Source organism: Lucilia sericata, unplaced genomic scaffold, assembly GCF_015586225.1.
Source record: "Lucilia sericata isolate MDLA Ls3-8-SP2 unplaced genomic scaffold, ASM1558622v1 Contig000120F_arrow, whole genome shotgun sequence".
Lineage (NCBI taxonomy): Eukaryota > Metazoa > Arthropoda > Insecta > Diptera > Calliphoridae > Lucilia > Lucilia sericata.
This window is the reverse complement of record NW_023994152.1, coordinates 1-115739: the sequence shown is the minus strand read 5'-3', so window position 1 is coordinate 115739 and position 115739 is coordinate 1. Positions and strand designations below refer to the sequence as shown.

At 29.8% G+C, this 115739-nt stretch overlaps 9 protein-coding genes across 38 annotated transcripts; 5 read left to right on the top strand and 4 right to left on the bottom strand.

Moving 5' to 3' along the window:
* Positions 1–370: 370 nt before the first annotated feature.
* LOC119600750 lies at positions 371–9975 on the bottom strand. Of its 2 annotated transcripts, none has more exons than XM_037951236.1 (4): positions 9678–9975; positions 5239–5481; positions 4776–4918; positions 371–1456 (listed from the first exon to the last, which is right to left on the bottom strand). In XM_037951236.1, the coding sequence occupies exons 2-4, from the start codon at positions 5472–5474 to the stop codon at positions 1110–1112; spliced, it is 726 nt and encodes a 241-aa protein (XP_037807164.1). In that variant the 5' UTR covers positions 5475–5481; positions 9678–9975; the 3' UTR covers positions 371–1109. The 2 variants fall into 2 exon arrangements, with proteins under 2 accessions (XP_037807164.1, XP_037807165.1); XM_037951237.1 differs by having other exon boundaries at positions 9711–9975.
* On the top strand, positions 6553–41134 carry LOC119600748 (glutamate decarboxylase). Of its 6 annotated transcripts, none has more exons than XM_037951231.1 (9): positions 13699–13964; positions 14157–14207; positions 14727–14795; positions 20703–20939; positions 29286–29854; positions 30020–30087; positions 34747–34825; positions 38019–38363; positions 38445–41134. In XM_037951231.1, the coding sequence occupies exons 3-9, from the start codon at positions 14735–14737 to the stop codon at positions 38616–38618; spliced, it is 1533 nt and encodes a 510-aa protein (XP_037807159.1). In that variant the 5' UTR covers positions 13699–13964; positions 14157–14207; positions 14727–14734; the 3' UTR covers positions 38619–41134. The 6 variants fall into 6 exon arrangements, with proteins under 6 accessions (XP_037807160.1, XP_037807158.1, XP_037807157.1 ...); XM_037951233.1 differs by having other exon boundaries at positions 13714–13820; XM_037951232.1 differs by lacking the exons at positions 13699–13964; positions 14157–14207 and adding an exon at positions 6553–6809.
* A 3318-nt stretch (positions 41135–44452) lies between these two features.
* Positions 44453–63520, bottom strand: LOC119600782 (putative uncharacterized protein DDB_G0291608). 23 transcript variants are annotated; one of them, XM_037951307.1, is made up of 11 exons: positions 63268–63520; positions 62184–62314; positions 54603–54668; positions 49621–49794; positions 49163–49496; positions 48163–48255; positions 47613–47687; positions 46612–46698; positions 46137–46387; positions 45970–46063; positions 44453–44683 (listed from the first exon to the last, which is right to left on the bottom strand). In XM_037951307.1, the coding sequence occupies exons 3-11, from the start codon at positions 54629–54631 to the stop codon at positions 44570–44572; spliced, it is 1251 nt and encodes a 416-aa protein (XP_037807235.1). In that variant the 5' UTR covers positions 54632–54668; positions 62184–62314; positions 63268–63520; the 3' UTR covers positions 44453–44569. The 23 variants fall into 23 exon arrangements, with proteins under 23 accessions (XP_037807235.1, XP_037807227.1, XP_037807221.1 ...); XM_037951299.1 differs by lacking the exons at positions 62184–62314; positions 63268–63520 and adding exons at positions 58693–58939; positions 61313–61542; XM_037951293.1 differs by lacking the exons at positions 62184–62314; positions 63268–63520 and adding exons at positions 58693–58939; positions 61039–61540.
* On the top strand, positions 63486–65702 carry LOC119600780 (lebercilin-like protein). Of its 2 annotated transcripts, XM_037951291.1 has the most exons (7): positions 63506–63544; positions 63662–63733; positions 63802–64027; positions 64083–64339; positions 64400–64625; positions 64692–65333; positions 65386–65702. In XM_037951291.1, exons 2-7 carry the CDS (start codon positions 63666–63668, stop codon positions 65635–65637), a joined length of 1671 nt encoding a protein of 556 aa, XP_037807219.1. In that variant the 5' UTR covers positions 63506–63544; positions 63662–63665; the 3' UTR covers positions 65638–65702. The 2 variants fall into 2 exon arrangements, with proteins under 2 accessions (XP_037807218.1, XP_037807219.1); XM_037951290.1 differs by having other exon boundaries at positions 63486–63733; positions 65386–65701.
* LOC119600779 (ribosome biogenesis protein BMS1 homolog) lies at positions 65640–69615 on the bottom strand. The gene is made up of 3 exons (XM_037951289.1): positions 68225–69615; positions 67595–68165; positions 65640–67450 (listed from the first exon to the last, which is right to left on the bottom strand). The coding sequence occupies exons 1-3, from the start codon at positions 69506–69508 to the stop codon at positions 65772–65774; spliced, it is 3534 nt and encodes a 1177-aa protein (XP_037807217.1). The 5' UTR covers positions 69509–69615; the 3' UTR covers positions 65640–65771.
* An 852-nt stretch (positions 69616–70467) lies between these two features.
* LOC119600773 (60S ribosomal protein L14) lies at positions 70468–72068 on the top strand. The gene is made up of 4 exons (XM_037951280.1): positions 70468–70553; positions 70976–71077; positions 71334–71528; positions 71755–72068. The coding sequence occupies exons 1-4, from the start codon at positions 70551–70553 to the stop codon at positions 71953–71955; spliced, it is 501 nt and encodes a 166-aa protein (XP_037807208.1). The 5' UTR covers positions 70468–70550; the 3' UTR covers positions 71956–72068.
* Positions 72069–74263: 2195 nt separating this feature from the next.
* LOC119600768 (LETM1 domain-containing protein 1) lies at positions 74264–76452 on the bottom strand. The gene is made up of 4 exons (XM_037951274.1): positions 76105–76452; positions 75288–75836; positions 74938–75226; positions 74264–74868 (listed from the first exon to the last, which is right to left on the bottom strand). The coding sequence occupies exons 1-4, from the start codon at positions 76212–76214 to the stop codon at positions 74503–74505; spliced, it is 1314 nt and encodes a 437-aa protein (XP_037807202.1). The 5' UTR covers positions 76215–76452; the 3' UTR covers positions 74264–74502.
* A 698-nt stretch (positions 76453–77150) lies between these two features.
* Positions 77151–106398, top strand: LOC119600765. The gene is made up of 8 exons (XM_037951266.1): positions 77151–77421; positions 89258–90247; positions 100653–100814; positions 101798–102005; positions 102116–102311; positions 102829–103670; positions 106045–106286; positions 106346–106398. Exons 2-6 carry the CDS (start codon positions 90056–90058, stop codon positions 103019–103021), a joined length of 951 nt encoding a protein of 316 aa, XP_037807194.1. The 5' UTR covers positions 77151–77421; positions 89258–90055; the 3' UTR covers positions 103022–103670; positions 106045–106286; positions 106346–106398.
* Positions 106399–113834: 7436 nt separating this feature from the next.
* Positions 113835–115733, top strand: LOC119600777 (cytosol aminopeptidase-like; the record flags this gene model as incomplete). The annotated part of the gene is made up of 3 exons (XM_037951287.1): positions 113835–115037; positions 115162–115626; positions 115685–115733. Coding segments are annotated over exons 1-3 (1552 nt in total), but the record flags the coding sequence as incomplete, so codon positions are not given.
* Between the last annotated feature and the right edge of the window lie 6 nt (positions 115734–115739).

The window sequence follows — 115739 nt, the reverse complement described above, 5'->3', positions numbered from 1 at the left end:
AGAATTAAATGTGAATTGTTGTTATTATTTATATATTCATAATATATTTAAGAAATATAAATATTTTTTTTTGTTTATTAATTTGTATAAATGTTTAATTGATTTTGTTTGGATGTTATTCTTTTTTTTTAATTTATGTTTTAATATAATTGTTTTTGTTGTTTGTTAATTGATATGCTGATTCCAATTAAACAATTAAAACAAAAAAACCAATACAAATTATTAACAACAAAATTAATACGAAAAAAAATTATTGTAAAATTAAAAAATCAAAAACTTTTTCTTAAGGAAGACATCGATATGTTGTGTATATGATATTTTTAATGGTTGTTTTTTTATTAAATTTACTAAAGTGTAGTGTCCTAGTTGGTAGCCATTCTATCAACTCTCTAAAACCCTTTTTGGGGGCTTACGGAGCTATAGAATCTATTCAAACTATTTCACCTGGAAGCCCTTTAGTGATTTTGCTGTAGTTTTTCTTTTTTTTAAGAAAAAAAGAAAACAAAAACTTAAATAATTATTTAACTGAAAATGTAATTGTTTAGTTATTGACTCAATTCTAACCTCAAATCCTTAATAAAAATAAGGATTTTGTTTTATTTTCCTTACAGATGTTTTTTTGTCTAATAATTTATAATGTTAGTTTGTATGTCTATAATTTATCTATAGTTTGTTTGTTAGTGTAATTGTGTTTTGTATTTTGTTAGTTAGTTTTTTTTTAATTTTGTTTTGTTAATGCGTTTCATTAAGTTTAACATTTTGTTTATTAGTTTTGATTTTTTTTTGTATTTCAAATTAATTACAAATTAATTGATGCGCATAGGGATTAGTTTTTTTTATTTGTAACTTCTTTCTTTCGTAGTTTTCTCTTTTTTTGTTTTAATTGAACATTAAACAGCTTTTAGTTTTGAAAACAAATGATAAAAATTACAACAAATAAAATTAATAATAAAAATATATAATAAAAGAAAACATAAAAGTTTAAAGTCCATTTCTAGGAAAAAAGACTTGTTTTAATTTTTTTCAAAGAAAAAATTCAAATTTATCGCCTTTAAAAAACGTCAACAAAAAAAAAAAACAAGTTATTGAAAACATTGTTTCTCAAACGTTTATATATAAAATGGCGATAAATCACAATTGCACAATGACCCGCCATCTCCAGTTTTACACAATGAAGCGCAAAGTTGATTCCAATCGGGTGTCGTTGGAGTTGTGGTGTCCATTGCTCCAAATGGTACAACTTGTTGTCGTCGTTGTTGTTTTTGGTTCAAATTATTAACATTTTCCAAAATCATGTATTCGTTATTCTTATCCCTGTTACATGGTGTACAACCGGTCAGTGTGACACTATTATAATCACAGATTATGGCGCAAACATTAGTTTGTTCTTCGGCTTTCATGTAGGCGTCGAAATCACCGTAAGTGTTATAATTTTTACAGGTACAAACATCATCACCTGTAAGAAAACGTTAAAATAGTAATATGGAGCAAAAGTTAGTAATTGTAATTGTGATTCGCTTCATAAATAAAGGTATTTTCACTCTGACATAATGCATATTTTAATGTACTTTTTAATATGAACCCACTATATCGGTGCCAGATATCGCTAAATCGACTACGACTTCTATGCCGATGTTGAGTAAAATTACGATATCTGTTTTGATAGACAGTTATCTTTAAATCTACTACGACTGAGTACATTATAGGGTTACACATTAAAATTATAACAACTAACAGTGTTATATTCGGATATGCCAAATCTTATATACCCACCATCGAACCGTTTGCCGCAAAAAGAATGCTTACCCAAAATCAGGGTGATATTTCGAATAGGGCCTAGGGTAAGGGTCAATTATTAACCAATGGTAATAACGTTCTGTAGACCGACTTTGGTTCATATATTAAATATCATCGCTGTCAGTGATTATCGTTAAAGAAATTTTCTGAAGAGGACCTTATATGGGGGGTATTGTCATTCATAAAATCTGATAGAGATCTGATCTCATTGGTGGCGCTTTTCATCGCTATACTCGTACTTTTAATCCAGTAATAAGAGTTAAAGACATATTAAAATTTATATAATCTTTAATTTTGAAATAACTAAAAAATAACCTTATTTCCACTCCAATCTTTTGGAATATATTATTCTCGTAAATATGCTATTGTTCGCGAATATTCAAGATCAGACCATAAACAATTCTGTAAAGTTTAACTATTGTAGTAAAACATTCATGGTTATTCACACATTTTTATAAATAAATTTTTAAGAATTATTGAACGTTACAATGTATGAACTTTTTTCGCGAATATTCGGGAACAGATCGCGAATATTCGGGAACAGATCGCGAATGTTTCTTCAGAGTTGGAGTTAAATATTGGTGGTTATTACGCAAATGATTTCTCAATAAATTTGTAAATATTTGTCTAATAAAAATTATTAAAAATTGGCGAACATTAGCATAAATGAATTTTATTTCAAATATTCCAGAACAGCCCTCAAAAATTCCCATAGGTTTCAATTGTCGCTTTTAAACATTTGTAAATGATTTCTTAATAATTTTTTGCAAACATTTTTCGAACATTGAATAATTCTTTACAAAATTATTATGAATTGCTGAACGTTGCTATGGTCAAAACTTTTCGCTAATGTTTATTTAGCAAATGTCGTAACATTTCAGAACTTTTTCGTGAATATTTGAGAATTACAAAAGTTTATTGTCGAACTATTCGCGATAAAAGTCATTTTGTAAAGGTGACCTAATAGGTGGAAGGGTTATTTATCGGCCTCGATCCTCATAAAATTTTGTAGTGAGATTTTGGCTTGAATAAAACTTATTTGTGTCAAATTCCATCGCTTTATTGATGAAGTGGACCTTATATGGGGGGTATAGTCAATTATGAACCGATCCTCATAAAATTTGGTCGAGAGATTTTGGCTCATAAGAAACTTACTTGTGTCGAATTTCATCTCTTTACTTGTATTTTTAAAACAGCTATGACTTTTTTTCGGGGGGCCACTTTTATGGGGGCTAGGCGAAATCATGGACTGATATAGCTTATTTTCAATACCAAACAAACCTTATCTACAGAGAATACTTATGTAAAATTTCAACTGTCTATCTACCCCCATCTTTTTTGGATTGTGGATATAAAAAGGTAAATCAAGTTTATATTTCCTAATAACTTTCAATCTGTTGCAACTTTAAGACTATATGAAAATATACTTAAAATATGATTAAATTTATAAAACTTTGCAGCATTTTTACAAATTATCTAGATGTTTATAGAAACCTCTTGGTATTTCAATATTTTCGTTGAAAATCTAAAAAGTATAACTAGGTCTCAGGGTTTCAACTTTTTTTAAATATTAGCTCGTTTATATTTAGAAAACTTTTTGACTTTATTCACAAACAACATTTTTATTTTATAAAAGGTTTATAAAACAAAATTTCCATACAAATTCAAATTTATAAACTGTTTATAAAATAAAAATTTTGTTTGTAAATAAGGGGGATTAATATCTTTCGAAGAAGTTTAAATATTTTATTATTTTCTGTTAGAAGATATACGAATTCGAATCTTCAGAGCGACATTTTAAAATTTTCAATATTCCTGGAATTCAATGTTCAATTCCATAAATGAATATACTATATTATATCCCCCTTATTCACAAACAAAATTTTTATTTTATAAACGGTTTATAAATTAGATTTTGTATGGAAATTTTTTTTATAAACCTTTTATAAAATAAAAATTTTGTTTGTGAATAAGGGGATATATGTATATTCATATTATTATTATTTTTTTTATTTCTCTCTAAAAAGAAATTTGCTTCGGAACTAGTATGGTCTTCATTGTACAAATGTATAACTAATGTCAAAGAACTTGTTTTTAGAAAAGTCTTTAGTAGTACATACTTTGAAGCCATGACCCCACGGGCTACTGAATTAATGGCGTCATTACTGGTTTCAAGATTTCTGTTAAAGAATCTAAAGTAGTTGTGTTTGCACCCGTTCTGTAACTCCCTGCAAAAATTATTGGAGTACATGATCTATTTAAGTAAACCAAAAACTACTCCTCTGTATATATTATTGGAGTACATGATCCGTTTAGTAGTCCTATGTAATGCAAACAAGGATCATGTTTTTGAAAACAACATGGTCCTTAGCCATGTTGCGGATCATATAATCCCATAATTTAAGCAAGGGAGTAGTTTTGGGATTACTCCGATGTAATGCATGGTTGAATTACGTGGTCTTCTCCTAGGACATCACAATGTTAAATGGAGTATGTTTTTTCAATATATTTGGATTAGTTTTGGACCAGTCCTAGTCCTTTGAGGAGTACTCTTTATACGCGTGAGCGGAGTAGTCCAAATTTTTGAAGGCCAATTAAATTTTGAAAAGTTTTTCTAGAAAGAAATTTATAGCAAAAGGTTTTTAATCGGGTGGGGTAAGACCTAATGTATCTATTAGTAGTGCGTTGAAAATTATAACCCGTCGGTTAAAAAATATGAGGACAAAAAGTCTCATATTTTTGGTCCAGCATTTCGTCTACTCCACATAGTAATGTATTCCCGGAATTCCGTTTAAACACGAGTTAGTTTATTAAACAATATTTTATTTTAAGTAAATTCTTCATTCCATAAAAATTTATCGTGGAATATTTTGTGTAATTTCACTTAACTTGTTATATAACCATATTTTAAAAATGCAGAGAATGTGCCTGAGATCCTTTTTTTATAACCTATTTTATTATATATAATATAAACTTACCTAATTGTAGACCACATAATTCGGGGCATATTAAATCTTTTTTCGTATCCATGATTTCTTCGGCATTTTCAAGTTGCACTTTAAAGGGTAAAAATGGCAAATTTTTACAGTAGGGAGCGCATACGGCGCCACCTAAAGCAGCTCTAAAATAAATTACAAAAGAAAACATTTTTTTAAAAATAGCACTTAATTTTAAATTGAATTTTTACACAAAAACACTTAAGCACAATATGTGGCGCAGACATTAGCCCACACATATAAAAAACACTCGCAGACAATATTACAACCGATAGAAAGATAACTTTTTATGGTATTTGCAATGTATACTTTTTTTAATCATTAAATTTTACATAATTATTTACAGACACTTTAAAAAATTTTCTTTTTTCAGATATTTTTCTAACTTTTATTTTTTTTTTATAATTTGGCACTTTTGTTATTGTTGTGTTGCTCAGCAACTTACCCGCAGAGCTGTTGACACACCAAACTCCAATCTTGAACTGCACTTGATGGCGTTTGAATTGTTACAATATTATCAAAGTTCAAATTATTTTTGCCTATCTGACGACGTACGGCGGCAGCATCCCCTTTTGCCAGCAATGACGTCACAAAATCCTTATTTAATGGTAATCTATTGGCATGCGCACTCAACGACCGTGTAACCACCAATAGTATTAACATTAGCCAATGTTGTTGCATTTTATAGCTATAAAAAAACAGAAGAAAAGGAGATAGATACAGAAAGAAAATGAAACAAAAAATTTATGACGTCAAAAGGATTTTAAAATGTAGGCGTTTTTTATGTTGGATACTTTTTTAACTTAAACATTGAAAAACAAAGAAATAACTGCTGTATTAATTGGTATGTATCCATATTTTAATAAATGGCTGACAAAACAAAAGCAAGGATATTTATTTATAGTGTAAGTGTTACTTTAACACACATATGAAATACACAAACCTACTACAAGCAACTGTTATGTATGTGAAGATATGCAACACTTTTTCAACAATATTGTTGGTTGGATGCAACCAACGTAATGCACACAATTGTATGCCTAATTGTAGTTAAAATCAAATTACTATGCAGCAATGGCTACCGATAATGGTCATATCCTTAAGCCTACAATACTAGGGATTGTTTTCATTTTTTTGATTTTTTTTATTGCTGGATTAATCATTGATATAGAAAAATCACCAGCAGCCGCAGCAGAATGCTACAATTGTTTGTTATAAAATTGTAAAGAAAAATTGATTGTGTATTTTTTCTAGTTCACTTAACAAGAAAAATGCATAAAAAAGTTTATATTACAAAACAAGCAAATTCTTTTTTTAAACAATTTCAATATTAAACAAACAATTGCATTTTTTTACAACAACCTTAACATATTTAAAATGTTTTTTACTGTTACTTGTATAAGAATTATATAATATGTATTTAAAAAAAACATATTTGACCCATTTTTCAACACCCACAACATCCACAAAACCAACAGTGACATTTACATACTAATATTTAGGATACATACATTATTTTTTTACAAACTTAACACTAATATACTTTCGTGTATGTATGTATGTAGTATATGGAAAAAATCCTTGTCAACTAATTTCTGAATTAACATGGCCATTTTCAGCTTTCCTCTTCGCTCTTAGGAAATTGACTTAAGAAATTGTTGTTTTTTCGCCTACTTTTGCAGTTGCCATGAAAATTTCGTATTCACTCACTCACTCCCGAAAATGAAAATGAATTTTGGTCGGTGCCTTAGTTGGCAGCATTTAAATGTTTATATAAGTAGTAGTGTAGAGGAAACGGAAGACAGCATTTTAGTTTTAACGCGTGATCCTTTTACACCTTAAAAGTAGTGTTATTAACAAATATAAAATAAAGTATTATTTCCACAAAAAAAAAAAAAAACTACTGTGTATATATTTTATACAACTTTATTTATTATTAATTATAATAAATAGAAAATATTTTTGCGTATCTGGGATATAGAGCTTATAATCATTATACGTCAAAACAACAAGGAGGTAATTATTCAATTTGAAAAGAAAAAAATGAAAATATAAAAAAATATTGCTTAAGTGTACTTTTAAAAAAGAGAAGCAATCTCAATCATTTTAAGATTAACAATAAGTTAGAGTCAAAATAACTTCCACAAGGAGTGCGGTTATAGATACATTTTCCAAACTAACTTCCTCAGTTTTAAAAGGGATTTAAAGATTTATAAAGGCAAAATGTATTTTTTTAACATTTGTAAAAAAATGCTAACATTGCTACAGAAGAGCAGTGTATTTATACTCCAGCCAAGATGTTATTTTTGAAAAGGGAGCCTGATCCCTTTCCACTGAAACGATATACATTTTGTTTTATAGTTATTAAAGACTTCAACTAGTAGATTTCGTATATAGTATAATCTTATAAACACAAAATTAGAATCAGTTTAAATAAAATTTTTTTATTGCTAAGGTGTTGAACTAAGTTATCAGACATCTGAAAAGTCCATGAAACCCAAATTGCAAACTTAAACTCAGAGATACATAATCACTCGTCGTGAGTAGTTTTATTAAAAACAGACTGAACATTACAAAATTAAAGAATTATTATTGACCGATATATGAATACTTTTTTTCAATCACATCTATACCGATTTTTGTTCAGATACCAACACTTTTAAGTTATTTATGAACGCAGAAGTCTTAGGTGGTTATTTTCTAAATTCCCTTCCCTAACTTCACTTCATTTATCATAAAAATTCTACACGATTTACCTAAATCGCTTGTATGGGGGCTAGAAATTATAGACTGATCTTGCTTCGTTTCTTGGGCACAACATAAATTTCTACCAAATTATATAAAATTATCTTCTTAATTTGGAACATACCACTGTTAAAGGTTACAAGAAAAAGGAATTACTTAACTGAATACTCTTCCAGCTACTCGGGAGTAGTTGGCAACTTAAGAGTGATTGTTATTGCTTTAAAGGAATGGAAGCTCGAGGAAGTAAACCTGAAGCACGAAAACCATTCGTTCCAACGAGGGTTGGATTAAAAATATGGACGAGAGAAACACAAAAGGCCCCTTGAAGTAATAAAACGATGGTTAGAATCACAAAGATCCCATTGGATGACCCTACACAGAGGGAAAAAAACCGGTGAGAAATACCAACATTGATACAATCCATTGTCAAAAGTGAACATTTAGACAAAAGATGTGTATAAAATTTAAGTAACATCCAGTAATCATTTTGATAACAACCTTTGTAATTTTGACAACGCAACGTTGTCATTGCAACAACGCATTGTTGTCATTTCGATTACGCTTTGTGTCTTTTTGGCAATGCATCGTTGTCATTTCGTTAACGCAAGGTTCTGTTTGACAATTTAGCGCTGTATTATTTTTAGATGATTTGATAACGTCGTGTATCTTTTATATTTTTGCTATTGAGTTTTATTGAGTTGAGAACTATCCGTATATACTTTGACAACGGATGTTATTGAAAAGTTAAAAACATTTTGGTATCAATTTGTGTATCAAGCGTGAATAAAACGTCTCTCTCTGTGTAACGAGAGCAGAATGTGAAGCCTTATCAAAATACGCATGTCTGTGGTTAGTATGATAGGACAAAATTTCAAATATATATTCCAGGGATCGTGAGAAGTGTTCCTGTAAAGTTTTATTAAATTTTCCAACAGATAGCGCCAAAGTTTTAATTTTTGTCAATTACACCTTAACAGCTATACCGATTATTTTATAATTTGATAGATTGTCCACATGGCTAATCATGGGCCCGCAACGTGGTCCGGTCCCCACTAGTCCAAATGTAATGGTAGTGATATTATTCGGATATAACACTCTTCACGAACACTGATTGGAAAATTCTTAGGAATAACGTCCGGGAAACTTAGTTTCTCAACGTCGTATGATAATACCTTCATTGATCACTAATATTGTTTCTTTATTGTTTACCAATAAACATTTTACATGCAAAGGAACGTACAATAGGCCCAATAGTGATCTAGGTGTATTTCTTCGGATATGATGTATGTAGTATACATCCTCCCATTGATCTAACCTAACCTATGAATTTATGTCGAATTGTATTGTTTTATTTTAAACCAATTTAAAATTCTCCTATTTTGGCTATATTCAGTACATAAAATTAACTTGTTCAAAGTTTAATACAATTTGATGCTTAATATGACAGTTTAAAGTATTCCGTAAGGATATAATCGTTAAAATTTACTCTGTTTTGCTTCTTAAAATAGCAGAGACTTCTGTGACAGGCCTGATAATTTCACTCATCGTTTTCCTACCTGTCCTGAATATTAAAAGTTGATCTTAAGATCATCGAAAAGTCAACATCAGTTAATTTATCAGATATCAAATGATCATGCAAAAGAATCTCAGATGTTTTAAATTTCGGTCAAGAATTATTTTTATATTTCGGAAGTGGCATATATGTAATTCGCTAAAAAGTCATTAAATTTTTAAATAGGTCTTTACTTTATAATGATATTTCTAACAGATGATAACTACTTAACATTAATTTGTATACAACTAGTCACGTGATTCTAGTTCAAGTCGATACCCCAGCGACAATCTGTTAGTTACAGATCGTTAAACTAATTTAAGTGACCGTGATCCGTTCTGAATAATAATAGTCGGCAATAAAATGTTTAGTTTAAATTTTAATTTGGCAATCAATATAATATTTATAATTCTTTAAATTAAGTAAAATTTTCGAGATATTTCGATTTAAATTTGAGTGAAAATTTTCTTATTCATTTCTAAATTTTACTTATAAACTTTGATTGTTATCACTCAATTAATTGACGCGCGTTTTCCCAATATTAGTAATTAGTTTAATTGAGAAATTTGATATTTATTTTTACTAACCATATATACTTCGAATAAACCGTTATAACTCACACGAAATTTGAATTCAAACTGAATATGAATTAATAGGCGTATTAAGGTTTTATTAATATTTTGTCTCTATATGTATGCGTTATTATTTCGGTTAATTAAGCACCGTAATCATAAAGAGTTATTGTAACGTTTTGCACACTTAATTATCAAATTAAACAAAAAGTTATTTTGAACGTTTTCGTTTCGTTTTATTATTGGCGCAATTAATTTCACTGAATTTTCGCGAAAAATCCTAAAATGTTTTATGTTATTCCAATAGTGTGTTGGTTTGATTAATGTTTGTTATAAACTAAAATTTATTATTTATTGATTTAATTTAGTTGTTCATATTTCAACATTTAACGAAAAAATAATAATAAAAAACATCTCAATATTAATTGGAACTGATAAATACAGGTGAATTCCACAATTAAGTGTTTGGATGGTGCTATGAGTGAAAAACGAGAGATAACTGCGTTTCATTTAGTTGTGTATTTGTGTGTCATTTTCATAAAGCGGAGACATGTCAAAATCGGGTGGACAGCTCAATTGTGATAAAATTTTCAACGAACTTTTTCCCCCCTTTAGTTGTTGGTTTTCTAATATTTTTTTTTTTTTTTTTTTGAATTGGAGCAGAACTTTGAAAGAAATGTAACTTTTTAAAAGTAAAGTTTTAAAAATGTTGTAATTTTAACACAAAAATTTTCGATATATTAATCTAAAACTTTAAATACCCATTAAAGTATTTTAGATTCTGCAATAAGCGGAATATTTGTAATAGTTAACGGTAAAAGGTTTAACTCGATAATTGACAGGAATGGATTTTATAACAAATCATTATAAATAATGCTAGAGAAAGTACTAGATCTCCTTTTATTGAATTCACTCCTTTAAGTCCCTTTTATTTTTGTACCCAGTTTATATTTTTTAGCATATGTTTTTTTGTTTTTTTTTTTCTATTTGTTATTTGATATTAATGTCATTTAGTTTATTTGCCATCAATCTGATTATAAATATTATTAGCTACTCTGGTTTCCCAAAACCCGATAAGGCGACTAATTATTATTGGTTTTGGTGTAGGAGCGTTAAGTGCCATTAAAATATCAAAATAGAAATAAATTCGATTTATAGAGATTCGAACAACACTTGTTTATTAAGTCCACTACTCGTATAAGTACATACACGCCAGTTAACGAGAGCGATAAAAAATGCCGCCATATTGATTAAACATTCAGAACGAAACAAAAAAAATAATAGCAATTGATAAATATGTATTTTATATACATATTTATCATTTTAACTTAATAAAGGAAATTATACGAATTACAATATTTATTATTAAAATGTATTTTAATCAATATTTTTCTATATCGTTTACTGACCACATTTTTACGGTTGTTAGTATTTTTGACAGAGAGAGAGCGGAAGTTTAGTTTTAGAATTGTTTTTTTTTAATTATATGTTGGATTTGACCTTTTATCAGTTTGTTTAAATAACAACTGGAAAACTCAGAAACTTTTGCAATAGTTTTTATAATCGTTGCACTTATTTATCTGATGACAGTTCGTAATTGATCACCTTGAAAGTTAAATCACTTGCACAATATTAATTTAGATTACACAGGCCAACAAAATGTCGGAACCCAGAGAGCAATGAATACATTTCTAAAAGAGTAAGCTCAGGTTTTAGAGATTTCGAGTTATGTTTGAAAACTCCGTTTTTGGCCATATTGGAGACTTTGTTAACACCTTTGTTTGCAAAATCAAACAGGTCTGGTAAACTTGTTAAACATTTGTTGGCCTGTGTTATTATATAAAAAGATTGTAATTTCTGGGACATAATTTGTTTACAGATTTTCATGTATACTATTAAAAGTTTAATGACCTCCGGTAGGGTTCGATTCCCACCTGATACACTGGTAAAAGGACGCACAACAAGATCGATCTATACATCTTCCTTGTAGACAGACTAACTAACTAACTAACTAACTAACTAACTAACTAACTAACTAACTAACTAACTAACTAACTAACTAACTAACTAACTAACTAACTAACTAACTAACTAACTAACTAACTAACTAACTAACTAACTAACTAACTAACTAACTAACTAACTAACTAACTAACTAACTAACTAACTAACTAACTAACTAACTAACTAACTAACTAACTAACTAACTAACTAACTAACTAACTAACTAACTAACTAACTAACTAACTAACTAACTAACTAACTAACTAACTAACTAACTAACTAACTAACTAACTAACTAACTAACTAACTAACTAACTAACTAACTAACTAACTAACTAACTAACTAACTAACTAACTAACTAACTAACTAACTAACTAACTAACTAACTAACTAACTAACTAACTAACTAACTAACTAACTAACTAACTAACTAACTAACTAACTAACTAACTAACTAACTAACTAACTAACTAACTAACTAACTAACTAACTAACTAACTAACTAACTAACTAACTAACTAACTAACTAACTAACTAACTAACTAACTAACTAACTAACTAACTAACTAACTAACTACTAACTAACTAACTAACTAACTAACTAACTAACTAACTAACTAACTAACTAACTAACTAACTAACTAACTAACTAACTAACTAACTAACTAACTAACTAACTAACTAACTAACTAACTAACTATCTAACTAACTAACTACCTAACTAACTAACCAACTAACTAACTAAGTTTTTATGAAAACATGTCCATTTTTGATGCCAACTCATTAAAGGATTTATGTCCATATAGAAGTTAGTTAGGTAATTAACAACGTTCATGATAGTTCACCAATATCAACAACAATCAGTAGGGTATATGTATGTATAACAAATTTCATAGATTTCATTATCTTCAATGTCTAACTTAACTTAAAAAAGTGATTCTGATCTTATTAGAACTAAAATTTTTCACGGGAATTCCCGAGTAACCAAATAAATATGAAACTGTGTTGTATTATGTCTACAATATTAACAATTTAATTTGGAAGAGAAAATGAAATACACCATAGTATAAATGGCTACAAACAATGCCAAATACATAAGTATGTGCTTATATAGACTTTAAATGTTCATTTTAAGACCAAGAATAATTTAAGATACATACATATGTATGTATTTAAAATGACCCAGTTTTTCTTTTCTTAGTATATAACAAGGATAAAACCTTCATTAAAATATCAAATCTTACTTATCTCAGTTAAACATTATCATTTAACAACAAAATACCCTTCACCATCAAGGTAGTAAACATTATAAAGAAAACAAACGATAAAATATTATCACGCATCTTAGCCTTGATAATAAAAAAACACTTTTTGATGATGATGAATAATGGCCGTAAGAAAAAAATCTATTAAAAACCAAATTTAAAGTACTAAAAGATAAAAATATTTCCCAAAAAAAAAATAAAAAATCTAATGATTAAGTTTTAGTCAAGATAAACACACAAAAGAAAGCATTGAATAAAACTTAACAAAGTAAGGTGTGTCCTTCAAAGAAACAAACCCAAAACCCCCAACACTCCTCCTCTCTCTATAATTACATCTAAAGACAAAATGTATACGCAAACTCCGCCTCCTGTTGAAATATGTAAATGACTATCATGTGGATACAATATGGCTGTTGTTTCAACTAACCATGACGTCATAGTTTGTGGAGCCAATTTTTTGGCAGGTGGATAAATGGGGAGTCAGTCCCTACAGACATTTAATGTTATATACTCTGGTGTGGGGTGAACAGAGGTGGGGGGGGTGGTGGCTGTCATAGTAAATATAATATTCTTCATGTATGTGTATAGTAATTTCAGTGCGCAGAATATATATTGGGAATTTGTTATTGTTTATTTTGTTATTCTTTTAAGGATTCCACTCGTAATACATAATATACATATCATTTTCTTTATATACCTACACACGAAGCCATTTTGAATTTGGCTTCGTAGGAGACTGTAAAATGAAATCAGTTACAAAGCTCCTCAGATCGTCGAACAGTAAAGCTGCTTTTTCATTTGTGTCCGTCCCGACTTTGTGTACGGCTGGAGTTTGAAAATAAATAAAAAATCCTTAAATAAAATTCAACATAAATCAGTGTGCTTTAAGTAAATCTTGAATTAAATTCAATTTGTTTGTTAATTTAGATTTAGTAGAAATTAAAGTGTGAAAAACTAACAAATAATTTTATTAAAATTTAGTTGAAAAAAGAAAAACAAACGCTTAAGTAGTATTTATCATAACCCAAAGTAGTGAGTCTCTTAAGTAAAAGCAAAAAGAAAAGTAACAAAAAAAGCTCATTGATTGTAAAATATATTGTTTAACTAAATCACCTTAAGGCATTTTTAAATTCGTTCATAAATTTTACTTTAATTACTTGTAATTCTAACCCAAAATTCAACTCATATTAATTTTCCTCTGAACACGCTAAATTTATAAATCAGTCAAAGTGATTTTCCTAAGGCAATACATCGAAGATCTCCGCAAGATCATTGGTAAGATACAAATACATTCCTTAAACAAGCGTCCACTGTACACCACAAGGAATTGATTTAATAAATTCTAAAATTCTAAATAAATTGTCTCCTTTTTTGAAATTTAAAATTTATGAAAAGATTATGTAACGTATCCAGACAAATAGATTTTAAATACATTTTTCATTTTATTACCACATTTATTGCGCATATGCATTCAAGCATTTGTGTTCTTCCTCCCATTTATCACCTATAACCTTCATGAGTCCTTGTCTACTAACGACCTTCTTTTATTATCATATTTTTTAGTTTTTTTTCGAAACAGTCTTTTTTGCATACATTCAAAATATACAAACAAAAAATATCCTTCAACAATTTTGTTATACAATCATAATTGGTTACGTAACGTTACACGTTTAGTTTTTTTGCATGTCTACGAAAAATACAATTTGTTGTTGCATTTTTAGATTTAATTGTTATATTTATTGTTTTTTGAATTTTTAATAAAATTTTCTTTTTTGTTTGTGGTTTTCATTTCAGAGGAGAAAATGTCGCTCAATCCAAACGGGTATAAACTTTCCGAAAAAACGGGAAAATTAACAGCGTATGGTAAGTTATATAATTGTTTACAAATACATATATTAAAAAACAACAACAATACCCTTACTGTAAATTGCATATCTATACAATTCAGAAATTTATCATCAATTCAATAAATTTTTAATAATTTTTCTATCGGAGTCGATTTAGTACGATATACGACTGTGTTGAAGTCTACAATAACTTTTCGAAGGTCTTAAACTAGTTTGCTATATGTTGCTGTTTAAAACAACTAAGATTACCTCCAGTTTAATAATATGTAATAAATATATTTGTATATCAATTGAAAGGAATATAGTAGTATACTGCACCATCATAAGAACCATCGAAATGTTGCGATCCGCAAAACTATTTATTTGATTCTTATCCTAAGACGATCCAGCCATGCGCGCCAGTTTGTCTGTTGAAAGACCAAATAGAAGAGCTAGAAGTTTCATAAATATTCTCTATTGTCAAGATTTGTTTAAATATAGACTGTATCGGTCCACGGTTTCATCTAGGCCCCATACAAATGTCCCCCCGGAATATGGTTTTAACAATCATGAATATATTGTTTACACAGGCCAACGAAATGAAGGTTTATAAAAAAAAAAACTTTTAAAACCAATTCGTCGGATTTTTATGTATTTTTATCTGCGGAAACCGAATCTGATTTCTAAAACTTAAAATTGTAATCTGTGGGAGATATCGATCTAATATCTTTACTGTTTTATTCCCTTCTTTATTGTCCATATGTCACATGGAGATTTTCTCAAAATTATAAAATTTGCTTAACAAAACTGGAGTTTTGAAAGCGCCGTCTGTAGGGGTTTCCATTTATGACTATACTCCAAATACGGTTTACATTATCTAATGAAGATAACAACTCACATTTAAGTTAATACGAATATATTTAACGTAATGACATAGATTTATTAGAATATATGCAAAAATATGTTAAATCGGCCCTATGTTAACGTGGCCCTATCGCCCTAACTTTTTCCAGAATTCCTTTCTATAACTTAAGGTATAAGTCTAGAGGCATAGACAGCCATTATTCGTAACTTCTGTAAAATTAATAATTCAATATTTGAGTCATGGGGATTTAAATATCAAAATGTGGAAAATTGGTAAGTGATACAACTTTTTAAAATTAATATTTTGAACTCAAGTTTATATCAAACTGGAATAATAATCAAAAACTCGCTTTAGCCCAAGATACAGTTAACACTTTTTGAATATAGGACGTCGGTATAGTATGTAATAAATAAGTTAATCATGATAACAATTTCCGAAAGGATCGACCCATACTTGTTTCTTTTAGAATCTTCTTTAATTCATCATATCTAAAAGCTAAATGGTGGATAATTTTTAAAAATTGTGTTTTGTGTAACGATTACATCGTTTAAGACAGTTTTTACAAAAAGGCCAAAAACATTAAACATCATTACTCAAATAAAAACAAAATTGTTGCCAAAAAAACTAATATTTGTACAAATATTTTCACACATCTCTTACACAAATAAACAAACATATTTGTACATTTCTTTGCCACATCCTTTAGATGTCACAAACACAAACTAAACATCCATAAAATGTGAAATGTACAAAAGTAAAAGTACAACTAGAAAACAGAAAAACTAAACTGAATAAAAATGTAACAAAATAGAAAGAAAAAAGCATAAGTTTTGAAGAAAACAAAATTGTTACATTTTTACTACTACTTACTTACACTCGTCCTTTTAACAATAAATTCAAGTAGCTTTATGTCCAACACACTCGTTCACTTTGTGATAAATCGCTTTACGAGAACTCAAACACATACACATCCTTACATAAAAAAAACAGATTTTTCATTGTTTCCAGTCTTCTACACACGCCAAACTTACACCAAAAAGTCAAACGACAGGAACCAACCAAAGCACCCAACCACCACCAATAAGCATACAAGCATCCTTATTTCATGCACCAAGTGTGTGTGCAAGTTTGGGTGCTTGTATGTGTGTGTGTATGTCGTAAATTGAAATAAAACAAATATAAACCGTTTAGTCACAGGATATTACCTACACTTACATACATTCGCATTTCATTTATTTTTATCTATATGTTATGTATCAAGGGGGGGCAAACATAATGGGGCCTTTTAAATAGTTCTGTTTAAGAATCATAATCGGTTTCTCATAGCGGTCGGAAAATTTGTACGAAAACTTTAAAATTGTTATATCAGATCATGTTACTGAAACAGATCTTTTAACTTCTAGCTTAAAAAAGTACTGATCAGCTGTATAAAACCGCTGAATTTTAAAAATTTCTTGTTATAAAACAAACAAGCAACTAAAATTATTTTCTGCCATCTGAGGCCCTTTAAAAGGCCTGTTAAAACTTTCTCTTAACCGTTGGTTATGTGTTTATTTATGCGTGGTACAATCTGCTTGTTTCCCTTTCATTTTCCACTGGGTACATCAAAACGAGGGATGCTCTTCTGAACAGTGTTTACCGAAGAAATGCAAACGTAATCATGCCTTTAATGCAGAACATTTCTTCCTTTTTTCATGGAATTTAAGGAATTTTTCTATTAGACAACAATTTGTAACGCATTATAAAAGGTTCAGTTATTTTAAGGAATCTGTGATGGATTTTGAATGATTGTTTTTAATTAAATTCAAATGAATTGTGTTTTTTTTACAGTTATTTGCTTGGAAATGTTAAATAATGTTTTGTTACACACGATTTTTAAGGAAATCTATTTTTTTAAATTTCTCGGCATGTTTGAAATTGAAAAAAAACAAGTGTAGTTTTGAAAGATAAGTTTGTAAGTAGATTAGATCTACATTATTATGACTACAAACTTGAGCAATTTCTATCAAAGTTTTAGATCTTGTTATATAAATATATGTATATGTATATATGCCATATAAAGTCTGCTTTCATAGATTTTCATTCAGCATGAGCGTTGCGTGTTTAATCCTAAGTATGAAGAGCGAAAAAGTACCAAAAAACAAACTCTTATAGATTTTCATTCCATCAGGATATATACAATGTCTAATTATATGTTTCTAGGTTCAATATTGCATTAAAACCAAAAAGTACCAGTTAAAGAACGAAAAAGTACCAAACATCGTCTCCTACAGATTTTTATTATCTTAGGACTGTGAATGTTTAATTTTATGTTTCTATGTTCAGTATTATAGAAATTTCAAAAAGTACCATTTGTAGAACGAAAAAGTGCCATAAAGTCCCATTTTATAAATTATCATTTATTTCGGGCTCTATATGTTTCTAGATTCAATATTATAGAAAACTTAAAAAGTATCTTTTGAAGAATAATAAGGCACATAAAAGTCCACTGTTATACGTTCTCACTTACTCTGGGTTTTACATGTTTAATATAATGTTTCTTGGTTCAATGTTATAGAAAACTCGAAAAGTACATTTTGAAGAACGAAAAAGTACCAAAAAGTTCTCTTTAATTTCATGTTTCTACTTCCAATTTCATAGAAAACTCAAAGAGTTATTTTTGAAGAACGAAAAATTACCAAAATGTTCACTTTTATAGGTTTTTACGTACTCCGGGCTCTACATGTTTAATGTCATGTTGTTAGATTCAATGTTATAGAAAACTCAAAAAGTACGAAAAACTACCAAAATATTTCCTTTTATAGGTTCTCATTTACTTCATGCTTTCTAGACAATAACAAGATACCGCTTCATTCGGATCTATTTTTCTCGAAAGCATGAATTATTGAAGATTCGGATGTCGAAAATATCTGTGGCCTTCTAAAAACAGATTTCAACATAAACACAGACAGAAGGACATGGCTGCGCTATTTCAGCTTTAAAGGGTCAGAAAAATATATTGTAGAAATTACAAACGGAATGACAAACTTTTATATACCCTTCTGACAAAGTTGAACCATTCTCAAATAGTGATCAAATCTCTCTTTTTATTTCACATATGTAGGTTCCGTCCACATTATATGAAATAAATACAATTTAGAATGTTCTTCTTCAAAATATGCATCAATTATTCCAAAATTGAATTGAACAATATATATGCGTGGATGTTATGTGTTTTAATTGATATTTGTACACCCCTAAACTATGAATTCAATTTAATATACATGTATAGGACTCAGTCTATCTGTTTGTGCTGATGTTTGTAACGCACAATAATATTGGTCTTATACCCACCTTAAAGTATACCAATCGGCTTAGATTCATTTTCTGAGTTGATTTAGCTATGTCCGTCTGTCCGTCCGTCCATGAAACCTTGTAATCCAACTACAGGTCGCAATTTTGAAGATAATTCAATAATTGGTACAATATATTCTATAGTCCCAGGGATGAAGCCTATTGAAAATGGTTAAGATCGGTCCATTATTTCACCTAGCCCCCATACAACTGAACCCCTGAATAGGGCTTGTAAACCTTGTAAACAAACTACAGGTCGCAATTTTGATGATAATTCAACGAAATTTGGCACATGATCTTCTATGGTACCGGAGACGAAGCCTATTGATACAACTCAACCCGACGAATAGGGCTTTTAAGATCATAATTATGTTTAATATACTCGTATCTCGACAAAAAACTACAAAGCCAAGTTCTATACTACCTTGATGACTCTCATTAATTTTATAATTATAGGGTCTCATTTGACCATTGCCCCTATACAAAGCCCCTTCAAAATTTTACTTAAATGTCCACAATTTTATTCAACAATAAATGGTTTAAGTATATCTGAGGCAAGGTACAATTCAACTTAAATGCTTTATTATGAAAACTAAATCAAATTTTATTTTTGTAACAGGTGTAGGGTATTATATGGTCGGCCTCGCCCGACTATAATTTCTTACTTGTTTTAAAATTGCAATTAAATGTAAAGCTTAATATGCATTTTATTTAATCAAAGTTCTTATAAAATGAAAACTTGTATTGGATCCATAATTTAGACTGAATGTTTCACATTATATACAAATTAATGATAAGAAATAGAAGTATAAATATAATCTAAACTAAAAAGTATTATTTTCAAATTGTTCAAAAATAATGAAACCATCATTAGTTTCTCTAACAAATTTCCTACATTTAGTCTTCACTTAAAAACCCCATTATTGTGACAATTTAATCCTGGAAATAAATAAGTGGCAGTAAGTAGAATGTTTTTTTTTTGCTCAAAAAACCAACTTCAATTAGTAATTATTTAAGTCTTTACAATAAAATCTCTAGCAAATAATGAAACAACATAAGGAAGAGCTATAGCAAAAATGAATAGGGGAGGAATTCGTCCTTCATGTGGAAATATTTACAACAACCACAATAAGTGTCTCAAATTTGACACAAAGTTCTGGCGTAGTCGTTTATTTTGAAAGACTAAAGAATTTAAGCAATAAATAGACAGACATTCCTACAGCAAAGCATCTGCTGCCATAAACTTTTTTTATATAGAGGAGGATAATAAAATAACATAAAATAAGAGGAGAGGGGGTTTGCTATTGTATTCAAATATTTAAGAGCTCTAAAGAATGTTGGTCCAAATGAAACATATTTTTTGTTGCTTTTTTATTAAAAACCATTTTATGACCAAACAAAATTGAATTAAATAAATCTGTGTGTTCGAAAAAGGTAACTAAGATTTTGAATAATGGTTATTTTCTTTGCAAATAATGTGAAAATAAGAAAACCAATATTATGTATAAAAATAATAATCATATTTCATGTTTAAAGATAAAAAATACCATTATTTCCTGATGGCGGAAGTCAAATTCTTTTTTAACATTAAATATCTAATATCCTTAGCATGGTTAAGATAACAAAAATGTTATCTTTGTGTATGTATGTTTATGTGTGTTTGGTTGTTGTTTTTTATGTTATTGCTATAAATTCTTAGTATTATTAAGATTATTTTCCATTTATTTTTTTTTATTTGCTTTGCAGACCTTTTGCCTACCACAACTACGGCTGTTCCCGAGACACGAGAATTCTTGTTAAAAGTCATTGATGTTTTGTTGGACTTTGTTAAAGCCACAAATGATCGCAATGAAAAGGTTTTGGAATTTCATCATCCCGAAGATATGAAACGTCTTTTGGACTTGGATGTACCCGAGCGGGCTGTGAATCTGCAGCAGTTGATTGAAGACTGTGCCACCACTTTGAAATATCAAGTTAAGACGGGTAAGTCAACTATTTTCCAAACCATTCCACTCAGTTGAATGATTGCTTTAATGAAATTTTAAAATTAAATTGAATTCATTAAAAACAATTATCTTGAAAATCAGTATTTCCTTTAAACATCAAACCAACCACCCAAACGCCTTCACTGCTGTTTCCTTTACAAACCTTGTATTTCCGTTTCATGATATCTATTTTTTTGGGTTTTCTTCTGTTGGGGTTTTCATTTTTGATGGCACACTTCTTGTATAAACATGCTTATTATCGACACTCCAAAAAAACAATTGCGGTCACGTGCTTGATACGATTAGAGTTGACAATGGAAGACGAGTGATGGGGCGGAGTGCAGGCGTGTTTTAGCTTGATTTTGTATAGAAGTAAAATCTGGTTTCAAAACTGCCAAATGACTTTTGCAAGGAATATACACATGAGATCATAAAAAACAATATTTACAATATAAAATCATGATTATGGTTGAAGATTATGATAAATGTATTGTTAGTTTTTTTACTTGTGATATCTGGTATTCAGTTTTTTGTGAGAGTTTTCTTTCATAAAGGTGTTTCGGAAAAGAGATGTGTTTCAAATCGAACTAGATAAATACATACTTCAATACTTATCCAAATTTCTAAATATCTTTGCTATTAAGGGTTACGGGCGAATACTTCTTTCGCTAGTTACTATTCTCACTAGAAGTGTAGTAACTAGTGGCTAGTTGTGAGATTTTCACTCAATTCTTCTGATAAATGAAAGTAATTTTACTATTCGGTTACAAATTTTAAGAAATATTAGATGTAATCTTTCCCTGAACATCATCTTTTGTTAACATCCTCTGTTTAAACACCCTGTTTTTGTGTGTAAACAGAAATGTTTGTTTATTTTTTTGTATTAAAATCAAATCTACCCTTTTCTCAACCCATTTGAAATGAATTACGTCTGTGGTTGATAGGTGTAAATAATCTTTTACTTTATATCAATATTCAATGGACCATAAAATGGTTTTACTACTGGGATGTACAACAACTACTTTTGGAGTCGTTGCAATACGTTGCCAAGCAAACAAACACTTTCTATTCACTCACACTGTAAACGAACGGTTAAGGTCAAGGGTCGTACTGTAGGAATGAAAATTATTTCTCGTATTTTAAAGATTTTCGTTTTTCTTGAAAATTTTAGGAATTCGGTCAGACTGTGGCAGTCAAAGAAAAAGAAGTTCGGCGATTTGGTTGTTCTTAACTATTTTCTATTATTCCATAATATTTAATAGATTAGATTAGTGTTGCTAAGTATTTTTTATTCGAACTTTTAGAAGTAATGCTTCGAAATCATATTTCTCTTGCAACTTTCCTATTTTTGATCTATTGAGTTCCATTCTTCGTTAGTTTTTATGTTAAATTTTAACAAATATGGAATCTGGGTGTTAAAATCATTGACTTTAAGTTTTACTTTCGTTTAGCCGATTCGATTTAGATTTTTTAAAAATATTTTTTTAATTCTTAAATCATTACCACCCTAACCCCTTAAATAAATGGTTTATCATTCTTTACTGCTGTTGACAACCCTAATTCGTAAATACTAGCATCGAACACGTCTTTGTCATCAAATGATGTGCATATGTTTTCTGTACCGAAATCATCTTCTTTATCTGCAACAAATGCCATTATGCAAAACCGACCGCTATAATCATATTCAAATTTATGCTAAAATTTTGTTGTTCAACAAACAAATCTCTACAGCAGCAGTCATTCAAAGGCAAAGTAGTAACTGCTTGCTGCTGCCAGTGCCCCACTGAATGTGGTGACAAATTTTTACGAAAATTGTTTATTTTTTAATGCCTGTTTAAACACTGATAACACTTGATTTCAAATTTGATTTTTTTTGTTTATCTTATACAGCAACTGTGGGAAATTTAATTTACATACAATTTTTTCTAAATAAAAAAAGTACATAATCCGTTTATTGAGGTCAAAGAAAAATATCGCTATTACTTACCTTTAAAATATCAATAACTAACGTCACTGACACTGTTTTAGAAAATTGACGTAGTTGTAATACAACAAGTTTAATACAAGATACATTCACATATCGAAAATTCACATACTCAGAAAAAAATAATTGATATCTGGAATGAATTTGGTAATAAATTTTATGAATCGAACATGACTTTTTTTCCCAAACCATTTTCATTCAGAATATTAAAAGTTCATAAAATGTATGAATTTGAACATGACGGAAATTTTTTGAATTTTTCCTTTTTTCTACGATATTCATGAAAAAATGCAAAAAGACCCTTATCTACTAAACTGTTTCCATATTCAGTAGATATTAAGACTTTATTAGCGAATTGTGTATAATTAAAAGCCAGAAATTGAAATGTTGAAAACCCAAATCTAAAACAAGAAAACATCAGCAAACATTGTTAAACACCTATTCTTGATAAAATCCCGCCAATACGCGAACATTTCATCGGTTTTAATCTTAAAATCATAAAGAAATACAAAATTTTCCTAAGAAAATTTCAAACATTTGTTAACAAATAGAAAAATAAAAATAAATTTGAAATATTAGCTTTGTTCCAGAACTTTTCTGGCTAAAGAGAATTAATGAATTTTCTCTTCGTACTTATAAAAAGTACGGGAACAGAAAAAACAAAATTTCTCTTTCAATAAATTTGTATTGAAGTTTATTCATATAAATTTCTATTGAAATTAAAATAAAATTGAAAAACTACAATCACACATACTTATTTATGAAAATAAATAAAAAATATCAAACATTTTTTGTTTTCAATGTATTTTTTTAAACAAATAATTTATTTGACAATTTTTTTTCTATTTGCCAGGAAAAAATGTTCTGGCTAAAACCTGCAAGTTCTGGCAAAGAGAAAATAATTTTAATTGCTCAAATTTGTTCTCTTTTACAATTTCTGGTAAAAACCTGCAAACTTAACAAGTAAAGGAACAAAGCTATTTTAAGTCAAGGCTTCTAGATTATGTTCGAAAAGTTAGAAATTAAAAAATTCATATAATTTAGGAACTTATTCATAAATAACTTAACTTTTAACAATGAAAGCAGTTCATAATATTTATGCTAAAACTTTTTTCTGTGTATGTATGAAGCAAGTGATTTTCGGTTGATGTTATAGCATCAGGAAATAAAAACCCATATCTATAAAAATTTTGACTGGCGATATCACAGTATTTTTATTTGACAATTTAAAAAAAAAATATCGATTATGCCGAATCTTAAATACCCTTCACATACATTTAAGTTTTCTTTATAAAAAAAACTTATAAAGAAATGTATAACTTTAGTTTCCTTAACGACAGTTAAATAGAAGTGAATTCTGTGCATTGGAGTGATTTTATGGTCCGATTGGGAAAAAAATTTCGAAGAATAATTCGTATTTGAACAAAATATATTTCTGTTAAATTATTAATATTAATATTTTCATGTGTTGTTTTCGAAATTTGCTGATTTCATATATAAAATTTCTCGAATAGAATTATTGAAGATTTCGGTCCCGATGAAACTGGAATGGATCTTCAGAAAATTGATTTCAACAAGCATACAGACGGACAAGATGCCGAAGTGCTTTACGTGAACACCTTATTCAAGGTGGTCTTTTCACCCACAGGGTGAGCTTTTGTGACGACTTACCAATGCCTCTTTGTGGCAATTTTTGTACATGGTTCTGCCGCTCCATTTACAAGATCAGTGATTATATAGCTCAAGTACTCGAGATATATAATCACTGACCATTGCTGCCCCGTTGCTTAACTTCAGAGATGCAAAGACATCACTTACGATAACAACCACGCAGATGGGATGACCTCTGTTGAGCCGGCAACAGCACCTAGAGATGTATTCGGTAGATCGAGACACTTTGTATCAGTCTTTTAATCGATATTCTCTTCCCGCGATTAGGGTTATAACCAGATCCACCACGTGCACCCCGAAGGAACCTGTACAATAACCAGGACAGTATAAAGTCTGCCATGCGGACTACCGGTTCCCGTGGTACCAGGTTATGTGCTTCCCTGGTTCGACCCCATGTCAAATCATTCCAAGAAAAGTCCGAGGATACATTTGATCATCACCAGTTTATAGTCCCGGCAGACTACAGGTACTGGTAGCACCTCTTTACCCCGGGATTGCAATACACCAAGATGGCATCTATCATCAAGAAAACATGGCCCGGGGGATACAGACAGACGGACATTTGAAAACAAACTTAACTAAAAAAGGGTGTTTGCGTATTTGATCAGGCAGACATCGCTAAACCGACTTCGATACCTATTAGGAGTTATAAATCGCATATGTACCTTTTAAGGTCCCAATATTTTATTTTTGATGTAATAAACTCAAAGACAAACTTATATATACCCTTCTCACGAAAGTGAATGGTATAACAAGGTAAAATAGAGGGTAAACTCAATCAATCAATGAGTCGCTCACGTGGGTCCACCTAGTTGCAGTCCCGTTGTGTTACCCTAGTGGTCAGGAGTGCATTTAATTATTACTCTCTTCTTCCAGATTTAAACCAGCCGGTTTGATTCGCAAAGTTTAAGATATTCTTTAGGCATATATATCCCAGATAGCACATCCAGGCAAGATAAAGCAGCAAGGCCGAAACAATGTTCTCTGCTTTCATTGAATGATGGGCAATAGCAGAGAAGGCGAGGTATTGTTTCCTCTTCCTTTTCATTATTACAATTCCTACAGTAGTCATTATATTCGAGACCCATTCTTCTGGTGTGATTACTAATAATACAGTGTCCCGTTATGACTGATACCAGCATTCCTGGCAAGTTCGTCAGCTATACAGTTTCCCTGACAATTACTATATCCAGGGACCCATATTAGCGTTATCCTAGAATGTCTCGCTATCTCATTCAGAGATACCCGGCATTCTTCGGTTAACCTAGATGTCGTAAAGACACCCGCTAGTTTTGTGATCGCTGCTTATATACATACGTATATATACATATATCATCCGATATTTAAAAATACCTCAGCCAGTTGGCGACTCACTTAATAGCAGATATCTCTGCCTGTAGAATACTACAATAATTAGGTAGCCTGAAAGAGGATTTGATTCCAAATCTTTCATGTAAAAGCCACTTTAAGAACACATCGATATCTATTTATAAATTTTGCATAACTTTTGGTTCCCTCAAATATTTCTTCTACTGTCCCAGATATTCTTATATTCAAAATTATAACAGTAGGTATTAGTTATTCTTTAAAAGGTTTGTTTTTAAGATGAGCGATTATTTGCGCTTGTCTATCACAAATGCGATATTAAATGTTCAAAATAACAGTGAGAAGTAGAAGCAACAAAAAATGAAATTAAACGGAAGGAAGTATTCAGGAAAAACAAAATGCTAGACAAAAACGACAAGTGTCTTTTATCATGTGAATGTCTAATATTAAGCTGACAACAGATGTGCCTGGCAGTCGTATAACCGGCCTAAACATTGGAAGAGGGTTAATGGAACTCTGAATAGGATGCAAGAAAGCTTAAATAATTCGTTGCATTGAAACAATCAAGTTCAGACAGGCGAACAGGAGGAATGTTGTTATTGTTTTTAGGTTTATTGTTTTATTATTATTTTTTTTTTTTAATAATTGAATGTGGAGCAAAATAAAAATTAAAGAATTTCACCAAAAAAACAAGGCCATACTGAGAACAAAAAATACAAAAGCAGACAATAAATCATACACATGTTATATCCGCTATAAATAAATGTTTAAGGAATCAATATTGGATTTTTCTAGTTAAAGGTCACTATTATTCTCTTTTATTTAATGTTGACCTTTGTTTTGCTAAACTTTTGTTACCTTTAAACAACATTCTTGAGTTGTCGTGCAACAATTGCTCAATTAGTTTGTTTTTGGGGTTGGTGGGGGCTAATTGGAAATTACTTTGCACAAATCACATGACTATTAAATAAATACGTTTATAAACAAGCCAAACAGTTTCTGCACTCCAGGGAGTACTTTTCAACACCACATGTAATGAAAAGTGTATGAATCTAAACACTCAACCCCTTTCTTTACAAAAGAGACAAAAAGAGAAATCCTTGCTGTCAGTTTATATTTGAAGTGCCATAAGTTGTGTTATTATAAAACCCAAATGCTTTAAGCCATAAGCGACCGACGGAATGACTGCTCTTCATAATAAAAAATAATTTTCATCTTGCTATTATTTCCTTTTATCAACTAGCAATACTTGTGCTTTTATGTGAGAAATATGAAAATTAGTGTTGTTATACATTGGCAGTGAGTAATCGGTTACATAGTGCAGATTATATAATGAACGAATATAGTTTGTGTCTTAGTTATAAAAAGAGTGGACTAACCATATTAAAAGTTCGATGACTCTACCATTACTTGAGCAATAGCAAAACTAAACAATCAACAGCAAGACGGATTTTACTGATTTTAAATGTGAAACTTCTCGACAGCATGTCTGACAAAATTATAGAACATTTGGATCCCGAAGATATCTGGGGTGTTCAGAAAATTGATTTCAATAGGCAGTCAGACGGACGGACATGTCTTAATCGACTCCGCTATCTATAAGGATCCAGAATATATACACTCGGAAAATTGTATTGTGGAAATTACAAACGGAATGACAAACTTATATGACAAACTTATACTTATACCCTTCTCACAAAGGTGAAGGGTATAACAATAGAGTAAGGCCTAAGATGAACTATATCGTAAAAAAGTTAAGGAATGTAAAAGCCCTTTGTATACACTTTGTGTTTATCGAGCCTGATGTCACAAATGATCGGCTTCTTTTGCTGCAACTGCAAATGGCTTGACCTACAAGAAACTTCTAGGGGGGTGAAACTTCCTCGTCAAATAAGCTACATAAAAATCTTAACCCGGAAGTTACCCAATAAATAAATTTTATCATCCATCACTTAACGAGTGTATTTTTTATAAAACTTTAGTCAATTTTTTTCGCTCCTTTTTTTGGCCGAACTTTCTGACTTTACACGGCTTCAATCCAGCATTAGCTTTGTCACAACTTTACGAAGTGTTCGGTTCTCCTCGAAAGAGTTGTTCGACTTCTTTTACCTGAAGAATATGTGTAAGCACTTTTTTCTTCCCGATCCAATGTCCCTATACAGCTTTTGAAAGATTTAGCTTTCCATTTTGACCGCATTTACAGTAGATGATTTTTGAAAGATAATGCCTGACATATTTTTAATAACCAAAAAACAACAATTTGTTCGGCTAAGTTTGGCTAGACTAATGTATATAAGTTTTTTCTGAAGCAATCTTAACTTAAATCGCAAGTAACATGAAATACTTCCCCGGAAGTTTATTCCATATACGGACAGTAAGGAATATACTCCCGGCAAAAGAACGGTAATATCGATATATATTAAAACACACCCTATATCTTGACGTTACTCTAACGAATCAATAGAGTTGGATATCTGTCGCCGATGAGTTCCTTTGCCCGCACCTGTACACGAACGAACTGATTTTTTAGTTAAAAATAATATTTAGAAATATGATAAAAAATAATATAAAGTTTGAACCAATTATTCGATTATTATAATTATTATTCGGTTAACTTAATAATTTTTATTACAAGCGAATGTACAAGAACAACAATTATTTAAGGTAGAAAGAATTTATTTTCATTTGTCTCCTTATAAATACACATAAAGGATTTTACATTGACTTACGACACAAACATTTCAATTTGCACACGAGGCAGACGAACAGACCGACTTTTGGCAGCAGCTTTTTCTTCTTCCTGACACAGATGGGCAAAAGTAAAATTGTTCTCCCTTCGCAGAAGGTACAAAATGTATAAGAGACCTTTTTGTTGAACACATTGTTTTGCTGCCATTCATTCGCATCAAAGGATCAGTGAGCAACGATACAGAAAATAACAACGGATTTTGATTAAAACTCCCCCCTTAAAGTTTGTTCTTACCCATTTATTTTCATCTTTTGTTGGCTATATAGAGTCATCAACATTATATGACTGAATGAATGTCAATGTTTGGTATCATTAAAGTACTACTGCAAACTGAAGAGTTTGGTAAGATGTGGGTGAGGGTAGTTTGGTTTGGCAGAGGAATTTGAGATGGCAGATTATGTTGCCAATTTTTTCTCTCTATATACATATTGTAGGATTATAGAGGATTAAGGATCATAAATGTTGTTTTTATATACCCAAAGATAAAGTAACTGATTTTAATGGATTTTAAATGTTCGAAATATTACAAGAAGTTTTTGTTTCTTATTTGCTTTTAATCTTTGATTTAAAGTTGGTTTATTATATGAAAAATTAATTATTTTTAATTTTTACAGGTCATCCCCATTTCTTTAATCAATTATCATGTGGTTTGGACATTATCTCCATGGCGGGTGAATGGTTAACTGCCACTGCCAATACCAACATGTTCACCTATGAAATTGCACCAGTTTTCATTTTAATGGAAAATGTTGTTTTATCGAAAATGCGTGAAATTATTGGCTGGCATGGCGGTGATTCCATATTGGCTCCCGGCGGTTCTATATCCAATCTATACGCTTTCTTAGCTGCTCGCCACAAAATGTTCCCCAATTATAAGGAACATGGTGCTGCCGGTTTACCCGGCCAATTGGTCATGTTTACTTCAGATCAATGTCATTATTCGATTAAATCGTGTGCTGCTGTTTGTGGTTTGGGCACAGATAATTGTGTGTCAGTGCCTTCAGATGAACATGGTCGTATGATTACATCCGAATTGGAACGTCTTATAATGCAACGAAAATCAAAGGGTCATGTGCCATTCTTCGTGAATGCCACTGCTGGTACTACAGTATTGGGAGCTTTTGATAATTTAAATGAAATTGCTGATATTTGCCAGAAATACAATTGTTGGATGCATGTTGATGTAAGTAGATCTTAATAATATTATCCTATAATTTGATATACTTAGTAAAAGTGTTTTATTCGCAAAGATTTTCCTTAATCTTGCAAAAATGTCTAATCTTTTTTAATTTATATAAAAGTTTTAAGATCAATTTTGATGAAAAATTTTATAATTTTGTCTTTGTAGGCTGCTTGGGGCGGCGGTTTATTATTATCACGAAAATATCGTCATCCTAGATTTACTGGAGTTGAGCGGTAAGTCTTTATTATATTTTTTAACAATTTATCATAATATAAAATGTGAATTACATATTAGTATATAACCACCAACCTTCACATGCTTGAAAGTCAACCATATGTCAGGCATGTCCTTAACAATTTACAGTTTCATAAATCATGCCGACTATGCCTGCAAGTAATTGCCTTTCAAAGCCGCATTTATGTTGTAATAGAAATAAAACAATAGATTTTTTTATTGCTAACAATAAACAAACTTTTGGTAAATTAAAATAAAAAATATGTACATTCTTTGTGAATTCTTAGATTAATTTAAAAACGAAACAAATTAAAAGAAATTCCACAAATCACTTAAATTAAAAGCACACTTTAAACTAAATTATAATAAATTTGTCATTAATCAAATATTCTTAAGCAGACATGCTTTCATTTTTCTAAAAGAGGCACTTGTCAGTCTCTCAATAATTGATTAATTTTCTTAAGCTGATTTCAATGTGTGAAAATTTCACAAGAAGGAGAAAAAACATCGATACAGCCACTTTATTTTAGTGTAACCGCATGAATAATTATCGGAACTTTAAAAGAATTCATTCTTGAAACGTTTGACAAAAATCAGTTAAATGAAAGCGAGAGGGACAATTCGATATGATTTGTTCCCGCTATAATTGAAATGAACTATCAGCCACAGTTTAACCCCGTAATATATATCTTCTTTTGCACTATCGTTTCCTAAAAAGTATATTGTTTTGGTGAAATCTCCATCCTGGTGTTATTGTAATGTCCCGTGGAAAAGAGGTGCTACCAATACCTCTAGTCTACAGGGACTTTAAACTGGTGATGATCAAATGTATCCTCGGCCTTTCCTTGGAAGGATTTGACATGGGATCGAACAAGAGCACCATATAATCTGGCACTACGGGTGGCCAGTTGCCCGCAGGTCAGTTGAGATTCCTTCGGGATCCAATTAATGGCTGTGGTTAAAACCCAAATTCGCGGGGAGAGAATGTTGGTTTAAAGACTTATATATATCCTATGCTATATATGTCTGGATTCTCTCTCCGGTGCTGTTGCCATCTCAACAGGATGCATATTGTTTCATGCTACGCGACTTATGGTTGAGGCCCTCCACTCAACTCTTCGGGGCAATTATTGCGTTCGAATTGACTTTGGAAATTCCTACATCCTTTGTCACATCATCTGACATAGATATGGATCCTGATTTATTAGCTGGGTATTTCGGACTCAACAGAGCCATCTTAGTAGTGTGGTTGCATGGACTTTAGAAGGTTAAGGAATACATTGAAATGGGTCATTAGTTGATGGGGATAGCATTTTAAATAATGTAATCTTTCATGACATCTAAAGAGTGGTCAACTTCTGGCGTAAGATACTGGATGTTTGATTTCACCGGATGTTGGTGTTGTCTCCCCTTCTATTGACTTTAGCCCAGTGATTGCATTTTCCTTGTCTCTTGGTTTGCATTGGGTTTGATCTCATTCTGCCAGTCATTCCGCAACGGTGCTACTATGGCAAGAGATTAGATAGCTCGAGTACTTCAGAGTACTTCAGATATAGATCGTTCTGAAGTCTACTCAGTGGGTGAAATAAGGCCGTCAAGGCAGGTGTTCACGTGAAGCACTTGTACATTCTTGTTTTCTCTTACATTAACGGATTTTAAGAGAACTTAAAGAAACTAGAAAATCCATGACAATTCTTACCAAAGCCAAAAGAACTTATTCAGAGATAATTATGAATTATTACTCCGACCAATTATAGCATTTTGTCCAGATTTACGAAATCAAGAATCGATCTACCTATACATTTATTACATATTACTACCCAACAATGAATAAATTCTTTTTCAACACTGACTCTTACTAATACACGCCTAATACTTTTCACTCTACATAACATTAACTGAAGAATTTAAATGTTGCTTCCACTCTATACAAAATTCCATCAAGGATTAGTGGTTACTTTCAATAGTCCCCAATAGAAAAGCAAAAAACAAAAAAAAGAAACAATGTTTAACATTATAGAGACTGAAAGCTTTTTTTGTTTCCTTCCTTTAATCTCTCACCATTCACAGATGATGGATGTGTTAATCAAATCAATTCAAATTTTATATAGCTCTTGTGTAAACCATTTAAGGATTAAAATTGAAACTTTCGGCCACAATATGTCAACACAATAGAGGCAAAACTAAAAGAGCAGCTAAAGACCACCACTAGGAGTGAGAATTTTAAGTGCAATTTCTATTTTAAAATTCAAACATTTGTTGTTATTGCATTTTAATCCTGTCGACGAATTTCTAAGGAGAATATTTAAATTATTTCATGTGCATTTAATTCTTAAAGTAAATTTTTTAAATTAAAAGTCTGTTAAGGGAAAAAGGTACACACACAATGTTTTGCCACCCAGAACACCCTTATTTAACTACTTCTAGTACTTTTTATATCAATTGTGCGGGTCTTCATGCCTGCCTGTATATGTTTAATTTTCTCTTGCTCCGTTTAGTTTGTTTTTTTTTTGTTTTGAAAATCCATTTTCTTTATTTATTTGTCTTTTAACATTTTTTAAATGCACTTTGTTTGTTACAACAACATAACTTTGCAAACAACTGCTTAATCCTTGTAATCCTGCCAGCAGCTTTTCAAACACCTGATGAACTCTCTAAACATGAATGTCGTTTAAGTTCTCCTCCCGCTGTGTGTGTATGTTTGTCATTTAACAAAATGACAAATTGCAAAAATTCCCAGGATTGTAATTTTTATAGACATACGAACATAATCATTTTATGGAACGAGTATATACTTATGTATATAGTATAAACTTGTCAGTTTAAAAAGAAGGCAAATATGTTGAATGTAGTTTATGTCAAAAAGCATATTTAAGGGTGAGAGAATACAAACTCTTGGATCTTAAAAGATATCTAGAGAAAGTTAAGGAGAAAGACTATGTCATTAGAAAGGAACGGGTCACGAATCTTTTTCGGGCTATATCACGTTATATTCCGACTGAAAGTAATACATTGTTCTAAAAATTAGAACAAAAGAATCGTTGTATATATACTCCCAGCAGTTCGGTCGGACAGTCCCGAACTACCTATTTAACGTGTCCTACGAGGGAGTTAATCGTCACCCCATAGATTACGAAGAAATAGACAAAAGCTTAAGTTTGTTTTTTAAGCGATAGGGTGGACGCTTACAAAGGGGACACTTAGGTGACGATTATCTTCACCCTCGTTTACAAAGAGAAAATTCGTGACGAAAGACGAAATAGAGCCAACCAGGTGGTTACACGTTGATGGAAATCACTGTCTTTTGCGGATGCGTTGACTCTTTGTCCTGCTGGGCTGATACTAAATTCTTCATCGCTGAGTATTCCACTGGTCTATTGACTACGATGAACTACTATTTATTAAAAAATTTATAATTCAGAGAAACAAGTGCCGAAAATGTCGTGGGTTTACCGCGGTATTTTACGACATCAAATAGTACTGAAAAAAGTACGCTTTGCATTAATTAATGGCAAGAAAATCGATCAAAACTTTCTTTGAAATTCCAGGTTTGAATTTGTAACGGTCTAGACCGGGCATGGAATATTTAGTACTTTAGTACTTTTTCAGTACTATTTGACATTTTCGCTAATTTTTCTAAATTATACATTTTTGATAAATAGTAGTTCATCGTAGTAAATAAACCAGTCTATATTCCAGTATATAGTCTAGGGGAAAATTAATTTAGTACTTTAAAACCTAAAAAGTACTATTTTCATTATAGGTTGGTATTATTTTAAAATTTAAATTTTCCATGTCTGTCATAGACGCTCATATAATTCAAAGGGTTGTTATTTATCTATATATTTTTGCAAGATTTTTCTTTTAATTTAAATTGAAGCAAAACAATTCCCGAAAATTTCCTCATAATTTCCCGAGATTTCAGGATTATAATTGCCAGGCAGTTTACGTCCCAGGAAATATAATTACATTGTGGTAAGATGTTGTGAAAAGCGATCAGGAAACTAACTATGTCCAGCTTTTCAAATTTAGGAAATAACTACTGGTTCTCCTGCGGATACGCTATGTACATATATCATATTCTTAAAACTGATTACATTTCAAAAATTGTATCACTAAAGCTATTTGAAATGAGATTTCGAACTAAAATTTACTATTAATAGATATTTTACAAACTTACGATATACTCAGTAGAGGTAATAAAAAAATCACAGTTACTTTATCTATTAATCCCCCAATGCCTTTTTGCTGGTGTAATATTTCACCTTTTCAAAAATAAACCATAAGTAGCTCCCACAGGGATGTTTAGCACTTGCACAAGGACAACGACAACCCTCTTGATTGTCAATTGTCTTGAACAACCGCACATAGAAAACCAACTCTGCTCTCTGTTTAAATTCAATTAGGACGTGTAGAACATAAAGTACGAATGTAGGAATGGGGTGGTTGTCGGAGATGAGAGTGTGTGTGCCTGGATTAGTGTTAATTGTTTGTAATTTGTATTTGAACAACATTTAATATAAATGACATCTACACACAGTTACCAATACAAATACAATTTGTGTTTATATTGTTTGCATTAATTTTTACGTTTATTCATATTATTGTTTGTAATTAAATTTGTTAATAATTTGTGGTTTATTCTTGTATAATTTTAGAGCTGATTCGGTTACCTGGAATCCACACAAATTGATGGGAGCTTTATTGCAATGTTCAACTATACATTTCAAAGAGGATGTAAGTAAACAATAAAATTAATTTACAAAAGTTTGTAAAATTTTGCAAATTTTGTTAAGCAAAACATGTTTTGTTTGTTCAATAGATTCCAATGATTGAATATTGATTACGGGTTTGATATTCAAAGTTTAATTTTATTTACAAATAATACAAACTTTTCCCCCCAGTTTAATTTTTCACTTAGAAAAAAATTCAAAATATGCAGCTCTTGGCAAACTCATCTTTTACATCCCATCATTCCAACTAAAACTTGTATAATATAAAAAAAAGGGCAGCTGTCATACAGCAGCTTCTGCTGCCATGCAAATGTTCGAGTCACCCTTGCCAAGGGGAGGAGGAGGTGGAGGGTTGATTTTAGTAGAAAAAGGCAATAACTTTTTAAACATTGTTACAGAAATTCATTCGTACAATATGTTTCCGTCATTGGTCACAGTTGCGACTGATGGTATTTTGTGTAACAAAATTACTTTTTTTAAAGGTTTTGTTTTCGTAGGAATTTTTTAATTAAAATTTCTTACTTGACTTATTGCCCATTTAAAACAGGAAGGCAAAATCAAATCTGCACCCCTGAAATGTACCAATATATAAGTATTTGATATTCTCTTAAATATGGTAAAAATGTTTATTGTATTATGGAAGAGTTGGAGTGATGGCGCTTTAAATATTATTTCAATTTCGGTTAAACTATTTTCATTTAATCTGTAATTGTAATTTTAAGAAAATTGACTACAATATTTTTAACTTAAAATCTAGCTATTGAGTCGAAATAGTTATATCTTATCCGAATATAGACTAGACTATAGGGTAGACTATAGACTAGACTACAGACTAGACTACAGACTAGACTACAGACTAGACTACAGACTAGGCTATAGACTAGACTACAGACTAGACTATAGACTAGACTATAGACTAGACTATAGACTAGACTATAGACTAGACTATAGACTAGACTATAGACTAGACTATAGACTAGACTATAGACTAGACTACAGACTAGACTATAGACTAGACTATAGACTAGACTATAGACTAGACTATAGACTAGACTATAGACTAGACTATAGACTAGACTATAGACTAGACTATAGACTAGACTATAGACTAGACTATAGACTAGACTATAGACTAGACTATAGACTAGACTATAGACTAGACTATAGACTAGACTATAGACTAGACTATAGACTAGACTATAGACTAGACTATAGACTAGACTAGACTATAGACTAGACTATAGACTAGACTATAGACTAGACTATAGACTAGACTATAGACTAGACTATAGACTAGACTATAGACTAGACTATAGACTAGACTATAGACTAGACTATAGACTAGACTATAGACTAGACTATAGACTAGACTATAGACTAGACTATAGACTAGACTAGACTATACTAGACTATAGACTAGACTAGACTATAGACTATAGACTAGACTAGACTAGACTAGACTATAGACTAGACTAGACTAGACTATAGACTAGACTAGACTAGACTAGACTAGACTAGACTAGACTATAGACTATAGACTAGACTAGACTAGACTAGACTAGACTAGACTAGACTAGACTAGACTATAGACTAGACTAGACTATAGACTAGACTAGACTAGACTATAGACTAGACTAGACTATAGACTAGACTAGACTAGACTAGACTAGACTAGACTAGACTATAGACTATAGACTATAGACTAGACTAGAACTAGACTAGATACTAGACTTAGACTAGACTATGAACTAGACTATAGACTAGACTAATAGACTAGACTAGACTAGACGATAGACTAGACTAGATAGACATAGACTAGACTAGACTAGACATAGACTAGACTATAGACTAGACTACTAGACTAGACTATAGACTAGACTAATAGACTAGACTATAGACTAGACTATAGACTAGAACTAGGACTAGACTAGACTATAGGACTAGACTATAGACTAGACTAGGGAATAGACTAGACTAGACTATAGACTAGTAAGACTAGGACTATAGACTAGACATAGACTAGACTATAGACTAGACTATAGACTAGACTATAGACTAGACTATAGACTAGACATAACTAGACTAGACTAGACTATAGACTAGACTATAGAGCTAGACTATAGACTAGACTATAGACTAGACTATAGACTAGACTATAGACTAGACTATAGACTAGACTATAGACTAGACTATAGACTAGACTATAGACTAGACTATAGACTAGACTATAGACTAGACTATAGACTAGACTATAGACTAGACTATAGACTAGACTATAGACTAGACTATAGACTAGACTATAGACTAGACTATAGACTAGACTATAGACTAGACTATAGACTATAGACTAGACTATAGACTAGACTATAGACTAGACTATAAGACTAGACTATAGACTAGACTATAGACTAGACCTATAGACTAGACTATAGACTAGACTATAGACTAGACTATAGACTAGACTATAGACTAGACTATAGACTAGACTATAGGACTAGACTATAGACTAGACTATAGACTAGACTATAGACTAGACTATAGACCTAGACTATAGACTAGACTATAGACTAGACTATAGACTAGACTATAGACTAGACTATAGACTAGACTATAGACTAGACTATAGACTAGACTATAGACTAGACTATAGACTAGACTATAGACTAGACTATAGACTAGACTATAGACTAGACTATAGACTAGACTATAGACTAGACTATAGACTAGACTATAGACTAGACTAGACTAGACTATAGACTAGACTATAGACTAGACTATAGACTAGACTATAGACTAGACTATAGACTAGACTATAGACTAGACTATAGACTAGACTATAGACTAGACTATAGACTAGACTATAGACTAGACTATAGACTAGACTATAGACTAGACTATAGACTACACATTGATAAGATACCAATAGGGGTTTCTCATTAATAAGCTTAGGCGAAGTCTGGTTGATCATTCGTTCTTTTATTTTATATATCAGTTCAGATAATTGCGATAACCATCACCTAATGTGGAAACAATAAATTCTTAATATTTTTATTTTAATGAAGTTTACGCTGTTGAACTTCGAATACGTTATAGTCTCACCTTCTTTTAATTTAAGAAGATAATTGGCTACAGATCAACATTTTGGCTGAATATTATTCAATTTTATTTAAACTCCCTTCAATTTATTTTACTTTTAGGGTCTTTTAATCAGCTGTAATCAAATGTCTGCTGAATATCTCTTTATGACTGATAAACAATACGATATTAGCTACGATACTGGCGACAAAGTCATACAGTGTGGACGACACAATGATATTTTCAAATTGTGGTTACAGTGGCGTTCAAAGGGTACCGAAGGTTTTGAACGACAACAAGATCGTTTAATGGAATTGACCGAATATCAAGTGAAACGTATACGAGCACAATCAGATCGTTTCCATTTAATACTTGAACCTGAGTGTGTAAATGTTTCATTTTGGTATGTGCCCAAGAGATTGCGTGGTGTGCCACATGATGCCAAAAAAGAACAGGAATTGGGCAAGGTAAGAGAGGAATTTATTTACTTAAACTTAGTCATAAAATTAATGAAATACTTTAACCTATTGTTTTATTATTTTGTCCAGATTTGTCCCATTATCAAGGGACGCATGATGCAAAAGGGCAGCCTTATGGTAGGCTATCAACCCGACGATCGACGACCCAATTTCTTCCGTTCAATTATTTCTTCAGCTGCTGTAACAGAAGCTGATGTTGATTTTATGTTAGATGAAATACATCGATTGGGTGATGATTTGTAAATTGTCAACAGCAACAACTTAAATCATGGTAATTAATATATTTAATTGAATTGAAAATGTAACAATTATTAGAATTCATTAAGTGCAGATGATAATAAATATTTTAATTTTAAGCCGAAAAAATAAGTTTCAATCAAAACCAAAGAAAAAAATATAAAAAACCCAATTAAAAAAATGTTAAGTTGAATAATAAAACATTACAAATTTAGAAATTACTATACTACAACAACAAAACAACCAAGATATATCTTTAAGGTAAAAGCATATCACTTCATAATCATGCAAAACACACAACAAAATTGCTAGTCAATGTTTATATAAGTATAATTCCTATAAAAATGTTATTAATGTTTAAAGTTTATTTAAGAAAACTTCTTGTTAATTGTTTATTTAAGACTAATTTTAAAGTTTCATGTTAGGTTTTTACTTATGTATTTTGTTAAGTTTTATTTTGGAGAAATTCGACTAGAGGGTCAATTACTTTTTGTGAGGAAATTGTAGATCATACAACTATTATTAAACAAACCAACATTATTATATACATATATACAAAACATATCTTGTTGTTTACAACTGTAATGAAATAATTAAAGAAAAATTTTGTTAAATATTGAAAAATCCCATAAGGCTTGCCAGAAAAACACGGTGCTACTGTAGAACACTTGCTAAGTGATTTGGTAGTTAATTAAAATTGAAAGCTACATTAGTAAGTTTTTAAATTTTCATTATTTCTCTCAAATTTTAGAATGTTAATCCAAAAATAGTGCAAATTTCTACATTCTAGATCAAATGATTCTTTTTTTATCAAAAAGAAAAGCAATCAATTTTACTTAATCATTAGGTTCTAAGCTTTTAACTGGTTTTAGTTATCTTGCTGAGTCATAACTTATTTAGTGGCACCGTGTATTAGTTTAAAGAAGATTCAACTTGCAAAAAAATTTATAACTTTTATCCTTTTTTTTTCTTTGTCTCTAAAAATGTTGTATTAGTTTTAGTTCTATAATTTTTATTTAAAAAAAAGTTCTAAATTTTGTAATATTTGCTATTCCACTCCCACTAATTATATATAATTTCATTAATGAACTTGCTAAACCGCCGATCGTTACTATATTTATATAATTTCTAAGTATTTTTTATAAAATCATATTTTATAAAATATTTTTAAGTTATTTGAGTTTGAGTGTATATAGAAATCATTTAAAGTTCTATTGCCGATTTTCAAAACGATTATGTACCTTTGCAAAGAGACCTGTGCTTGTTGATCAGCTAATATTCCTATAAGTTTAAAATATTATTTTTAAAAAAATTTATTTATTTTTGTTGCTTTAATTTACAAAAGAAAATAATCTGCCAAGATACCCGATATCAAGAAAACAGTGACACAAACGAATTTTTAAGAAAGAATTTCTAAACTTAGAAAAAGCTAGAAAAACTTTATAATTTGAAAACCTTTTTCTTTCATAAAAATTCTTTGAACATAAAATTTTTCGGCTTCGGGAAAATGGCAGTATAAATATATGAATTAAAATGTACTCTTTATACATTTTCAAAAATTGCTATATAAAAAAGAAGCAAATGAATAAACACTTACAAGTGTCAATTATCAGAATAGAATAACAGATTATAATAACAAATTATAAAACTTACTACATACATATATAAATTACATATAACGCTGCCAATTAAGAATTCTCTATTTCATTGTTTAAGCTGAAACTAAAAGTGGCATTAAAAAGCGTTTTAATTATGTTGAGTTTATTTAAAAAAAAGAGAACAAACAAATAACTATTGTTGGCTATATAAATTAAGTTCAAATTTAAATTTTAAGTGTTAAGCTATAAAAAATATATTTAAACAAATATAAATAAATAAATAATAATCATCGAATTATTAAAATAGACAAATTATGCAAGAGAGTAAAGAAATAAGAATGTTAATTATTTAAACAGTTAATATGACTGATGATGGCAGTCTATACCTTAAGAAATCTCAATTAAAATAACAATAAACAAAGGCAGTATTAGAAAAACATAACAAAAAGTTTTGGTTATTTTTTCAAAATTTCTTGCAAATAAAACATAATATTTTAATTTGAAATAATAGTGAAATTTATAAAATATTTTATTATTTTCTTAACAATTATTTATTTTATGGCTTATTTTTCTTAATAAGCTTTTTAATTCTTTATTTTCCATCTACTGCACACATTATACATTATCATTAAAAAAAAAACAAATCATATAATACTATCGTTAAATATATGTTGTTATTTGAAAATTAAATGAATTATTCTTTATTAATCTGTATGTACAAGTGTTTTACTGTAAAATGAAAAAGACAAAAAAAAAAAAAAAAACAAAACAAAAAAAAATCGATTTATTGCATTTGAAAATTCTTAAGTTCTTAAATTAAAAAAAAAATACATAAAAAAAAAAGAAATTATAATTATAATCTGTATGTATTTAAGCATATTATCTATAAAAACTGAAATTGTAATCTATATATAACAATAATAAAGGCAAATGATATAAATAAAAAGTATTTAACAAAATTATTAATAACTTTTACTAACAAATAGTGTAAACATTTGCAAACTTTTGTTTAAATTGTGGTTTCTACTAAAATAAAGTAGTTTTAGTAATGTTCATTTTCAACATAAAACTATCACAATTCTTAAAAACTTTCACCGTTTTAAAAAAACTAATTTTTTGCTAAGAGTGCCCACTGTGACGTTGGTTGGTTGGTTAACGTGGTAGTTCACTGTACGCGAACTATCAAGTAGAGTCGGAGAGACTCCGTTTTGACCGGACCACACCACTCGTCAGATGTAGTATTTATACTATTAGATCCGGATATAAGCGGTTTCTCTTTACGGCCAAAGGAGATTGAAGACCGTTTCCTCCTTTTCCCTGTCTTTGCAACTGCGACAGTGATCGTTGAAAGGGACCGCAAGCCGACTTGCATGTCTGCCTATCACCTAGTGTCCTATTAATACTGCAATCACCCTCGATATGTCCCGCCTATTTCGGTTTATAAGGTATCTTGAGCGTTTCTCATTGACAGAGGGCCACAATAACTTGGGCCCTTTACATGTATTCCACTTATTTTCAGCCTTTTGAAGAAAGAATCTGAGGATACTGCTCTTGATAAAACCTAACGGAGTTGTTACTGAAACGGCGTTCGAAATATCAGGAGCAGATCCCGTTCTGGCAAACTTACCTGTCTGTTCATTACCATTACCCATTACCCTATGCACAGGGACCCAAACAAGGGTAATGTCAGATAGGCGACCAACCCTTGATAGATCCTTCTTGCATTGTCTTACTAATAGGGAAGAGGTAGTATAAGAGTTTAGTGAGAGAAGTGCCGCTTGACTATCGACAAAGATTCCTATGTTGCCGCGAATATTGAGGTCATATATTACATCGCAAATATTTCAGCCTGAAAGACACTACAGTTGTTAGGAAGACGGTGGCTTCTTCACAGAAGACACCAGAATCAACACCGCTGTTCATTGTAGAACCATCTGTAAAGATTCTGGTGGTACATACGTTCGGTAGGTTACCTCCACACCATTCGCTCCTAGAAGGAACTATGACTCTGAAAACTCTATCAAAGTCCGTGTGTTGGGTAATATAGTCAGATGATTGGTTCAAGATTGGAGGTAATAGGCTTAAAATCTTAGCGTGTCCATATGTTCTTGATCTCCTACTTCTCCACTGTGACGTTATTTATCATATGTTATAAAAGCTTTGTATATATTTAAATAATAACATATATGATCAAGTTTGTATAGGTCTTGGGAGGCTATATTTTGAGGGAAGACTTTCACAACTTTTACATATATGGATGTAATAACTGTGGACAAGTTTTTTTCTATTTTATATACAATTTTAACACAAATATACAATTAACATTTTAATAAATTTCGACCCTCCATACGCCTTTTCTTTAACTAAAAGAGATAACACATGTATGTTTTTGTAGAGCATCATAAGAACAATTTTCAGATATGTTCCGAATAATAAACTCCCTGGGAGTTTGTTCTCTCTTCTCTACCTAAAGCATGGAAAAGAAAACAAACTCCCGGGGGATGACTATTCATATGTTAAATTTCAGTTCTTCCGGATCAGAAATGTATTTAAAAGCCAGAAGTTGCCAACTTTGAAGATCAACCCACTGTCCTTCTTTCAGTCTATGAAAATTAACTCGAAAACATCTCAGTTCTTACCATGAGAAATTTTGTTACGTTATCGCTAATATTTTCCGAGATAATGTATTATTAAAAAAAAGTTTATAAACAACTTTGATATCTCTTGAAAATTTATTTAGCTTGCGTGCAGTACAAATATATAAAACTGTTATAAATAGCCAAGTCACAAACCTTCAGATTTAGTACAAATGTAAAATTGCTAATAGTCTGGCAACAACTGTTTGTCTATTTTTAAACAAAAAATCCACTAAATATAGCAAAAACACAAACCACTGTTATACCCACATAAAGCAGACAATGCTATAATAAAATAAACTATAACAGAACATAATGTTATACTGTTCATGTTAAATGTTTTAAACAATAATGCTGTTACATTTGTTTATAAATTACTTTATCTTTCAGCAAGAAATTGTATGTATAACGACCAATGATTGTCTTCCCAGCAAGCAATAGCTTTTCCTTCGAGAGTTTTTCCTCCAGGAAACAACTTCCAACAACAGCAAAACTGTTACAACAACTATTAAATAAATAAATCTTCTCTTTACAATGATTAGTTTTGTAAGTAGTTGTGAATTTGTTTTATTTATCAAATATTGGACGTTTAGAGTTTGTTTGTTTTTTTGTGTTTAAATAAAATCAAATTGAAATTATTAAAATATATATTTACATAAAATTATTATAAATTTTATAGAAATTGTGCCATTTCATTATAAACAAAAACAAGTAAAAGTTTAAAAGAAAAACACAACAATTACTTTATAATAAAAAAAAATTAATTAAAATCAAAATTTTAGAATAGGATTTGTACGTTAATATAACTATTATTATATAGTAAATAAAATACAATTATTTTTTTTTTTTTTCAAATTATATATTCAAATCTTTATATGTTCATCGGTTATTGCAAGAGCCCCCGCTTTTACATTTAACTATGATGAGGAAGTGTTTTTCTTTTTTTATTAATGATTATTATTTCAATTTATTAGTTTCTATGTTTAATTTTTGTTGTAAAATTTCGTTTATAATCATTTGCTATAAATACTTTTAGTAGCATTTTGTTTGTAGATTAGTTTGTTAATTTATTTTTCTTATTTTTTTATATTTTTATAATTGGCAAGCTTTTTGTTTATATTCAACTGTTTTGTGGGTTTTAAATCTCTTATAAACTGTATTTGTATATTCTTCACTCTTATTTAGTTTATTGCTAGTTATTTTGTTTAATATAAATATAAGAATTTAAAAAAAAATTGGTATTAAAGTTACACCACTTATGTTTAATAAATTAATTTAGTTTAATTAATAAGTACAGTTTTTTTTAAAGCGAATATTTTGTCTTTTATCATGTTTACTTTCATTAATATTAATTGTATTAAATATTGTTTTTATATTTCATTATTTAGTTTAAACTAACTAATTTGTTTTTTTTTTTATTCATTATTAATTTGTTGCATTAGCAAAATTATAGTATTAATTTTAATTTATTATAAAAAGAAAAACAAAATTTTATAGTAACTGATATTCAAAATAAATTCCGTTAATTTGAATTAAATTCAATAAACTGAATTAATAAACTAAATATTAATGTTTGTTGCTATAAAATCGTAGAAAAATAAGAAAATTATTCGAAAACATATTTTAGCCATATATTGTACAATTAGTTTTTATGTTTGCAAAATATCAAATTTAAGCATGCATTTAATCCATATCAATAGGAGGGCATGCGTCTTATTCATCATCATTCGGCAGACAATTCATCAATGCGACAGCGTACTGCATGTTCAACTACTTCAAGGCTGGGATAGTCCAATTCTTTAACTAAACACAATGTCGCCGACAATAAGTTGGAGCTCTAAGGAGATAGAATAAAATCAAAATGTCATTAATGTTGTTTAATAAGAATAAAAAAATTGTTCTTGTACAAATTTAATCAAATATCAGTAAAGCACTAACAGTGCCAATCAAAATGTTTGCCAAAGATGATTTATATCAGATTTTACAAGTACAAAGGACATTAAGGGCAAAAAAATACATTCTAAATTCAAAATTTATAAAAATAATAAGTAGTGATGGTATGTAATATAGGAAGGAATTCATTTTTAAAGAATTATTTTATGGAATGTTGTAGACGAATTTTCAGAATTAATATACTATTAACTTTTCCCAACTAATATTCAAAGTGAAATCATCAGCTATACTATACAATTTTCAACAGATTTTAGGAACGTATAGTTTAATTCAGATTTACCACTTATTATTTGGAAATGGCCTATTTTTGTTGAGGTTTTCGTTTGAAACATTTCTAGGAAAAATTGTCTCATTTGTTCTGCTTTGACGTCAGAACCAACGATTTGATTCGAAATTTTCACTTTCGAAATTGCTTCTGTAGGATCGTTATGGAGTCGACACTAGTTGTTGTTGTTGTTGTAACAGCTAAAGCAGCAACTGGGTGCGTCCATAAATCCGTTGGACAGAGTGAAGTAGGATTGGCTGAACAGTTGAAAATGTGGTGGGTGTCCTGAGGACTCTGACCACATGTAGGACATTCGTTGGGGACGGCACGGTCTGACGTATACGAGGTCTGATCTAATGGATCCTGCACATATCTGCGTATGTGTTCCTCGTACATACGAAGATCCTTTCTGTTATGCCTTGGTGGAGTATCTAGTTGGGATGACTCCTCTTATGACATCGAAGGGGGAAATGTTTTTTGACATTTTTCCAAACGGTTCCAATCAGATGCTTCAAAACTTATATGCGTTCCATTGAACATGTGTTGTACTAATGTATAACTAGAACTGAATCATTCGCAACTCCTAGGAGGTACTTATCATTCACAACAATGTTCCAGAGAAAGAGTTCTAGAAGTAATCGCGAAATCACAAGTTCCATGATTGCTATTTAAGAGTCTAAAGTGTTTCATTTTCACTTGTTCTAGAGCTATTTGTTTAGTTTTTTTATTGGGCTTTTCTAAATTTCAAATAAAAATGTTTATCTTTTTTATGAATTTCAATTTTATCAAAAATTTTCAACATTTCAAAACAAAATCTTAATCTGAAAACCACTTTCTGAATTCTAATTAAAATCTTCCAACTTTTAATTGAGAAAGATTTATTAGAAATGTGTTAACGAACTTACTCTATTAATTGGTCTCCTATGATAACCACTATAATGATTTAATACCGCTGTGGAAACAGTACTAGCCGAATCGGCATAACGGCCATCGGGTCGTCTAAAACATCGTAAAAAAGCACTTGTTAATAAAAAGCAAAACAATAAATAATAATTTATAAAATTTTACTTACCTTGGTCTTGGTCTTTCATCCTCCCAATCACCATTTTCTCTGCCATTTCTATAAGCATAACGATCTACAGGTTCTGTTCTCTCGGGTCCGGCGCTACGCCTTTGACCCATGTGATGTAGGGCAGCCGTACTGCCATAAGGATTGTGATTACTGTGATGCTGTTGCTGATGATGTTCATCCCATTCAGTTAAATCGGTTTGACTGTGACGATAGTGGGCAGGATAAGCAGGACGATCAGACTGATAGTATTCCTTATGGAAAAAATTGTACAAAAAAGGAAAAGGAAAGAAGAAAACAAAAAACAAAAGAGGAATACATAAACAAATATTCGTTCTGGTGGTGTAAAAAAAATAGTTAAAACGTGTAGAAATAAAATAAAACCCGCAACATAAAAATCCATAAATAATCCAAAAAAAGAAATAGCAAAATACGAGCAACCAAAAATGAAAACTTCAAAACAAATTCCTGTACTTACCTTCATGGAATGCGTCGAAGCACTGGGTGGTATAGGTACCCTAAAACCTCCACCATGTGGACTTTCCTGATCTGTATCAGGTGATCTCTGTGTGTATTTTCAATGCCAGTTATTATTAGTATGACGTATTTTTTTTTGTATGAGTTAAATAAATATGAGAATATGAGCAAAAACAAGTTGTTGAGATTAATTTGTTTAAATTAAATTAAGTGCAATTTTTCAATGGGTGTCAATGTTTAGTGATAATAAATTTAAAATATCTGAAACATTATTTTGTATGCCTTAATAATTTAAATTAATCTAATTACTTATCCCCTACTTGATATAGCTATAGTTTAAGGTCAGGCTTTTAGGAGTAACTTAGATTTTAAAAAACTAACTACTTTCTTAGGGAAATGGTGTATATAAATAGTTTATACAAATCACAAGATTCTCCATTGAAATTGAAATGAAACTTGTTAAAGTAAAGAAAAAAAAACTATAAAGCATTATAATAATAGATTGAAAAAAATCTCATATTTATATTAAATTATAATGTAAATAAATAATTTCTTTGTTAAAACGTTAAACGGTATGTAAAAATATGGTGTGTTACCGATCTGATATAGAAATGTGGTAAATGATTCATTTGGATTTCTAGTTATATTCTTCATCAGCTATAATTAAAATAATATTATAAAACAATGGACAAACAACAACAAGAAATAGAATCAAAATGACACCCCATTATTGCGTGACTTGACCTATTAATATTTGACAAATATAAAATGAGTTTTTGTACAATGGAAAAAAATATAAAAAATTTTTCATGACAAATCATTCAATTCGCACTTTAAAGAAACTAATGAACAAAAACAACTAATGATGTGTAGGTATGGCAAATTTAAAAGTTTATGACCATGATCATGAATAATAATGCTAATGATAATGATGATGATGATGAGATTATTACTATTATAAATTAAAAAAAAAAAAAAAATAAAAGAAAAATTTCCTCTTACATCATATTGATGGTAGGATAAACGATTTTCTTTGGGTGTTGAATTATATTTTGGCGATGGTGAGTGTAATTGTTCCTGTGTGCGAAAAAAAAAGAAAGAAAAGAACAGTTTTCAAAGAAACTGGTTAATAATGTTTTAGTGCAGAAAATGAATGATGATTACGTGAATTCGTTAATTATCATTATAATTTCTTATTAATAATAACGTAACGTAATCATACGCTATATAAACAAGTATTTTGTCTAAATAAATAAATAATTATTAAGAACACAAAACTATATTTGGGAATGACAACATATTTAACACAAAATGAAATAAATCTTTGGATTTATCGAACCATATAAAGTTGAAAAATACAAAACAAAAGAATAATTAAACTATATAAATAACAAAACAACTTTAATAATACAAAATTTATGCAAATATTTTCTTTTGCTAACAAATAATAAAAGTGAAATGGTATTGAATTTTGTTAGAAGAAAAAAAGAAAACAAATCAAAACAAAACAACTCATAAAATCTATTATAGTTTTTTTTTTTATTTGGAATACCTGAGATGGCGTAGAGGCTTTAGACGACCCATTAGCATTATTTGTTTCGCTTACACTGTCTTCTGTTGTGGCAGGACTTGTTTGTTGCGGAGGCTTTTTTTATTTTTTGTTAAATTTTTCGTTTTTAGAAGTTAGTAGTAGTTGTAAGCATGTTAATAGTTAATAAAAAGTATATATAAATATTTATCGTCGTTTATTATTTAGAAAAAGGAGAATTAACTATATTTTATTTATTGAAAATCAAAAAATGAAAATAGCCAAAATTAAAGGCTTAAGGTTTTTGCATTTCATTCCATAAAAACATTCTCAAAAAACTAATGTTTAAGCATGATAGAAAAAATTCTATAACAAGAGAAATTTAAATGTATTGAATATAATTTTATAATTATTCAAATGAATTCAATTCAAGATTAATGAACAATTTTTTTCATATTGGTCTTACTTATCAAGATTACTTCTGTTATAACTTAATGTTCGTAATGAAAAAAATGACCTAATGACCAAAATATATAATTTCTTATAGTCATTTCAATAAATCAATAGTCATTTAACGTTGACCCAATAACGAGTGCTACAAAATTTAGTTTCAACTTTGTGTTTGCAAGAATAATTAAGGTTAATGAAAATCTGTCACTAATGAGAAAGTTTTCTTTAATTAACAAAAACCGTTTAAATAAACTGCCAAATATTAAGTTTCTTTCAATATCAAAATAACGTATTCTTTAGGCAAAAATCATTAGTATCGAATTCATAACGAAGATTTTAGATTGTTTAATACAATGTTGTAAACATAACTACATTTGGTTAGTCTATATTATAAAATTCACATTGTGGAGGAGTTTGATTAGTGTGGCAAACTTTTTGGGCAAATGGGTAAAGGTTATTGCTAAATTTGAATTTGTTTATTTGGAAATATTAATATGAGTTTGCAGTTTCCCAATAAGATTAATTATTCAAATCTTTTGTCTATAACTTATTGCTGCTATTGTTACTTAATTACCTCTTTTTGTGGACTTGAACTTCGACGTTGTTGATACTGAGATGATTGATACTGTTGTTGTTGAGGCTGTGGTGGTTGTTGGTGTTGTTGCTGCTGTTGTCTTTGTTGTTGTTGCTGCTGCTGTTGTTGATACTGTTGCTGTTCATATTGTTGTTGCTGCTGTTGTTGCTGCTGCTGTTGTTGTTCATAGGCATCATCATAGGGATCATCTTCAACAGCCACTCCACCACCACCGCTGCCACCACGTGAAGCTTCATCAACTTCTTCTTGTGTCACTTCAACATTATCCAGTTTCTTTAAATTTGGCAAAGCACGCAACACAATTGCACGATAACTATAAAGAGGCAAATCGAACAAGGTCAATATGAATAAAAGAAGGTTTATTTTTCCAATTCTCACACCTTCGCAAATAATTTTGTATAAATAAACATTCAAATGTTTTCATTAAGTTTACTTACTTGGCTCCGGCACGATCACAGCATGGATTCTCTTCTAACCATAAATACTTAAGATTTGGAAGATTTTGCAAATATGCAATTTCATTTATATCTTGTATATTGTTTTTACGTAAATATAATTCCTGTAATTTCAGGCAGTCTTCAAATGGTTGCAACGTACTAATCTTATTGACACTGAAAATATAGGAAAAACAAGTAAATTAATATAACGGTAAAATGAGGTAAACCAAAAAAAAAGTCAAGGAAGGGAAAATATAGAGAAAAAGAGAGAATTTATAAAACAGTTGTGAATTCATCAATTATATAGTGAATCACTGCTGGTAATTGTGGTTTTATAAAATTGATTTTACACAAAGAATAAGTTTTTCTTTATTCTTTGGTTTGTATGTACCTCTAGCATACATAGTTTTTGTTTGTACTCTGTAAATTGGGGTCAATAATCTTCTTACTAAAGAAAGAAATTGCTTGTTTTTATTGTGTTTATTTTAGTATGTACTGTATTTCAACAAGATCGTGACACATGAATTCAATTCAATTTAAATTCGTTTAAAGTAAAAGAAGTTCAATGATTTTTCATTTATAAAATTGTAAATTTATAACAAATTGTCTGTTTAAATTAACTTAAATAGATAAATAAGAGAAAAACTATTTTCATAAACCATTGACAAGAATAGAAATGTACAATTGTACTAAATTTGTAATATATAGAATTCCCAAAATTGTTGAGTAATTAATTTGTTGTGTTGTTTGTTTAGTAGAGCTAACAAATAGAAAAAATTGTATTTGCTGAGCTTGATCATTTGATAACTGTATGCTGTAGGTCATGGATAAGATTCTTATCCTCTAAAATGTTTTATAATTATAGACAATTTTACTTTTTATTTTCAAGAGTCACATATTTGTTTTGTCAAGTTACCCATCCTAAAACAAATATCAATGAATTGTTCAAGTGTATTATACATAATTCATATTTATAATTAATAAGTAGTTCAGAAGTCTTATCAATATTTATAAACAAATAATAATAAGGCCTTTAGGCAATAGCAAATATTAATGGCAAGTATGAAACATTTATTACTTGTTTATCTTGAATTTATTTATACGATATGCTTGCTAAATATTTCATACCACTTGTTATTTAGGCCCTTATTCATAATAACAATTTAACAATGATTTAAAAAACTAATTTTCATACGAAATTTATTTCTATACCAGGAATACAAGAAGAAATTGATTGTAAAAGAAATTCGTATCCAGAATGCGTTGTTTCTTGTTGTTGCTGTAACAGTACGACTGTGGCCGATAGTTCTTTCCTGGGGAAAAAACTTTCGGTTGATACAGCTGTCGCTGGGTTGACAATCTTTGGCCGAGTATGACTCGGGCCGTTCCGGAGCGAAGATTCAATTGTCGTGGTAACGAGTTGCTTCTTCATGGCTTTTGGTGGATTTATAAAAATGATTTGTATGGAGATTCAAAGTATCGAAAATTTTACGATAATAGATTAATTAATTTTTATTTTCATTTCCATTTTTTATGTTTTCTAAATTTGTTATATTTTCTAAAGATTCCCAATTTGATTTTAAAACCAGGCTTCTGAAGTATTTTAGTCTATAATGTCGTTTAAAAGACGATGCTGTTAACACGCATCGAATATTTAGAAAAACTTTAGGCTGCAGTATATATCTCGAAAACCTGAGTTGAGATTTCAGTGAATTCATATCCTTTAAAAAATAATACTCTAGGTGATGTAGGAATTTAATTCTGTACGCAAAATTCTGGTCTACAAAATTAGTGAATACCATTAATATATTGTTTTTAAGATCAAAAAAAATTTCAAGATTTACAAAAATCTACACAACATACTCGTGTGAGTGTGCAAACAAAGTGATAACTCTTGAAAATGCCGTCATTAAACACATTCATTCAATTGAGATAAGATAGAGAAGCACCATAATACCAAAAGAAACAAAAAGTAAATACAATTTTTTAAATTCAAAGCACTCGAAAATCAACAAGTTCTTAAACAAATATGTATCTATGGTATCTATATTTTATAGAAAGAAAGTAAAAGTTACTGAGCTACTATAAAACAAAAAAAAAAAAAAAAAAAAAAAAAAAACAGTAGAACTAAGTAAAGGTGGAACAAGTTTCTTTAAAATACAAATATGTACTATTTGGGTGTTAAGGCAATTGTCGGCCGTACAAGTTTATGTTTTAAATAAATAATAATATCCAACTATTTGTGATGTCACTGTTGTAACGTATAGTTTATTTTAAATACCGACACATTGCAACAAAATGCAGTCAAACATATTTCCATTAAAATTTTTTTTAAGTTGGTTTAAGGCCTTAAATACTTAAAACAATAATAAACGTATTTATAGTTTTAAGTATTTATACAGTTGATCTAGATGTGTTACACCACCTCCTTCATGTCTGCCTATTTCAATATGTATGGAACGGAATACTACGTACTCATCATCATACACATTTATAAGAAAAGCCGGCAAAAGGCATGTAAACAAACTTAATAAAAAAAATATATAAAATCAAAACACAACTTGTACCCCCAATAAATAAAACAGACAGACACTAAAAATGTATAAATAAAGAAATATAGTTGTTTTTAGCATGAAAATATACCCAGTGATCTAATTTCATAAAATGTAATATTTGAAAATTTCCCCTATATGTAGGAGGTTAGGTTTTATAAGTTAATCGTTGCATTTAATACATTGCCAGTATTTGATCATTTTATTGGATTTAACTTAGATTTGTAAACTATTTAGGGCCAATATTTAGGTGAAAGATTAGCGATTAAATTAAAATTAATCCTCGAAAGATGTTTTTGAGTACTCAATTAGTTAATTTTGTTTGCAAGTTTAAGCGCCCAATGGTGGTGGTTTAATCTTAAGCACGAAATGCAAAAATGTAAACAGCTGATGCAAAAAAATTAATAAAATTTTTATAAATATAAACATTAAAATGTTCTATTTATTGATTAGTATAAATTATGGACACTTCAAAATACATTTTTTTGTTTTTAATTTAAGTTTTCATTAATTTTCATATTAAATTTACAATTGTCTTCTTCTTTTTTATAAAATATGCATTGTTTTGATAACAAACAGTGAAGTTTTCTGTTGTTTTGTATGGCAACACTGCGAAGTTTAAGCGCCCAATGGAGGTGGTTTAAACTTAAGCATGAAATGCAAAAGTGTAAACAGCTGATGCAAAAAAAATAATACAATTTTTATAAATATAAACATTAAAATGTTCTATTTATTGATTAGTATAAATTATGCACAACCAAAATAAATTTTTTTTGGTTTTAAATTTAAGTTTTCATTAATTTTCATATTAAATTTACAATTGTCTTCTTCTTTTTTATAAAACATGCATTGTTTTGATAACAAACAGTGACATTTTCTGTTGTTTTGTATGGCAACACTGCTAAGTTTAATCTTGTTTTGTCGCAAGACATTATAGGGTATTTGCTATTCTTGAATATAAACTACAAAAATGATTACCTCTAATATTTTTTCAAAATTGTATAGTGTATTCAAAATTCGACTTATTCATCAAAAAAACATATCTTAAGAATGTTTTGTAATAAATTTATTTTGCTACTTATACTATACGTAGTATGTCTACTTAATTTTATTGTGCCTTTTTTTTCTCCACTAAATGTTTAATAAAATTCTGTGTCACAACTAAATATAGAAAATAATTTTAAACAAAATGCAAAAGAACAAGTTCAATGACATGAATCTTGAAATTTATTCGGCTTAATTTATTAACATTAACAAAAATATTAGAAAAAATAAACACTCACACTATACTATATATGGCTATAAATAAGTCTCAAAGTATTTGAGAGAATTAGAGAAAAAGGTAAAAAAAGTATTGTATTTAACAACTGTTTATTTTTTATAACGACCTTGGCTATAAAAAATTCAAATTATGTTTATTTCAAACTACATATTAACCAAAACTGAACACTTGTTTATTTTGATATAAACCTAAAAGTTGTTTTTTATTTCGCCATATTTGGCGGTAAATCCTACGCTCAAATGGTGTTTTATATTTGTATTAATATAAAAACACAGTTATTTGATAAATTTATTTGTTGTTTTTTTAAACCAATACGTAGTATGACATCAGCTTTGTAGGAGATTTTCAAGTCGCAAATCTCTTAAAACCACATATTTTTTATTATTATTATTAGAATTTGATTTATAGTGCAGTGTTTATTATTCACTTGAATGATTCACATCCGCAAATAAATTTATTATTAAAATGTTTTTATTAAAAAATATTTCAAAGGATTAAATTAGTTCAATTGAACCAATAAAGAAGTGGGCAATAATTAAGATTTCAGACAGTTGAAGATTAAAATTTACCAACACAGACGGTAACTGCAATTAGAGAAACACTTTTAGAAATATCAGTAACACAATCCAACAAATTTTGAACCCATTGGATTAAAAAAACTAGATATTTTTTTTAACTTAATTTTAATATATCTCAAAATAGAAAGATATACATACATATGTATGTAAAAAAAAGGGTTAAACCTTTTGAATCCAATGGTTCTTTCATAATACATAACTAAGCTTAGGCTGATATATCTCGAAATGTAGAAATCTTAGAAAAGTGTTCTTTACTGGGTTTTTTAAAAACAACTGAAAATTTTGGATCAAAAGTTGTGGCCAATTATTTTGAATATAAATTGTATTATATTTTGAAATGTAAGCGAAAATATTATCCAATACCTTAAAGAATTCTACCATTTCGATTTTGTTTCACGCTAAGTTATAGAAAAAAACGTAATTTTATTTAAAACAATTATACTCGCAGTAAATATGCGATTAAGCTATAAGGTAATTTATAGCTTAATCTATTATTTTCTTATAATTTTACAAAAAAATCCGGTTAAAAAATTAAATTTAAACTCAAGTACTTGAGTCAGTATTACTTACCTTAACGCCAACACTTCAACGCCACGCATTCGTTTTATAATTGAAACATCACTGAGATCACTTCCCCTGGAAATAGTAGAAAATAAATAAATTAATTTATAATAAAATTACACTCACACACAATTATTTTTCTCTAATTTAACATACAATAGTGTAAAATCAAATCAAATCTGATCTGAGAGTAGAGTAGAGTACATACTACAAATATGGTGTTGTGAATTTTTAAGATGTGGGTTAAGCACGATTTCTTTCAATGTTGTTTAATGGATAAGGAAAAAGAAACAAGTTCACGAAACTATAAACAATTAGACAATGAGAATAAAATTGTTGTTTAAAGATATTATTAGGTTCTTTTAAATATAAGAATCCCGATGGGATTTTGGTGTCAAAAGTTTTAAACGGAATAGCTTTATAAATTATCGTACCGAAATATAACAAGAGGGAATACTTTATCCCCTCTAGGGATATTTTAGCATTTATTCTGTAATAAGCAAATTCTCTAGTTTATCTTTTCTTTCCCTAAATATTGTATTTTCTAAATTCAGGTCATTCCAAGATATTTTTATACCCTACACCACTTTAGTGGGGAGGGTATATTGGATTTGTGCTGATGTTTGTAACATACAAAAATATTCGTCCTAGACCCAGTATACCAATCGGCTTAGAATCGTTTTCTGAGTCGATTAAGCTATGTCCGTCCGTCCGTCCGTCCGTCTGGCTGGCTGGCTGTCCATGTAAACCTTGTGCGCAAGCTACAGGTCGCAATTTTCAAGATAATTGGATGAAATTTGGCATGCACATTTTATTTGACCCAAGGACGAAGCCTATTGAAAATGGTTAAAATCGGTCCATTATTTCACCTAGCCCCCATAGAACAGAACCCCCCGAAAAGGGCTTCTGAGCTCATAATTATGTTAAATATACAGATATATCGATAATATACGGCACAACTAAGTTTTATAGAAGTCTTGATGACCCTGCCAAATTTCATAAAGATCGGGCCGCATTTGACCCTAGCTCCCATACAAAGTCCCCTTCAGAAAATTACTTGAATGTCCCAAATTAACTTATAAACACAAATATCGCGATGAAATTCAGCACAATAAAATATTATGTAAATATAAATATATTCACAAAATTTTATCGGGCTTGGTCCATATTTGCCCCTAGCCCCCATATAAAGCCTCTTTTAGAAAATTAGTTTTTCATCCATAAATTGCATAAATGTATCGGAACAAGGGAATATTGAAGATAAATGCTTTATTATGAAAAATAAATCACATTTAATATTCATAACTGGTGTAGGGTATCATATGGTCGGCCTCGCCCGACTATACTTTCTTACTTGTTTAATAATAACTTTAAATGTTCTTTTTAATTCCTCTTTTCTTGGTTTATTTTTCTTTCTTTCACCTCTGACTGTGAAGCGGTCTTTATTTTACTTGATTTTTTATGCTTGGAAAAGCGAGTTTAAGTGGCAAAGTGCTTGTTAGCGAACCATAAACATTTACATCTCAAAATATACATTTAAAATGTAATTAAATAATTTGTAGGAAACGACAGATAAAAAAATTGAAAGAAGTTTCATATACCGATACATACAAGAACTCGTTTAACCACTAACGTTAAACCAAACCTTAACTGGAAAAATGTTTGAAAGATTCGGTTATATTGTTGGAACATTGACAATTTTGTATTTGGTACCCACCTACTGTATATAATTAAATAATATATAATTTTAAATGAACCTTAAGAATTGATAAAGGGTATGTTTACTCCAATGAACACCGTTTACTCTATCAAAACCCTAGACATTACCCTAAATATTATTTGAAAATTAATTTAATACAATTCTACATAAACATTATAAAATCTTATTTAAATATAAGTGAAATATTAATTTCGTTAGTGGTCACGTACTTTTCATCAAATATTTGAACATTGTGTAAGCATACCTTAAATAACGTTTATTCTAAAGAATAACATTGAATTCAATTAATTAGGGTTAACATTTTATTTGTTTTAGCATTTTTATTTGAATGATTTTAAACAATGTGTAAATAATTGAAAAATTTAAAATCCCTTTATTTTACCGGATGTAATGTAATTCATTGGAACTATGTTTAAAATAACTACGGTGCACTTTTATTAACACGTATAATACATACATATGTATGTATGTATTAATATTGGACACATCATGGGGACACATGGCAAATAAATAATGAATTGCTAAGAAAAAAGGTGTTGAAACGATCCGACATAAGAAACGTGACAAGTAAATGTTATTACATGTTGTACTAAATACATTTATTTCCACTTCCACCAAATTGGGTCCGTTTTAAACAGAATAAAAAGAGTGTTGAAATATAGTCTGAATCAGGCATGGAAAATTCAGTACTTCAGTACATTTTGATTCCATAAAATACTGCGGTACCCCTGCGACATTTTCGGTACTTTCCCTATCTTATAAACTGCCCAGTCTATACTATAGTCTAGTCTATAGTCTAGTCTATAGTCTAGTCTATAGTCTAGTCTATAGTCTAGTCTATAGTCTAGTCTATAGTCTAGTCTATAGTCTAGTCTATAGTCTAGTCTATAGTCTAGTCTATAGTCTAGTCTATAGTCTAGTCTATAGTCTAGTCTATAGTCTAGTCTATAGTCTAGTCTATAGTCTAGTCTATAGTCTAGTCTATAGTCTAGTCTATAGTCTATAGTCTAGTCTATAGTCTAGTCTATAGTCTAGTCTATAGTCTAGTCTATAGTCTAGTCTATAGTCTAGTGTATAGTCTAGTCTATAGTCTAGTCTATAGTCTAGTCTATAGTCTAGTCTATAGTCTAGTCTATAGTCTAGTCTATAGTCTAGTCTATAGTCTAGTCTATAGTCTAGTCTATAGTCTAGTCTATAGTCTAGTCTATAGTCTAGTCTATAGTCTAGTCTATAGTCTAGTCTATAGTCTAGTCTATAGTCTAGTCTATAGTCTAGTCTATAGTCTAGTCTATAGTCTAGTCTATAGTCTAGTCTATAGTCTAGTCTATAGTCTAGTCTATAGTCTAGTCTATAGTCTAGTCTATAGCCTAGTCTATAGTCTAGTCTATAGTCTAGTCTATAGTCTAGTCTATAGTCTAGTCTATAGTCTAGTCTATAGTCTAGTCTATAGTCTAGTCTATAGTCTAGTCTATAGTCTAGTCTATAGTCTAGTCTAGTCTATAGTCTAGTCTATAGTCTAGTCTATAGTCTAGTCTATAGTCTAGTCTATAGTCTAGTCTATAGTCTAGTCTATAGTCTAGTCTATAGTCTAATCTATAGTCTAGTCTATAGTCTAGTCTATAGTCTAGTCTATAGTCTAGTCTATAGTCTAGTCTATAGTCTAATCTATAGTCTAGTCTATAATCTAGTCTATAGTCTAGTCTATAGTCTAGTCTATAGTCTAGTCTATAGTCTAGTCTATAGTCTAGTTTATAGTCTAGTCTATAGTCTAGTCTATAGACTAGAATATAGACTAGACAATTTTACTAAAAAGTATTATTTTCAAACTGGTTTGACGCAAGTTTTAAATGTTAGCTTTAAGATTCTGTATTATTTCGGTTAATAAATCTGGATCTAACTATACAATTTTTTTAAATTTAATTAAATAATTTTTAAAATTGTTAAATATTATAAGAAACAATTCTGAATTATTCATCAAAATTCGCTAGTAACTACATATAAAAAGCCACATTTGTGGTAAACGTTAAATCCAAACTCTCTGTAGGATTTCATCTAACACTCACTGAACGTTCCCACTATATGTTTATAAAGATATAATATGCAACGAAGCGTTACATATTGCACCGAGAATAATGGACAAAAGATCATCATCATTAACATCGTTACACCGCATTACAACAAACATTTCACAGCCCAACAATAATAATAAAAACAACAACAAAAAAGGCTTGTTGCATATACTCAATTTGGATTCAAATTACAATATGAGATGAGACATGGAAAAATAGTATAGTGTAGATATAAATAAAACTGCAACGACAGATAAATAATGAATAAAGGCAACATTAAAAGTTAAAACAATAATAACAACAAACTTACCAACAATTAAGTTTTTTAATAGAGCTCAAATCCGATTGTTTGGATCTAGCAATGACCATTTCTTCGGTAAGGCGTGTCATTATGTTGATATTATTATATTGTTGTAGTTCTTTTTTGTAATTTTGATGTTGTTACTGATGACGACAACGTGGACGTATGTCAGACAGCAAACAATAAAAGTTTTATAAACACGTTTGTAGAAGTTAGTTAATAAAATGCTGTTTTTAACACAAACCAAACCTATTTACTAAGAATTTTAAAATTTTTTTTTATTTTAATTTTGTTTTCAAGTTATAAGGGTATTGTAGTATGTATTTTGTAAACAGTAGTTATTGTTGTTGTTGTTTGTTAATGTTGCAGGGAAAAAATCACTTTTAATAGAGTAATAAATACACTTCACTAACTGCACAGTTTATACAAACATATGTATGTATGTATCTTAAAGGTATTTCTACAGATACATTGAACTTGTCATTATTGTACTATGCACGTACCGTATTTAGAATAGTAAGTGTGCCGCTGTAGCAATCGTATTAAAACTATTTTCTATATTGGAATAATTTCTATAACCACTGGCACTTAAAGCCGCTGTAATACATCGTATTGACTTTACAAGCCTTATTTAGGTGAGTGGAGGTCATAGAAACAACACCAACGCCAACAGGTTTTTCTTGTTCTTTTTTTCTAAACGGCAGCAAAATAAAACAACAATAATAAAAAATATATAAAAACTATAAAGAGAAATTCAGCCGATACATATTGAATAGTTTTATTAACTACCTACATACATATGTATGTATGTAGTTACATATGTGTCTAGTTTGTTTAATATTAATAATTTTGCTTGCAATTAGAATCTCAATTCACTCACACTCAATTGCATTTAAAACAAATTGTAATATTGAAAACAATTCTAGATGATGTGAGTTGTTGTAGAATCAATTATTTTGTTTTAATTTACTTTTTTAATATTAATATTTTTTGAAGAGCGCGCTTACATGTTTCAACAAAAACAAATCTTTTAAACACAATGTACCTATAACTTGAGATTATTATTATAATTAAAGTAATTAGTTTTTTTTTTTTTTGTAATTATCTTTTGTAATTAAATTTTTACTTTTTTAGTTTGAGATGGCCAAGACTCTTTAAGGTAAATATTTATAGAAAGACTATGAATCTGTATAATGTACAAAGTATAATTTTGTTAGTTTTTTCAAAACTTAAAGCTAAGCTAAGTATTGAATGAAACACGTTGCGTATCTTTGCTTCATATACATACTCAGTCCGTTCATTCGTTTGTACAATATTTACTCTTTTTTAAACTTGTATCTTATGGATGACTAATCACGTTGCTTTTTTGTTGTACATATTTATTGTTGTTTTTCGTATTTTATTTTTTTTTTTAGTTTTGTGTTGGTGTATTTTTCGTATACAATTTTTCTATTTCATGTTTTGTTCATTTAACCCTTTAATGTGTAGGGGGGTGATTTTGGGCAACTTAAATTGAAACTCTTTTAGTTCCGCACAATCTGTCAAACATACATATGTTTCTTAATAAAACTTACATAAATTAGTTAAAAGTTCTAAAATTTATTTTATGCCAAAATCTCTGTTTTCAGGATAAAAACTTGCCCATTAAAACCGGCTAAACGAAAATTTCTTTTCTTGTCTTCTTGACTTTACCCACTCGTCATATATACATAGATATTAAAAGGTCGTCTTTACGAAAGAGGACGGGCGGTAATAGATCGTGTTAGAATCATTAAGGACCCGAAATATACATATACACTTTGCGGTATCACGTACAATATTTCAATGTGTTACATACGGCATGACTTAAACTTATATATACTCGATTTAAGCTTAAAAAAACAGAATTTTAAATTTAATTTTTAAAATTTACAAAACGATTTATTTGTTAACGTAATGGTTTTTCCAATAGTGGGTTAATAACTGCTCTTTAAAAGAGAGCAAAAGATGACAGAGAGTTAAAATTAGAGAAAAGCTAAAAAAGAAGGAAATATGCGGCAATAGTAAATTATCAAAATGTATGACGTTTAAAAGTTTTTTTTAGGGAAATTTGTAGAATGATTTTTTCCTAAGCTGCATACCAAAAACTCTATCCAATTTTGATAAAACTTTAATCTTTAGACAAAAACTTATAAAGATTTTATTATTTTGTTAAATAAACTTTAAACAATTTCCATTATTTCTATGGCTATTAAAGCATATTGTTTATTATTGCTTTTGCAAATATTACGAAATGTATTTTTCCTTTTGTTTACCGTTAACTAAACATTATTAAAGATATATACAACAACAATAACTTTTGATTGAGATACACACAAACACCAACAACTAAACAAAATTATTTTATTTTACTCTAAAAGTGCAGATCGATTTTTCACTTTTACGTATTTTGCATCCCAGTTACTTTTGAAATTAAATTTTCACTTCTTGTTTTCGTATTTGAATGCGTTCGTTATCTGCCAACAATTGTGAATATATTTTTTATTGGAATTTTTCTTGCTACACAATTTTCACAGATAATTTTGTTGAAAAATATTTGTGTTTTATTTTTTTTTTTTATATAAAATTAAACGCACTTTTAATTACATACTTCTTTTTGTTGTATTTTTTCTTATAATTCTTTTCTTTCATTCACTTTTTCATTGGTACATACGGCAAGTGTGTATTTTTTGGGCGAGGAAACCATTTGATTTTCCTTCATTTAATCACTTAACCATTTAAACAAAATATAAACTACACAATCAACACGTATCGCATTTGTTACTTTAATCTCCCGTAAACGTGTTGTATACGCGTCGCATGAGCACTGAGACTAAAATGTGAAAAATTGAAAAAACATGAAATTCCATCACACAGTGCTTCTTGCACTGGTGTGTTCCAACAACCAGAGAGGGTTGAGAGTGTTGTTTCTTTACTCAAGGCGAATTCATCTTTATTGTTTACTACAAGAATTTTCTATTCTCTTTGGGGGGAAATTCATAAAACCCAACCGACCACACATTTTAATTCATTAAACATGAATAATACAATTTATATTGATTCACATAAGAAGAATCCTTGCCAAATTCTAAAATTATTGGAACAGATTCAATTCTCATATGAATAAAATTTAAATAAAATAATTAAATGAGAATAAATTGAACCCATTATGACTCTCTATATCTTGAAATATGCTATATAATTTATAAAATATGCTAAGCTTATTAACCCAAAATCGTAAGAAACTCTGGAAAATTTAGCATAATTTCAAACGTTAATATTTCCACACCTCAAATATAAATTAAAATCGTTAGTTATATATTTAAAAAGTCATTTTAAAATTGTAAAGTTCCATCACGGAATATTTTATTACCGGTATCTACAATATACATTTTTTTGTGGAAACTCCCAATTGCTTATTAAAACATTACTTCACCGCATTTAATTTGTATACAAATTTACATGGGAAATAAAATAAATACCTTTCTCATGAGCACAAAATTCCAACTTGAATTCTTCTCTCACTCATTGCTTGTAAAGTATCGGATAAATTTGACAGTATAGTAAGGCGAATTTAGTTTTAATACGACCCATTGTTTTGTTATGAATGTATCTGAAAAGAAGAATAGATTGATACAGTCGAAGCGAACAAAATTTGAACAGTAATAGAAAGACCAAAAGAGATAGATAGATAGATAGATAGATAGATAGATAGATAGATAGATAGATAGATAGATAGATAGATAGATAGATAGATAGATAGATAGATAGGTAGATAGATAGAAAGATAGATAGATAGATAGATAGATAGATAGATAGATAGATAGATAGATAGATAGATAGATAGATAGATAGATAGATAGATAGATAGATAGATAGATAGATAGATAGATAGATAGATAGATAGATAGATAGATAGATAGATAGATAGATAGATAGATAGATAGATAGATAGATAGATAGATAGATAGATAGATAGATAGATAGATAGATAGATAGATAGATAGATAGATAGATAGATAGATAGATAGATAGATAGATAGATAGATAGATAGATAGATAGATAGATAGATAGATAGATAGATAGATAGATAGATAGATAGATAGATAGATAGATAGATAGATAGATAGATAGATAGATAGATAGATAGATAGATAGATAGATAGATAGATAGATAGATAGATAGATAGATAGATAGATAGATAGATAGATAGATAGATAGATAGATAGATAGATAGATAGATAGATAGATAGATAGATAGATAGATAGATAGATAGATAGATACATAGATAGATAGTTTTTGCGAAAAAAGCTTTCCAATTTGAATCGAAATGTAAAGTAACTCTTCTGGCGACTAACAAATAATTTTACCAGTATTTTTTCGACAATAATTTCGAATTTTCTAATATACATAAACAAAGAAAAACCAAAGACAATTTACACAACTTCAACGTTTGAAAACATTTGGTCAATTGAATATAACATTTTAGAAATTTAAAGTGAAATATTTATAGAAAAAATCTATACTTATACTAATGGTAAAGTTTCGATATTATATACATACCTTTAAACCAGCTCACTGTGCGTACAAATATATTATACTCCATTTCCGGTTAAAACTTTATACTAAATATTTGGATTCCTTCCAGTTGTATTGCAATACATCAAATGCAGTTTTTACTGACGTCACATTAGGCATTTGGTGTTTGGTCACTATGGTGATTTACCAAGGTGATAAACAAGATGCAATGAAGCGTCAAATTACTTTCAATAACTCATCATGTTTTCTATTGAAACCCCATCAAAAAGTTGTTGTGTTCTACAAAAAATATTGAAATTTGGTATTACAAAAAGCAAACAAATTTAATTTCTCAATTTTACAAAAATAAGTTTATTTTATTTTTTCAAAATATAAATAAAATATAATATACAATATATTTGTTATAAACTATATACAGGTAAATGGTATCACCGCGTAAAGCCTCATCTGCTTTAAGTCTTATACCCGAAGAAGAAGTAAAAATGAATACGTACGTTGTAAAACTATTGAGAAGTAATGAATTTTTAAATAAATAAATTATTTGTTTGTTGTTTTTAGTACCGCTGCTAAAAGCTGTGAAAGTCTGTATTCGAATAGTTCAAAAGGATCGGCCAATATAATATACAGACGTAAACCAACTGCTAATGCAAACAATAAAAGTGGAACAAGACAACCTGCTATTATACCAGCCACTAATGAAGTGAGGCAAAGAGTTTTATCTGCACGACGTTTGAGAATGAAAACCTATCAGAATCAATTGGCTGATGCCCAACAAACTATAGCTGTAAGTATTTTTTATATATCTATCGAAATTATTAAGGAGCTAATAAATTTTTTAGGAATTGGCCCACGAAAATCGTATTTTGCGTACCTTACATAAACGTCAGGATTCTGCTTTATCCAAATACGAATCTACCAATGCAGAGCTTCCTCAATTATTACATTCACATGCAGAAGAGTTGCGTGTATGGCAATCAAAATATCGCAATCTTCAAGCTGTTAACAAGGAACTTGAACACAAGCTTAAACAAAAGGAGGCTGTTATACTATCTCTAAGTGATCAGAATAAATACTATATACAATTAAATAAGGACAAGTAATGAAATTATTGTGCTAAATTTAACAGTCTTAACAATTGTTAAATGTACTTTTACAGGAATTTGGAAGACCGTCAACGTTTAAGTGAAAAATTACAAATGTTGGAAACTCGTTTACAAGAGAAAGATAACGATATGAAAATGATGGCTCGTAAAATGCAGTTGGAAGCCAAACAAGCGAAACAACAGTTACAAACGGAACAAAAGAAAAATAAAGATATCTTAATGAAATTAGAAAAGGCACGTTTGGAGTTGTCTGGCTATCGCAAACTGGAGGAATTACAGGTAAATATATTAAATTTCTTACATTTTAATAAATGTCTTAAATTTAAAAAATCAAATTTCAAATAGCTACAAGAAAAATTCAATCTTAACTTAAGACGCAATAAAGGCGGCAATTATGAAAGCTCAAAAGATGAAAAAGAAATTGACAAGTATTCATTTGCGAATATCACTGATGCAGAAATTACCGATGAAATAGAAGTACCAAACAGTCAAAGATCAACGCACAGCACCAATAATATGATTCAACGTACCACTCGATCAATTAAGAATACAACAAATAAAAATCATTTGACAGTCTCTTCCACATCAACTACTGTGATACAGCACATTTCAAAACAACAAACACCACCCAACAAGTCAATTGCTGTTTTAAGACGTATTGATCAAGGTGATGGAGATGCTTCCACTCTACAAGATGTTTATAAACCTGCAAATACTTTTAATTCAACACTAATGCAGAAACAACATTCGAACTTGTCATCCATGACACAAAATCAATCTGAAAAGCTTACTAGTCAAGATTATGAAGACGATGATGATTATGAAAATGATGATGATAATGAAGACGATGAGCATGAAGAAGTAATAAAATCTGCAGATATTTTGGGGGATAACCATTATGATGACAAGGAAGTCAATAGAGATTTTGTTACAAATATAGATGGGACAGACAATGATGATTATTATGAAGAAACTCAAAAAATTGAAGTATGTCAATAATGATTTTAATGAAAATGATTATGATTAACTTTTTTTACAGTTATCCACTGTTGGCAAAAAACCCAACATGAAGGAAGAAATATCTAGTATACGAAAACAAATATCCGACGATTACAAGGAAAGAGAAGCATTTTTGGATACATTCTGTCGTCAAGCGACTAATGGAGTTTTGCGTGATGAAACCCCTAAAAAGAGAAATAGCATTGCAACGGAACACAATGTGCCCAGTAATCGTAAACATAAACTTTTGGCAGCTCTTAAAGCTATTGATGATAATAAGAGTCAGGATTAAAATAATGTTTAATATTCATTCTCTATTTTCTTATACAAAAAATATATAAAACAAATTAATTTTATACATAAAATATTTCAAACTTAATTTACATACAAGACACACGTGTAATCTTAACTGGCAGGGATTCTTTATTATTGTCTTTGTTTACCCTTCATTTTACTTAAAGCTCTGGAAACCTTTTTACGCAACTCTTTTTGTCGCTTCAATTTTGAAAGTTCTTCGGCCTTTTTCTGTAACTTGAATTTCTTCACGCGTACTTTGGTGTCATGTCTGTCCTTGTTGCGCTTTTCTTGATAATTTGTTTCAATCATGTTCATTAATTTAGCAACCTTTTGTTCGTGAGGTGATCGTATGACAGCTACGCGTTCTTCTTTCTCTTTAGGATTTAGAGGACCAGCTTTAGGTTTATCCTTATAGGGTAAAGCTCTTTGTAAAGCCTTTGGTATAACCAAAGGTTTAAACACCTTAGGTGTGCGTTTGATTTCAGTATACAAACTATCGGGTTGAGCTTCATTTTTAATTTCACGCTCTCGTTTTAATTGTCCCAAAGTCTTCATACCCTGCCAGTAAAGTTTTTGCTCTGGTGGCAGTAAAAGTGTAGTAACAGGAGCATAGAAGCGGTGCACATCAACACGGAACCATGTTCTGCAAAATACAATATCACTCAACAAAATCTTATCTTCAAATGTTGCCCTGAATGATCCTTCGGGTGTGTGATGGGACTTTTTAATTTGACCTCTGATACCGGACACGGTTTTAATTTTAGCACCTTCGAATTTAGCGACTTCTAAACTGGTATTGAACATACCCTTAATGAATGCTGACTTTTTATAGATTTTGAAAGGATGACCTACAAGTTTAAGTTTCTTCATGATTTGGCACGATTTATCGAGTTCTGTAACACAACCAGTTGCCGCAACACGAAAACCGATTCTTTTTAATTCCTCCTGATCATGACGCACAGTTTGCAAAGCCAAGAAACCAGTATTTTGGGGCGTAATTGGTCCCCAAAAGGTCATGCTGCAAGTAACGTGTTCGGGAGTATATTTCAAAAAGCGATGACGGAAATTATCTTCCACTTTAGCGTAAACTGCTACCGTCTGGAATCGTCTCCAACCCATAGATATTATAATAGGATCACCAGATTTTAAAATCTTTTTGTACCATCTGTGTTTCTTAACTTTGCAGTTAACATAACCTATGTTTTCTTCTGACATATTAAGACCGCCAATCAACACAGGATATGTGGGATCGAAGTTTTCTATAAACTCAGCTGGTAGATCTTTGAAACCCAAACGCACGTATAAACCTGCCCGATAACCTTCAATTTGTATACGCAAATCGTTATCAAGATTTTCAAATTCACTTTTATTCAGTTGTGATTGTTTTTGAGCTTCTGCTTTAAGGCTTTCATAGTAATCGTGGTCACCCGTGATACGGCCATCGTCTTCTTTTTCTCCCTTATTATCGTACTCAGCATCAAATTTAGCCTTAAGCTTTAATTTTTTCGCCATTATTTCAGCTTTTGTAAGATTTTCTTCCTCCACACGAGTCATTTTACGTTTTCTATTTTCAGAAGATTCTTCCGTTTCATTCTTGGTAGCATCCTCTTCTAAATCTTGAGGTTTACCACTTTGTTTTTCACCCGTTTCTAAATCTTCAAAATCACCATAAACTTCACTTTCTGCATCACTCATGTCATCTAATCGTAAAAGATTTTCTGCATCTTCAGAAGCTTTCCACTTGCCCGTAACAAAACAGTTCTTTATCAAGTCTTTATTACTATCCTCCAGCCAATTTCTAGTCGTTTCTAAAAGGGGTTGTAAACATAGTTATTGTAGGAAGACTTATAAAATTTGAAAAAATTAACCGTAAATGGTAGCAAAGTGATCTCGATTAAATGGTTTGATTTTATGATATGAGTTAACAAATTAAATATTTATTAAATTCTTACCAAAACTATCTTGGAAAAAGCACGACTCCTCTTTATCACGAATGTCTTTATCTTTCTGCATTTGTGTTTGCTTTTTAGCCGCCACCTTGAAGAGACCACCAATTTCGTCATCATCGGAATTTTCCGATTCTTGTTGATCCATATTTTCTTCATCCTTTTTGCGCTCACTTTGAAGATAACATCCATAGACCAGACGCATTAAGTTCTTTGATTCTGAATGACGTTGTAGAAATGCATCTCTAGCTTTTTCAGCTAAATTTTCTTTCCAACTCATGCTGTTTGCTAAAATAGCTTCCTGATCAGCATCATCATCGCTACCTTCATCTTCATCATCTTCAATGTCATTTTCGTCTTCGCTAGCATCACTGTCAGCATTGAATTTCGTTTTTTTAGTTTTTGTAATCTTTTCTAAATCTTGATAGTCATCGTCATCTGATGAATCCTGTTCGGAGTTGCTATCATCATCTTTAGTTTCCTCTTCGGAATCTTCATTGCGCCAGTCATCTGCCTCAAATTCATTTCCCTTTTCATTGCTATCTGAATCTTCGTCATCATCAACACCAGAATCATCCTAGAATTTACATATTTTTAATAAATATGTTTTGCATGTTAAAAATAGTGTAGACTTACCTCTTCAACTTCCTCTTCACTATTCTCAGCATCTTCATCCACATAATCTTTTGATTTAATTGCTTGACCATCAGAAAACAATCGGAATTCTTGCTCATCAATTTGTTCATCTACCGTCTGTTTCTTTTCTATAAGTTTTCCCACCAATTCCTCCTGTTCAGTGGCATCTGCAGTCTTCTCTTTATGGCTATGAGATCCTTGCAATTCTATATACACAGCATCCTTGTCATAAACAATACCACCCACACCAGACATGGGAGCATAGAGTAAACGTTCCTTTTCCAGCAAAGTACGTTTCTTCTCAGTGCCCGGCAAAGGACAAGGATCTGGTATAACATTTAATTCATTAATGCGGACATCGCCCAAACCAGCTATATGAACCATATGTTCCTGTTTTAAAGGTACACCGCGAACATAACCATACAATACCACATCTCGATCACATTTCGGATTACGTCGTATGGTATCGGTATTTGTTATATCTTCCACACGATCTACTATCACATAGCTGTGCGCTCCACGCCACTGTAAGGGTCTAAACTTCATCACCGATATAAAACGTCCCAAATTCTTAATTTCATTCCTTAAGTATTCACCATGAAGCAAACCAGATAAATAGAACAATTTGGCGCCATCATAAACTTCTGTCCAAAAACGATGTTTAAGTTCCTTCTTGCGTTTTCTTAACGCTTTAGGATTTTTAATCATATCCAAATGAGTAAGAACTCCCATTATCTTGGGCATGCCATGAACTTGGCAAATGTTGAGGAATTCAAAAATTTCCATTTCAAAACCGTAACTGGCGTCACACATTAGCAACACCAAGTCGGCACACTTGGCCACATCAATCATGGAATTGATATCATTGTTGCATTCTAAGAGGGTAATGCGTCTCTTCTTGGAAGTAACAATGGTTATAGGACCTTTAATATCATTCACATTAGTTTTTGTAAATGTTTTGATTAAATTGTTAATTAAAGTGGTTTTGCCCACCTTTGGTGGACCAACAACAGCTATCAATACTGGTGGTGGCTCATCTGGAGTTTGATCTACAACCGGTATGTGCTGCTTCTTTGCTGTTATATCCTCTTTGCGCCGAAAGTTTCTTTCAGCTCTTTGAGCTGAATTAATGGCAAATGCTTTGGGATTCCGTTGGCGTGCCGTTAAGTTGGGTTCTTTTTGGTTTGACTCTTTTTTAGCTTTTAATTTCTTTTTCTCCGCCTTAACGCCAGATTGTCGAGCGCGATGGGATTTCTTTTTATCAATACCTTCATCTTCAGGCATTGTTATATTTAATTATTGTAAAATATTTCACAAATTTTCCCACTTTTCACAAATTCTTTTCAATTTTACCAAACACTACACGTGCAAATGTCTTTTTGTCTTGTATTGTTGTTGTAAAATAAAAAATGTCAACATACGTTCAGAGTTGTATTTTATTTAAAAATGTAGTAGATTTTGGTTGATCTATTACGATTAATATGATTTGTTTGTATGAGATGTATTTTTTTAACATAAATGTTTGTAAACAAAAGTAAATGTTTAATAATTTTAATAAATATCTAAATATCTATTAAATATTTAGCAGTTTTTCTTTTACAAAACTATTCGATTTAGTGACGCCCGTCTGTCCGTCATTGTAAACCTTGTAAACTGATGGTCGCAATTTCCAAAATAAATTAAGGATCCATTTCTTGGATCCAATGTTGAAGTCTATTGAAAATGGTTCAAATCGGTTCATTATACAACCGTACCCACCGAATAAGAATTTTTGAGTTCATATTTAAGTTAAATGCTGTCGTATATCAGCAAAACACAATTCAAATTAATTTAAACTAATAAAAATTAATATTACTATGGAATTAAACATAAATTACATTAATATAGAAGTAAATCCCTCCTTATAATTTTAAGAGAATCGGCTCATATTTAAATCTAGCCTCCATATAAATTGACTTTCAGAAATTTCAGTTCTTCATTAATAAATTTAATAAAATATGTCGTAATTACAATAAAATTCAACTTAATTCATAATAAAATTGGTTTTGAAAAAGTTATGCTGTTTTCTATTTTCAATACTACTCAAATGATTTTAAAATGGCTTTTCTCAACAAGTTAATATTTAACTTTTGCATATTTTCTTTAAATTTACATTTATATTTTTCTATTCCAAAAATCTATACCATTTACACAACGACATCGCTTGGGTTTCTATCCCAAAATGTCAACTGTCAAAAGTTCAGCAGTTTTTCTAGCAGTGACGCCATGTTGAAATTTCAACTACTATTATCGCTCTTTTACATTTCTTTCTTTCCGGTTAGCAGTCATGGTAAGAAATGTTTTCAATTTTTCTTCGTCCGAATTTAGTTAAAATGTCTGGGAAAATGTTTCAAGTCGTGAATAAAAGTAAGATTTAATTAAATATTTACCATGATTAAAACATTCGTGTGAAAATTTGCCTTGAAAAGTCCTTAAATTGGTCACAAAAAAGTGTTTTAAAAATGTAAATCGTCTTCAGCGTGGAAAATGATGTTTGGGCATTTTGACAATCTCACAACTCATTCGGGTAAATGTCAAAATGCACAACGTGTTTAATGAAATGCTGAGTTATTTTGTATTAAATTGTAATAAAATTAGACTTGAAATTAAATTTTCCCCGTTTTAATTGTTCAATTATTGCTTATTATTAATCTAAAATTAAAAATAATAAATATTTAATAGTTTTTTCTATTGTTCATCTTTTTCTACTAGCCTTTCCAAAGATTTGTCCAAACTGGTCGCATTGCGAAATGCTCGGCTGGTCCCTTGAAGGGACGTCTCGTCGCTATTGTCGACGTGATTGACCAAAACAGAGTAAGTTTTCAAAATGGAATATAAAATAAAAGTTCTCATGGTCACGTTGACCAATGTTTAAGTGATGATGTTTGTTTATTGATCATGATGATTATGGCTTCTTGATAGGAAGTGCCAACTGATACATACATGAAGCTATCTAACTACTCACTGAGAATCTAAACAGATATCATCCTAAATGTGAACTTTATAATAGACGTTTTTATTTTATTTGATTTCAAAACTAATCAATACTTTGTTTTTTTTTTTTTTGTAGGTTCTTGTTGATGGTCCTTTGACTGGTGTCCCCCGTCAAGAATACAGATTGAACAATCTCCACTTGACCAAGTACCGCATCAAGTTCCCCTTCACTGCCCCCACTCGCATTGTGCGCAAGGCATGGCAAGACAGTGACATGAAGGCCCAATGGAAGGTCTCTCCCTGGTCCGCTAGGTCACAAAACATTAGCAAGGTAAGCATTATCAAACTACTGGTATTACAACTTTAAAGTTTTTCTACAATAACGAAAAGTCAACATGATGATAATGAAAGTTCTTGATAGGAATTGCCGGCTGATACATACATGAAGCTAATTATTTCTTAGACTGAAGAGACTTTAAACAAATTCCAGTATTTTAATACTTCTTAGCATATTGTTTTACTTAATTTAATGTAAACATTTTCTGTTTTATTTTTAGCGTTGCCGTTTGAATGATTTCGATCGTTTCAAATTGCGTTATGCCAAGCGTCAACGCAACAAGTTGCTCACCGTTGCCTTCAACGCTTTGAAGAAGCGCACCAAGGAAGATGGTACCGTCCGTAAAATCAAGAAGGACAAACGCGAGCGCATTCGTGAATTGAAAGCTCAAGGCATCAAGAAGGGCGCTGCCAAGAAGTAAATTTTACAAATTTACTTAAAATCTAAATAGTTGACTAGTGTTTCTTTTAAAATGGAAATAATAAAATAAACAAAATCTAAAAACAAGAAATAACTATTTTATAAGACAACAAAGATGGAATGTGTTTTATTAAACCAGTGTTGGAGGAGTGATGGTTTAGATTAGTTTCCTTCCAAAACTTTCTCAATATTGATATTTTTCGGACTAGCTTGAGGAGTTTTTGGAAGTGATGTTTGAAATTTTCTGTGTAGTTCGTATTGCTTAATAAAGTTCCGATTGAAAAAAAATTTTTAATGTTATTGTTTTCTCACGTATTTTGTTTATTGTCATGCAGAGTATTGACCGATTTTTGGGTTCTAATATAAAAATTGTTTTTGATAACAAATAATCATATACATATTATATACTCATGGTCATATAGAAATCGACTTTTGGTGGTAAATTGTCAATAATCCCCCTCTTCGGTATTTTTCAATTCCAGTTGTATTTATAGACTTTAGGTTATGTACCATAAAGAGGTGCAACTCCTCTCGAAGACCATAAGGTCTTCCTTCGTAGAATGTAAAGATCCAACGATAGAGAAACAAAACACTAAAAATAGCTGAAAACAACAAAAGCAAAATGGAGAGAGAAATATACAAGCTGATTTCAACCTAAAATTTTAACCGAATCGATTCACAGCGGACTTTAAATTTTTTTATGAAAAATTAAACTAATCACAGATTTTCGCTGTTTTCTCAATTGGAGCGTTATTTAAGGCTTCATAATTGGTGTGTAATTTTTTGTTTATAAAATTTAATACTAATATGGAATTGCTTCTTCATTTTCTTACGATTCTGTTTTTTGTTGGAATACCAATTTTCGATCGTAGCGTAATTGAATGCGAAAATGTAATCGAAATGCAGAATTGGGGTGAATAATTCAGAGCTCTTAAAATAAATCCCACCATAAATGAAGAGTTTTACTAAATAGGGAAGAACAAATTTTTGAGATCAAATAACGCTTTTTTCCCAAATACTCAGAAATTAATCTTATTAGTACAGCTTTGAGCGTATTTTTGTAAGAAAAAGTTTTCTTAGAGCATTCATTTAAAAAAAAAAAAAAAAAAAAATCCCTCAAACCTCCTATTTAAGATGCTATTAGTTTGCTATTAAGATTCTTAAATAATAATTCCAACTATTATTCGTTCTTTGACAACTTTACTCCTTCGTCACAGAATTCCATTCTGATCGAAAGTGTAATTATTTCTCATACAATCATTTCGAAAATAATTTTAAACTTTCCATGATCTTTTTTATGAAACATCAAAAAACTGGGGAATTTTAGATAGCTAAATAATTTGACACAGGGCTTCGTCTTGGGGTTTTAATTAAGTGGCTAAAAGTCACCATTAACCTCATGTACGCTAAGCAAGTTATTGGAGGTCAAAGGTTACAAATATTAGTTTTTTACAAACATCTAGTTTATTGTAATTCCTACGACTTAAGATGCTATTACACTTCTGTAGACAATTGAAGCACATTTGTTGTTTTCGAGCTATAGTTAGATATTTTTCTATTGCACTGATATTTTCAAATCTTAACAGAAGGATTGTCATTATTATGTTAATACACATACATATATACAAGTTAATATACATATAACATTGTTATAGGTTTTATCTAAGAATCACTCTACTCTACCCATAGTGCGATGTATGTCTATCCATAATTTTAAATACAATACAATTTGAATAAAACTGGTGGTCACAATCCACATCCAATATCTCGATTAGCGCACTCAGTATTTATGGTGACCTTTGATATATCAATAAAGGAAAGGAAAAGCTTATGTTTAAAAAAATCGAACTAAAGAATGATTTTATTTAATTCTCAGAACAAACCTGTATTTGCGAAAAAATAGCAATAAATATTAATTAAGATTTTTGTAATAAAATATCTCCCAAAATTTGTATGTTAAATAATTAAGTTATCCGATATATTCTAAAAAAATATTTACCAAACTGTCCATTTTATAATTTTTAAATATTCAAATAATTGTTGATAAAATGGTATATTAATTAACACAATTGTTTTAAAATTATTTTCAAAAATATATTAATTATATGAACAAACCAAGATGGTTCAAAAAGCCAATTCTTGATTTCTATATTAAACCAAAAATATTCCGAATAAAAGATGTCGCAAAAATTGAATAAGGTATGTCAATGCAAAACCTTAAATACATAGTTGTGTTGTATATAACCAACAGTATGAATACGTACTAATGACCACACTATCTAAAAATACCTAAAAAAATTGATACGTAATTATTTCAAAAAATTCAATTTATTTCTTTAGGACTTGCGTAAAAGACATTTTTTTAAAAAAGGAACTAAACATAACAAAAAAATGTTTCAATTATAAATCGAATATAACAGCTCTGTCTGTATCTGCATATTTTCCATAATAAATTGCCCAGCATATTTAACAGTAATAACCTTTAATGCAAATACATTTGTCATTTGAGAAAAAAAAACCTTATTTGCCCTTCCATAATCCGTCCAACTTATTCGGCCGTAGTTGTTTGCTGCTGTTCTTTCTTGTCTTTGCCATAAAGTAATTTCCAGTTGTTAGGGTGATTGTAGCCCAAAAACAAAGGCAAATGCAAAAACAATGTAATATGCTCGGCTTTAATTGAATTGGAAACTTTAATCCAACCACGTAACCATTCAATCATTTCTTCGGGACTTAAATCGACCGGATTTAAACCACGTATATAGCAAGCATTGCGTAATGACTCCAATGGCATGTTGTGAACACCACCCTCACGACCAATTGCCAAATCCATGTAGTGGACTAGAAAAGCCTGTTCATAGAGGCTGTGACGTTTAAACCAACCTCTAGGTAAACCATGTAGTTTAGTAAGCAATTTCTAAAATATAAATAGAGAAGGAGTTTCAAATTTTTATAGCTTTTAGTGGATAGAAAAATAAATACTTACGATATGTTTGCTGGGTAAAGAAATTAAACTATATGGTGCTTCTGAAAAAATATCCTTAATATCTAAAATTTGCTCTACACTGGGATGAGTACCACTTCCTAACTGACCTAAAACATTACGAAATTCCTCATGTTTAGGATGTTTCTTTGTTGACTTCAGTTTGGCTTGTAAACAACGAAAAACTGGTTTGTTGTAGGTTAAACGTTCATGAAAATAGAATTGTTTAAATTCATCTTTCTGTTGTGGCGTCCAGAAATGTGATGTTAAAAATGAACGAGGATACATGAAACTAAAAGAAAAAAGTAATAAAATTTGTTGAAAATAAATATAAAAATACAAGATAAACTTACACCAAAGGAAATATGGCATAACCCACCATAGGCAGTGAAGAGAAAATCAAAGCTGGAGCTACCTTTACCATATCTTTAGGCATTTGCATATATAATTCCAATTCCTGTCTATTTAATGACTTAAGACCTTTGGACGAGGAGTTAACAATGCGAGCAACTTTCAAAAATCTTTTCATATCCGAAAAGAAATCTTTGACGCCATCAAAAAATACCCGATACACTTTTACGGCCGAAGGGAAATTTTTCTCCAAAACTGTATCGTAATTTTTAACATAGTCAAAGAATCGTGTAAACATATAGCCACGGACATTTTTGCGTACTTGTTGTGTCGATAGTTTGACTTTCGAGACAGCTTCCTGTTTTTTCTCTGCCAATTGTTGCAATTTCGTGACACTTTCCGACAATGTTTTTGTAGCTATTTCACTTCTTTTCGAACTTACAGTTGGTTTTTGTTTATCTGCAGTTTCTGTCGGCGGTGGTGTAAAATCTGCACTTTTGGGCGGTATGGGAGATGTTGAGGGAGCTGTTGGTTTTTTTGAAGTGTGATCACTGGAATTGAATATTAGTTTTACAATGGCAATGGAATTAAAAAACTACGTTTAAAATTTTTGATACTTAATGTAAACTTTTAAATCGCAAATTATAAACCAAGTGATTCACCTAATATTATGTACACAAACATAATTTTGTAGTTTTGGTGGTATAAAATAAATTTTCCTATCTGGTAGATGTATTATAATGTTCCTTCCGATATTTTTGTTGTAAGATCAATGGAACAAATTAAAAGTTTATGAACCTATAAATTATTTGTACTTACCTTGAAGTTACGTATTGCCTTCTTAGTGGGTTACCTAAACAGCTGTGTTGGAACACTGTCTCTTGGTAGACGATAACCGGCAAGCGTGTCAAACGAAGTGCCAAGGTCATTATTCAACTTTTTCTTTGAAAATTCACTTCCTCACTTTCAACACTCACAGAGAAAAGAACGGGCAAAGGATTTTAGAAAATTAGCTCTCCTTTGCAGTGCCCGTTAAACGCAGCACAATTATTTTTATGCTTTTTTTTCTTTGATGCAATGCTGCAATATTCCGGTGTAATTTGTACAAAATCCAAGAATAAAAACATTAGAATGTCAATACACAAATAACAAAAACATATGCTTAACAATGTGGCCAGATTGTTGATCGATTATAGAGAAATTCAAATAGCTGATTTATTTGAAGACTGTCATAAACAAAAAACATAATTTCGTAAAAAACGAATTTAAATTATTTTTACCTCCAAAAATTACTTTTGACAACAATAATTTATTATCTTTATAAATATTATTTTTAAAATAAATCCTTATAAGAGATTTAACTATATTTTTGCTAATTATATATAAGAAATCGTTTGCCTTTTACAACAAAAATCACTTTCATCCTCAAAATAATAGAAATTTTTGAAAATATGTAGATAAAACTGTGAACACATATAAAAGACTTTAGCACGAGATATTTTTTTTTTTTTTTTTGGTACTTAGTTCAAAACTCGAATTTTGAGTTATGACACTTTTGAAATAAACTCACGAAATAAACAATACGAAACGCACACGTCAACGAAATGCCAGGGTTTTGTTTAAACTACCAGAGTAATAAAAGCTGTATTCATCTAACAAATTAAATAAAAACATGGAAAAATACAAAACTTTTTCAAATTGTTACCCCAAAGGTTAATCTCCCGGAATTATTTATGCGCCTGTCCGATTCAAAATATTCTCTTAACAATAAAATTGAGTACTTGGTTTGTTGAAAATAACTTACAGACCACTATATATACTAAAAAAATAAAATCTCTTACCTTGTCAAGACCAAACAACGAAAACTTGCCAACAGTTTAGCTCCAGACATATGCCTTAGACAAACGTATTCGCAGCTTCACTCCGCTATATTTACAGCAGATTTATTTTTGTTTAAAATGTTTTTTTGTTATACTTTGTACAAGAACAACAAAAAAGTGGTAGTAGACATGTTGTAAATTGCGGGAAACGAGAATGAGCATCATTTAACATTGAATTAACGACGAATCGGTGTACACATGGTGGTCAAAAGAAACAGTTAAATCTATAACAAAAAAAAAAATAATATCGAGAAAAGTGCGTATTAGTATATAAATTAAGATAAAGAAAAAGAAAGTTGAGATGATGAAAATTAAAAGAAAATTTTCTTTGACAAAATGTAGTGAATAAAAAAAATATAAAACAAAATAAATCACAGCATACTTTAAGGTGTTTTTCTTAATTTGTTTGGCTTTTTTGTTTTAAAGGAATGTATTGTAAAAAAGAAAAGAAAATGTTTAAGTGAAGCAAATAAATAATAAAATGGAAAATAAAGAAAGAAATTCAAGAAATACTGTGTAAAACCTTGAAAAATAGTAAAAACACATACATATTTATATGTGTGGATATGTATGTAGGTATGAATGATGGACTTATTTACACACATGTTCTAACACATACTCTTAGGAAAACAACAACAACAAAAGCAAACCATTCCATGGTGTAACTAAAACTTATTTATACATATATAAACTACTTGTATGTAGGTTCGTGTGTATATAAACACAAATGCAAGCATATGAATGCAGTTGCAAATAAACACACATATACACACATCTAACACGTACTTATAAACTTATATGCGTTTGTACGTATGTATGTATTCATAACGGTATTAGGTGTTCAGTGTCATCATGTACTATAAGTTAACTTTACTATATAGAAATTTCTAAAAGTAACATCGCCATCATCACCTTGTGACTTGTAACTCATAAGTATTTTTAACTTTTTACTACTTTTATGCGTTTGTTATTTTTCCCAAACCAAAAACAAAATATATGTACATATTTAATTCAAACATATGTATGTATATACATATGATATGTACGTATGGATATTTTCCTATATGTGTATAGTATTAAATTTTAAAATATATAAACAGCATGTTTCTATTGCTGATATTCCACTGAAAGAAAAATTTACTCGTGTATACATACAACATTCAGCGACTATAACTATGTAAAGAGTATTTATTAATATGGTCTCCATAAAAATCTTGGTAATATCAGTTATAAATTACTAACTGTATCCAGCTTGCTTTGCTAACCAGTTGTAGATTTTCAGATTCAAAAATTCTACAAAGTGGTAGGCGTGACACCACCAAACCACTTTGTCAAATTTATTCAAAACATTTTGTCAAATATACATATACCTAGTGGTAAAGTAAATTATCATTAGTATTATTGGAATCTATGTTTTCAGAAATACTTTGTATGTGAGGTGTCACATCCACTATTGGCTATTTTCGTCCTAAATATTTCTATTTGAGGAGTCTAGTTTTTATATACATATGTATATGAATCTTAATATAAAATTGAATATATGTATGTATGTACATATGTATATAATTTATCAATATTTATTGTATAAAAGATTTCTTACACGTTTGTTATTGCTTTAACACTTTTAAAATTTGTTACACTCACAATATGTATAACAAGGAAGAATATTAGTTTGAGCAGATGTTTAAAGCATACAAACTTTATAGTAATCGGTTTGGAGTACTTTTCTGGGTCTATGAGGACATGTTCGTCTTGTAATCGGAGTCTTTAAAAAAGAATTTGATCATTATTGCCTGAAAACAGCTTATAATACATCGTTTTATAAATCCATTATTTAAAATTTATATCAATATTTGAAAATTGGTATGAATCTTTTTTTCTTACCCGTCTAATATTTCTATAAACATACAGCGTTTGTGTACAAATTTTGTTGTTGTTATTACGTGTATATTCATATGAGTTCACATAGTGTAGTACGAGTACTTAGTAAAATATCCATCCATGTTTCAACAACATATGTTTTAACACGACTACAACAATAGCAGCAAAAATGAAAACAAAAATATATCAACAAAAAACAGAAGCAGCAACAATCAAACAACCACACATGAAAATTTCTGCTAAATTCTAGCAACTAAAAAGAATTATTTCTTTTTCCTAATTATTTCCGAAATAAATTTATGGTTTTTGTTGAAATTAAGCAAAAATTAAAGAAATCTTTTAGTATTTGATATGTATATTACATTATCGCATGTCATAACTTTAAAACTTCTATGGTTTCTATTTCATAGGAAAAATTATAAATAAATAAGTGTATGTAATAATATATTTACTATATATATGTATACATCTAGTAAGTATGCATATTAAATCGACTCCCTTAAAAAACCTTTCAAAGGCCACATACTAATCAAAAAACCAAAATTATACTTTTACAATTATGTATATAAGATCCCATCACTATCAGAATTTTGTTAATGTATAGCAACCATGTTGATTTAGGATATTTCCAAATTATGTCCCCAAGCACTATACCTAAATCAAATGCCAAACTATTTTAGAAACCTTAAATGAGATTCTGTTCCTCGGGACACTCTAATGTATATACATATGTATGTATACATGTATGAGTTTGTCATTGAAATTAATAGTATATTCTTAAAGTCCTTTTAGTTGCAATTTATCCATATGTTTGTTGAGATCAAGTTCAATTTAGCAAATATTGGATCATTCTATGAAATATGCTTTCAGGAAGTTTAAAAATCGGCAAAAGCGGCTGGTAAGGTATTTCAAAGACCTTTTCTTTGATATACATAAATAGTATTTATCATTTGAAACATAAATTCGAAATTATTTTAAGGATCAAAAATATTTAATGTAAGAAAAAACTAAATATATGTTACTTTAAGAATATCCTAATACCTTAAGCATGAATAACTAATAAAATGACATCGTTCTAACTACACAGAGTTATTTTTTATTAGTAAGAATCTAAATATGTATGTCTCTTACGTCTCAAATATATGTACGTATCTTAACAAATTAATAAATTCTTGCTAATATCTGTACGTACGTATGTATGTATGTACCTTAGTACGTAATATTGCTGCTACAAATAAGTACGACTATGTGGTAGTATAAAGTCATATTTTGGTATTCAGTTGTAAACGTTTATTTACTGTACCACAAAATGTGTTTGTAAGAGCAAATGTTTGCACAACAAACCAACAACATCACCAGGTTTTTAGTGGGCACACTTTGTTGTGTCGTCTTTGTCATCTATTTCAGTATTTTTTTTTCTTTTTCTTATTTTCTGTACCTATAATGTTTTAATGCATATTTTTTATTACTTCTATAACTATATGCATACATACATATGGAAGTATGTATGTGCAAAATACTCATAGGAATGTTTGTGTGTTAGTATGTAGGTTTTATTTACATATTTATGTGTGTAAAAATGTTAAAAGTATCGTAATACTAAACATGTGTATGGTACTATATATTCTACTACTAAATATTACGTACTACTTATTACGGTACAACAGTACGTATAAGTATTACAAGAGATCGGCTTGTTGTGTTGTTTTTTTAGCTTTTTTCTTCTTTTTCTTTTGCTCAATTCAATGTAGTGGCATTTTAGGCTTCACAAATAAACCTACTTTATGCATAAAAATGTATGAGTAAAATGAAAAAATACCTTTTCTGCTTGTTGATTATTTGACTTACATATTTCTCTGTACATTTTTTATACCCTACATTAAGCAGGGAAAAATTGGAATTTTTATCCTATGAAGTTGTGTATTGAAAGGTTTTATATATTGCTCTGTTGATTAGTTTATGTACTAGACTTCTAACTAGTCTACGGGCTATTTCATTGGTACTTAGATTAGTTAACTATGGTCCAGTTTACTGTCTTGTAGATAGACTAATCTATTGATTGGTCTATGTACTATTCTTTGAACTAATCTACTGATTATAATATGTGCCAATTTGAGCGCTAGTTTATGGACTTATCTATTGACAGTTATATGGACTGGTCTATGAACTTTTCTATTGACTAGTTTATGAACTCGTCTAATGATTAGTCTTTGTATTAGAATTAGATTTGTCTACCGATTAGTCTATAGGCTAGTCTGCGGAATTGTGTATTGTACTGCCTACAGACCAATTTGTATACGTCTTTGAACTAAGCTTTGAACTAGTCTATTGTCAAGTGGATCGACAGGTTTATTGATTAGTGTTCTTCAACAATCGAATTAGAAACAAAAGAGTTATTTGTTTATATTACAGGATTCCCACAAATTCAAATTGTTTCAACCTTTTATAGGAACTAGCACCCAAACTAAGACCTTTCAAAGTCATTTGTGTATATTATCATAGGGTCAAGCATAACCGACCATACTTTTTTACTAGTTACACTTAAATTTTGACAGAATTTCATTTCTATTTTATAAACGACACATTGGACACCAAATGGGTTGTAGTATGTATTTCTTCATTATTTTAACAATTTATGAAATAAAGAAAAAAATAGGAAAAATTATATATATATAAAACCAACAATGGTTATTAATATTTTAGTACAATCAATGAGGTTTTGTTATATGTATGTGTTTATTTTTGTTCTTTGTTCCTAACATTTTTCAATGACTACGCCCCTTGAATTAAAAAAAGTGTTTGTTTGGATGGTTGCTTACATACTTACTTACGTATTTTTTTATAACCTTTCTAAGAAATAAATATTATTATCAATATTCCAGAAACATGTTGCTTTTGTTAGCTCTGTTTCCTTTGTTTATTTATAAGGTTGTCCCATGAGGTTGCTACTTTGTTTTTTGCTCAACAAAATAACCCAAGTTGTAAGAGAAACAAACGAAAAATAAATGTAAGCAAGATTTTGTTGTTCTTTTTCCAAGAATTTTAAACAATTATTTAATTGTCATATAGGGAGGGGGAGAGGTTAAAAGTTAAAATGAATCAACAATTGAAAAATATTTTCACTCAAGTACATATATAAGTAAAATAAACCAAAGGTTTTAAATTGAATTTTTTTAGTAGTTGCCTGCCTACACTAAGTATATTTGCCTCGGGTTTATTTTTAGTTTCAATTTTTACACTTTCTCCAAAAATATAACTGGCAAATGGAAAATGTATTGATTTTAATAACTATTTAGTTTTGGTGTTAAAACAGTATTAGAAACAAATCTAGAAAAGCGTAGGAATGTCTTTTGCTATTAAAGCTGGTTAAAAAACGAAACATGGCTATTAAATTTAATGACCATTTTAATATTTCACAAATAATTAACTATTAATAAAAATGTGTTCCACACTATATATTTAGTTAATAATTCTTGCATGTTTGTTTTAAAAATATAACAAACCCTGTTAAAATTTTTATTAATAGAGGAAAAACTGTTTTAAAGCGAGATTTTTAGTAGTATATCCCCAACAGATACATGCATACATACATGCATGCATACATACATACATACATACATACATACATACATACATACATACATACATACATACATACATACATACATACATACATACATACATACATACATACATACATACATACATACATACATACATACATACATACATACATACATACATACATACATACATACATACATACATACATACATACATACATACATACATACATACATACATACATACATACATACATACATACATACATACATACATACATACATACATACATACATACATACATACATACATACATACATACATACATACATACATACATACATACATACATACATACATACATACATACATACATACATACATACATACATACATACATACATACATACATACATACATACATACATACATACATACATACATACATACATACATACATACATACATACATACATACATACATACATACATACATACATACATACATACATACATACATACATACATACATACATACATACATACATACATACATACATACATACATACATACATACATACATACATACATACATACATACATACATACATACATACATACTTACTTACATATGTATGTAGTATATATGAAAAAACTCTTCAGATTTTAATAAGAAATATTTTTATTGACTATAAAGTGATTTTCTCCAAGACATTCATTTATTGACCGATTCGTATGAAATTTGGTGAAGAGAGTTCACTCTGGTACTGAAAGGGACCTTTTGTGGTCAAATATGGATATATTTTGACCATTTTAAATGCAAAACAAACTTCAATAGAAATGTTTGTGAAAGGAGCCAACTAGCTCCTTCTGTTTAGGCTCTATCGTGTTTAGAATCTAATAAGCACCCAGAATATATGTATATATAAAATTTTGTACACCTATGATCAATATACTGATGTGTCTAATCCGATACTATTTAAAACCAAAAAAACATATTCAAAATCTAATATTTTATTAAGCAGAGACTAACAACTCTTCTCTAGCTAATTAACTTCCTCTAACTCCTATTTTTGCTATTGAATACAAAGGAAAAATAGACATTACTGATTACTCAGTGACCAAATGTAAAACAATTTCCCACCTTAATACGTTTATTTGTAACAAAATTTCCCTGAGCTCTTTATTTTTTGTATAAAAAGCAACAGAGTGTAAATTGACTCATGCTTGGCTAATTAACGTCAATTTCATTTAAAAACAAATTACTAAGCACAATTGGTTAATTACATACTGCTATAATTTATTATATTTATTTTTTAGTGCTAAACAGATATAAAATAAATTTACTATGAAGTCTTAATTTCAATTTTGTTGACTATTTATTTTACTACAATTTAATTATGTGGATATATGACTTTACTTTTAGTTACACTAACATTTCCCAAAGAAATTACACACAAACAAATATACATAGTTTTATAGGAATAAAGCAAAATATTTGGCAAACACATCTTTTCACATTAAAGTTTGACAGTTATGGAATGATCAATCATCAACTGACTCCCTTTAGTATAAATTTGACATGAAAAATGGGAAACCGAAGCAGAGGTTGTTTGATAAAAAAAGCAAACTTTTATTTAGAAGAAAGTAAAATATGTATTGTGTTGGTTTAGTGTACCAGAAATATGTATGTATGTGTGTGTGTTAGCAATGAAATGTGATATTTTCTCCTAAAGGTGTATATTATAAGCTGCCATTGAACGGAAACGATTATAAGTTTCAATTGACTTGTAACGGTATTTTGTTCTTTTCTTTTGATTTATAAACCGTTTAAAATGTGTTTACTATTTCCGTTTGAATTAGAACTATTATTCATTTCATCATGACATATAAGAAAATATGTTTTTCATTTCTAATGTTCTCTGTTTGAAAAGTAATCTAAGTTATTTATAAGTTCAAGATAATTTATTTTTGGATTTAGTTTTAAATTAAAAATAAAAAAAACTATTTTAATATTTTGAATAAGATAAATGCTTTATTTATAACAGGAATCGAAATGACTTTTTGTCATCGAAAAAATGCCGCAGTACCCCCATGACACAATAATTACATTTTACAAACTTTTGCTCATAATATGATTGTCAATAGACAATAGGCAGATTCGCAGACTAGTCAACAGACTAGCCCATTGACTACCCAATAGACAAGTCAATTGTCTAATCAATAGACTAGACAATAAAGAAGTCATTAGATACTAAACTAGTAAATAGACTGATTCAATAGGCTAGTCTATAGACTATTCCATAGATTAATCAAAAGACTATTTCATAAACTTTTCAACAGGTTAGCCAACATACTAGTCTACATTGACTAGTCAATAGGTCAGTTCATAGACTACTCAACATACTAGTCCACATACAAGTCAATAGACTAGTAAACAGACTAATCCATACTACTAATCCAGATTACTAAAGCGAATAGTCAATAGATTAGTAAAGTGAATAGTCAATGTACTTGTAAATTGACTTGTCAGTTGATAGACTAGTCCATTAACTAGTCAACAGACTAATCCCTAGTCTAGTGCATAGACCTGTCAATAGGCTAGTCCATATAATAGTCAGAATGCTAGTTCAAAAACTACTCTAAAGAAATGTAATTCAGTTTAGTACCATTTCCAAATTTCAGTTTTCCATGAGTGATTTATAAAGTTTCTAAAGTTATTGAAGGCGTATGATTAATATAATTTTTAAAAACTTTTTACATATTAATCATACGCCCACTGTACAATATGTTTAATTAATTAAAATGTAAATCACATTTAGAAATGTGGATATTTTCTATTATATTTAATAACAAGGAATGTTATATCGACATTCAAAGACCTTTTTGTGAAAATCTTAATTTTTATCATTTGATATAGTTCTCAAAATATTGAAATCATGTGGAAAATTTTGAGAAATGGAATAAATATATAATCCACCTACTAATTACCTTTTAGTAGAAAGGAAATAAAGTTATATCCTTAATGTACAAAAACAAGTCCTTTGATCCTTTGATGTTTATGTGCTTTGTTTATGCCTATGACGAATAAACAATCAAATGAATTAGTATTTAGGTTAGATATCAAGTCATCATATCAAACAATCAAATCATCATACAATCTGCGTATGTACACATATTTTAAAGGATAATAGCTGATGGCACTGCTAACGTTATAATGTCATAGATCTATAGTTGTTTACATATATACATACATGCATGTATAGAAATATGTATATGCATACAACTATGTATATAAGGAAGCGTATGTATATGTTTGTTGTATTTTATATATAAACGATACCGCCTACATACACATGTCCAATATGATTTAAATATCAGTTGTATTGTTTGCAGTCTATAAAATCACAAACTCAAACACACACTCATATGCACATGTAGATAAGAATTTAACCTTAAAGCTATGGGTACAAGTGATAATTACCTAAGTCGTTTGAAAAAGGAATTAACAAACAAAAATTTACATTTATGAGCCCCGATTCTTTTACTTAATAAATATCGATAAAAACCTAATAATTTCCTAATATAATTCAGTTTTTAAATAGCCATATATTACGAAATTATAATTTTTGACTAAGTCTATTTTAGCTTATGACCACAGATAATATGACTGCATATTTGTACATTTTACAGTTTAGTTTGTTGGTAGTGAAAGTGAAATACCATGTTTATATACTAAAATGAAAGAATAAGCGAACAAACGAACAAAAGCAAAAAAAAAAGAAAACAACTAAAACTAACACTAAAACCAAGTCTGAAATGCAGAGTCGGCCATGTGGAAACGTGATTGCAATACATTTATATGGATGAAGGATCAAAGTGTCTAATTAAATCAAGGATAAAATGTTAAAAAGTCAAAATCATATAGATAAAAGTGTTTCTTATAATACAATAAATAAGAATGGTACTTTTATCATACAAAAATGGTATGACATTAAATAAGTATAATAAATTGTTTCCTTTAACGCAAAATTTCTTTTGTTTTTTTTTTTTTTTTTAAATACTGACGTAGTTTTTAAATGTTCTTGAAGAAATTAAAAAGTTTTTTTCTACGTTTTTGGGTTCTAGAAAGAATTATAATTTTTTTATAAACAATCTGGCAAATAACACTTTTTGTAAATTTCTAAAAACAAATTTTTAAACCCCATAACTGTCAGTCAAACAGTAAAGAGTATTTTTGCTATTAAATACGTTGTGACTCTTATTGCAAAATATTATTTGTCAAACTCGCAAAAAGCTTTTAAGCCACTTATGATTTGAATGAACCAACAAAGTTTTATTTTACTTACAAACATATTCTTTGGTCACATTGAAAATCAACACCCACCACAATCATTTATAATGCATTAGAAACAAGCAGAAACAACCAGCACAAGGAGGTATTAAATTTCTCATTTTAAAGTCTAAAAAGTTTCCTTAAAGACGTAAATATACGATTTTTTACAAACAGATTCTTAATAATTTTCCATAAACTTTATTGTTTAATTGTTCACAAAGTTTCTTTACTTCAATCTACAATTCAATCTCTCTCCTTCTCCTTGAACACAGCAAATATTTTTAAATTTTTTTTCAAGGACATTTAATGTTAAATAATTTACAATCCTTCTTCTTTTTTTTTTTCTCAGTTTACAATAGAGTATAATAAATAGTGATAAAACCTTAGATACAATAATTCGTTATAAATTCTGGTCACTTTTTGTTGAATAAACAAAACAATTTCTTGATGAGTTTTTACAATAAGGAAAATGATACAAAAAAAAAAAAAAGAACGTACAAAATTAAAGGATAAATGGAACTCGTGTGAAACAAACAGCTGACTAAATGAATCGATTGAGGAGTATTTGTCCATTGGATATTTTACCTTACATACATATATTCCTTTGTTTGATATTTTTTTGTGTGGTACAAGTACACTTAGGGAAATTCTAACAGTTGGCTAGATAAAAAATCTATTTTTATTATTATAATATTGAAAATTTCTTCCTTGGAGACTTTTCTACAGAAAACTTCTTTATCGGAGACTATTCTATATAAGACTTCTTCATCGATGACTTTTCTACAGAAAACTTCTTTATAGATAGGTTTTCTACAGAAATCTTTTTCACAGAAAACTTCTTCATCGAAAATTCTTCACTCTTCTATAAAAAACTTCTTCATCGAACAGTTTTCTATAGAAAACTTCTTAATCGAACAGTTTTCTGTAAAAAAACTTCTTAATCGAACAGTTTTCTATAAAAAACATCTTCATCGAACAGTTTTCTATAGAAAACATCTTCATCGAACAGTTTTCTATAGAACACATTTGCATTGTTTTACTATTCTATATAAGACTTCTTCATCAAAGACTTTTCTACAGAAAACTTCTTTATCGAACGGTTTTCTACAGAAATCTTTTTCAGAGAAAACTTCTTCATAGAGAATTCTTCACTCTTCTATAGAAAACTTCTTCATCGAACAGTTTTCTTCAGAAAACTACTTAATCGAACAGTTTTCTATAGAAAACTTCTTAATCGAACAATTTTCTGTAAAAAAAATACTTAATCGAACAGTTTTCTATAGAAAACATCTTCATCGAACAGTTTTCTATACAAAACATCTTCATTGAACATTTTCTATAGAAAACTTCTTCATCGTACAGTTTCCTATAGAAAACTTCTTCATCGAATAGTTTTCTATAGAAAACTTCTTCATCGAACAGTTTTCTATAGAAAACTTCTTCATCGAACATTTTCTATAGAAAACTTCTTCACGAACAGTTTTCTAAAGAAAACTTCTTCATCAAAGTGTTTTCTATAGAAAACTTCTTCATCAAAGTGTTTTCTATAGAAAACTTCTTCATCAAAGTGTTTTCTATAGAAAACTTCTTCATCAAAGTGTTTTCTATAGAAAACTTCTTCATCGAACAGCTTTCTATAGAAAACTTCTTCATCGAAGTCTTTTTTATAGAAAACTTCTTCATCGAGGACTTTTTATAGAAAACTTCTTCATGCAGACTTTTCCATAGAAAATTTCGTCATTGAATTCTTTTCTATAGAAAACTTCTTCATCTAGGACTTTTATACAGAAAACTTTTTATCAAAGACTTTTTAATAGAAAACTTCTTCATTGAAAACTTTTGGAACAGTTTTCTAAAGAAAACTTCTTTATTGAAAACGTTTCTATATTAAACTTCTTCATCAAAAAAGAAAATTTTTCATTGAACAGTTTTCTATAGAAAATTTATTCACTGAACATTTTTTTGTAACAAAAATTTCTATATCGAAGAATTTTTTAAAGTATACTTCAAATTTTTACTAAAAAAAACTTAATTTCAATCTCATGGAAATTTTTTTATATTTTTCTTGAAGTGCAGTCACTCTGTAAACGATAATAAATGGCATATGAATTACAGTAGATAAAAGGTCTAACAATATTTTTTTAACTATATTTAGACCAAAAAAGCCAAATAAATAAATAAATACTACAATAGACGATAATAATAGAAAACTAAAAAAAAAATTCAATAAAATACATTAAATTTAATGTACATTTATTTTCTTCTTCTTCTTTTCTTCCTCTCTTTCCTTCTATTTATTAATACAAACAGTTATGTGAAGACAAAATTGACCGAATGGAAAACCAAAAATTATAAAAAAGCAACAAAAACAGCAGAAAATATAAACAACAATAAAAAAACAAAACAAACAAAAAAAAAACTCATCATATAATGTTGGCCACAGAAGTTATTGTTCAATTAATTGCTCAATTTTTTTTAAATTTTTATAAATTTTCAATAAAAGCCTGATGTCAGTCAATATTTCTTGTACGTTGCGTCTCACCCTACGTTTCTATCACTCTCTCTCGTTCTTTAAAAAAAAACCACAACAATTCCATTAAATGCAACTAAGTACTAACTATTTTGGAAAGCATTTAGTTAGTAACAACAACTAACTGCAATATTCAGCCAGTATAAATATAAATAATAAAGAATAATAATAACAACATTAATATTTAATAAATTATTTAAAACTGCCTATAATTTAAATAATAAAACAACAAGAAACAAAATATAAATTTCCCAGAGAAATAATAATAAATTCACTTGCTACTATAATAACTCATTCGCGTATATGATAACACCCCCAAAGCAACCAAATCAAATCCACCCACCATTTAAACGTAATATCCGTAATTAGCGTCACTATTTGCCAACGTCGACGTCTACATTGTTGCTATTGCTGCTGTTTGTTTGTTTGTCAACGGCATTGAACAAAAAAAATACACAAAATAAATCCTATTCAGCAGAATCAATATCAATATAATTGATATTATTATAATCTAATAAATAATAATTATCAAATTGTATTATTTTATTAACAACAAACAATAATAAATAACAACAATAATGGCCATTAATATATTGGATTATGATCATTATGCCATCAGTGCCATTGTAACGGTCAGCATGCAAATATTTTTCTTTCTCATCAATTCAATACTTCAAATGGATAAATTAACAGATTTTGCTGGAGGTGTTAATTTCATTATAATTTCGCTGTTGACATTTTTCTTGGGACAAATAGATCGTCCATCAAAGGTAAGTTAATTTGCAATTATTTAAACTGCTAAATAAATACTTATCTACTATGTACTCATTAGTTTTAAGTATTATTAAGTTACCAGTAGGGTTTTGTATTCAAGAATTCTAGGAATAAGTTTTTCAAATAATTAAGAAAATATTCAGTTATTGTATATTGGGGGGTATATTGTTTTTGTCATTCCGTGACACCATAGAGTATATGTACATATGTATATGTATAGTAATTAAATTTTGAATTATGGCGGAAATCGGACAATAATTGACCCTACCCCTATATAAGGTTTCATTCAAGAAATGATTATAATATGCTCATTTCTGACATAACTGCACAGCAATATAATCTGTCACTAGCAAGTTTTATAGACGAAATCTTAATACCAAATTTGAAGAGAATCAGTCCATATTTGCCCCACTCCCCATATAAGGTCTCCTACAGAAATTACTTTTACGCTAATTATTGGCTTAAAAATAACTGTATGGGGATGAAATTCGATATAAACAAGTTTCATGTAACCGAAATCTCTCTGCTAAAGTTTATTAAATGATGGATTAACCGAATTGACCCTACCCCCATGTAAGATCCCCTTCAGAAAATGACTTTAACACCCATTACTGGCTTACATAAAACTTTATCTATCTATCTATCTATCTATCTATCTATCTATCTATCTATCTATCTATCTATCTATCTATCTATCTATCTATCTATCTATCTATCTATCTATCTATCTATCTATCTATCTATCTATCTATCTATCTATCTATCTATCTATCTATATATCTATCTATCTATCTATCTATCTATCTATCTATCTATCTATCTATCTATCTATCTATCTATCTATCTATCTATCTATCTATCTATCTATCTATCTATCTATCTATCTATCTATCTATCTATCTATCTATCTATCTATCTATCTATCTATCTATCTATCTATCTATCTATCTATCTATCTATCTATCTATCTATTATCTTTCTACACATACATATTACCTAAACAACATTCGTTTTTGAGATTACGAAAAAGTCTGCATGAAAACGTTGGTAAAAACGAGTTTTTACGAGTACAACTTTATTTCCGAATTTACAAGAATACTTTCACCCATAAGATGGCTGTTGAAAAAAAACTTCGAAAAACTAAAAACCCTAGTTCTAAGTACCACATATAATTACATGTTTTTATATACCGACACATGTTGTATTTGTAGTAGTTATAATAAGCATTTTATTAAAATAATAATCCCATAATTTATTCAAATCACACACTTAACAATATCTCTACAATTGTATCAGGATTTTCTTTTTTTTCAACAAACGATAAATTTAAGGCCAAACACATGAAGTGCAGATTGTGCTATACAAGTATGTAATGAATGAATGAATGCGTACTTATATACTCAATTGAACAACATATTGTATACATAGTATGTATGGGGAGGGGTTTTCCATGATATTTGTAATCATAACTTATGAATTATAGATTCAACTATGTATTTGTATAAGTATAATGTAATATAATTTACAATATTTTTCCGGTTCCTTAGAAATATTGGTTTCGATTCAAATCTTGCTGATATCACCTGAATTCAAGTTTGGAATCAATAAATCGAACATAATTTGGAAAATGTTTCTAGATATAATAAAATTGCGGCAACCTCAAGTATTTTGTATGAAATACGAAAGGAAAAGAACACGCATGGATCGTGTTTATTTGTTTGAATACAACATGATCCATAGGCTCCATTACATAGGACACTGTTGCGGATCATGTACTCCAATAATTTTAGCAAGGAAATAGTTTAGATTAGTTTTGGACCAGTCCCTTGAGGAGTAATCTGAACACGCATGTGCGGATTAGTCATAATTTTTGGAAACCATTTATTTATGTGCTTGAAATGATCTAGAAGACCAGATCAAGGATTTTTAGAAACCAAATTTTTTTCTATAACTTTTCATTTTTGAAAACGTTTTATTTATGTTCTTGAAATGATCTAGAAGACCAGATCAAGGATTTTTGGAAACCAAATTTTTTCTATAACTTTTCACAGATTTAGTCAGTTTCCGGAAATATACGTTTTCATACAGAATGACTCATACACATTCTTGTTTGTCCGGATGTAGTTCTACACACAAAGATACATGAATATAATATGTACATGTTGTTTTGCAGTTTACGAACACAATGCAATTTAATAGTTTCTTTCATATTATGACAGGCTACAATAGAGGCCTTTTTAAACTGTAAACCCAAAATGCAAGTTAGCAAATTTTATTTTATATATATATATTTTTTTTTTGCATTCTATGCCCTAATACAAAATACATGTTAAATATGTATTGTTTGTAATATACATACATATTTAAAAGAATGTATACACACATATTACAAACTAATACAGAGAAAAACTTATTTTAAAAAGAATTAATTCTTTAGTTGTGAATCATCTTTAACATGCACATAGTTCCTATGCGAGACAAGTATACTACAAATGCATAAACTCTGGATGATATCGGAGGACCTTATTGATAGTTAAAAATGAAAAATCTATCAAACCGGTAGTACTACTGGTCCTTTATTACCGATATGTGATCTCATAAGCTATCGAAAACCCATATTGATATCAAAATTAAACTAAAATGTAATAGAATTCTTGTTTGATATCGAAAAACATCGTGCCATGAAGGTAAAATAAGACCAATTTTAATCGATTATAGTATCTTAAATTTAGTGACAACGACTAAGAGACATATTTGTAGTTTATATTTAAATCACCACAATGAATTAATTCCTTTAGACACTTCATATTTTACTAAAGTATTTCTTTTATTAGAAGAAAAGTAAATTATTTCCTTTTGTAAAACTGTCAGTTGATGTATCTATGTAAATGTATTCATATTTACTTACATACTATATAGTACATTTATTACAAGTAAATTCAACTATGTATAATAGAAAATATAATGTATGAATTTGTTTTTGTAAATTGTTGTAGTACATATTGCATTATTATATTGCAGTCATGCATTTTATTTATAAGTTAATAAAAACTAATTTTGAAATGTGGTTGCAAGTTGTTTAAAATTCTTAAAGAATATTTAAATTAGATAATAACAACAACTATGATAGACAGTAGGAAAAAAAGTGTCTATTTTTATAAAAAATTTAGCATGTCCTTCGTTGTATGGAAATATTTTTTTTAAATTACCTTTTTTTTACTTTGATGGTTGCAATTGATTGACTAAAATATTTAGAAGGAAATATTGAATTTGAGTGACAGAGCTTGTTTTTCGATAACTTTATGATATTTTACTGAAACTTTGATAAGAAGACAGGCGTTATTTAGATTCTTAAGATCAAACGCTAGATCCAATTTAGACTATTTAGTTTACATCGTTATAAAGCGGTAGATATTTTTCTGACACTTGTATTTAAACAAATCCAAAAGTTATGTCCCCTTGGTTGTGCTCTCATGAATGTCTTTGGAGGTAGTCTTCCCTCCTATTGGAACATGCAGCTTCTCCCCCATCATGCCAGTATTGTCCACTTGTATTATCTCTTGTTGATTCGTAACTTCTAAATCTGTTAGAAAGATTCAGGCGACCTTCCTAACGGTGCACGGACTTGTTTTTATACACTAAATAACCGTCCTTAGAAGACTTTAAAATAAAAGTCGAAGTCGACTTTTTTGCCCTAACGAAGTCGTTAAGTGCTGGTCTACACAGGGCAACTTTTTTTGGGAAACTTTTGATTTTGTGTGTGAGAGAAAGAAATATCATTCATCTCTCTCGCGGTACGGACCTTCTTGTACTCGGAAACTTGTTTTGTTTTCTTATTCTTATTCCCCGAAAAACTTTTTAACGAAGAACTGATCTTCTAATGAAAAACCGATTATTCACCGTAAACTCCTTCATTTACCCAAAAATTTATCTTTTATCAAAATTTCGTCGATCGTTTACCGAAAGCATATCTTTCTCCTAAAACCGATCTTTTTCCGAAAAAACAATATTGTAACAAAAAGTCAATCGATATTTCCGACCATTCTCGAAAAACGTATATTCCACCGAAAAAACAATCATTACTCGAAAAAAAGAAATACCAAAAATCCAATCATTGGCCCAAAAATCCCTCCTTTCACTTTTCAGAGAAGTGTATACATGTACGCTATATATATATGTACACTCTAGCTATACTCTATTAAAACACTCCTACATGTTTACCACACTCCAATTGTTTACAATTTTATTTATCTAATTTTAAAACTAAAGTCCCTTCTCAACAATTTCACATGAAATTGAAAAACAATTTCTTTTATTTTACCATGACGCACATACATTTAATGGATTTGACTTTTGAAATTGACTTTTTTTAAATTAATTTAAAGAAAAAAATCGTCATTTCCTGTCATAAATAACAAGTTTATCAATCTATTCGAATACCAATAAGATAGCTGCACTTGTACAAGTTGTTTTTCATGATGATGGTGATGATGATGGTGTCTACTACTTGTAACACTCATTTTCATGGATACACAAATACAATGTATTTCTATGCATAGTTGAATATGAGTGAGTGCATACAGTAATTGATGTTAACACAAGAGAATGAACGTTTTATATTTATTTTACATACATTCATATTTACACAATTATATTTATGTATGTATGTACATAATGTAATTTACATATTTAGTGTGTACCTCTACTAACATACTTGTAAACAATTTTGTTTTTTTGCAAAAAAAAAAAAATGATGAACTTCCTGCTTCTAAGGGCTTTTATCACAAAACAACATGTCGTTCGGTGTAATTAGTAGTTGTTGGTTGTAGAGGTTGTTCTTGGTAACTGGTGGCTGGTATGACGAGCACTACTTGTTCACATAAAGGAATCATTTTCACGGACAACTTGAAATCTTTTTATTTCTTTCTTCTTGTTTTGTTCGTCCTTTCTTTTTATAAAATGTAATTAAAAAATCAATAGAAATTTTGTGCATTCTAGCTAAATTTATGAATTACAAAACGTTTAGAAAACAAATTAAAAAAAAAACAACATATTAACCTTAGAATTATTTTTAAAGTACTTGTAAACAATTTAAATTTTGCGGTTGCCTTTGAAAGATCATATACATATTTACCCAAAGTTGTATTGTAAAGGTGTTCAGTCCTTGAATTTGAAAACAGACATACAAATACTTTAGTGTAAAAATAAAGTTTTATTGAATAAACAGTCATTTTTAGTGATAATATCTATATAGAAAAACTTTTTCCGTTTTTAGCAAAGGTGAAAGTGTAAAAAAGTTTGTGTGTCTGTTTGTCTAGTGCTAAACCTTTTTTACATTCCTCACCAGCAACCATTTAGGAAAAAACCAAACTGTTTTACCGTATTGTTTGTAAATTATAAAAATTAAAAAAAAACAAATTCTCAGAAAAACATGAATTTGCATTTGAATTTTAATTTGGATTACAAAACAGAAGTATTAACACCAAAAGGAATTTTGTTTACATTGGGTTTACCGCAAAAAAAAAAAATAAAACTTTGTTTTCGATCATATCTCTTTTATTTTTATTTCATTTACCGCAACAAAATCGTCACTCATGCAAATGTAGGGATAGTCACAGTTTTTGTAATGAAAATGTTAATTTTAAGTTTTAAAGGTTGCATAGTTCAAGGTAGCTCTTAATTTAATCTAACTAATCTAACTAACTAACTAACTAACTAACTAACTAACTAACTAACTACTAACTAACTAACTAACTAACTAACTAACTAACTAACTAACTACTAACTAACTACTAACTAACTACTAACTAACTAACTAACTAACTAACTAACTAACTAACTACTAACTACTAACTAACTAACTAACTAACTAACTAACTAACTAACTAACTAACTAACTACAATACTAACTACTACTAACAACCTAACTAACTAACTAACTAACTAACTAACTAACTAACTAACTAACTACTAACTAACTAACTAACTAACTACTAACTAACTAACTAACTACTAACTAACTAACTAACTACTAACTAACTAACTAACTACTAACTAACTAACTAACTAACTAACTAACTAACTAACTAACTAACTAACTAACTAACTAACTTACTAACTATTACTACTACTAACTAAACTAACTAACTAACTAACTACTAACTAACTAACTAACTAACGAACTACTTAACTAACTACTACTAACTAACTAACTAACTAACTAACTAACTAACTAACTAACTAACTAACTAACTAACTAACTAACTAACTAACTAACATAACTAACTAACTAACTAACTAACTAACTAACTAACTAACTAACTAACTAACTAACTAACTAACTAACTAACTAACTAACTAACTAACTAACTAACTCTAACTAACTACTAACTAACTAACTAACTAACTACTAACTAACTAACTAACTAAACTAACTAACTAACTAACTAACTAACTAACTAACTAACTAACTACTAACTACTAACTAACTACTACTAACTAACTAACTAACTAACTAACTAACTAACTAACTAACTAACTAACTAACTAACACTAACTAACTAACTAACTAACTACTAACTAACTAACTAACTAACACTAACTAACTAACTACTAACTAACTAACTAACTAACTAACTAACTAACTAACTAACTAACTTACTTACTTACTAACTAACTAACTAACTAACTAACTAACTAACTAACTAACTAACTAACTACCTAACTAACGAACTACTAACTAACTAACTAACTACTGACAGGTTCATAGACTACTCCACTACAACTAATCGATTTACTAACAAGATAATGGACAAGTCTATAGAGCAATCTATTTACTAATGTTTGAACTAATACTCGTGGGGATAGTGCTACCACACTTTCAATGACATGAAGTACTGAAGAAGAGTAAAAGTACTGAATTTTCCATGGCTGCTACTAACTGTGATTGTCATTCTGATTTTCCCATTTTAAATAGAGTAAATTTTTTTATTCTCTCTAATACGTCATCTAACAACAATTAGCATTCACTCAAACATGAGTAAATAATATTTACGTATTAATGTACTTGCATCTGGAACATTCACTGGCTGGCGTCTAGCCACCACCACCGCCACTAATTGCGTGCATTTGTTTAAGAAAATCGTTTATGCATACCGAAAAACAATTATTAACCAAACTATAGAACTATAAAACTAAAACACAAAAAAATATAAAAAATTTTATAATGTGTTTATAAAAAAATTGTATTTTACATTAAACTGAAGAGGGTGAGAGAAAGTGAAATAGAATGAAAATTTTTCAAGGAAACATTTTAGAATTTTTACGTCAATTTTATTAAAGCAAAGTCATTGCAAAAGTTCATATGTTCATAAATATATTAAATTTTAAATACCACAAATTTAATTACATTTTTCGTAATAAATATTTTATAATACATACTTAGTAAATGTATTGTTTAAAGTGGGCTTTACAGAGTGTTATTTATGTATAGAATTCAGTGTATAAATAAATTTTTCATGTTACCATTAAAATATGTTTTGAATTATCATAAGGTTTAACATATTGGCTTATATAAAACGATTCTATTATACCCTTCACTTTCGCGAGACGTGTTCAAAAAACGGAAAATATATTTAGAAATTACAGTTCTAAATTAATGTAAATGAAAAAAAAAAAAAAAAAAACAATCAAATTTTAGAATCTTTTAACTAATTCTTTTAACGTTTAGTTTAAAATAATGAGTCCTTGAATAAGTATCAGTTTTAAGTCACAAATTAGAAAATAAAACACAATTTACTAAAACAAACAAACTTAATTCTTATTATTATTTAAAAATATTTTAATTCGATCCTTGGTACGAGTTGACAAAGCTGCACGTTTTTGCTTTATCCATATTTATATTTAAAACAAATCCTTTGACAAATAGTGCATTTAAACGCAAGATATTTTATAAAGTATTTAAATATTAAACATACATAAATACTTATTAACACAATCACATGCGAAAAGTATTTTTAACCTTATCCAATATTAACCATGAGAACTACCAATATTTTTTTATTCCGTTTTAACACGTAATTTTTATACATTTTTAATGAAGTGAACAAAAATCCATGTATGCATTCAAATTTATGAATGTGTATCAATAAATTGGCTGTAATCCCCAAAAGGACAATAATTAAAATTAAATGTGAACAGTATGTTGAATAAAAAAAAAAACAACAATAACACAACACGCCGACAACCTTAACAATTAACCATCACGGCCAAAGGTTGACCAAATTGTTTGGCAATAAAAAAAAGAACAATGCATGTTTAACACTTTTTAAATTGTAGTTTTCTTTTTAGTGTTTTCATTTTTTTGTACTTTTTATTGCTATTTTCTTGACAAAAAATGAAACAAAACAAAAGCAGCTTATTGCCGTTATTGTCTTTATCGCTATTTCATGATGAGATACCAAAACCTAGAACAACCAATCAACCACCCATCCACTCCACTCCACTCCACCCACCTATATATCTTGTACCAGTTGACAGAAATGTTTGAGTATAAACAAGAATGCATGATATACACCAAGTACATACGAGTCGACATAAACATGTATGTAATACAAGAATGTTAAGTTAACGTTTAGTAGGTTGGTCCTAACAAAAAGTCATTTAAAAAATAATAATGTTTTATATAGACCGTTTCATTAACACTTGGTGAGATTTATTGGTTCTTGTAAATTATAAAAATTTTATTTTATATTCACTACTGTGGACTAAAGTTGGTGAGTTAACAAAGATTGCTGAGTTAACAAAGATTGTTAACTCAGCGATAGCCGTATCAATCGATAGTTTTTTCGGCACCGATTACAATGTATGCGGAAATGAGCATACATATTCTCTATGATATGGCTTGTTTGTTATTAAAAATCAGCAATATCGGGCCATGATTTCCTAAAGCCCCCAAGAGACCCCTCGTAATACTGTTTAAAGGGTCATAAATTTGTTAATTATGTAGCAATCGTGATAAAATTTTGCAAAGTTTAGTTTTATACAACCAATGTATAGTGTATATCGGACCATAATTGACCCTCTTCATAAAATCACTTTAACATTCATAACTAGCTTAATAATAGTAGAATAGCGACGAAATTCTACATAATTAAGTTTTAAAGCAATACAAATCTCTAAACCAAATGTCAAGGGGATCGGTACATAATTGACCATATCCCCCATATAAGGTTCCCTTCAGAAAATGACTTGAACGCTCATGAGACTAAAAATACCTTCATAATTATGAAATTAGACAAAGACATGTTTTATAGCAACCAAAATATCTCTCTTTTAGGATCGGTCTATATTTTAACTTTCCTCCCATATAAGGCCGTTCCAAAAATATTACTTTAATGCTCATAACAGACTTCATAATAGCAGTATAGCGACGAAGTTCGACATAAACAAGTTTTATAACAACGAAAATATCTATATTAGATAAATACTATTTTGTGGATCGGTTGCTATCTCTGATATAAGGTCCCCCTCAGAAAATGGCTTTAATATTCATAACTAGACTAAAAGTACCCGCATAGAAATGCAATTAGACAAAAACCAGTTTTATGGGAACCAACATCGCTCTACTAAATTTATGAGGATCGTTCCATAATTGACATCATCCCCCATAAAAGGTTCTCTTTAGAAAATTACGTTAACTCTCATAGAGCCCGGTACATATCTTAAACAAGCCCCCCATTAAGCTCCTAAGATCTAAGTCCATATATTGGACCACCTTCCGTAATTAACTTTAATTTACCTCATGGGCTTTGATGGTAGGTATGCATATAAATTTCGGCATAGCCGACTTTAGCACTCTTAAATGAAATTGCGTAGCTGTACTAGTATTTTTAAGTCAGTAATGACCGTTTAAATCATTTTCTGATGGGCACCTTATATGGAGGGTACGTTCAATTATAAACAGATCCTCATGAAATTCTGTAGGAAGATTTCTGTTCTTGTTCTTGTTTATGTTGCATGGGGGCTTCGCGAACTTGTGGAGCGATATTGCGCATTTTCAATACCAATGATGAATATTTCGGCAAAATTTCAGAGCCTATCGTATCTATTACATACAGACGGACATGGCTAGATAGTCTCAGAATTTAATAAGAACCCAAAATTTACATATATTTTTGTATACTTTTATAGGTTTTTGAGGGATATTTCCATATACCCCCTCCCACCATCTTTTATGATTGAATACCCTTAATATTATCATTGTACATTCAAATATATGTATGGGGGATTATTTGCGTATATACAAACATACAGTCTATAAACAATATTTGTTCCATTTCTTTGATATGTTAGTACAAACATGTGTTAATATAGAATTTGTTGTTGTTTTTCATTTTACAGGCCTACGATAGTCGTCAGTTGATGGTCACTTTATTTGTGTGCCTTTGGGGCGCCCGTCTATCTGGTTACTTACTATATCGTATTGTTAAACTGGGACGAGATAAACAATTCGATGATACACGTCGAAATATCATTAGATATGCTGTATTTTGGACATTTCAGGTATGTACCATAAACAACCAAACAAACATTCATTCATCATCATGACCTTAAAAACAAGGGTTTTATATTGCATAATGGGATATTTCGTAAGCAAAAGTTGAGAGTTTATTGCAGAATGAATTTTGGAAACTTTAATCTGAAATTAAGAAAGAGATAGATAGAATCCACAGGCCGACAAAATTAAAAAAAGCTGAAGTACAGAGACAAGGATATAATTAAATAGTTTAAGTTGGGCCGAATACGAATCTGAATTTTCAAAACGTGTATTATATCACATTTTCGAGATATCTTAACATTAGTTTTTAGGAAACCGCCTTTTTGCCGGTTGTGTTGGGAACATCTTGATCATAGATTCGGATTCAGCGCAAGTCAAATTTTAAGGTTAAACTACCGAGAATCATTTTGCTCTGGCATAAGCAAATAATATTCTTTACGAAACTTCCCATATAAAATAGAAATATATAAAATTAATTTACATATGACAAACACATACTATTACATATGTATGTGCAAAAAGGAATTTTAACATTATTGTTCAAAAAATAAACAACTTTTTCCTTAAAGTTTATTAAATTCTATTTAAAACGGTTAAGGTTGAAGTAATAACATTTTAAATTAAAGCAACTTTCAGAATTTAAAACGATTTATAACTTTAGTCTCTTATACTCAATTGGGGGTAAAAGAGTCCCTTTCTGATCTCATGCAATATCTGTACATATAAGCTCCTACCGAATAGTTATATTTCAAAATGTTAAGGTTAAAATGTGGCTCTAGTTGCCAATAATTCGAACAGTACTGTATAAATATGTGACTTAAACAATAATTTAATGAACAACTGAATGAAGTAGGAAGCAATGAATGAATGAAATAAAGAACATCATATACCCTTTTCTCATCTACATCATCATCATATTCTGTATGTGGTATAATTTAATTGAAACTGAAATGTCTCATAATGTGAATTTTAATTAAATTTGTTGCAGGCTGTTTGGGTATATATCGTTTCATTACCCGTCATTATTATCAATTCACCACGTCATTCACAGCCAAATGCACCCAAAACAATGACAACACTGGATTCAACTGGTACGGGTATGTTTATAGTGGGCTTGTTGGCTGAAACATATGCGGATTTGCAGAAATTTTCATTTCGTCAGGATCCTGCCAATCAAGGAAAATTTTGCAATGACGGTGAGTGGCTGGCTGCTGGCAGGCTAGTTGTTGTCGCTTATTGTGTTGCCAATTAAATATTTGCAACATTAATGATAAAATGGATTTAAAAATGTTTCATTGTCTCTTAGGTCTATGGAGCCTGTCAAGACATCCGAATTATTTTGGTGAGGTGGTTATATGGTGGGGTATTTTTGCAATATCACTTAATGTTATATCTGGCCACGAATGGGTGGCAATTGCCTCTCCCATATTTACTACATTTATAATATTGTTTTTATCGGGTATTCCTTTAAGGGAACGTTCAGCGGATGAAAAATATAAAGAGTAAGTTCTTCTGGAATCCTATTAAGTATGTTAGCGTTTTGTGCACTTGTAGGTAACCATGTAAAAGTATGATTGCTGGGAGTTGGTTGAAAAATGTATAAATTGTTTCAGTGTACAGTAGATTGTTATTGTTATTTTTTGGAATTTCGAGGAATACTGAAATCGAGTTATCTTAGAAATCAAAATTTGTACAATTTGTACTACATACATACATATGTATATAAAAGTCCATTTTAAAAATATTACATTTTCGATTTATGTTTGTATTAAAACTTTATTTAGGATATTATTTATTTGTGGACAATTTTGATATACATAACTCAAGGACTCCTCGAAATTCGAAAATATGTAGCGAAATAATACATATATGTATGTACGTAGAAAATTTTTCCTCTTGTAAATACTAAATCAAATTTCCTTGACTCTATCACCCAAAATTTGGAAACATACAAATCTACTTTATAAATATATTAAAACTTTAATGTTATTTCCCCTAATATCTCTTTTTTTTATCTAGTCAACTGGAATATCGTAAATATAAAGCATCCACATCACCACTGATACCAGTACCACCATCTGTTTATGTCGAGGTACCGGCTGCTTTGAAATTCATTTTATGCTGCGAATTTCCCATTTATGACACAATGAAGATCCAAAAAGACATTAGCCCATATTCACTTTCAATTGCAAGATCCCACTCACACATATAGCAGTCAATTGCCCACTCTGGCAGTGGGCAACAAGGCTTTCAAGGCACCGTTGGCCATTCACTACAGAAATATGGTGAAACGGGTTCGATGCATAGGGGACACTGTTATGGCGCTAATGGGGGAGATGCTGAAAATCATATGAACTGCGGTGGCAGTTGTCGTAATTCATATGTGAAAACAGCAAATCCTTATCAAAATGGTTCGGGATATGCGGCTAGTTACGGTCACAATATGAACGAACTGGGGCAGCAACCGCACCAAACACAACAGCAACACCAACATTCACATCATTCTCATCCACATCACCATCATATACATCATCATCATCATCACCAGCAACAACAGCAGCAGCACCAACCCATGGTACCGAAAGCTTTAGATGTTGACGATGATACAGATGATGGCATCATCTATATGCCGGGACCATCATCAGCATCCAAAAAACAGTCACACTATTTTCCTCCCTCACAACACTCGATCGACTTTGAGGAGCCTTCTTCGATCATTGATGTCGAGGAACAAATTGAACCTGAACTGGAGGAAGACTACGATGAAGACATACCGCCTATTGACCTGAGTAAACCGCCAAGCGTGGAAAGCTTTGTAAATAAAATTCGAACGGAAAAGGAAGTACAAATTAATGCCGAAGGTAAATCCATAACTGTAACGACAATATTGTGATTTCATTTCTATGTGTTGTGCTCGTATTTGTATGCGTACTCGTACTTGTATTCGTATTTGTATTCTTGCTTGTTTGTCTTGTTATCAGAACCAAATTATAGTCAAATTTATTCCACTAGTTTATAACACTTCAACAATTAAGTATTTATTACGAAAAAATTTCAATTTAAATGGAAGTAAAAGGTTAAAAATAAAACTTATTAACAAAACTAAAATTGGTATGTGTAGATTGTAAAAAAAATTTACATTAATTTTATTAATGCAATCTTAAGAAATTAATATTTTTATTACTAATTCAAAAAAAAGCTAAATATAGAAAAAAATATAACATTATTAACACACAGCTCAGCGATTATTTTGTAAAATAAGTGAAAAAAAAAGACAGAAATATTAAACATAATTAACAAAAATATTCCTAGAAATTTTCTAAATTTACTTGCATACACTTTGTGACAAAAAAGTAACGATGATAGTAACATTTTTGTATTGAAAAGGAATTTTATATAATTAACTAAAGATTTTAATTAATTTAAGTGAAATGGTTAACTGGAGCTGTTTCGACTTTGAAATATGATCATGAGACCATTTTCAAGATATAAGTTGGTGACTTCTATCCTATAAAGATCTTATATAAATTTTGAATTCTTATAGATTGCTATTTGCGTTGCCCTTTGGTTTGTCAGTATGTACATTGGAAACAAATATCTGAAGGCCCCAGATTCTTCGGGGCCTAAACCTTATGTTATTCTAACCTTATATTATGAACATCGGATGCTACCTTCTGTTTGTCGTCATTTTTAAATGATTATAACTTTAGTCGATTGATTTTAATGATTGTTTTACTGTATGATAACATGATCTACAAATATGTCTCGTAAATAACGGCTTATTTGACTACTCACTACCGCCCCTTTGTGTATCTTACCCGCCGAAGGCAATTTTTGCACATGTTTCTGCCGGCCCATGTACAAGCAATTTGCTCATGTACTCGAGCTATCTAATTTCTGACCATTGCTACCCCGTTGCCTAACTTCCGAGGTGGAAAAACATTACTTCCTTTTACAACCACGCAAATGAGATGGTCTCTGTTGATTCGGTAACAGCACCTAGATACGCAACAGCTCCTAGATAATAGACGGAAATACGAATCCATCCATCTTACTGACAGAGAACACACTGTGCTAAATCTGGTATGCACAGAGTAAACCCTGGACATACCCAGACAAAGAAAGAAAAGTCAATGGTATCACTTGTATAAGATACCTTACATCCATCACCATTCAACCCAGTAATCTTCTCATTCATCCGAAAAACATCCATCACAATCACTCTAGGTGATGGTAAAGCCGCCATACCCCTATATACATCCCGTACCACATACACTTGACACCACCCAAAGTCACTCCTCTGTGGGACTAAGCAAATTGATACCGTGTATCAATTAGTCTTTTAACCAACATTATCTTACCGCGTATTTGGGTATAAACACAGTTACAACGTGTTCCCCGAAGGTCCTCTCAAATAACTGGTACAGGACAAAGTTCGAAACAGTGCCCTGTGGGCTACCGGTTCCCGTGGCTCCAGATTATGTGGTTCCCTGGTTCGATCTCATGTCAAATTATTCCAAGAAAAGACCGAGGATACATTTCTTTATAACCATTTTATGTCCCAGTATTGGTAGCACCTCTTTTCCTAATTTTTTACTAAAAACTTAAGGTAAATAAAGAGGACAAAACAAAAATATGGCAACACGATTTGAAATAAAGCATATAGATTTTATATTGTATATTACCTGGAGAAAATCATAATCATTTCTGGACCAATAGTTTTTAATATAAATTTTACAACGATTTCAAACTCTATTATAGCTAATTCCTTCTTTTAAAGTATAATATATACTTCAGTTCCTGGTTTATTGACCTTATTAATATTGCATTATGATTACATAAGAAAAATAACTCTCATTTTCAAATATCAAAGTCGAAAGTAATTAAACTCTAAAAAAAACTAAAATCCTTATAAAAATCTTTATATTTGATATTGCTCAGATCTTTAAATAAAAGAAAATTAAATGTATTAAACTATAGTTTATTCTTGGCTTACTATTGTTAAACAAACATATTTTGCTAATCATATTAACAAAATGCTTAAATATCATGCATAATTGGTAAAATTACTAAATGTTTTCATTTTTATAAATAATCAATTTTCATTAATTACGGCATTTGAATGACTGCATATCAATTAAATTACATTTATGAATGTTATTTTTAAAAATCTTTTTTAATATAAATCAAAAAAAAACTTAATTCTTTAACACACTAAATATATAGAAAACACAGATTTTCTCCCCAGTGAAATAAAATTCGATGTGGAAAAACTGGTCTGAAAACACAAAATGGATGTAATAATATTGAAAGAAATATCATAACGAATAACAAACAAGATGTGGGGAAAATAAACTAGAAACCTAGATAGATGCCATTTAAAATGGCTTACGTTTGAGGCTAATTGATATCTTTCTAAAACGAAAGATATAACAATTGTTATTTATGCAATGGTTGTGGTTGAGCCAAAACTAACGGTAAAGCCCAAAAAATTATAAAAATGTTCATAATAACATAAATATAATGTTTATTTTAGGAGGAAACCAAACCAACGTTTCAGTGAGGCTATATCTTGTTAAAAAAAAAAAACAGAACTGAGAGAGTGATATAATTCATTTTTTTTACTCTAATATTAGTAGTTAGACTGTAATAATTGTTTATGTGTGTATTATGTAACTATTGTCGAACATTTTTTGTCACCAACTGTATGTAGATTAAAAACAAAAACTGAAATAGTATTATTAGTTAATAGTAATTGTTATCTATGCATATCAAAGAATTTTATTAATTTGTTTATAAAAGAGAAATATTAGAAAAAATGTATCTTAAAATTAAAAAAAATATTTAAGATTTTAATGTCTATGAAAATAAAATTTTGACCATAGAAGAGAAATGTAACCGCAGAAGAGAGAGAAAAAAAGAAAGAAGAGATGAAAGTAATTAAATCATCAGTGGCTAAATAGTGCCGGTGTACAACCTGCACTATTTCACATTGAAACAGGAAACATTTAATAAATGTTTACCTTTTCAAAGATAACAGAAAGGATAAAAAGCAAATTACAAAATGGCATTGTTTAATAAGTCCGTATTCCCATAATAATTCGAAACAATAACACTGGTTAACAAAATCGAAAACCAAAGACCAAAGTATTCTAAAGGACAATATACTGGACTATATGCTAGACTGGACTATAGACTAGACTATAGACTAGACTATAGACTAGACTATAGACTAGACTATAGACTAGACCTATAGACTAGACTAAGACTAGACTATACTAGACCTTAGACTAGACTATAGACTAGACTATAGACTAGACTATAGACTAGACTATAGACTAGACTATAGACTAGACTATAGACTAGACGATAGACTAGACTATAGACTAGACTATAGACTAGACTATAGACTAGACTATAGACTAACTATAGACTAGACTACTAGACTATAGACTAGACTATAGACTAGACTATAGACTAGACTATAGACTAGACTATAGACTAGACTATAGACTAGACTATAGACTAGACTATAGACTAGACTATAGACTAGACTATAGACTAGACTATAGACTAGACTATAGACTAGACTATAGACTAGACTATAGACTAGACTATAGACTAGACTATAGACTAGACTATAGACTAGACTATAGACTAGACTATAGACTAGACTATAGACTAGACTATAGACTAGACTATAGACTAGACTATAGACTAGACTATAGACTAGACTATAGACTAGACTATAGACTAGACTATAGACTAGACTATAGACTAGACTATAGACTAGACTATAGACTAGACTATAGACTAGACTATAGACTAGACTATAGACTAGACTATAGACTAGACTATAGACTAGACTATAGACTAGACTATAGACTAGACTATAGACTAGACTATAGACTAGACTATAGACTAGACTATAGACTAGACTATAGACTACACTATAGACTAGACTATAGACTAGACTATAGACTACTAGACTAGACTATAGACTAGACTATAGACTAGACTATAGACTAGACTATAGACTAGACTATAGACTAGACTATAGACTAGACTATAGACTAGACTATAGACTAGACTATAGACTAGACTATAGACTAGACTATAGACTAGACTATAGACTAGACTATAGACTAGACTATAGACTAGACTATAGACTAGACTATAGACTAGACTATAGACTAGACTATAGACTAGACTATAGACTAGACTATAGACTAGACTATAGACTAGACTATAGACTAGACTATAGACTAGACTATAGACTAGACTATAGACTAGACTATAGACTAGACTATAGACTAGACTATAGACTAGACTATAGACTAGACTATAGACTAGACTATAGACTAGACTATAGACTAGACTATAGACTAGACTATAGACTAGACTATAGACTAGACTATAGACTAGACTATAGACTAGACTATAGACTAGACTTATAGACTCGACTATAGGACTAGACTATTGACTAGACTATAGATAGACTATAGGACTAGACTATCGACTAGACTATAGACTAGACTCTAGACTAGACTATAGACTAGGGACTATAGACTAGACTATAGACTAGAATATAGACTAGACTATAGACTAGACTATAGACTAGGACTATAGACTAGACTATACTAGACTATAGACTAGACTATAGACTAGACTATAGACTAGGACTATAGACTAGACTATAGACTAGACTACAGGACTATAGACGAGACTATAGACTAGCTCTATAGACTAGGACTATAGACTAGACTATAGACTAGACTATAGACTAGACTATAGACTAGACTATAGACTAGACTATAGACTAGACTATAGACTAGACTATAGACTAACTATAGACTAGACTATAGACTAGACTATAGACTAGACTATATACAGACTATGACTAGCTATAGACTAGACTATAGACTAGACTATAGACTAGACTATAGACTAGACTATAGACTAGACTATAGACTAGACTATAGACTAGACTATAGACTAGACTATAGACTAGACTATAGACTAGGCTATACACTAGACTATAGACTAGACTATACACTAGAATATAGACTTTAGAATATACTATAGATAAGACTATAGACTAGAATATGTACTAAACTATTGACGCTGATCTCGAATATGACCTCAGAATTTCTCCATCATTCAACTTTTTGAGATATAGTGTTCTAAATTTTGTTTTTCGGTCATATTTGAGACATTATAATTGAAGACATATTTAATAATTGTTATATAATCTTTTTAACCTAAAGCTTAAGACAACGACACGAACTGCAAGGTTAATACATCATGAAGAAGAATACAACCTTGACGTTAAACCCCTACTTTAACGTCATAATAAACATAATAGACCTTTGCCTGTCTAATTGATACTCTAGCAAAACTTTTAAAAAGATTTTCCACTAATGATCTAACTACTTTCCCCTCTCTTATTATCAAAAACTTAAAAAAAGAACTTTTATTTTAAAGAAAATAAAACCAAATATGTTTATAAAGTGCCAAAAAAATACTTCTAGTTGTTATTAGTAGCAGATTATTTCTAATTCTTCTTCTATTTGGGCTTGTTATTTAAAATTAATAATTTATAAAAAAAACAAAACACTTTCAAACTTCAATAAAGAAAAATATCTAAAAAATTAATAAAATAAAACAATAATTAAAAATAAACTACTAAAGTACCACATACTTGTGCCTCATCTTTATCAACGTTATCATAATTGTTTCTTAATCAATTGTTCAAATTCTAAGGACTTGTTACTTAAATATCGTAGTTTATTTTAACTTTTAAAAAGAAAAGAACTATTGTTATTCAATTAAATTAAAAATAATAATTATAATAATAAAAAAAATAAATACTAAAACTATTTTCTAGAAAAACAATAACAATTATAAAGACATACATATACATATATAAATTTTTTTAATAAAGAGAATAAATAATTAACAAGATAAAATACAAAAAAATATTTTCTTATCAAATATTGCACCCCGCCCACCCAACAACAAAATAAAATATAACAACAAAGCAGCACTACCGCAAATTTAATTAAATTATTTTATAATTTATATAAAAATATATAATGTACATACATACAAACATAATTATTATAAAAATTATAAACTTTAAGTTTTTAAATATAAAATTTAGTTTTAATTGCTACAGCTCTCATTAATTACAAAATTTTCTAAAATAAATATTATTAAAAAATTTTGTATTTTTAACAAAAAATTAAACAAATTTTTGAGATTTGTAGTAAATAAAACTAAGTTTTCAATAATATTTAAATAACTAAAATCTTATAAAATCTTATTAAAATAATTCTGGTACCTTTTTCTAGACAAAATCAAAATTATTAAAAATAAATTAATTAAATTCTTAACCCTAAAAAAACTATAAACTAAACTTATGTATTCGTGCATAAAATCTTTAAATACCTAACAGAAACTAATGAAAATAATACAATTAAGTTATTTCAAAAAATCTACAAAGACATTATAGGGAGGTTTCTTATAACTTTTTAAAGGATTCCAGGGACTAAGGTTTAGAATAAAGAGACACTTGCAAAAAAAAAACTATAAACCAAACAATGTTCAACCATTATTCTAAATCCCATTCCTGAAAATTCCATTACATATTCTTTATAAAAAACAACCACCCTACTACTAACTTGCCTAATACTTAACTAAACAATTTTTCTTTTATGTTAAAATAAATAACAAAATAAAATAAACCTATTATTCAAACATAAACAACAACAACATATAAAATAAAATTAATTAATGCATTTCTGTCTATATACATAATTGTATGTATTAATGAGTACACATAATAAACATATACATATGTATATTATATGTATATAGTATATATGAAAAACATAAATATTTAAAACATAACTTACATACATATGTACGTTTGTTTATGTATATAGTATATATAAAGAAATAAAATAGTATATTTTTTAATTAAATGAACAAAAAAGAAAATAGAAACAAACTTAAAAAAAGAGAAATTTCTTAAATCCATAACAATTACCAAAAAATATAATAATAATTAAAAATAAATAATTATTTATTAATTTTCAGCATAACAAAAATATGAATATGAAATTATGAAATAAATATTTTAATATTTTAGATGAAATTTCAAATAAAATGTGTTTTTTTCTTTAAATAAGTTTAATGGCCACTTTTTGAGTATAATGTTGAGCCGTTTGATATCGAAAAATACCGCGGTATTCCCGAGGCATTTTCGGTACTTTTTCCAACTTACAAACAGTCTAGTCTATAATATAGTTTAGTCTAGTTTAGAGTCTAGTCTAGACTGTATAGTCTATAGTCGATATATCTAAAGTATAGTCTATAGCCTCGCATATAATGTAGTCTATAGTCTCGCCTTTAGCTCGCCTATAATCTAGTCTATAGTCTCGTCTTTAGCTCGCTTATAATCTAGTCTATAGTCTCGTCTTTAGCTCGCCTATAATCTAGTCTATAGTCTCGTCTTTAGCTCGCCTATAATCTAGTCTATAGTGTCGTCTTTAGCTCGCCTATAATCTAGTCTATAGTCTCGCCCATGGTCTATATTCTAGTCTATAGTGTAGTCTATAGTCTAGTCTATAGTCTAGTCTATAGTCTAGTCTATAGTCTAGTCTATAGTCTAGTCTATAGTCTAGTCTATAGTCTAGTCTACAGTCTAGTCTATAGTCTAGTCTATAGTCTAGTCTATAGTCTAGTCTATAGTCTAGTCTATAGTCTAGTCTATAGTCTAGTCTATAGTCTAGTCTGTAGTCTAGTCTATAGTCTAGTCTATAGTCTAGTCTATAGTCTAGTCTATAGTCTAGTCTATAGTCTAGTCTAGTCTAGTCTATAGTCTAGTCTATAGTCTAGTCTATAGTCTAGTCTATAGTCTAGTCTATAGTCTAGTCTATAGTCTAGTCTATAGTCTATAGTCTAGTCTAGTCTAGTCTAGTCTATAGTCTAGTCTATAGTCTATAGTCTAGTCTATAGTCTAGTCTATAGTCTAGTCTATAGTCTAGTCTATAGTCTAGTCTATAGTCTAGTCTATAGTCTAGTCTATAGTCTAGTCTATAGTCTAGTCTATAGTCTAGTCTATAGTCTAGTCTAGTAGTCTAGTCTATAGTCTAGTCTATAGTCTAGTCTAGTCTATAGTCTAGTCTATAGTCTAGTCTATAGTCTAGTCTATAGTCTAGTCTATAGTCTAGTCTATAGTCTAGTCTATAGTCTAGTCTATAGTCTAGTCTATAGTCTAGTCTATAGTCTAGTCTAGTCTAGTCTAGTCTAGTCTATAGTCTAGTCTAGTCTAGTCTATAGTCTAGTCTATAGTCTAGTCTATAGTCTAGTCTATAGTCTAGTCTATAGTCTAGTCTATAGTCTAGTCTATAGTCTAGTCTATAGTCTAGTCTATAGTCTAGTCTATAGTCTAGTCTATAGTCTAGTCTATAGTCTAGTCTATAGTCTAGTCTATAGTCTAGTCTATAGTCTAGTCTATAGTCTAGTCTATAGTCTAGTCTATAGTCTAGTCTATAGTCTAGTCTATAGTCTAGTCTATAGTCTAGTCTATAGTCTAGTCTATAGTCTAGTCTATAGTCTAGTCTATAGTCTAGTCTATAGTCTAGTCTATAGTCTAGTCTATAGTCTAGTCTATAGTCTAGTCTATAGTCTAGTCTATAGTCTAGTCTATAGTCTAGTCTATAGTCTAGTCTATAGTCTAGTCTATAGTCTAGTCTATAGTCTAGTCTAGTCTAGTCTATAGTCTAGTCTATAGTCTATAGTCTAGTCTATAGTCTAGTCTATAGTCTAGTCTATAGTCTAGTCTATAGTCTAGTCTATAGTCTAGTCTATAGTCTAGTCTATAGTCTAGTCTATAGTCTAGTCTATAGTCTAGTCTATAGTCTAGTCTATAGTCTAGTCTATAGTCTAGTCCTATAGTCTAGTCTATAGTCTAGTCTATAGTCTAGTCTATAGTCTAGTCTATAGTCTAGTCTATAGTCTAGTCTATAGTCTAGTCTATAGTCTAGTCTATAGTCTAGTCTATAGTCTAGTCTATAGTCTAGTCTATAGTCTAGTCTATAGTCTAGTCTATAGTCTAGTCTAGTCTAGTCTATAGTCTAGTCTATAGTCTAGTCTATAGTCTAGTCTATGTCTATCTATAGTCTAGTCTATAGTCTAGTCTATAGTCTAGTCTATAGTCTAGTCTATAGTCTAGTCTATAGTCTAGTCTATAGTCTAGTCTATAGTCTAGTCTATAGTCTAGTCTATATCTAGTCTATAGTCTAGTCTATAGTCTAGTCTATAGTCTAGTCTATAGTCTAGTCTATAGTCTAGTCTATAGTCTAGTCTATAGTCTAGTCTATAGTCTAGTCTATAGTCTAGTCTATAGTCTAGTCTATAGTCTAGTCTATAGTCTAGTCTATAGTCTAGTCTATAGTCTAGTCTATAGTCTAGTCTATAGTCTAGTCTATAGTCTAGTCTATAGTCTAGTCTATAGTCTAGTCTATAGTCTAGTCTATATCTAGTCTTCGTTTCTATAGTCTAGTCTATAGTCTAGTCTATAGTCTAGTCTATATCTAGTCTATAGTCCTAGTCTATAGTCTAGTCTATAGTCTAGTCTATAGTCTATAGTCTAGTCTAGTCTAGTCTAGTCTAGTCTATAGTCTAGTCTAGTCTAGTCTAGTCTATAGTCTAGTCTATAGTCTAGTCTATAGTCTAGTCCTAGTCTAGTATATCTATCTAGTCTTAGTCTAGTCTATAGTCCTATAGTCTAGTCTATCCAGTCTATAGTCTAGTCTATAGTCTATCTATAGTCTCTAGTCAGTATAGTCTAGTCTATGTCTAGTCTATAGTCTAGTATATAGTCTAGTCTATAGTCTAGTCTATAGTCTAGTCTAATTAAAAATGTGTCTATTCCTCTATTCCCTATGATATCTGGTCACGTTAAGTGTAAACTTATTATCTACTAACTACTTTTTCAAAACTATTTATTTCGCCGAAACACATTAGCCAAGTTAGTTCAATCAAATATTTTCCTATAAAAAAAATTATCAATCAAGAAATTATTCCAAATATTTTTAAAATATTTTATTTTTGAATAAATTTTAATTAACAAAAAACCAACAACTTTAATTAGTTTTTAACTGCACAAGAGAGGATAAAAAATGTTTGCTGTAATGCGTCTACACGTGTTAAAAGGAGCCGCTAAACGTTTCCAACAAATACGCAGTTATGGAGCCCAAGCCATTAATCAAATGTTGCAATTGCAACACACTGAAATCTGTGCAGATCCCCCCTCTAGAGGTTTGGTTTTAGGTGTGTATGCTGATGAGGAAGATAAAAACGATACGGGTATTTTAACGCCAGCTGCTTGGCGTTATAATGTGCAGAGAACTGGCGGACGCATGCTAGAGGTTTTACGTATGTCAGGACCCATGCCCAAAAGAGGAGAATGTCGTTTGTTGTTTGCCCAAGAAACAGAGAAAATTCCCTATTATTCCGCTGTAGCCATTATAGGTTTGGGTAAGGAATGTTTGGGTTTTAATCCCTATGAAATTTTGGATGAACAAAAAGAAGCCATTAGAAGATCTGTAGCCAAAGCCTGTATGGAATTGGCACGTTTGGATACTGACCGCATTGAGGTGGAAAATTGTGGTCATGCTGAATCGGCAGCTGAGGGTGCTGCACTGGGTGTTTGGGCTTATCAAGAATTAAGAGATCCTAAAAATCGTGTAGATGTCCCCTCTATAGATTTATTTACTTATAAAGATGAAATTTGTGATATTGAAGGCTGGCGTATAGGTTTACAAAAGGCTGCAGCACAAAATCTCACCAGACAATTGCAAGAAATGCCCTCTAATCTTTTAACTCCCACAGCGTTTGCCCAAAATGTAGTGGAGGTTTTGTGTAAATCGGGTGTTAATGTAGAGGTTAAGGTGGAAGGTTGGGCGGAGAGTCAAACTATGAATGCTTTTCTATCGGTAGGCAAGGCTTCTTGTGAACCACCCATATTTCTGGAACTGAGTTATTATGGCACTTCGGCAGAAGAGAGACCCATAGTTTTGGTGGGTCAGGGTGTAACATATGATTGTGGTGGTTTATGTCTTAAGGACAAGGAAGAGTTGTTTAATATGAGAGGTGATATGACAGGTGCAGCTGTGGTGGTGGCTACATGTCGTGCTATAGCTGGTTTACGTTTGCCGGTATGTTTAATTAGAACATTTTTTATAATAAGCTTGAAAAAACTAAATTTATATTTTTATGATTTTGATTAACTTTCATTACAAATCGAGTTTCGTTTCTAATTATAAAAATTAACATTAACAGGTCAACATTCGAGGTTTAATACCACTTTGTGAAAATGTTATAGGTTGTAATGCATTCCGTCCTGGTGACACTGTCAAGGCCATGAATGGCAAACACATTAAAATTCAAGGTACCGATCATGAGGATCATTTAGTACTCGCCGATGCCTTACTTTATGCTCAAAACTTTTGTCCCAAATGTATAATTGATGTTGGTACTACATCGGGTTGTATGCGTCAAGCATTGGGTGAAGCAGCTTGTGGCGTTTTTACCAATTCGGAAATTCTTTGGCAACAGATTAAACATGCCAGTATGCATACGGGTGATCGAGTGTGGCGTTTTCCACTTTGGTGGTATTACACCAGTGAAATTAAAGCAGGCATGTCGTCGGATGTACAGAATTATGGCTCTGGTACTGGTGGAAGACCTTGTAAGGCAGCAGCGTTTTTGCGTGAATTTGTACCCTGTGGCCAGTGGATGCATATTGTAAGTTCTAGTTTTTTCAAATTGCTGGGAAATCTATTAATTCTATTATCTATTTAAGGACGCTACAAATGTCATGTATACCGATGGTATGTGCTTTGACTATTTACGCAGAG

Excerpts from the sequence above, each read along its gene's own strand:
- LOC119600750 (XM_037951236.1), bottom strand. The coding sequence starts at position 5,474 with ATGCAACAACATTGGCTAATGTTAATACTATTGGTGGTTACACGGTCG. Across the intron at positions 4,919-5,238 it reads GTGTGTCAACAGCTCTGCGG|AGCTGCTTTAGGTGGCGCCG; the intron begins GTAAGTTGCTGA and ends AATTTATTTTAG. Across the intron at positions 1,457-4,775 it reads ATTATGTGGTCTACAATTAG|GTGATGATGTTTGTACCTGT; the intron begins GTAAGTTTATAT and ends GTTTTCTTACAG.
- LOC119600748 (XM_037951232.1), top strand. The coding sequence starts at position 14,735 with ATGTCGCTCAATCCAAACGGGTATAAACTTTCCGAAAAAACGGGAAAA. Across the intron at positions 14,796-20,702 it reads GGGAAAATTAACAGCGTATG|ACCTTTTGCCTACCACAACT; the intron begins GTAAGTTATATA and ends TTTGCTTTGCAG. Across the intron at positions 29,855-30,019 it reads ATTGTTGGATGCATGTTGAT|GCTGCTTGGGGCGGCGGTTT; the intron begins GTAAGTAGATCT and ends TTGTCTTTGTAG.
- LOC119600782 (XM_037951299.1), bottom strand. The coding sequence starts at position 58,772 with ATGACACGCCTTACCGAAGAAATGGTCATTGCTAGATCCAAACAATCG. Across the intron at positions 49,497-49,620 it reads TGTGATCGTGCCGGAGCCAA|TTATCGTGCAATTGTGTTGC; the intron begins GTAAGTAAACTT and ends GCCTCTTTATAG. Across the intron at positions 47,688-48,162 it reads AAGCCTCTACGCCATCTCAG|GAACAATTACACTCACCATC; the intron begins GTATTCCAAATA and ends TTTCGCACACAG.
- LOC119600780 (XM_037951291.1), top strand. The coding sequence starts at position 63,666 with ATGGTATCACCGCGTAAAGCCTCATCTGCTTTAAGTCTTATACCCGAA. Across the intron at positions 64,028-64,082 it reads ATGCCCAACAAACTATAGCT|GAATTGGCCCACGAAAATCG; the intron begins GTAAGTATTTTT and ends TAAATTTTTTAG. Across the intron at positions 65,334-65,385 it reads AAGAAACTCAAAAAATTGAA|TTATCCACTGTTGGCAAAAA; the intron begins GTATGTCAATAA and ends CTTTTTTTACAG.
- LOC119600779 (XM_037951289.1), bottom strand. The coding sequence starts at position 69,508 with ATGCCTGAAGATGAAGGTATTGATAAAAAGAAATCCCATCGCGCTCGA. Across the intron at positions 68,166-68,224 it reads GTGAAGAGGAAGTTGAAGAG|GATGATTCTGGTGTTGATGA; the intron begins GTAAGTCTACAC and ends TGTAAATTCTAG. Across the intron at positions 67,451-67,594 it reads CTTTTTCCAAGATAGTTTTG|AAACGACTAGAAATTGGCTG; the intron begins GTAAGAATTTAA and ends AACCCCTTTTAG.
- LOC119600773 (XM_037951280.1), top strand. Across the intron at positions 71,078-71,333 it reads ACGTGATTGACCAAAACAGA|GTTCTTGTTGATGGTCCTTT; the intron begins GTAAGTTTTCAA and ends TTTTTTTTGTAG. Across the intron at positions 71,529-71,754 it reads GGTCACAAAACATTAGCAAG|CGTTGCCGTTTGAATGATTT; the intron begins GTAAGCATTATC and ends TTTTATTTTTAG.
- LOC119600768 (XM_037951274.1), bottom strand. The coding sequence starts at position 76,214 with ATGACCTTGGCACTTCGTTTGACACGCTTGCCGGTTATCGTCTACCAA. Across the intron at positions 75,227-75,287 it reads TATGCCATATTTCCTTTGGT|TTTCATGTATCCTCGTTCAT; the intron begins GTAAGTTTATCT and ends TTTTTCTTTTAG. Across the intron at positions 74,869-74,937 it reads CTTTACCCAGCAAACATATC|AAATTGCTTACTAAACTACA; the intron begins GTAAGTATTTAT and ends TTTATATTTTAG.
- LOC119600765 (XM_037951266.1), top strand. The coding sequence starts at position 90,056 with ATGGCCATTAATATATTGGATTATGATCATTATGCCATCAGTGCCATT. Across the intron at positions 90,248-100,652 it reads AAATAGATCGTCCATCAAAG|GCCTACGATAGTCGTCAGTT; the intron begins GTAAGTTAATTT and ends TTCATTTTACAG. Across the intron at positions 102,312-102,828 it reads GCGGATGAAAAATATAAAGA|TCAACTGGAATATCGTAAAT; the intron begins GTAAGTTCTTCT and ends TTTTTTATCTAG.